Raw genomic sequence first — 144,179 nt, 5'->3', positions numbered from 1 at the left:
ATCATAGCTTAGCAACTGTAACTAGTTATGGCAGATCAAGCTTTGGATTTCCCCCATTGGGCAACTTTGGGGTCTAAGAAGTGATGCCAATGCTGAAGTGCCTTAAACCTGCATTCTTTCTAATGTCCAGCAGGGGGCGACTCCTCTGGTTGTATAGATGTCTGAGAAAATGAGCCTACTTCTCTCTTGATTGATTTATTACCTCAGTAAACATTGTAAACATGAGTTTATGGTCTCAATCACTAGTTTCAAGTCTTCTTCAATACAGCATGATGTTCATTTAGTAAATGATGGTCCCATTTAGAGTCAGATAGACCATAAAGCAGGGGATGCTTTAGGGCGGGGCTACCTTGTGATTGACAGGTCGCTACCACGGCGTGTTTTCAGATTACAACTTTAACATTTTGCTCGCCTAAAAATGTCTTAATCAGCGTTTGGTTGTACTTAGCTCCACCCTCTAGTGTCACTTCTGGTTGCAAAAAACCAAGATGGCGACGGCCAAAATGCTAAACTCAAGGCTTCAAAACGGTAGTCCACAAACCAATGGGTGACATCACGGTGACTACGTCCACTACAAATCTATAATTTCCACACATGTTGAAGAGGTGTGCAAAGAGCAATACTCATTATTTAAAGAGTTTGGACAATGGTGTCTTTTGTTTTAGCTTTTCCAGAAACACAACACAGGAGCAGAGGTGTGAGGGTTGGATTAAACTGTGAGTTTGTCTGCTCTAACATAAACTGCAAACATTAGCATGCTAACTAGCTACAGTAGTAAAGCTAAGGTTACTTCACCATATCATCAGCTCTTTTGTGGGGTTACATCAGAAAAAGTCCCCTTAAAGACTTGGATATTACATTATATCATCGGCCACTTCATTAGGCACACTTGTAATAATGTGATCCAATACAGCTCTGTCATAAATTCTGCCTTTACAAAGATAATAATGTTCAGTTTTGATTGACACCGTCCGAGAGGTATTAATTGAACTACATGTTTATGATTGAGGTTGTAGTTTGCGGTGGTGTTAAACAGCTTGGCTATGCTGCGACCGAAACTGGAGACCAGACGAGTTTACAAGCATTTATTTACAAAGTGACAATACTGAATGAACAAACGTGGAAGTCAGTACGGATGTGTGAAAATGTCTGCAGCAAACAAAGCAAAAAGCAATCGGCGAGGGAAAAGAAGACCCTGTGGGAAGGTGAGGAGCTTTTATAGACCTTTTCATTGCCATTCTGTTGCTAGGGCAACAGCTTCAGTCCAAGTTTACTTCCTGTCATCTACTGCATCAGCAAACTTTGCAACAGGAAATACAAAGGGACCATTTAGAATATTTATGTTGTCAAGTTTGGAAAGGTCTATCAGCAACAACCACACATGGTTAGTCTTCATCCTCAAAGCCTTTTCTCCTGTAACATTAAAATACTTTGAAAATACGAACAATAATGCATATATCTCATCTGTCTGAAATCCCCTCTTATCATATGTAGGCTAATAGTAGGGCTAACTAACTTTACCCTGCTGTACAAATACAATGCCACTCCTTTATTTCCATCCTTCTACATGGATCATCAGCTGGTAAGAGTTCTGCCTTTTTGCCTTGGACTTCAGCTTAGCCCCCTCCAATGAATTGCTACCTCAATGTGGTGGGGTGCCCCAGTGATCCTGGAAGCTGTGTTGTCAGGGGCATTAGCTCCTGGTAGGGTTTCCCAAGGCAAAGTGGTCCCAAGGGAGGGGCAAGACCAAGAGCGATTCAGAGACCCTAATGGAACCGACCAAACGGACTGGTGGAACCTCGCCCGGACAAGGGAAACTGGGGACCCTTCCCGGAGCCAGACCTGGGAGGGGAGCTCGACAGCGCAGTGCGGAGGTGCGGCCCCTCGGTGCAGCAACCAGACAGCCGCCTCGCCAGGAGGAGATGGTGAAGAGGGGAGCGAGGGAGAGAGAGTCGGCGTGTTGTGCTAATTCTTGTCTCATTTGTGGGCTGATAAACAGATAATCCATCTAAACTGGGTTGAAAAACGATGCAATGAATTACGTCTGACTATTAACCACACCCCCATTCTCTGTTTTAGAAAGAACGTTTATTAATAAACAGGAAGTAAAACTGGCTGGAGGGGGGCTTTAAGCATGTGTTTACTGCGTCCGAAAAGAATGATGCCGAGGGGTCTGACAAAGCCCTCAGTACATGACGAGTTGGGATGAGAATATGTAGTATAATTTTATATGCTACATACGGTATGTGCCGTGCAAGAACAGAAAACTTGACAGTCAGTAATTGGGCGGGGTGTAGCGAACGGTCAGTTTTGCCTCCTCCTACCCTTTACTCCATCTTTTGCATAGCTGCAGGTATTAAGGCAGATGGCACGTAGGCCTATAAGAGCTGGTTGTTGTGTAGGTGGCGTAGGCCGCTGTGAGGGTTGCTGAACCCATACAGTTTGCTACGGTAAACACAGGCAACTCAAGGCCCCAGGTTGGAGAAGCCTTCAGGCCGGCCCTCGGGCCCTGCCTTTCATTCACTGACTAAGCACCATGATTTGACTAATGCAGACATTTACTGTACAACAACAGCACAAAACCCTAAATTGACAAATATGCATGCCAAGTATACACCTTCAGCCATAAACGCACCCATTCCACAATGATCCAGACACATTCACTTGCTGTAGATGCTCTTTTATGCATGCTAGTACTTCCAGTCTGATAAACATCTTTACAGTTGAGTGACTGTATGGGTTTAGAAGGTTTCAATATGTCTATATTAGCCTATTTGTTTTCTGCTGCCTCAACCCTCTATTCAAACTTGTGTATTTCTCCCTTCATCTCTTAATTATCCGTTCCATTTATTTCTTTATTCACTACATCCAGTGTTCTGTGCCGAGATATTATCATCCCCACTCAGACTGTGCGGTCGTTCTCCATGTTTGTCTGCCCCCGAATAGGCTGCAATGCTGTTCGCGTCTGTTGTTGCTGGGGGGGATTAAGTCAGCGAACGACTGCTACTGTTCTGATTTATGCTTGTGTGTGTGCGTGCGCACGTGCTTTAGTGACATGCCACTGCTCACAGCCCCTGGAGGGACCTTTCTGCCATAGAGATCCATGCATCATAATGCATCAGCTATATACAAAATTGATGACCAGAGGTTATGTAGGTCAGGCCAGAATGATGCAGCAGACATGCACAGAGGGACATTGAGAGACAATGGGAAGCAGGGAGAGGCTGAACAGACTGGAGGCCATCATGGATAAACAGAAAACCAAAAAACAGTGAGAGGAAATGCTGCAGGAGACGGACCGATGGACAAGCAAAACAAGACGGTGGAGAGAATAGAGCAGAGGAGAAGGACGGAGAGAGCTTACAGTCCTTCTGCATGTTAGTATTTCTGTCATACGGTACCATCCTTTGTTTGCTCATCACACACAGCATCTCTGCGTGGTTCTTGTATTCATGTCAGAGATAATTACAGGACGATGCCGCCAGTTGCCAGATCAGTAGTTAGGGGACGGAGCTGCATCTCAGCAATGTGCTTTCCACCCTACTGGGTTGCCAGATTTGTGAATGTCTTAATCACGGCGTATAAGCTTGCAGCAATGCCTCACCTTCTGCGTGTCCTCAAATAATAGCGTCGCTAGGCTACAGTTTTCTCCACTATGTTTGCCTTGAAGGTCAATGCAGTATATTTTAGCATTCATTTAAATGCTTGTTACTGTACTGTAGAATACAGCTGTTAAAGTGTACAATCAACACTTTGTCATCGATTTTAGTTTTTACTTTGCAGTCGCTGTAAATGTCAGCACTAGTTATGTGGTGATTATAATTGCTGTAATCAATAGGCCTATTTATAGATTAACAATGGATCAAATGATTTCATATATTTGAAAGATGTCGCTTGTAGTGACAAACCCACAGATGAGCTAACACACGCAGGAGTAGAAATATAACATTTCAGAAAATGGAATTACTCAATTAAAGTACCCCAATTCTTTCCTTAAGAACACACTGTTAGCCTTTGCTGTAATTTTACAGTTAAATACTACCTGTAAAAGTAGAAATGAGGAATGAATAATGTCATGGAAATTATCATATAATCCAACAACTGTCAAACATACAGTATCACATCTGTAAAGACAGCATCAAACCAAGTAAACAACCCACAAATAAAATGTTTCAAAGATCCGTAACTTTCAGCTGTAAATGTTTTTTTGTGAGTATAAGTAGTAAAATTAAGCAGTATACAAGTTTTAAATGACTTTATTCATTGATTTGTTGTTTAATTCGTGAGTTTGATCTTTGAAAGACATGAAAGTCTGATTCTAGGTGTTTTTTCTTCTTTGCTCTGTTTGCAGCCATGCTTCACAGTTAAAGAGTATGTTATGCTTTAATAGTGCATTAGGTCAGAATTTGACTTCAAACTGTGTTTAAAGGGTCACATTGCAGCCATTCTCCCGTTCATTATGTGCGCTCTCAGCCTTTGCACGCGGTCCAATAAAGCCATATTAAATGCTGATATGACTTTTGTAAATGTATTATGTGAGGTCTATATATGAGTTATATATATTGCCAGCTATTGTGATATTAACTGAAGCTCATCACCTGTGTTTTAGAATCAGCTATGAATGTTTTTTTTTAATTTTTTCCTTTCAGAAATGACTCCATACCAAAGTCAGCAATTGGTGCCCCGTCTGCCTGAAGATGTCTTTAGTCTTGTTGAAACACCTCAGGAGGTCACACCGGGTGGCCAACATTCAAAAAAGACAGATTCTGCTGAATCAACAGCCGGTCTGAGCCCTGTCTAGTCGTACACTACAAATACAGCGGCCCGAGACTGGACAAGTGGAGGAGCCGGAGGAGCCGGAGGTGCAGACATGTGACGACCCCGACTGTGTCCAGCAGCATGCGAGACCGTCAAAGGCCTCGCTGTGAAGGTGAAGAGGCCGAAGATGGAATTGACCACCTCCCGCATGGGCTCACAGTGGCTGGCGAGGAAGCTCTGCCGCCTGTCGAGGGAAGCTGGAACAGTGAGTGAGGCCGGCTGGAAGGTGACAAATATACAGACAGCGCGGGAGTGATTGGCAAAATAATGGTTCCATCTGTATTTTTCCATTTTTTTATTTTTTTTTACAATCAAAGCCAGGAGACAGCAGCACCAGGAGGGAGAGCCGGGGCCATCAGGCAGCCACCTCAGCAGAAAGCCCTTGTGAGTCTGTGTGTGGGTCCTGGAGACACCTACTGCAGCAGGAACTACTACAGAGGCACTTTTTAGTACTCTGCCAGATGTTTATATTTCAAAGCAAAGGCAAAGGGGCCGTTGCCCCCCCCCCCCACAACCTTTACGCCCCTGATCTGATTTGGCGTCACAGCTGGTGTGATCCCATCGCAACGTGGTCTCTATGAATTCATCCTCGACAGTTTGTATAATATTTCCACATCAGTATACAGTAGGAGACGTGAGGTATGAGTTCTCTTTATTGGAACCTAAATCAGTACGCAACATTTGGCTGATCTCTCTCAGCAAATTATACAATATCTCACCAGTTATATTGTCTGAAAATTAGATTTTCAAGTCTGACACTGTGTAACTGTTTCATACATAAATTGTTCAATTATACATCACGAGTGAAATTGGTTGAACAGCACGCGCGCTACGAGGAAATGAACGGCAAGATGAGTAGACAAGAAAAGTGACTTAGTATTCACAGTTGGTCTGAGGGAAACTTCACCGAGCTGCTCGCGGTGATTTATGAGGCTGAATTTGTTTGATTTGTTCTTGAGAGCAAAAACTGCCCTCTCAGTTTAATAGCGATTTGAATGCGTCTCAGGATTCCTACACGAACATTATACACTAGCACTCGGGAGTTCAGTTAAACACTATTTCAAAGCCCATCAAAGGGAGCATTCGGATTATAGTGATGTATTTGCAACTCTGAGACATCACAGTGTGAGTGTTACAACTTCAAAGTGGTGACTGCAAGTTCCATTGGCTTGAACACTGGGGTGCCATAGAAACCAAAAGAAAAAAAAACAGACCCTCTGTGTAGAAAGAAAGCCGGCCCGTGATTCAGACAGAGTTGAACATCTTCAGTGTGCCAGGATAATCTTTGTAACATCCAAAAGAAGCTTTTATCTGCAAACTCTTTCATATGTACAGGCTGTTTCTAACAGTTGATGTCAGTTTCGCAGAGGGTGGTTACAACCTCACTAACACCTGTACGATCTGAATGCACCTCTGTGAAGCTCAGAATGTGTCTTTTTGGTTGAATGATTGTGTCACAGAGATGTTGGTGAGGCTGTTTATGGATTGCAGTGTATATAAACTGCACCTAATATTTTGTCCACCTCTCCTGCATCTTTAATCAACTTCAGACACCCTGGTATTTTCCCCTCTTTTCATATCTATGTCTCCTCTCTCTCTCTCTTTTTCTCTGTGTGTGACATAGTTTTCATCTTTTTTTTGTGCTGTATCTGGAGGGCGCCCAGGCAGGGGAATTCATCATCCTAATGCGCCATGTATAAGCACTTGTTAAAAACCCCACACTGCATTTTTTCGATATTCATCATGGTTGTAATATTTCTGCTTCGGATGCCTGAGGCAACTTCTGCAGCCGGTCAAAGAGCATCATTGAAGAGAGTGAAATCAAGCTGGTGGAACTCCCAGATATATAAGAGATGGCTATTGAGGAATAGTGTTTTTGCTGGAGGAGAGGTCCAACACACACACACACACACACACACACACACACACACACACACACACACACGTAGCATGTCTAACAGTCAGGAAATTCTTACTGTGTGAAGATTTATTCAGAAATGAATGCATGAACATTACAACTGAATCAATGTGCAGTAAAATGACTCCTGTATTGTTGAGCTACTATGAGCAGGATGTACTCTAATAGTGTATGAAAAAGCTTGTAGGTACATTTCTCAGAAAACGCAGTGTAAACAGATGATTTCTTCCGGGTACCACACACATGTATCCAGATGTTCATATATTACGGCCATGTAGACCGAGATTGCACTTCCTACATATCATTCATTTTCTACTACACAACCACATACATGTTCATGATCACACAAATTCCAAAGCACATTATACACACAAGTGCACTATGGCCACACACACACACACACCGTTGCACAGAGAGCCAGCAGTCTGCCTATCTAAATGTAATTTCCTTTGACTTGTTTATCGCCTTTGTGCCACACACAAACAGAGACACACCTAGAAGCATTAAAAATGAAATGAGTTTGCCCGGCTCTGTGCATGATAATGATGCTGTTTAACTGTTTGCTTTGTCGATGCCCCCCCCCCCAGGCAATGCAGTCCCCTGGGTTTGTGTGAGTGCCATTACAGCCAAGTAAATGTCATCTAGGGGGATAAAATACACTTGGTTTCAAATACATGATATATATTTATATATATACCCATACACACACACACAGTCAGTGTCACGGCAGTTCATGAAATAATCATGAAATTGAATCTTTAATTACATTTTTCCCCGACACTCAGCATGACTTTCAACAATACATTTTTTGTGTGTTTTCCCTACGAACGTCCAGCAACACAAGACACACGTGTCAATTTCCGCTCCAGTCTTTTCAAAATAAAACTACTTTGTTAGGTTTAGGAAAAGGTTTGCGTTAAAATAACTCCAGAAGTGCTGTAACTCAAGTAAGGAAGTTACGTGACAAATAAATCAACTTTGACTTGTGGTTTCACACAGGACACAAACACCGGTCAGTTTATATATATATATATTATATAAGGACTGCCAATCGGTTAAAATATGTAATTGCGATTAGTCTCAGGATTGCCCTTAGTTAATCACAAATGAATCACACATTTTTTATCTGTTCAAAATGTACCTTAAAGGGAGATTTGTCAATTATTCAATACACTCATCAACATGGGAGTGGGCAAATATGCTGCTTTATGCAAATGTATGTATATATTTAAATCAATTATATTTAAATCAATGAACAACACAAAACAATGACAGATATTACCCAGAAACCCTCACAGGTACTGCATTTAGCATAAAACATTATGCTCCAATCAGAACATGGCAAACTGCAGCCCAACAGGCAACAACAGCTGTCAGTGTGTCAGTGTGCTGACTTGACTATGACTTGCCCCAAACTGCATGTGATTATCATTAAGTGGGCATGTCTGTAAAGGGGAGACTCGTGGGTACCCATAGAACCCATTTACATTCACTGATCTGGAGGTCAGAGGTCAAGGGACCCCCTTGAAAATGGACATGACCATTTTTCCTCGCCAAAATGTAGCATACATTTGGCGAGTTAGTTAGCCTCCTTAATATGACATGGTTGGTACCAGCCAACCATACCAATGGTTGGCATACCAATCCTTACATTTTCTAGTTTCATATGACGCCATCCTATGATATATCTTCACGCTAGCTTTAAAATGAGCTACAAATCCCACTCCAACCTAAAAACTGCAAGCTGTGTTCATGCATTAATGAAATTAGTGGAGTTAAAACAAATTAGCGTTGACACGTAAACTTTGACAACCCTAATGTATACTGTATATGCATTAAAAGTATAATCATGAAACAGTTATTTTCCTATACATTGTCTGTGGTTTGTATTATTTTGTAGCAACATTAGATAAAATGTAGATATACATTAGGGTATACTGTAATTACAGCACTTGAATGATATGCAATTGTAGTAATTGAATGAAGTATGAATAGTTTGGCTGTCAAGTAATGCTTTGCCGAGTGCCTTCTCCTAGAACCCTAGCACAGCATTATTTTCACCACAGTCAGCAGTCAAATGATGGAAAGTGACATTGTGAATAGGTGGCACTGTAATGAATTCTGAATTCATTGTAAATAAACTGGTTTAGTGGTTCTCAAAATGAGTCAGTGCAAAGGCCCTCTTTCTATAGGTCGCACCCAGACAAAAAAAAACATGTTTTCATTATAATTCATCCTAGAAAGAGACTCCAATTACATTTCTGAAGCAGAAAGCCTTCATGATCTCAAGCTAGATCCTGCCCCATTTCCTCTCAGTCTTTGTGTTGCATCATCGTATATCAGCCCCGACATGTCAATACTGTACGCTGCTACTGTACACTAATCACGCAAAATGTCAACATGCAATTTCATTGATTTCATATTAACAGCAGAGCAGCCTAACTGCAGTTATGAACCTCTCATTCGGGGTTGTATCTGCACAGAGTGAACACCACCTATTGAATGGAATGGCTGAGCCCTCGTTAGCTGGTCCATCATGCAGCACCGCAGATTAATGTTCACATGTGTCCAGAGACTCATGATCAGTTTGAGGGTAAAACAATAGGAGCTCAGTCTCCCGGCTCGGCCACCCTAAATATTGGGCCCTGCAGGGGAAGAGATCAATGACCCCGCCGGAGGCAGGTGCATGATCCAATTACACCTGCGTAGCAGCGAGCATCCATCTTGCTAGTTGGCATGCACACAGGAGCATTAACCCCTTCACAAACGCTGTGATGGAGGGAGAGAGAGACCCAGTGCTTCAGACACAATCAGTCTCATCCACCCCTCCCCCATTCCTGTAGGCTACCACGGCCAGGCAGCTGTCCTCTCTACACATTTAAGATGTTAGCAAGCAAATGAGCGGCTGCTGTTCAACAATTCTGTTTGTTAAAGACAAGACCACAGCACAACAATCTTTATTTACAGTAAATGTATGCTAGAACATGCTTTAGCAGCAGTGTGCCTGTAAATGTTTATTTTTCACATGCAACTGTCATTGACATTTCTGCATTGCGCAGGCAATCTTGTGCCATTTCCAGTTATTGATGGAATAATATTGGCATCGAAATTATATCTATTAATCAGTGGAGCAGTGGAGATCTCCAGCAGTAATTTGTCACATAAAGAGGTTCAAATTCCTACTTTTCTTTGTGGAAATAAAAGGAGATATTTGTTGAGTATTGATTGAGTTGTTAGCACATTTCTATTCTTTTTGTGCAGCTCCTTCTCCACACGATTACTCAGCAGGCACTCTGTACTTAACTCAATCAGTTGATTGCACAATGCTTCCTCGGTTAGTGCTACTTATACCAGTTGGTGTTGTGTGTAAAAAAATAAAAAATAAGAATGAATAAAAAGAATATTAATTCAGCATTAATGCAGCATGCCAGCAGATAAACTCTCATCTAGCTTGAGGCGACAAACTGTTATGATTACTCTATAAAGTCACTGCCTCTCTATTATTTCAGGAGGCTGCACAGTGAACAGAGTAAATCAACATAACCCTGCAGAACTGCCTTTCGACAAGACGTAATAGAGTTTTTTTCATTTTACAGGAGGAAGTTGTGGGTCTCTCACCGACGTCTTCATATATCAGCGCCGTCTGTGAACAGAGTGCCTGCCTGAGTCAGATTTGTGTCGACAGATCATGTAGGAGAGCGCTGATGTGCAGCTGGCTGCGAACAAATGTTTTTTTTAAATATCTATTGCTCCAACTGGACACTGAGTAAATGAATCATACTCCATCTTGCCAAAAACACTCACTATTCTCTTTCACGTTTGATTGTTTATTTGATGTGTGTGAGAACGAGGCAGAGCAGCATTGATTTTGATGTGCGTACACAACCCAGCCCTAACTTGATGCCCAAAGCATGTAATATTAAACTGCATCGACGCTTCTCTCAGTGACTCTGACACCATTCGCTCAGCTTCTCCAGCTCCTTCAGAACGGCAGGGGAGGCAAATTGTCAGCGTGATGATGAGCGCTGTAGACTTCTCATTTTGAAATAGAATTTCTAATGTCATTTGAACAAGCATCTGCGAGGCTTCGTCGGGATTTCTTTCTGTGTTTGATTTAGTTGCAGTGGTATAAGAAAGGATATTGTGTTTGCAAATGAATTTGAGCCCTAATGCAGAACAGAGATTCCATCCAAACATCATTAGGTCTGAGTCCCCCCCCATCTATTCTAGGCAAAGCCAGGCAGCGGCTATGAATGAGTAATTTGCATCACATTGGGCATCATTAGCAGCCCTTACCAATCTTTAGACAGTGAGTGTTGCTCCTTTTTTTGATGAGGAAAAAAAACCTTAAACTCTGCAGGGAAAAGACGCAACAACTTCTGACAAATAAGATGGCTTTTCTCAAGCTCTAATTTCAGTCTGTGAATAATTCATTATACTTTTTACAGTAAATAATAATGTTAAAGTGACACCCATTGCATGTAATTGACCCTTTGCTCAGCCCGGCCCCTCTCAGCTGCTGTCCTCCAACAGGAAGAGGAACATCCTGCTTCTTCTCACGTACGTTTAATCGTCACCAGCTACATCATTCAGTTGTTGAGAAGGACACACTGGCTTCCATCTGGACACTTATGTTTTTTGGAGTGTATGCTGGACCATCGTTGCCAGTTACATTTATACAGATCATAACTCTTTAAAAGTGCAGTGTGTAGGATGTGGCGGCATCTGGTGGTGTGGTTGCAGATTGCAACCAGCTGAAGCTCCTCCTGTGTGCCAAGCGTGTAGGAAAACTACAATGGCCGACACGAAAACACAAAAGGCTCTCTCTGGAGCCAGTGTTTGGTTTGTCCGTTCTGGGCAGAAACACAGCAGCCGGCTCTATAAAGAGGGCCAGCTCCATATATATCAACGTATCTGTAGCCTACAGCCACCACCGTGGGTTCTCAGCACACACAGGTGACACAACTCCTTGAACGGTTAACAGTCTTTAATTACTGCTGCACACAACTTTTAACTCAAATACATCCGTTTAACAGAAACTTCTTTTCCAGCTCCTCAGCTGCAGGGCGGCAGCTCTCCTCTCTGTGGGACTCCTCCACGTCGGGCACGCTACTGCATTTAAAGGGAGAGACTGATTAGACAAATGATCACCAGCTGTGCTAATCAACTTTCCCTGGCTCAGCTCTCCTGAGCCTTACACACACCTCTCCCTCTCCTGCAGCTCAATAATAGCCATGCCCACCTCCACAGGCTCATTCTAAGGCAGCGAACCCCAACAGGCGGCCCGCGGCCCAGGTCTGGCCCATGAGAGCCAAATGTCTGGCCCGCGCCTACCCATTGGCACTTACATGAATGCACCTGTCAGTCATAACATGTAAAACAAAGTGCAATACGTGAAATAAAATGTGCGCTGCTGTACTTTATTTTGACCTCATCCCACACCGTACACTTGACACTACGCCAAGCGCGCCTAATGTAACTACGTAATGCGTGCTCTACTCTCTATGCCCATGGAATACACCACCTCTCCAGCGAAACCGTCTGTCATCTGAGTGAATTATTGTCAGTAAGCCACCAAAAATCAAACCAAGAACAACACGGCCTGCAGCGTGAAAAAGAGCAAAGTAGACCTGGAAAACTGTCTGTTCAAATAACCTTAGAATCTAAGGTATTGAAAACACAATTCATATTTCCAGGTGCTACACACATAGAAAACATACTTATTGATATTATATTACATTTCTGCCAATAGATCCCCTTAAATGCTACACACTGTTCCTTCTACTTTCCTGTCTAGCATGCAGAATCGTAACCAGAGACTTATGCAATGGTTACTTTTTTTCCATACAGTTGACGTACGTCATACATCGAAAATGTAACGGCCGACGCACCTTCTCAAGCGCCATTTTGATTCACCTGCTTGGAAGCCCATATAACCTGGTTGGTTCCTGTCCCTGGGATGTTTTTTCTGGAGCTTGCGACCACAGAGTTGGCTGTGGGTGACCTGATATTATTGTGTTGTAACCAGAACAAATGGCTGGTTGGAGCCAAAAGTGCCAGTTTGTGCCTCATTTATCACACAATGCAGGAGAGAGGACACAGCTGTTACGTAAACACACTCTTTAATTCCTTCCTTACAATTGTGTTTTTGGTTTTGGAAAAACTAAAAATCATCATGTCATGAAATCCAAAGCTTGACAGGCCTGCTGTGCCTTTATGGTGGCTAAGCTGTGATTGGACAATTGCTGTTCGAGGGAGGGCTTTTGCAAACGGTCAGTTATATACATTACCTCAGTAAACATTGTAAACATGAGTTTATGGTCTCAATCACTAGTTTCAAGTCTTCTATAATACATCATGATGTTCACCTTGTGATTGACAGGTCGATACCACGGCGTTTTCCGGTCGGGGAGTTGTCCGTGTTTTCAGATTACAACTTTAACCCTTTCACAATAAATGGTAAATGGACTTGCATTTATACAGCGCTTTTCTAGTCTTCCGACCACTCGAAGCTCTTTACACTACATGTCGGCATTCACCCATTCACACACACATTCACTCACTGATGGCAGAGGCTGCTAAAGCCTCGGACACACCAGGAACGTCAGGAGCGCGTGGCGGCTGCGTTACCTGTTGTTTTTTATTTCGGCGTCAGTGTTAACAGGTTAGAGCAGCCACACTGCCAGCGTGAGACGCACGTCTCACGTACGTCACATGCGTGTCTCAGCTGCGTCTCTTCTAGAGATTCAAGGTCACACCTATTTTTGACACGTGCCGCGCGCATTTCACAGCAGCAACAGACAGTGAAGGTGATCTATTGACTGTATATTAACATCATACCAGCAACATTACTACAGTTTACATGTCTATCTGGAGAATATTTTACGGAGATGAAAAAAAAGTAAAGACTTATTTTTAAATCAACATTTCCTGCTTTCATTTCAAAATAAAAGCCCTCAAGAGTTCTGTGGACAGAATTCTTTCATTTGTGAACACTTTTATTCTGAAATAAGAGCAGTCAGTGCAATGGCTATGACTTCGGAAGCAATTTGGGGTTAAGTGTCTTCCTCAAGGACACATCGACATGTGACCCAGAGCAGCCGGGGATCAAACCACCGACCTTCCGATTGGTGGACGACCTGCTCTACTCTCTGAGCCACAGCCACCGCACAGTGTGTTTTTACTTCATGGAAGTTAATTCGTAAATTTTTTGGTTGCCTGAAAATGTCTTATCCAGCGTTTGGTTTGGTTGTACTTAACTCAACCCTCTCGTGTCACTTCTAAAATTAAGATGGCGACGGCCAAAACTCTGAACTCGAGGCTTCAAAACTGCAGTCCACAAACCGACGGGTGACATCACGTTACTTTTGTTTCATGCCAAATATTAAGCATGCCTCCCCTCCATCCTTCTACTTTACAACTCTTCCGCCTGACAGAAAGAGAGACATCAACATTTCTCTTTAGCCAGACAACGGGGCATTTGGTGAGAAGATGAGAGGAGGAGATGAGATTTTGCTTGGAGTGAGAGTGGACCTCTCCGCCTCGGGGTAACTTGAGCTTTCCCTCCGCTCTAGATGTTGCAGCTTTCATCCAAGTAGTCTGGGAAGAAGCCTTTCCCCACAGGAACGACACGCTGCCTTCATTAAGCTCTGCTGTCTGCTAATGCTGCTCTCAGCTGGCTAATATACAGTAGGCACGTTACATTGATATCACTGTGATCTAGAAGATACTCTTATGAATAAAAACATGGAGGCTCCATCTTCTCTGTCCGATGGGTGTATATTATTGAACTGCTGAACTTGCAGTGGGTAAAGTTGTAATGCTGTATCAGTAGAGGATGATAGATCAACTCCACCCTCTGGGCCTGTCTGGCTTTCTCACCGACTCCATCAACAGCAAATCAAATAATAAACTAATGATAAACAGTGACGCTACAAAAATACCCATTCTGGTTTATTGGCCTTGAGAGCACCTCTTCGCCTGCCATGCTTTTACCTTTTGACATCTCTGATCTGTGTTTCCTGTTAGCGTCCATAAGTCATAAAAGTCACTGGGAGTGCTTTTCCTGCAAAGCATGCCGAGCCAATTAGAGATCACTCCCTTCATAGCTCAATAAAACTTTTATAACTCTTGACACTGGGCGTCGGCCAGGGTTTGAGAAGGATTTGTCCAGAAGTAAATGTGCTTCAATTTGTCCCGTGGAGAGAGACAGAGAGATGCTAAAGTAACACCTCAAAAGCCTTCATTAGGCCATTTACTATCCCCAGTTCTTTCTCCGGGCTCAGCAAAGTATCTTCACAACATCAGCAGCTTGGGCAAGTTAACTTCGGAAACTCACATCGTAGCTTCTTTTTGAAATGTAGCTGCCATGCTTTTCCAGGTCATGAAGATGCAATTCATTGTAACTCAGCTGTTTTCCTTTTCATATAAAATGTCCAACAATTTGTCCACTCGAAAAAATGCCTGTCTCTTTCCCTCTCATTGTGTATAGTAAGGACTTGTTAAAGTATCATTAACATCTTGGACCCATACAATACAAAAACATACAAAAACATACCTCAGCTTGCTCGCATATAGAGGAAAGGACAACAATGATGTCCTACCACACACAGAGGAAAGATGAGAAGCGGCAGAAAATCACAGCGAGTGATGGAATATAAAAGGAGTGAAAGAAAATTGGTGTTTGGTGTAAAAAAAAAAAAAAACGACAGATAGGGAAGGCAAACAAAGAGTCAGAGGGAAGAGGAGAACATGCGGTGCGAGAGGAGAGGGGGGGGGGGGGGGGGGGGATTTAAATTCAGCTGAGCAATAAATGTTCCACCTGAAAGACAAAACAGGAGAGCGAGAGAAAGTGGAGGTGGATGGAGTGACTGTGCCAAGATAATGGGGAGGAGAGGTGAGTGACGGGAGTAGATGGTGTCACCGGGAGCATCTTTCTACCTCCCACCCCCTCTTTCTCAAAAAGTGACAGATATGCACACACACGCCCACACACAAATACACAAATGATGCCACCTTCATGCCAGAGAGACTGGTGGAATCAAGAGGGACATGGTGAGAGTAAAAACAAAAACAGCCTTCTCCTCATTATCAGGTTTATCAAATCATTATAAAGGCAGACAGAAATAGTCTGTCAGTCTCTGTCTCAACAACTCTTACTGTCCCTCTCTCTGTTTCATTCTCATTTTTATTCTTTTCTTCATCTGTTCCCATATCAAAGGACTATATCAGTAGTACATTAACAGCAATCTGTGCTATATTTCACATAATAACTGTTTTCTCTCCAGTAAACTAGCAGAGAAGTAAAAACTGAGATATCCCATCATTATGGGCATCCCGTTTATTTTTTTTAGCGTCGTGTGATAATGCAGCTGGGTCTCATTCCCAGGGCGTCAAATACCAACGTTTTGTCACGGCCCTCGGTGTCTGACACCGACGCATAGGGCCCCCTTTAGCGTCTGTATGAGACACACCGGGCTTTCAACTAACTCCAATGTAAATCCATCCACGGCAATATTAGATGCTCAGAGCAACGGCTCTGGAAGTCAGGGGATGTAGTATAAAAAGCAACAAAGTCAGAGTAGGGAGGAGGTGCAGGGTGGATGGTTGGGTCAAATAATCCCAGACTTTCACCCAGGAGACCACTGCTTCTGTCCTGTGTGAAACCAACCAACCAAGTCAACGTTGCCTTATTTTAAGTGACGTAAGTATGTTACCTGAAGTAACTTAACGTAGGTAACATAGGCTACGTCAGTGTTTCCCAAACGTTTTTACTGGGGACCCACTTTTTAAAAATGACAAACCATCACAACCCATTTCACAACAGACCTTATCTATAAACCGTGAGAAGAGCAATTAAGTGCATAAATGAACTTTACTGATGACTCTTTACTGCCATTTCCGCTAATCACCTAATATTATCTTGAATAGGTAAACCAGCTATTTTGAAGAGTTGTACATTTGCTAAATCACAACTTCACTTTATGCATGCGTAATGACTGAGCTTTCCCCCGTAAGTGTTGCCACACCCCTTAATCACTGAGATTGGGAACAGTTGACACCTTGTTTACTCCCCTAGTCTGGCAGCCCCTTAAAAGGAGCAGTTGGTCGCCAAGCGGAGGCTTGGCTCACTCTGTTAGGGCCCCGTTATTGCTGTTGAGGGAGATGAACATCAGACTAAAGCTCTCAACACACCAGAAACGTCAGCAGCGCGTGGCGGCTGCGTTACCTGTTGTTTTTTATTTCGGCGTCCGTGTTAACAGGTGAGAGCAGCCACACTGCTCGCGTGAGACGCGCGTCTCAGCTGCGTCTCTTCTAGAAAATAGAGGATTTCGCCTATTTTTGACGCATGCCGCGCGCATATCACAGCAACAACAGACAGTGAAGGCGATCTATTGACTGTATATTAACATCATACCAGCAAGATTACTACAGTTTACATGTCTATCTGTAGAATATTTTACGGAGATGGAAAAAAAGTAAAGACTTAAATCAACACTTCCTACGAAGAGAATTCCCTCATTTGTTAACACAAAGCTTTTATTCTGAAATATGTGCCAGACAGTGTTCTAGAACATGCATTGACTTGCAGAGCTCCATGAATGAATATAGTACAGAGTATTAATTGTGGATTATTACTATTATTTACAAATTACCTCACGTTTCTTAACCTTTCTCTGTCTAAAATAAATATAAATGATATTTAAACGAAATGGCCATTAAAAAGGCAAACTCTATGTAGAAAGAAAGAGCTGACAGCAGCAGCTGCATCAGCTGAAACGCAGCTGGTGTGAACACCCGACGCGTGAATTACGCAGCCACCACGCCATGCAGCTGCCACGCGCTCCTGACGTTTCCTGTGTGTCCCGAGCGTAAGGTGCCGTTTGCGGTCTGATGCCCGGCACACACAGGGAACATCAGGAGCGCGTGGCGGCTGCGTGGCGGCTGCGTGGCATGGTGGCTGCTTGATTCACGCGTCGGGTGTCTGCTGTGTTTCTGCTGCTGCAGCTGTGTTCTACAGTGGTACAGATGTGGTTAATGTGGCCCGGGAAAGGGAAGTTTGGGGTCTCCTGCTGGAGCTGTTGCCCCCGCGACCCGACCCCGGATAAGTGGTTGAAGATGAAGATGAAGATGAAGATCAAGAGTACTATACTGTCAGATATTCCAATCATGATAATTCTGCAAAAACCCAGACCTTTTGCAACATCTGTGCATGGAAACAGTTAATAAATCTCAAACATTAATTGTAGGCGACTGCATTACTTTGCTAATAACACTGTGCAGCAGACATGGAGCAACATTAGCATTCATATGAGTCATGTTTTGTCACCATCCGACAAAAGTAAATCCAATATTTATGTTCCTCTTAGCTCTGTTTTGGTCTCCACCAGCTTGTGACAAACATATTAACAAGCTAAACTTTGTTTGTCTACTGTTTGGTGTTAGGCAAATAACAATAATAATTATCTGTGGCTGTGTTGTCAATAAGCAAATGAAATGATAGTGATAAATGCAGTTTTAAAGGTTAATCGTTTAGCCTGAAGTCTTGGATGTCTGTGAATGCTCCAAATAAGGCAACTTTTCCAAGCAAATGATATCATACCTCGCACTGAAAAAAGCATTAAAATCTAAGTTCACTGTGATGGATTATCTATTACAAGCCATTTTTAATTCATCTCTAAGTTAATGAGGTTTTCTGAAGAGCTGAAATGAAACCAATGTCTGGAAACAAATGGCTGCCTGGAAGGAATGAAATCAATCTAAAAACTTCTGGTACGGAAAACGGTCGACAGCAATGTTGTGTGCGATGTGTAATTACTGGTCTTAAACATACAAATCCGCCGGTATGGACCTTTTATTTGATTAGTTCATACAATAAAAGAAAAACACTGGGTGTCTGGCACCGTCTCTTTTCCTTTTTTTCCTTGTGTTGTTGTTTTTCTTTCTTGGTCTAAATCAGCATCTCTAATTAGAAGGGGGATTAGATGGCGAGGATAATGTGTTATCACAGCTTCTGTCTGCCCGTGCCTTTTATTAGCTCAGCTCATCATCATGGATCATGGAAGAGTGGGGAGACAGATCTAAGTATTGATGGATTAACACTGCCCCTGAGAAACCGGGGAGCTTAAGCAGGGTACAGCTAATGCTGGCGCACAAATTCATATGAAAGCCGTCATGATCCTTCAAACTACAGTAACCTGCTCCGGGACGTGAGCTGCATGGACGTAAGGAAGTCCAACAACTCAGAGGTCTCTGACGTGTGAGCGGAGGAGGATTTGGAACATGGTGGGTTACGCGTGATGGCCGCTGAATTGAAAATCTCTCTCACATCCTCTCGTATCATGACAAAATAAATGGCCTGTGGACAGGAACCGTGACTCACTGCCGGCGCCGTGACTGGCCCACTGACAGCTGTTTTGGCAAAGCTTCATGATCCAATGTCTCATGTTCAGTCACAGGCTTCATACAGAGACTTTAATCCTTATGAAACATTGAGTTTCTTGGCCACACGCCTAAGGGAACACTGAGACATGGCTGACTGTGTGTGTGTGGCGTTCTGCCTCTCCCTCTTCCTCTCCGTCTCCGTGCATGTTTATGCCATCGTGCTGCAGTTCTGCCATCTGTCCTAGCTGAGAATCAGGTGCTGAATGCTTTGTGACTTGGCTTCCAGCTAATTCCGTGTTCCCCAGCCTCATTCTCTCTCTGAGGCCAGTTTACGCCTAAATGAGCCCAATTGAAATTACAAGGATACTGGCACTGAGCTGTAGAGGTCCAATTTGCATCCAGGAACTAAGGAGTGTGTCAGAATGATAATACCGCACACTATACTGTCACTACTGAACCAAAACTGTTATATATTTGTTTCCATTTTCTTTTCTTTCCTCCAGAAAACAAATTGTAGCACAAGAATGCGAGGTGGTGCTCAGTGAGGACTCAAACAGCTGTTCGGCTATTAAATAATTAACAGAATAATATCAGTAGTAAAGCCTGGTTGCCTGAGCAACTTGGTGCCAAATACAGTATTTTTTTCCTTTTGTGTCCCAGCCCATCCCGTACTGGACACTTGCAGCGTTATCGCAGCACAACATCATTAATAATGCACTGGCTGAGAGAACCATGTGGGCCGCAGTACAAAAGCTATTTTCGTTGTCAAAGCAAATACACTGATTTGTCTTTTATTTACAGCAAAAAATGGCGAGCACGCAGCCGTTATGAGCCTTTTGACGTTTTGTTTGCCTACACTGCTGCTCTCACAGGGCAACAAGGGATGATAAATAACCTTATGTTCTGCTCGCAGAGAGAACACAGATATTGACAACAATATGAAGACTGTCTTGCCTTTTTTTACAAGCGTATCGTCAATGCAGATTCATAGTCGTGGCAGTGAATCACACCCACACGCTACGCTGCTCAGTTAGTTACTGCCACCTACATATAAGAGCCTGCTAGAGTTTATGGCTCCTGCAGCCAGTTGTCATGTTCCACAGCAGCTCGGCTGCGTTCGCTGTAATGAGTGATACCCCCACCTCTCTCCACTGATCTATAGTAATATATGACATCACACGGCCCACTCTCATTCCCTCTAGATCCAATTTCCTTCCTATCTAACCCCAGGGTACCTGACTGCGATGCAGCTAACTCCCACAATCTTGTGCAAATCATTTCGCCCCCTTCGTCTTCCCAGTGACTTTGGCGTTAATGAGTGGATGCCAGCACGTTGCATCAGGCGCTGTGGACATCATCGAGGAGAGGAAGAGGAGGAAATACAGAAGTGGGATATACAGACGTAGGCAAAATTGTTGGTACTCTTCCGTTAAAGAAAGAAAACCCCACAATGGTCACTGAAATAACTTGAAACTGACAAAAGTAATAATAAATAAAAATTTACTGAAAATTAACTAATGAAAATCAGCTGTTGCTTTTGAATTGTGGTTCAACAGAATCATTTTAAAAAACAAACTGATGAAACTGGCCTAGACAAAAATGATGGTAGCCCTAGAAAAGATGTAAAATAATGTGACCATAGGGACATATTAAACTAAGGTGTGTCCTGTAAATAGCATCACAGGTATCTTCAAACTTGTAATCAGTCAGTCTGCCTATTTAAAGGGTGAAAAGTAGTCACTGTGCTGTTTGGTATCATGGTGTGTACCACACTGAACATGGACCACAGAAAGCTAAGGAGAGAGTTGTCTCAGGAGATTAGAAAGAACATTATAGACCTTCATGTTAAAGGTAAAGGCTATAAGACCATCTCCAAGCAGCTTGATGTTCCTGTGACTACAGCTGCACATATTATTCAGAAGTTTAAGGTCCATGGGACTGTAGCCTACCTCCCTGGACGTGGCCGCAAGAGGAAAATTGATGACAAATCGAAGAGACGGATAATAAGAATGGTAACCAAAGAGCCCAGAACAACTTCCAAAGAGATTAGAGGTGAATTCCAAGGTCAAGGTACATCAGTGTCAGATCGCACCATCTGTCACTGTTTGAGCCAAAGTGGACTTAATGGAAGACGACCCAGGAGGACACCAAATCATAAAAAAGCGAGACTGGAATTTTCCAAAATGCATATTGACAAGCCACAAAGCTTCTGGGAGAATGTCCTTTGGACAGATGAGACAAAACTGGAGCTTTTTGGCAAGTCTATCTGTGTCTATGTTCACAGACGAAGAGATGAAGCATCCAAAGAAAAGAACACTGTACCTAATGTGAAACATGGAGGAGGCTCGGTTATGTTATGGGGCTGCTTTGCTGCATCTGGCACAGGGTGTCTTGAATCTGTGCAGGGTACAATGAAATCTGAAGACTATCAAGGCATTCTGGAGCGAAATGTGCTGCCCAGTGTCAGAAAGTGTCATGTTATCATCTTGGCAGCCTAAGGTTTCCTTTTGTTTCCTCTGTTTCCCTGCCCTTTTGTCTCTTGTGTGTTTTCCCCTGGTTTGTCTAGTCTGTCAGTGTGTTGGGAGGTGTGGCCTTCCTCCTCCTCCTCCTCCTCCTTCTCCTGGGCAGGCACTGCTGGAGCAGCTGACAGCAATAATCCAATCAACACACACCTGCAGTATATCTACCCCGGTCTTCCTGTCACTCATCGCCAGATCGTTCCGTCACCCACAGTGGTACATGTCGTATTCAGGCTCCTTGTATTTTGGCTTTTTGACTTGCTCGTGCTCGTGTTTTGGATTTTTGGATTCACACTGTTTTTGTCCTCTGTTCAGGTCTGTTCACCTGTCAGCTGTTGCTGCTTCCTGGAACTAACCTGCCTGCTCACTCCTGCACGCTGCTCCTCCTCGATCTGGATCCTTCCCTCCAGGAACTCCAGCCCTGTTCATAGTTCTATATATATTATTGTAATAAATTATATTTGTTACACCTTAAAGAGACTTGTGTTTGTGCCTGCACTTGAGTCCACGCTTCTGGTGAACAAGATCATAACAGAAAGCTTGGTCTCAGTTGCAGGTCATGGGTCCTCAAACAGGATAATGACCCAAAACACAGCTAAAAACACCCAAGAATGGCTAAGAACAAAACATTGGACTATTCTGAAGTGGCCTTCTATGAGCCCTGATCTAAATCCTATTGAACATCTGTGGAAGGAGCTGAAACATGCAGTCTGGAGAAGGCACCCTTCAAACCTGAGACAGCTGGAGCAGTTTGCTCACGAGGAGTGGGCCAAAATACCTGTCGACAGGTGCAGAAGTCTCATTGAGAGTTACAGAAATCACTTGTTTGCAGTGATTGCCTCAAAAGGTTGTACAACTAAATATTAAGTTAAGAGTACCATCATTTTTGTCCAGGCCAGTTTCATTAGTTTGTTTTTTAAAATGATTCTGTTGAACCAAAATTCAAAAGCAATGTCTCATTTTCATTAGTTAATTTTCAATAATTTTTTATTTATTATTACTTTTCTCAGTTTCAAGTTATTTCAGTGACCTTTGTGGGTTTTTCTTTCTTTAACGGAAGAGTACCAACAATTTTGCCTACGTCTGTATGGGAGAAATGAGTCAACAGAGACAAATGGATGAAAGACATGCCTATGTCCAGCATGAATTTCAGAGCAGACGTCTATTTTTATTGCTGTATATTCCAGCAGTGAATGAATCACCTATGACCCCCTTTTTAAAAAAAAAATCCTGAGATTGTACACAAACTGTTGAAAGCAAAGAGGACCTTTACTGTAGTTTTGTGTTGATTTTGGCATTCCCTGTGGACTAAAGCGGTAGTGTTTCCAAACACCAGAGTCCCTTTTAACCTCTCATTTTACTGCGGCAGGGCCTGACAGTCTGTCCTGCCTGGTCCTGGTTCTGGTTCTCCCGTGCCTCCCTTTCCCTCCAGCGGGCCCATCAATACGGCCTGGGCCTCCAGCAGCGTGGTGTCAGTGTTGGCTTCCAGAGGGGACCGGCGGAACAGCGGGGTGAAGCTCTGCTCCTCGCCAGAGGAGGAGGAGGAGGAGCCGCTGCTGCTGGGGTGGGGAGCTCTCCGCCTCCCACCGTAGCTCCGAAAGCAGGTCGAAGGTTGCAGAGAAGCCGGAACTGGGTCTGTCCGTGGTGGGCTGGTCGCTGCTGGAGGACCCACTGAAGTCTGAGCTGAAGGGGTTCTGGTGAACCTGTAGGATTTCATCTGATTTCTGACCTGGTGGCACAGATGACAAGCATTAAAAATAACTCTATAGAAACAGCCAGTCCTTTCACTGATGGTTACTTATGTAAGTCATATAGAGGCATCAGTATTCTACTGAGACTGTTTCATAACCACTTAAATGTTCCTCACAGTCATTTAACAAACAGACGTGCACATGCATACTTTTCTGTCCACATAGAAACATTATGTAGTCATCGTTCAGACATAATTTGATCACAGATTTATATTTTCTGAGTAATGTAAAACTCACAACAAGCAGTACTTTCTTGACTGTAATGTGTCAGGACATTGTTTTAAAGCAATAGTTTGCCATTTTGGAAAATAAGCTTATCATTTTCTTTTGCCGAGAGTTCACCTTTCTTATGTCTGTAATGTAATAAATGTAATAAGTTACATTTAGCAAAAGATGTCTTTCCAACCCAAAGTGTCCTCACAAGACAGGCTGTGGTATCGGTCCCCACAAGTACCACTAAACCTGCTCACACACATACAAAAAGGGAATACATCCTCTCAATAATTATTGAGCACATTTTTACACTAGATGTTCTGCAATTCCTCCCCCAAGTCTTGCAACTCTCATACTCCTTTGACAGTTGATGCAATGCTGGACGCTTTGCTGAGGACGGACCTCATAATAGACCACTGTGATGTCTGAGAGCCCGCTGTAAAAAATTCTCATGGTCACGGCCTTCACTCTCGGAGCTCAAACTGGGTTTAATTCCATCCTGTCAGCAGTTGCACCACAGCGAGGGCTGTAGCTACCAGCTACTGCAGGAGACGTGGCTCCCATAATGATCCCCCCCCCCAACTGCTGCAGGCTTTTGCTCTCCTCAAAGCTAATACCGAATCCCCCCCTGAAGATGAACGCAGGGTGCAGAGGAGGCCTGACAGCTGTGAATAAACATGATGCCGAGCTATACGTATCCAGACTGTTTGTGAACCCTAAACAAGTCATGCTCAGACAGGTGGAATCCTGCAAATTGCCATTAGGAGCTTGAAGCGGAGAGTTGCCAATCTTTTCCAGACATCCGGTTGGAGGTTCACATTTTGTCCCCAAATTTTCCTCCAAACTGGGCCATGACGTAATTAGTATTCACAGTGGACCATCTGCTTTGTTTTTTTGGTCCTCAGAGGCCATGCATCACATTTCACTTGTTCTAGAAACTTCTAATTCACACTGTATCCTCAATAAAATGACCTGCCCTTGTGTCGCTCGCATAATGGCCCTGTACGCATTCTCTACCTCATTTTGCTATTAAAATGCAGTAGAGTGATGTCTGTTTTGAAGTGGTTAGTGAGATATCACAGAGTTTCGAGCTGTCAGAGCTGTTTCTGCGTGAGACTCCAGTTACCAACTGCACACCTGCGCTGGCACTCAGTAGCATCTACATGTCAGACAGGCACGGCTGCATCCTTCTCTGAACGGTTAGTGACAACAACAAATGGTGAGGAGGGGTGGAGAGGCATAGAGAAACGTCTGGATTTTGGCGATAGTCTGCCACTTTATGACAAATGAGTAGTCGACTGGATTCCTAATTTAATGTTAAGCGCCTTAATTAGAAAGAAGAAAAGCATATGCTCATGAGAATTATCCCCTTTTATCTCATGAAGAAGTTACACTCCAAAGAGACGTGATTGTGTGCAAGTTTGCAATAAAGCAGGAAAGAGAAATATATCTTCTTGATTTATCATTTATGGAATACATTTATTGGAAATTATGCATATGTGTGTGTGAGCAAGAGAGCCAGAGAGAGAAAGAAACTGAGAAAGGCAATTATTTGTGAAACAGACATGCCTTAATTAATAAAGCACTAGGATTCAGAGGGATGTGTAGATTCAGGTAGATTTACTGGAAGAGCAGGAGATGAAAATGAAACCAAATCAATTTAGTGCAAAGAAGTGCATTAGAGAATCTGACAGTACTGAGGTGCTTTTATCATATTTCCCTCTAAACTCAGCAGATTGATATCCAAATCATCCGGCATCTGACAACTACATTTACCTTAAGCCATGATTTATCCACCACAGTGAAACGCAACTGTCTGCTGCAGGTGTGCCTTACCTGCTTGAAGTTATAGGCTTGTTTTCAAAAATAAATTAAACAGCTTGTCACGACATACTGTTGCCTTGATTAATGTAATACATCATGTTGAACAGCATGCTTCTGCTTTTACCATATTGTCTTAAAGAAAACAGCTGTTGACTGTATTCCTTTTATATCTGGGCCCCGTGTTGTTTTTTCATGCCAGATTTGTGTTATTCCTGTTGATCACTGGATACATTTACACAACATGACATCAAATTATGACACTTCCTTTTTTTTTTATTTAATGTTTTTGGTGTTTTTAAAACATTTATTTATAGGACAGTGGATAGTCTAGAAATTGGCAGAGAGAGGGGGTGACATACGGAAAGGGCCGCAAGTTGGATTCGAACACCGGCCTGCCACAGTTAGGACACAGCCTTTTGGGTACCCGCTCTACCAACTGAGCTATCGGGGCGCCCATTATGAAATCTCCTGAGCAGCATGGCCAGACTAACTTGTAAAGCCTGGGACACACCAGGAACATCAGGAACGTCAGGAGCGCGTTGCGGCTGCGTGGCAGCTGCATGGGGGCTGCGTGGCGGCTGCGTGATTCACGCGTCGGTCATTCACACCAGCTGTGTTTCAGCTGCGTTTCTTCTGCTGCAGCTGCTGCTGTCAACCCTTTCTTTTTACATAGAGTTTGCCTTTTAATGGCCATTTCATTTCATTATAAATGTAATTTATATTGATTTTAGACAGAGAAAGGTTAAGAAACGTGTGGTAATTTGTAAATAATAGTAATAATCTACAATTAAAACTCTACTCTACTATTCATTCATGGAGCTCTCCAAGTCACTGCATGTTCTAGAACACTGTCCAGCACATATTTCAGAATAAAAGCCTCGTGTTAACAAATGAAGGAATTCTATCCACAGAAAAAAACGCTTGAGGGCTTTTATTTTGAAATGAAAGCAGGAAGTGTTGATTTAAAAATAAGTCTTTACTTTTTATTCATCTCCGTAACATATTCTACAGATAGACATTGAAACTGTAGTAATGTAGCTGATATGATGTTAAAATACAGTCAATAGATCACTTTCACTGTCTGTTGTTGCTGCGTCCCACACGGACAGTGTGGCTGCTCTAACCTGTTAACACGGACGCCGAAATAAAAAACAACAGGTAACGCAGCCACCACTCGCTCCTGATGTTCCTGGCATGTACCAGGCTTAAGGGGACTAAAAATGAGATGCTACCTGGTCCCAAATGTGTTGGAAATTTGCACATTCATTTAGAAAAATGCAACATATTCGCACAAAACTGAAATATGCACTAAATGTAGGATCTTAAAACTAACAGGAACCCTCTTCAAGAAAGGGCCTCATTGCTCATGATTTTGCCTCCACAATAATTAACGGTTGTGTCTGTATCCTCAGCAGGAAGGCGAGCGTGTTCTCAGTGGGTGTCTGGCTCTGCAAGACTTGTGCCTCACCGCCAATTCTGTTTGTGATTTTCATGGACAGAATCTCAGGCTTGCAGGAGGGGGGTGGAGTGTGTCTGGTGTGGGAACCTGAGGATTGCATCTCTGCTTTTTTTGCGGATGATGGTTCTTCTGGCTCCGTCGACCCGTGACCTCCAGCACACTGGGACAGTTTGTGAAGTGCTTCGGATGAGAGTTAACAGCTCCAAGTATGAAGCTATGAATAAAAGTGAACGGCTCACTCTGGATTGGGAGTAAGTTGCTGCCCCGAGTTAAGGAGTTCAAATATCTCAGGGTCTTGTTTTTACGAGAGAGGGTAAGATGGGGCATGAGATGGACAGGAGGATTGATGCGTTGTACCGTACTGTTGTGGTGAAGAGAGGGCCGAGTCCAAAGGCGAAACTCTTGAGTTACCGCCCTGTCTACTGTCCTACCCTCACGTATGGTTCTGATCCTTGTAGTGACCAAAAGAATGAGATTGCCCTTGAGATAGGTTAAGGAGGTCAGACATCCGAGGGGAATTTGGAGAGGGGCCACTGATCTCTTCGGTGGTTCAGGCGTCTGATAGCGATTTCTCCAGGGTGTCTTCCTTTAGAGGTTTTCCAGGCATGTCCAACTGCAACAAGGCCCTGGGGCATTTGGTTTGGGGACATCTTGGTGTCCCCCAGGAGGAGCTGGGGGACGGAGCTAGCGAGACGAACGTCTGGGCTACCCGGTTTAGCCTGCTCCCTCTGTGACCTGGATGAAGTGGATGGATGGAATCATCAGCCATTCAAGAAGAAGCAGGAGAGATACTCTTTCTTCCCTCACAGTAGAGCCACAATAGACCAGAATGCAATAGGTATCTGTGCAAGACACACTTCATTTTGAATAAAGGGCGTGACAGATATTCGCCAATGTGCGTGACTAATCGGCAAGCTTACTATATTTATGCTCTTATTCCCACCTTTGAATAAAAGCTTTTTCTTCTTCTTCTTCTTCTTCTTCTTCTTCTTCTTCTTCTTCTTCTTCTTCTTCTTCTTCTTCTTCTTCTTCTTATTCTTATTCTTCTCTGGGGTTTGTTGAAAGCCTTTAGGGGAACAGGAAATCACAAACTGAAATAGAAGTGGAAGGTGGTTGACGTAAAGTGGGTGCCCCATAGAAACACCCTACAAACACTCATCACAGGAGTGTCACAGATTGATGATAACTAACAGTGTAAGAATACCTGAGGGTGGATTATTCCTTAAAAACCTAATGCTTCCTGATGCCTGCCGAGGCGCCATTAAAGATGCATCACCCAAGTTCATTTGATCCAGCTCTGTTTTGATGATGAAACATCTTTGTTGTACTTCTAGCAGCGTGTGCTCGGCATCTCCTGATCCAGCTGTCATTTTAGGTTTAACATTGATGACACCTCGCACAGACAAAAAAGTAACGTCAAGTCAGCACTTAGACAGGATCAGTTTGACTGAACTAGAGGTGGTCAGAGCCGTGCTGCCGAGGCACAACAGGTATAGAGTAGTTATCAGGTTCCAACACACACAGTTTGAAACAAAAGAGAGGGTGTCTTTTCATCGATGACCATTTATAGCTTATTCTATTATTTGCCACATGGTATGAATATTGAGTAGATGATTCACTCTTTTGCCCTGCGAGATTAGCTAAGTAGTAGGAGTGAGAGAAAGAGGGAAACCAGTTAGGAGATATAGAGCAGGTTTTCCTCCTGGACTGAAATAGTTATTGTTTGTGTGGATGTTGGAGTGTGTGTGTGTGTGTGTGTGTGTGTGTGTGTGTGTGTGTGTGTGTGTGTGTGTGTGTGTGTGTGATCCAGCAGTCTGGGCTTCTGCTGGTACCAGGGGAGATGCCTGATGACAGCAGTGAGCAGTGTCAACTTAATACCATTAAATGAATTATTCTCCCCATCAGTCAGTCTGGCTCTGGACAAGAGAGTTGCACAAGCTTGACAAGCCGTAGTCCAGCCGGACCGGTCTCACTGATGTCGTTCCAGTACACGGAGCACGAGAACACAGGCTGCATGTTGACGAATGTATTTCACTTTAGAATAATGAGTAGTTCAATGTTCATCTAGCATACACGCAACTGTTTGTTTGCCATTTTTAGTCAGCTACGCCTTTTTCAGTTCTGTTCCTTTTAAGTGTCCTGGTAATGGCCCGGTCACACCAGCATTTAAATTAAACTTTACTGGTGGATTCCCAATGGTGACCAATAGCAAGCTGTCTTTACCTTTGAAGGAACATCCACTTTTATTGAACCCTAATCTGTCGGAGTATAAACTGCTCAACAAAAGGCTATGATTGACAGCCATGAGACAGGAATTGATGGTACAAATATGTCTTTTGGATTAACTGTGTGAAGTTATTGCCACTTTAGCGACCAAGCTAATGTGATTGCTACCTGACCATTAGCAAGCTTATATAGCTCAGCAAGCTGTTATTCCACTTCACTATCTCTATTTTGAATGAAATGATGTACAGTCCCGAGCACTAGTGGACTCAGGTAGGGCCCCCTTAGTGCCCCAATGAAAAAAAAAAAATGATAAAGAGCCCTCTAGGGTGCCTTTCCAGTAGAGAAAATGTGATGAAGTGCCCTTCAGGGTGCCCTTCCAGTGAAGAAAATGTAATACAGTGCTCTGTAGGGTGCCCTCAAATGGAGAAAACGTAATGCAGTGCCCTTGTGCCCTTAAACAGAGAGAATGTGATATAGTGCCCCCTAGGGTGCCCTTCCAGTACAGAAAACATGAAGAAAGAAAACTCAAGGGCCTTAAAATTGAGAATTGAGTGCCATATACTTTCTGTGCACGGTGCCCCAATGAATGAAAATGGTGCCCGTTTTATTTCTTTGCCTCTCAGACAGACGGAGTCCGCCACCGGTCCCGACGACACAATGCCAGGGGGAGAGAAAGCGGTATAGATGATAGAATAGAAAAAATACACTACAAAAGCTATTGTGACTGAATAGCTCTAGCGTGTTATCAGAGAGTAGTTTATCAACCAGCCCTGCAAGTATGCACATACGCCAGTAAGCCTCTGGAACCATTCAAGATGGATACATTTTGCTGAGCTGCTTTCTGGTGTGACCAGGTCTTAAAGGTCCCATATCATGTGACCAGGTCTTAAAGGTCCCATATCATGCTCATTTTCAGGTTCATACATGTTATTTGGTGTTTCTACTAGAACATGTTTACATGCTTTAATGTTAAAAAAAAAACTTTATTTTCCTCAAACTGTCTGCCTGAATATACCTGCATTCTCCTCTATCTGAAACGCTCCGTTTTAGTGCATTTCAACAGAATTGTGTTGCTAGGCAACAGCTTGGGGTCCATGTCTTCCTGTCAGCTGATGTTATTCACATACACTCCAGCCAGAAATAATGGGACACATTGAGAATATTTACGTTTAAAAATGGGAAAGGGTCTAAATATTGTAGATTTGTGACATCACAAATGGACAGAAATCCCAACAGCTTGTTTCAAACGCACAGTTTCTGAATACGGGCTGTGTGTATTTCTCTATGGATTGAGCGTTTCGATACTTTCACAGTATTTATATAGCACTTAAACCTGCTTTATAATATAAAAGACATGAAAACCTAATTTTTTACAATATGGGACCTTTAATGTCAGTAAGCCAGAATATACAATCAGGCTCATGGATCTGGTTAACCGTAATGCAACGCTTCTATTATTAAGGTTACTGATGTGCTTATCCTGCCACGACGTGCAAAAAATGTCTGCCATTAATCAGAATCAGAGACACTTCATTTTCTACTTGGAACATGATCTGAACCAATTATTATTATTGTTATTCAAACTGCAAAACCAAATACATGGATGCTCATGGCAAATGAGGACTGATAATAGCCTACTAAAAATGTACTTAAATCAAAATATTATATAATTTATAATAAAATATGAAATTTGTAATACACTGAACTCAGTTTGAATGTTATGAGAATAGGCATGTAATTGGGGTTGACATATAATCTAATACAATCCAGTATATTAGACCTGGTTGCAATACATGTATTAGTTTTGCAAGCATTTGTTGTGTTCATTCAACTCAACTGTGATTGTTGATTTTTGTATTGAACTAAATCATATGATAACGTTTCAGGCAAGGTTACCATAGACCACAGGTAATAAAAAAACTAAATCAGGTTGCGGTCTTCTATTTTTAGAGCAAAAATAAATAAAAAATCACTCAGTGAAATGATGTTAAATTGCTATGAGCGATATAACCTCATTCTAATTAAATGTTTCTCATAGGACTGGTTGGAGATCCGTCTTGCTTAGCAGACTGCAAAAAGAGTCTCCTGCAGGCCAAAGATGCTTCACTGGTTTGATTCTCCCTGGCATCACTGTCTCCACTTGATGTTTAATCAGAGGAAGCTTCTTCACCTGCTGCAAAAGGTGTTGATGTTGGAATGACAGTGATGAATTACCTCCATGTGCTGTGACCTCAGGTGGTGCATTCGCACTTCCATAATTTAATATTCCCTTTTTTTCCCAAATTATATGTCTTTTTTGGCAGGATGCGGTGGTGGAGGTGGATGATTCCAGGTGACTCTAATCAATACAAAATCAAGTTTGGGCAAGTTGGCTCCCTGATGTTTTTCAAAATTAAAACACCCCCCCAAAAAAAAGTTGTTACGGGGGACAAAGTACAAGAAGTGGAGTAGGAAGGGTCAGACTTCAACTGCCACATATACACACACACACATGCAATGACGAACGCTGCGTTGTAGAAACAGGATTACAAATCATTTGAATGGACATTAGTATGACACAGACTGCAGGCACTGAATGTGGTCAAGGCCAGTCCAAGGAGCCAACCAGTGGCTATTTTAGTGGCTATTAGGGTCAGTGTCTCAGTCTGCAGAGAGCTACACAGAAGGGCCTTGGTCTTCTGTTTCTATTTTGATATATGGAACATATAACAAAATATGTCACAGTGTGATATATAAAGCCAGTATTTGTAATCCTTCTATACATGCAGGGGTATGCATATACGAGTCTCTCTAATTCATGCATACGTTTTAGTGGCTGGATTTGCATCAGCAAATGGCCGAGCCTGGATTCTATTTTGTCATTTTGCGAATGATTTAATAGCAAATAAAGCGCAGGAGAGGAATGTGAGACCCTGCTGTCGATAGCTGCTGCCAGAATCATGAAATATTCAGTTGAGTTGCACTGAAATTATTTTATCACCTGATTCTGTTAGACATATGCTGATGGAAAGCTGAGAGGTGTTGTCTCCCACCCAAGAAAATACAGAAGAACTGATGACTGAATCAATACTCATATATCTTTCCTCACATTGATGAGAATGGCTAATAAATGGTATGCTATTTTGACTTTAATCTGTGTACTTAAAAGAGACATATCCTGCTCATTTTCAGGTTAATATAGTAGTATAGTAAATAATAGTATTTTGGGTTTCTACTAGAACCTGTTTACATGCTTTCATGTTAAAAAAAACACATCATTGTTCTCATCCTGTCTGTCTGAATGTACCTGTATTCACCCTCTGTCTGAAACGCTCCGTTTTAGCACCTGTCTCTTTAAGACCTCCTCCTGTAAAAAGCCCAGGCTGCTCTGATTGGCTTGCGAGAAAAATATGGTGCACCTTTGGTGCAACAAAGGTCATTCTCAAACTGTAGGTGGTATATTCTAATGAGCTGCATGTGACACAGGAAGGGGAGCCACATCTGAACGGCTTGTTGAATCACATGTTTTCTGAAAGACCTGACTGAGTTGTCGTATTTCACAGTTCGTGGGTTGGTAGACACTCCAGATACCCAGATGGATGAGCACTGAAAAAGTCAGTTTTTCATGATCTGTCCCCTTTAATAGACCTTTGAGCAAACTAAGAACATGTGCATATAGTTAATATCCTCTAATAATGGCTATTTATATATCTCCTTTATTTAACCAGGTAAACACTCATTGAGATTAAAATCTCTTTTCCAAGAGGGGAGCATGAACAGATACAACAATAAAGACAAACAATACAAGCAGACAAATACAACGGTCACACACCACTAGTGAATGAGCATGACATCCAGTTCTGATCAATAATGATACCGAAATACTTATATCTTGGGACAATTTCAATATCAACCCTGAGATCTGAGGGAGATTAGACGCTCATTTTTAGCCATTTGAAAATAGCATGATTTTGGATTTGTCTGCATTTAACACAAATTTAGTCACGCACATTCTTCTTAAAATAATAAAATGTAATCCCTATTAAATCCAGGTGTACAAATATAATATATTGCACATCATTATATACAATTATGAGCTCAAATAATGGACTCAAAGGAAATAATGAGTTCAAAGTGTTTGATCATACGTTGTCTACAACCTTTTGCTGAATCCTTGAGTTACTAATGCCGCCTCACAGCCGTGCACACTGGCATGATAAACACTTGCACTGCTCTTCACCTCCTCCAGATCCACTACTACTACTCTCTTTCCCATCTGTGCTTAACCAACGTATTCATCAGCAAAGATATACACCATCTGTGAGGAAAGGAGAGGAGAGAGGAGGAGAGGAGAGGAGAGGAGAGGAGAGGAGAGGAGAGGAGAAGAGGAGAGGAGAGGGGAGGAGAGGAGAGGGGAGGAGATGAGAGAGGAGGAGAGGAGAGGGGAGGGGAGGAGAGGAGAGAGGAGAGAGGAGGAGAGGAGAGGAGAGGAGAGGAGAGGAGAGGAGAGGAGAGGAGAGGAGAGGAGAGGAGAGGAGAGGAGAGGAGAGGAGAGGAGAGGAGGGGAGGAGAGGAGAGGAGAGAGGAGGAGAGGAGAGGAGAGGAGAGGAGAGGAGAGGAGAGGAGAGGAGAGGAGAGGAGAGGAGAGGAGAGGAGAAGAGGAGAGGAGAGGGGAGGAGAGGAGAGGGGAGGAGATGAGAGAGGAGGAGAGGAGAGGGGAGGGGAGGAGAGGAGAGGAGAGGAGAGGAGAGGAGAGGAGAGGAGAGGAGAGGAGAGGAGAGGAGAGGAGAGGAGAGGGGAGGGGAGGGGAGGGGAGGAGAGGAGAGAGGAGGAGAGGAGGAGAGGAGAGGAGAGGAGAAAAAACAACGGTCGAAGAAATATTATGAGAAATTGTTTGATGCCAGCTAACAGAGCCACATATACAAATCTCCCAATTGAATCTGAGAGCAAACAATATTGGTTTCTGTGTTCATCGACCTATAAGCCCTCTTCAGTATATGAAGTTTGTTTATTTTTTGTCTCCAAATGTCAAGTCATAAAAGACCTCCATCTCCTCCAGTCTGTCTCTCTGCGCCCTGGAGAGGGCACCTCAGGAAAGAAGAACATACATGTTCATTTCCATCAGAGTTCTATCAGCAGCTCCGGCAAGTAAATGAAGATGTGCTGGTGTTAAAGGTGAAGTGAATTCCCTGTTTTGCCTGGTGACTTGTATGTGGTTAGTTTCCCCTGTGGTCTTATTGGACGGAGGAAACTTAAAGACCCTAACAACCAATTTTCTTAATCTTCTCATAAACAATGGAGTCTTACATGAAGTCAGTAATTTGAGATTTAAACATGAGACATTACTGTAGTTGTGGTTTTGCCTTTGTTTTCCTCATTGGTTTGAAGTAGATGGGACTCAGTTGGAAAAAGATGTGTCACATATTTCCGTGCAGGCTGTTCTCATACATGGTTCCTAGCTACCTATGTAAAGTAATTTGCATTTCCCACAGAATCAATTTGTATGTAATCCATGAATCAGGAAGTATAAAGAGGGATGCATGGGTGGGTCAGAAAACACCAGACTTCCACCCAGGAGGCCGCGGTTCGTACCCCGTATGAAACCAGAAGTTACGTTGATTTATTTGCCGCTTCCGAAGTTATTTTAACCCAAGATCATTTCCTAAACCTGACTAGGTAATTGTGTTGCCTAAACCTAACCAAGTTGTTTCCTGTGAAGATGGAAGTTTATTTTGAAAAGACCGGAGCAGAAAATGAACCATGTGACTGGTGTTACTGGACATTCGGAAACACACAAAAAATTAGGTATAACTTTTCTTAAGATATCATACGAACCATTATGAGGATATGTTGTTCCATGCAACCATAAGTGTTTAGCAACATTTGAATCAAAATCTGATAACAATTGTGGTTCTTTTTTGCTATTGTTGTCAGCACTGTCAAGTTTTTCAATGTTAAACTCTTGATTCATATTTATGAATATTTTCCCCAAACTTTAACTTTGATTGTTGCTTATTTAGTCATAAATAATGTTACACAACAACATGCCGATGGATAATCACTCTGCTCTCTCATGCAGTCAGAAGGCAGGGTTTTAGTATTATGTAGTATGGTCTCACTCCCAGGGCGTCAAATACCAACGCTTGGGCAACGGCCCTCGGTGTCTTGCTACTGAGGTTAGAATTTTCCCAGTTGAAATGACCAACTTCTGACCTCCAAATGTTCCAGGTGCACGACGCCAAACAAACAAAAACTATGGTGTACACTGTCAGGGCTGCTGCTAGCCATTTGGGTGCCCTAGGCGTAATTGCTTTGTGCAACCAATACTCCCCCCCCCCCCACCACCACCACCACAAATTGTCTCTCACTTTATTCTACGTCACAAGCTCAAAGCGTAGCATATTCACACGGATGGGTTTACCAAAAAGCCAGAGCGGCGTTGTGAGAGCACATTAAATGAGGCTCATTATTCATACGCCATTTGGTGAGACCAGGCTGGAATAATTTACCCCGTCCTTGTTTGTCTCTCTTGAATGACATCAAGGGAAAAAAAGCTGCGCTCCCACTGTGTCTAGGAGAAGTAATTAATGCTGTTAATGTGGGCCCGTCCTTGGCTGCTGTTTGGGTCCTGTACCACACAGGTCTCTTTGACCCTGTCTCTCTACGGGGGACCACAAAGTGTGGAGGAGAGGCCCGCAGCTTCAAAGCTGATACTACAGCATCCTGAAAATAGAACAGAGCTACTGTATGTGAGTGAAGGGGGGAAAAAAGTGCGGGACCATATGCTCTTCCTTCTGGCCGTGAAACAAGATGATCTAATTAAATCAAGTGCTAAGTTTTACATGAGTGGGACAAAGCTTCTCCTGCTGAGAGAAGGTTCAAAGTCATATTGTTAGCTATTCCTTTTTGGCACTGAATTCATCACAGAGATTCAATGCCAAAAGTCCTCAAAGCATTCTTGCATTTTTAGCTCTCATCCACCTAGAGTGAAACACGGTATAAGACATGTGGTATTTATGTTAATAGAGTAATCTTTTTAATCTTTTAACTTTAACCATTTTTAATTCCAGAGAATCTTCAGAGGAACTGAACGCACCAACATCTCAGTGGTTTGTGCCCCTCCTGACAATAGCTGCGAGGAACAAAGAAGCAGCGCAGGACGACGAGACTAATTCAGTCTCAGCATGCTAATGATATCTGCTGACACTTATTTGAATATTATTCTAAATATGAACCAAACTCATGTGTTATTTACCTGCATTCCTGCAGGGAAAACATCACCGGCTGTGTGTGATGTATTTACACATCAAACATCTCCCTCGCTTCCACATCACTGCTCTCCTTTTTTGTCTTCCTCTCCCGTCTGCTCTTATCTCATCTCAAAGGACAGTATTATCTTATGATCTCATTAATCTTAAAATTATAATCTTGAAGTCCATAGTATAAAATGCATTACATTTGTTATACATGCTTAAAATGTAATGAATGCTAGCTTGTAGAATGATAGAACAAGACAGACACAGCTGCAGTTAATAAACGTGTTAATGTTTGAGGTGAGCTTGAATACTTTACTTTTCAAGCATTCACGAATATAAATTAAATTGGGAGGACTGTGTGGCATCCTATAAGCCTCAATCTGAACACCCACACAGGTGTTGAAACTTAGCTGATCAGACCTCTCAGCTCTGCGTGGGCGGGTACAGACCGCGCTTGATTGACACCTGCCCGACTCTCCTGGCAGTCTGGTGGCACCTGTGAGATCCTTCTTTTGGATTTTAATGACAGTAAAATGGATTTGTTTTTAAGTGCTCGGAGGTTTGTGTCCTCAGAAAGCATGTGAAAAGGGATCTAATCAGCCTGAACTGAAACACTTGTGTGGGCTTTGACAAAACTACACTTCCCCATAATAAGCAAAGCTTCCCTTAAAGCTTCAGTCGGCATATATATATAACCTTTCAGCATATTGTAATTCAAGTTTTCTGAGAGAAAACTAGACTTCTGCTCCTCCTCATGGCTCTGTTTTCAGGCTTTAAAAAAATCTAGCCCGTGATGGAAGACTTTAGCCAATCACAGGTCATTTCATTGAGAGAGAGCGTTCCTATTGGCTGTTCTCCGGCTGGTGGGCGGTGCTTGGTATTTCATCAACTGTTCTCAACATGGCTGCCGGGTCACAAACTTTCTCATTTTACAGCTAAACAGTACACTACAAGATGTTTCTGAGAACATATGAGGAGAGAAATAGGCATTAAGCCCGGAACACACCAGGAACGTCAGCAGCGCGTGGCGGCTGCATTACTTGTTGTTTTCTATTTCGGCGTCCGTGTTAACAGGTTAGAGCAGCCTCACTGACCGCGTGAGATGCGCGTGTTTCTTCTAGAGAGTCAAGGTCTCGCCTATTTTTGACTTGTGCCACGCGCGTTTTATTTCTAAACCAACACCTCCTGCTTTCATTTCAAAATAAAAGCCCTCAAGCGTTTTTTCTGTGGACAGAATTCCTTCATTTGTTAACACGAGGCTTTTATTCTGAAATATGTGCCGGGTGGTGTTCTAGCGAACACCACCCGGCATGGAGCTTCATGGAGCTCTCCAAGTCACTGCATGTGTTAACATGCAGTGACTTGGAGAGCTCCATGAATGAATATAGTACGGAGTTTTAATTATGGTTTATTACTATTATTTACAAATTACCACATGTTTCTCTCTGTCTAAAATAAATATAAATTACATTTATAATGAAATGAAATGGCCATTAAAAGGCAAACTCTATGTAGAAAGAAAGGGCTGACAGCAGCAGCTGACACGCAGCTGTAACGCAGTCGGAGTTCGTCAGGATATAGTGACCGTTTTATAAAAATAACTTTTCTTATCATATGTGCTCCATGTCTACCCACTGCAGCTTTAATCTGGTGATGCGAAAAGCACTTCCCCCCTCCTGACTTCCTAGTATAAGTCAAGGCCTACGGAAAGGAGGCTGGGTCACGCGTCATCAACGCATCATATCTTTGGGGGTACAACATATGCGCAGTAAAATCTGGCCTGCACTCACCGAAGTTGAACCAATCGCAACGCACGACCGTAGCTTCAGTTACACTGCGCATGTGTCATACCCCATAGCCCAAAACCCATGTCCGCCCGTGAGCCAGCCTCCTTTCCATAGGTCTTGGTACAAGTACGCTCTGCACCTCTGAGTAGCACTTCTTGGATATTTTATAGGATGATTCTGTGTCTGTTGTTTTCTTAGCTTGTCTTTCAAGTCAGTTTCATAAAAAGGGTGCTTGTAATTTGACAGTTTGCTTCACTGGATAGAGCACATTGTCTCCTGTTTTCCATTCATGATGTGTTCTGAGGTTGGAGCACATTTTGAATGCTCTTTCTAACTTCTGTCTCATCTAATTGGATGAGCTAATGACCGAGGACCTGCAGCTGGGAGATGGTGGGTGGAGTCCGTCGTTGCACACTGAAGATGGCTCGAGGCTGAAATGTTTTCATTCTGTCTTTGCTAATAAAAAATTGCAAAAGGAGTTGGAGCTCTTAGATCAGTTTTATGAGTGTAGACTATGTCTTCAGTTGGTGTGCTTAGATGCACCGGATCGATTACAGCTGACACGAGGTTGTGGATGGTTGTGAGCTCCTTACATCCATCAGATGTGTTAAATTACAATCTGCTTCCCGAGGTGCGTCGTCAGTCCTGGATACAGATTCAGATGGCAGCCAGAGAGGATAGCAGCTAACCATCAAATGTCATTTTTGTTTGGGTCAAGAAATGGAGACAAAGCTGTTTTGTGAAATGTAAAATGATGAGGCTGACACAGAGCTTAACACAGCAGCATGCAGAGGCAGCAGTGATACTGGAGAGATGTGTAATGCTTGGGTGGCCAGCCCCTAATCACATTAGAAAAAGCAACATGTTGAACTACAGCCACTCCCCGATCTCAAAGTCTATTAGAGCGGAAAAGCCTGTTATTAATATCCCAATATGACAGTCCCCGTGTTGTAACACTATCTCGTCTCTCTCCGCTATCTGATTCATATGTAAGTAGGTCAGTGGTGCCGGGGCCCGGCTATGAATGGGCTCTGTTAGCCAAAGATCCACAGGCTCAAAGCAATTACACATTAACACGGGGCTCCGTCCCAAATTTCCCTTTTAACGTCTGCTGCTTGACCCTTTAGCTCTTCCTTAACCAGCCCGGACCACACATTAACAGCACTCCTTAACATTTAATCGTTCCATGTGCTGTATGAAAGGTGGGAATGAATACATTATATAATACTTATAATAAGTTTCTAACTTCCCAAGCAATCATAGAATGGGAGAAGTAAGACAACAGCAGCTGGGGACAGTTTGCTATCCACAACAATGACATCCAGAAAGACATTTACAGTGAACTTGGACTGGTGTCCTCTTCTTCTGGCTCACAACAACTTGACAGTGAAGAGGCAGACAGGAATCAGGGAGAGAGAGGGCCATGACATGCAACCAAGGCGCTGCTGAATACGAACCGCAGTCGTGTGGCGTTGTATCCGTTCGGCTACCGAGGCGCCACTTCTTTTGAATTCAGGAACTTTACTTGTAATGGAGTATTTTTAGACTATGGTATTTCTACTTTTACTGAAGTAAAGGATCTCATTAGGCTGCTTCTTTTTTTTTTTTTTAAACAATATATTTATTGAGTTTTTTCCCTTTTTTTCCCCACAAAGGATAGAACACAATCGATACAGACAGCAATACACATTAATTCCCCCCGACGTAAGATAATTGCATGAATAAACTTAGCATATATGATAACCAAGTAACAGTAGTCACAACTGTGATAAATACAAGTAAAGAAAAGAGAAAAAAAGGAGAAAGTAAAAAAATAATAGAAAGAATATATACGTATATATATATATATATATATATATATATATATATATATACACATATACACATATATACATACACATATAAATAAGTAAAAACAAATAAACAGAGAGAATTAAGTAATAGTAGTACAAGAGATAGACAAGCTATATACATGCAGTATATTCTCTTTAATGGTCTGACCATGGAAAACACCATTAAGAGAAGTACCAGGATGTAAAAAGGTTACAAAGTCACCCAGCATTTATGAATGAATATGAACCACAGTCATGTGGCGTTGTAACCGTTTGGCTACCGAGGCGCCACTTCTTTTCAATTCAGGACTTTAACTTGTAATGGAGTATTTTTAGACTATGGTATTTCTACTTTTACTGAAGTAAAGGATCTCATTTGGCCACTTCTTCCATCACTAACCCATCAGCTGGGAACCATTTGACCAAACAACCTAACTGTATAGAAAAATGTAGTTTGGCGTTACTTCAGTACACAAGTTACAAATAAATCAACATTGACCTCAGGTTTCACACGGGACACGAACGTCGGTCTCCTGGGTGGTCCCAGGAGAGTCTGGTGTTTTTCGACCCACCCATTCATCCCGACCTCCTCCCTATGTGGCGTTCACCACTCTTTATAATTCCTGGTTCACAATTACATGAATATGCACTGATTTTGTTTGATACTAAACTAGCTACACTTCAACAGGCTACAACAGTAAATAATACACCAGTCACAGGGGCCATTCTTCTGCAGAACAAGTACTTTTATTTTGAGTACATTTTGCTAATAATACTTTTACTTAAAACCTCTGAGCAACCACACAGGTGTTTTCAGTTAATCTGGCTGATTAGACCTCTTCTCAGGACTGTGTGGGCGTGCAGACTGATTGAGTGACATGTCCCTGAGTCTTCTGTTAGGGCGGGACAAATTACATCTTTGATTTGGGATTCCCACCTTCAACCTGAGCAGAGGTCTAAGCAGACAGAATAACTGAAAACACCTGTGTGACAGAGGCTTTAAGAAAAGGATCTGTCTACTTCCTAGTTCGCTTCCTAGTGTCCTTGAGCAGCTCAGTCAGCTTCAGTGTTTGGTTGATGCTCCACTATAAATTTCCTCGACTACTGCTTTGCTACGAGCACATTTACATGTCCCAAAGTGACCTCTTCACACATCCTGAATCTGCTGCTCTCAAGTGTCTCACCAGCGTGTTATACTTGGATGCTGTTGCAGTCTTTTGACACGTCACCTGTTGCCATAATTGGAGGGAGCTAAATTCCTACCTGCTGTCATTATTTTTCTTCCTCCCATCCTCAACCCACTTTGATACCCCACTTATCACCCCTGCATTGGAAGCACTCATGTGCTTGGATGAGGAATTAGCTTTGGTTTGTGCTTTCCTCACCCAGGATGCTGCTGCCTCAGTAGAATCCATGCATTCTGATCTTCCTGACCCCATCCTGTAAACACCACATTAAATATTGATCACGGTAACATGCACAACAACTTCTTTTTTTTTGTTTTGCTGCGCTCGGCTTAATGTGTGAGGTTTTCCGCTAATGAGACATTTGAAGTGCTGCGAGTCATGTTCACCAGCGAAGATGTGATCAAAGCTGAACGATTATTGAAATGAGAGGGTTAAAAAGAGGAATTTTATTTTAATGATCACTGAGGAAGGTTTGGAGGAGTTATCATACATATTGTACATATATTTTCTGGCTTATCATAATGCGCTGCAAGCAGTGTAGAAACATGAGTTTGAAGTGATAGAAGTACATACATTAGCTGTCCAGGAAGAGTCTCTGTTGGAGGCGTCAGCGGGGACCAACCAATGGATGACTGCATGTCCGGTCACCAGGTGCAGGCTGGGAACTTGTTTCTTGTGGAGCAAGAGTTGATTAAAACATACATGGTAGTGCAGTTAATAGTAGCCTTACCTGGTGTGCATCTCAATCATTCATTTAGCATTGAAATAGTCTAAACTTTCAACACACATTCTCTCTCTCACAAACACACACACACACACACACACATACACACAGCCAAGAGGTTGTTAACATGAGGATTGTATATTTAAATGGATGATCCTGAAAGGCTCCATTAAAAAGGAGCTTGTGTAAAATAGCATGTGGTGAATTAATAACCTTTTGTTTTCCCGTGTGCATGTAAAGAGGGGGCCTCTTACACTTACACTATGGTATCATTTAACATTTATTTTTTTTATTTTAAATAATACAATAAATATACTACAAACGAACATTGGCTTTGGTAGAGTTACAAGTTCATCATTTTCTCTCCACTTCACAATCGTGGACATGAGCTTTTTATTCATCTGTAGCATTGATGTATCCCGATGAATAAAAACGTGGACCGGAGATCACGCTACAGAATCATAACAACAAGAGAAAAAACTTTACAATTTCATGCATACAGATAGGTTTTAATGCTTCAAAAGACATACAAGAGTGGATGGCCACAGTAAACTTGAATTTATTGACATAAAAACCATATAACTTCTATCCTCTTATCCTTACACAGGTTTGACAAGACTGTGAAAACAAACAAAAACAGACAGACAAACGGAAATCTACAAAAATGAAACCAAACAAAAACAATGGCAGCATCACTGCTGGTTCTGGAAATTTACAAAAATTTGTTTCTCCTTTTTTTTTTTATTGAGAGGAAAGTGTTAAAATTTGGGCGTACTGCATCACAATGAAAAATAAAGCCAAAGATCTACAAGCATATTGAGTTATCTTAACAAGAAATGGTTCAAGTCACATATTTGAAGATTTAAAAAAAGAAGGAAACAAAACAAACCTATGTATGAAGGGCTGTAAAGATTCTGTGGTAGATACTAGTGGTCATAAGCATAGAGAGTGCATAGTTTGAACAAAAAGCATAATTACAATAAGGGCAAAAATAGTAGACCTACAAGCTGCATGAGCTACCGCTTTCATCTGGCTAATTTAGTGACCTGCTTCTACTGTGGTTAAATCAAGAAAAATACTTTTCAAGTTGTTTCCCATAAAATAAAACAATGATTTCAAGCCACCACGGCCCTTAAAGCTAAATATATACCTGAAAACCTTTGGTGGAAGGGTTTAGGGTTTCATACACCAAACAAAACTTTGGACCAGATCCCTTTTGGATGCTTCGGCCCGATTACAACAAGTCCACTTCTTAACTCCATCAGTGTGATGTAGCACAGATGATCCAACAGCACAGAGCCACAACGCAGCATCTTAGAGCAATGATATGCAAAAGCCAACAGAGTTTCCTCTCGTTATTCCAACATTTTGGTACAAGTTTCTTATCTGTGCGGTCCGCTGAAGCAGGAGATAATAAAAAGCCGCCATGCTGCACTGATCTGTTGGTGGATATGTAGAGAAATGGCATGCAAACACCACCGCTGAACATTAAAAAAATTAAATAAAAAAATGGATGCAGCAAAGATCCACCTGCGTCGGATGTGGGAGTTAAGAGAGTCAGGGGGCTGCTGGTGACGGGATATTATCACCACAGATTTCCTTTCATTCAAACAACACAAACTAGAAAAATACATAGCACCACAGAAGAGAGAAAATAGCACCTAGTTTTGATTTCTTTGTGTTTTCACTAAAATGTGACATCATCTCCCATTGCATAGTCAGACAGATGTGTATTTCAGGAAAAAAATAGAAGCTGTTTATTAAGTTAATGATATTCTGTTCAGAGGACACAAAAGGAGGAATGTATTCTTTTTTTTGTTTGTTACGCAAATCACATAATATCACAGAGCTTGTTTCCGTCTTTTATTTCCATTCTGCTCTTAAATTACAACAAGGTGTGCTCCACAACTGCAACAAGACAGGACTTCCCAATTTTTTTTTTTTTTTTTTGTTTCGTTTCTCAAATTACAAGTCGAATTTCCTCACTTTGGATATATTTCTACAATTTAGATGTTATCCCCGTATCCATCGTCTCCTACTGTACCTCACAATGAATAAAGTCACATGCATGTTTTGAAGCCAGAAGCAATAAACAATTACCAGGAAAAATATACAGAATGTACTTACAAACATAAAAATTATTTATATATATTTATATATATAAGGTCCATTCCAAGGGAATGGGGAGAGAATTATGCACAAACAAAGCTCCCGTAGCTAATGAGCGAACAAACCAACAAAAGACAAGTGGAAGAAGCCGGGGAGATGAGGGAAAACATGAAATCAGAAGTTAAGAAAGGAGCCAAATCAGATGGAGTCCATGGCAAATACTGCGAGCGTCTGGAACGGCTGCAGCTCTCAGGGTCGCCTTCGTGGTTTGGGTAAAAAAATGATCAAGTGTGATGACATGGGGCTAGGGTTGTGTGTGTGTGTGTGTGAGTGTGTTGTGTAGGAGGAGGATCTGACATCCAGTTTCAAAACTTGCATGTGATGGAGAAGGCACACTGAGGTTTCAAGGTTATTTCCTCTATTCCTATAGAATTTCACTGTATTCTCAACTTGATTTTCATTTTTACTCATACTTGTTGCTTTATGGAAACAAAAGTTACTTTTTTACAAATAGAATTGTCCTATTCTTTTTCAATTGTTTTTTTTTTCTGAGAAAACAAATATATGCTTTTTTTTTCTCCATTTGTTCAGTAAACAGTCTTAGCCCATGAAACAGACAGGGCCCACTTCAAATCCAAACTTCTGCGTGGAGCCGCCGAAATCGTTGAACATGATGTCCACAAATGGCACCTGCTCCACCTTCGGTGTGTTGATCTCAAGTACTGTCTTTTCATAACCCTTTTTCAACTGTGGAGGAGAAAAAGACACAGCAGGAGAGAGAGTTAGTGTGTGAAAACATATCCTTCAGAAAGAAATATTGACTTGAGCCACCACGAAGACAACAGAAACATCCTTTTCTGACAGTGTTCATCAGAGGTACCCCACCAACCGCTTACACAAACACACTAGGGATGCTCATTTTGAAAGATGTTCTTAACCGATAACCGACCCTCGTTAACCGATTATTAAACGTTAACCGTCGAGATTTGTGCCTCTCATGCAGCGGTGTACCAGCTGCAGGAGCACAACAGATATTGGTTGACGGGAGTCTCAAGTTCACCGTCCGGGAGCGTTAACTTAGCAGCTACGATGCTGCGTTCACTGTCTCCAGTTCTCCGTCCGGGAGCGTTAACTTAGCAGCTACGATGCTGCGTGTAGTGTCGCGGACATGCAGCCACTTTCCCAGTAAAAGTCTCCACCGCACATTTAGTTTAGTTTAGCAGGTTGTCAGCTCTAACATTTCTTTTAACCGTTATAACCGATAGCGTTAATCGGTTAAAATGCTTAGTGTCGGTTAACGGTTAATTATGGACATCCCTAAAACACACACATCTCTCTGACTCACCGCACAGCCATCGACCACGGCACGGATGTAGGGGTTGTTATCATAAGACATCTCCTCGTCGTTGGAGCCCAGGAAGCGGATGGCCTTGTCGTAGTTGTCCGGGTCCTGGTCGTGCCAGGCCACCGACTGGTAGCAGTTGTACGTCATGTTCTGTCTGGCCGCCGCGCTCAGCAGTCGCATGAAAGTCATCTGGACCACGCTGATGGGGTTACCCTCGGCATCCACGTAGGAGAGCTGCAAAGAGGATCACAGACGGAGTTGAACAACACCCGAGTCAAAATGAGTGGACCGAGAGGAAGAGCATCCTGAAGATCCTATAAAGATTCACTGAGCACACTGTCGTGTCTATACTGTGCAGCGTTTTCGTCTCTTGGGAGCCATTTTGATTAAATTTATGACTAGTGATTTGTATTCCTGTTTTACTGCTGTGTTTGGATTTCTAGGACGTGTTTCTTATTGACAACAGCGATAGAAAGAGGGGGTATCATCCAAGGATACAGAGTTAATATACTACCATGCTCTGTGAGCGCACAGAATAAACTAACAGAAGTTCAATTAGACACTACAGGACGACATACTGACTTGATCATTAAAGGAGAAGGTTGCTGAAATCCCAGATTTTTCTTCAAATAAATCCCATGAAAAGACCAAAACCAACAATGTGTGAGTTTGTTTCTCAATTCTTTCCGACTTACAAAAGGCCCATTTCCTATAAGAGTTGGGCAATGTAGTTTTTAGCAAACGTTACTCAAACAGCAGCAAAAAGTGCATTTAACAGGGACTATTTTCACACGCGGATTAATACACATTTAGTGCACTACTGAGTATTTACCATATACTGTACATAGGAAGTGGACGTAGTCACCGTGACGTCACCCATTGGCTTGTAGACTACCATTTTGAAGCCTTGAGTTTGGCATTTTGGCCCACACCATCTTGTTTTTTTGCAACCAGAAGTGACACAAGAGGGTGGAGCTAAGTACAACCGAACGCTGAATAAAACATTTTTAGGTAACCAAAAAAGTTATAATTAACTTTCATGAAGTGAAAACACACTGTGAAAGGGTTAAAGACCTAAGACGAAAACACGGGCAACTCCCAGAGCGGAAAACGCCGTTATAGCGACCTGTCAATCACAAGGTAGCCACGCCCTAAAGCATCCCCTGCTTTATGGTCTATCTGACTCTAAATGGGACCATAATGTACTAAATGAACATCATGCTGTATTGAAGAAGACTTGAAACTAGTGATTGAGACCATAAACTCATGTTTACAATGTTTACTGAGGGAATAAATCAAGTGAGAAGTAGGCTCATTTTCTCATAGACTTCTATACAACCAGAGGAGTCGCCCCCTGCTGGCTGGTAGAGAGAATGCAGGTTTAAGACACTTCCAAACAACTTCCTTGTTGGCTTCACTTCTCAGAGCCGGAGGTAGCCGCCTGGTATTTACCAAAGAGTGGTGTTGTGCTGACCCCTGTGGTGTCATATAGCTTTCTGGGTGATCAGCCCGATTCGACTGTCTGTGTTCTCTCTGCAGGTGACCGTTAGAGCAACTGGGGATACCCGAGGGCGTTCCCAGGTTGTCTGGTTGCAGCTGGCAGCCTGCTGGTCTCTGGTTGACTCTCTGCTGGCTGCTGCAGCTTCGCTGCTCTCGTGTTTGGTTACTCACTCACTCACACCCAAATCTTCCACTCGTGCACACCACAATCTACTGGCTTTACTGATATCCACACCTCATACTTTAATTACTAAAGTTACCTTTTAAATATTGTTCAATTTGGCCTAATTTGATTTCATTTGTTAAATTTTAATACGGTGTGTTTCCCTTTTTGTTGTGGCCACTCGAGACAGGTCATAACAGGTCTATATCGGATTGACTTACAGTTTTTTTCAATTGCTAAAACACAATTTGTGAAACTAGGGCTGTCTTTGTTGAAACTCTACACACAAAAACAAAAAACATTCACAGTCTTTTTTTCATTTGTAGCATTCTGTAAATATATACTAAATATGAACACAAATGCTATGGGGAACAAACACATTTATTTATTCTCAATACTCATAACAGTATCAGACACAATAACTTCCTCTATCTCTCCAAAATATCCCTCCTTTGTTGTGCACACCAAAGAGCAAACCTGGATCCTCTTTGTAGTGTTCAAGCTCTGATTTCTAGTTGATCTGATCAGTTACAGGTGTTTTCACAGGTGCATTCTGGGTGCCGGTGATTGATAATTAAATGTGTTGTTTTAATGGCAGTGTTTAGCAAACAACACACAGAATTTTAGTTTTAAATTATGTATTTAATGTAGATAATTATGTGTAGTTATTTGCTTAAAGCAGACGATGTGCTCATTGTTTAGCAGACCTGGTCAATAGATCGGCTACGTGAGCGAGTGGTTTCAATCATTGTACCAGGTTTTGTGTCTTGACAACTGCAAAAAACTGTAAAATAAACTTCAATATTGTTCATCATAATGAAGGAACATGTCAGCCAGTGCAACTGTGTGGCTCACTGATGTGTTTCTTTGCACTACAATGGAGCTCTTGTCAGTAGAATCCCTTCATTGTTGGTTTTGGTCTTTTCATGGGGATTTGTTGACAATAAAAAAATATTGAATATCACACGCCTTATGCTTAAGTAATGTGCAAATATATGCAAATGTCTCCAGGGTGAAGATGAGCGTAGAAAAAAAGACAACATTTCAGGTGTTGATCCGATATAGACAGGGAAGAAGGGCGCAGAATATCTCCACGGTCTAATGCCTGGAAGCTGTACTAATGTGCTTAATGCGGAAAAATCTGCCATCAAAGTACAGAAAATAAGCATAACTAAACACCTCATTTAAATGTTGTAATTATGTAAAATATATACCCAATATGAGCAAATTATGGTAAGTACATAATGTAATTATCTTAATAGGAAATATGTTGCAGTAATATGTTAACTTGCTGCTAATTAATCCAGGATTTGATATTTTTGTCCGTGCGTGACTATCTACATACCAACCATCAGGAATCCATTAGATCCACATAGTGGCTTCGTCTGTCAGACAAACGGGACGTACTGAGAGTAGAGCGCATGCAGCATTCACACCATGCAGCCGGAGCAGCAAACCGTCTGTGAGTCTGGATGTGGTCTTTCTCGACTTCTTCTTCTGGCACATAAGCGAATGTTCACACACAAACAAACGCATGCACATGCAAACCCAGAGTACCGACACTCAATCTTGACGTTAACAGAGGGAGCTAATCATCTGTGCAAAACTTTAGTGCCAATGGCTGATTATGTAATTAATCACAAGATATAATCAATGAAGACTTTGTTGTGCAGTTTGTCTGTGAGTGTCGGCATCGTGGCTCAACAAAGAGCCACTAGCTCTGGTGTTTTCATCCTCAGAGTGGCCAGGTAGTCCCCATGCGTTTCTCACCTACCCCACCACTCTACCATCCCCTTTCCCCCCGTCCCGCGCAGCGTGTGGATCCAGCCCGCCATCGCCAGAGAAACATTACCTCTTTATCATCACAGCCGCAAGTCAACAGTGACTGAGTACCCAGAAGCCCCTGGGTGGTGACTGAGTGCCTGACCTGCTTGACTCAGAGCTACTCCGCCGGATCTAAGTAGTGTTTAAGGGAGAGACACTGGGAATGTGAGTGCAGCTGAGTGGCTGCAGCAGAGAGGGAATGGTACTTATCCCCCCCCCCCCCCTTGTGGAGGATAGATGACCTGCTGACGCAGGGACTTGTTGAGATCTATGACAAAACAATGTGTTAAATGATGTATTCCCTCTCAGGTGTTTTTATTAGCTATGTATGGATGTTGCTTCTTGAGTCATGGGAGAGTCGAGGCACACAGTCACTAGGAGATGCTCTCTTAATGTAGGAGAGGTGTGGCAGAGTGGAGTGGAGCAGCAGTACGCTGTTTCCCATTTGTTAAACTCCATGAGACGCCAAATATATGGTCCACGGACCTCTTCTCCATTTCCTCATAAGAGCATCGCCTCTGTCGTTGGACTGAAGGTGAGAGCAGCCCGTGCTGAATCATGCACCGCCGTAAAGGAAACGACCAACAAGCAAGGTGCCACCGCATCAACATACTTTGCAGGGCAGAACCAGAACCATGCAGAGCCTCAGGCACACAGAGCCCTGGCCTAAGCCAGGACTCTGGGACCGCAGGCGGGGCCACTTACCAGAGAACCTCTCTTGTAGTGACTATACCATGTGCCTGGCGAGTCTTTGGGCCATTTTGCCATTTTGCTCTGTAAAATATAAGAGGCATTCAGGGAAGGGAAAGGGACTTGGGAAAGTCGGGAGTCTGGCTTACCAGTTTACCACGTTTGAATTCACTGAACCAGGAGCCAGGATTCTCTTTGACCCAGGATGTGAGCCTAGCCTGGGGGCATGGGTCGACGGAGAGGCAGAGGGAGGAAAAACAGCAGTGTTAAAGAAAGGAAACATCTTTTTTTTTTTACTCCTCTCTTCTTCCTTCTGTTTGTCCTCTGAGGAGTCTTCTGGACCTGAAAGAGTATTCAGTAAGATCAACCAGACCAACCGGTCCGGGGCAGAAGATTTTAGTAAGCCATTATGCCATTTTGTACAGTACAAACCGTAGCTGGCAGCTAATTGCTGCTAAAAAATTCATGAGTACACAGTGATTAATTAAGCAATGATCGCCTGCAAGGAGCTCTTATACAGCGGCCTCTATCCCTGCTGTTCAGCGTTAGTGCTGTGCAGCCACGGTGCACTAACTTTGTTATGCCATTAAAAGCTGTGAGTTGGCCAACAGGGCACAGCTCTAATGATCTCAGCCATGACAATGATGAATTTCTCTATAATTAGATAGCAGGGTTTGATATGGAACTGTCATCAATAGCTTAATGCGTTAATGAATGATGAGCCGGAGATCACTTATCGCTGGGAGATGGCATACATTAGACCCATGCTGCCTTGAAGGTGACCTCCAGTTGTTTTCACCGAGCACAGGAGGAAATTCTTTCTGTGACTTTCTCTTTTTCTAGAATCCATGACGGCGTGTCAGACTGTGATTCTGTGGACAGTATAGCTATGTGCTCTTATAATAACCGTGCCAATCTAGACGCATGTGGGTGTGTTTTGCAGTCTCCACGTGGAAGACTGACAGCGCAGGCTTTTCTTCAGCCCATCCCCAGCCCGCTATAAAAAGTCTGCTTCATTATTCTAAGCTTAAGCAAACTCCTGCTCCTCTGAGGCTTGGTGAGTGGATCATTAAAATGGCTGTAACACTGTGCTGTTACACAACCCTGACGTGTCAAAGACAGTGTTTCCAATGTTTCACCACTCCGCTTGCCGCTCCCCCCTCCTCCTCCACACACTCATGCATAATGAACCTCAAATCTTCCACAATGTGTCTGTCACCTGCCAAAGGCTTTAGAGGTCCTTAATGGCGTTCAATCTAAAAATGGCACTGAGACAATAGTGTGGACGAGTGAATGTGTGTGAATGAGGGAGTCGTGTCCCCGTGGTTACCGACTGTCACAACTAAACTGAGATTTAGCATGTTTGTAAAATAACTTTGGGAACTTTCATAGGAAAAGGAGGGAGCCCTGTTGCATCACCTCCCACACGGGCTAATCTCATGGAGGCTAATTATGTGGCTACACGAGTAGATACAACAGAGTTACTGTTGCAGCTAGCACTGTCTTGATATTTATTATTTATACATCGCGGTTAGTCCCAGATCATTCTCTTACTTGACTGTCAATCAAATCCCAAACTGGAGGCTGAAAATAGTAAAAATGTTTTCCTTTCTCTTTTTCACACCACATCATCTTGCTAGCACGAATCCCATCCTTTCTGCACAATATATCCAACCATTGTGTGTGTGTGTGTGTGTGTGTGTGTGCAAGTTTTTGTGTGCACGCGACCAGACTTACCCCTTCAGACTTCTTATCTGGGAAGATGCAGCTCTCTCCACCTGCTGTGAAGTTGCAGTAAACCTTGAAGGAGTCCCGGGAGCAGCCCTGGTTCGGATCAATCCAGTACTCACCTGGAGAAATGGAGATGAAGAGAGAGAGAGAGAGAGAGAGAGAGAGAGCGAGAGCAATGATTATAGAATGGTATATATGATCTGAAGCCTATACTGTATTCCTTCAGGTCAACGCAATGTCTGACATCATATGGACCTGTTGTGCTTTTATGTTTTTTCCCTTTCCTTTAGTGTGTTATTCATTATTTGTGCATGTAAAAGGTCTGCAAAGTTACAAAAAAGCCTGTAGTCCACGCCAAAGGGAGTTCCTCTCCCCCACAGAAGCACTGCCCCTGAACTGCCTGAAACGCCTCGCTTCAAGTCCCGCCTTTTCTTCCATAACATGGTGATGTCACCAAGTAACACATTTGCATTATACCTGCCTATAGCGGCTAAATTGGCACGCCCTTACATAAAGCAACTGGGTTTTTCGGGAGGTGTATGAGCTCAAACAGACCGGGTGAAAAGAGGTTCTGCACCACAGCCCGTATGAGGAAAATAAAGCGTTTTTTTAAAGCATGTAAACATGTTCTGGTAGAAACCAAAAATACAAATATGCATCTGAAAATGAGCATAATGGGTCCCCTTTAATTGGTGGTGTTTCCTATTAAATTCAGCATAACAAGTGATGACACCCAGTTTGAGATATTCTAACCAACATCCATCTTGTGATTCCTGCTGTCTGATAATGTCGTCATTCAGAGATGGAACATCATACACACATAGAAATACTGGCATTAACTAATAAACAGCTGCAAGTGCCCTACAGCTGTGACGGATCAGACGCTAAAATATTGAAAACACGATGTGATGATATAATTGATTAATCGTTTGGTCAGAAAAGATTACCTAAAGCCTTTTGGGGGGGGAAGTCGGATGTTCTAATTACTATCACGAGAGAAAAAGACGAGCGGCACTTTTGCTTGGAAAATTACTTCAACGATTAATATATTGTCAAAATAGCTGCCAAATATGTTTCTGCTGATTGACTAATTGATAGGGCTGCATAATTAATCCAAATTGTATTGAAATAGCAACATGGCCCACTGCAATTTTCATATCGCAGGAGGTGCATTATTTGTTAAAGGTGAACTGTGTGTCAAAATACCATCTTAAATGAAATATTATGGTGCTGCACAGGTGACATCATATTCTACAGACTTAAGAAAACATCTTTGTTTGGTACAGATCCCCGCAACATATCACACCATAATCATTATTATATGTTTTTCAATGAAAATGGGAATTATCATTCCCTCTAATATTGCAAATATCAGTCAAATTAAATATTTTTTTCAAATGGTTCAGCCCTACTAATCGATTGATCCACAGGTCTATTTCTCTGACTTTCTCACCATGTGTATTCATGTCTACATCCCCCATTTACCTAACCTTGGCTTTTAAGTGATGTCCATAGTATACTATTTGCAGTGCATGTGTGTGACATCTCACAGCGAGGCTAGCAGCCACACTGCTCTAATTTGCTGCGCATGTGGACAAGGCCCATTTTTTCCCTTCAACATCTCCAGTGAGCTGCTGTGTGATAACGGCCATTTCAGTGGCGTAGTTAAAAAAATGTGTGGCGAACGAGGATGAGACAATAGACCTCATGCCTCATTTTAGACCGAGTGTTAATACGAACCATCTGGGAAGTCGGGGTGGCAGAGCTGCAGGTCTTTGCAGGTACGAGCGGGGTTGGTCTGTGTGCCAAGCGGGTGCTTCATCTGCTCGATCTCCAGCTTGAGCGAGTTGAGCGAGCCAAAGATTTCCTCCATGCCGTCGTCGTAGTCCTTGTAGTTGGCGTCCACGGGCGCGTCGTCCATCATCTGGCTGGCGTCGATGCTCCTACGAGTTCTGCCCTTCATGGAGGACTGCATGGGGAGTGGGTGGATGACATCGCCGGGAGGACCCTGTTATGGAGAGAGACAGTCAGAGATTATGTAAATGTCTGGAGATAATGACTCACACACTGAGGAGAAGATGCAACGAGGCTTTGACTTACAGGAGGGCCAGGAGGTCCAGATGTACCGGTCTCTCCCTTTGGTCCAGTATGACCCTGAGCAGGACAAATTAAAGCAATGTTTGATCTTATATGACAAATGATTTAATGAGTGTCATGTTTAATGCTTGTTCAGTAAAACCCTTACCGATGACCCTTTAGCTCCTTTGGGACCAGCAGGACCCTAAAGACACAAAAATGTCCAAGTAATCAATATTGGCTCAACATTACATGCTATTATTCAGTGTCACACATGCAGTAGCACGACACATATGAGGGATCTTACAGGTAAGCCAGGAGGACCGAGGGGACCAAGTGGACCTGAAGGACCAGCAATACCCTAAAGGACAAAAGAGAGAACCCATAACTGCTTTGTGACAACAGAGGACGTTTAATCCTGTTGCAACAGTATTGACTAGAGTAGAATGTTTGGGTCTTTTAACACACTTAGTTGTGTTTACTTACATTGTCTCCTTTGGAACCGTGTGATCCTGGAGGACCAGGAAGGCCTCTGTCACCCTTTTCTCCCTGTTCACCAGGGGGTCCAATGAGACCAATAAGACCCGGATGGCCCTGAGGGTTAGAGAACAACACAAACATTACATCAATACGACAGTCGATAATACACCATCACAAACATTAGCCATATAATACATCTATCCGGCACACCCTCTAATCATTAGGGTAACGATTCGATGGCTGGAGGCAAACAACACATCTAATCAATCTGTTAGGAGAAAAGCTCCATTAGTCTTAATGCTCCACATCAAAACATTCAGCTCACCTTTTCTCCTTTGACACCAGAGTCTCCTTTCAAACCAGGTAGACCAGGAGGACCCTGTGAGAGGGGTGACACATTGGAGAGAGAGAGAGAGAGAGAGAATTGTTGGATGAGGATTCAGATCAGATGGCACCAGGGCTGTCAATCCATTCAAATATGTAATCACGATAAATCACAAATAAATCACACGTTTTTTTATATGTTCAAAATGTACCTTAAAGGGAGATTTGTCAAATATTTAATACTCTTATCAACATGGGAGTGGACAAATATGCTGCTTTATACAAATGTATGTATATATTTATTATTGTAAATCAATTAACAACACAAAACAATGACAAATATTGTCCAGAAACCCTCACAGGTACTGCATTTAATATAAAACAATATGCTCACATCACAACATGGCAAACTGCAGTCCAACAGGCAACAACAGCTGTCAGTGTGTCAGTGTGCTGACTTCACTATGACTTACCCCAAACTGCATGTGATTATCATAAAGTGGGCATGTCTGTAAAGGGGAGACTCGTGGGTACCCATAGAACCCATTTACATTCACTGATCTGGAGGTCAGAGGTCAAGGGACCCCTTTGAAAATGGACATGACATTTTTTTACAGTAAGTTTGTAGCGTTATTTAACCTCCTTCATGACAAGCTAGTGTGACATGGTTGGTACCGATGGATTCATCAGGTTTTATAGTTTCATATGATGGCTATATACGTATGTCTGGCTTTAAAACTGAGCAGCTGCAACCTAAAAATCACAAGTTGCATTAAAGAAATTAGTGGCTTTAAAAGTAATTTGCGTTATGATCACGTTAACTTTGACAGCCCTCGATGGCACACATTACGTGAAATACCGCAGTTCAAATATCAGGAGTCACTTCTACTCACCATAGGTCCGGGAGGTCCATCTGGGCCTGGAGAACCAGGAAGTCCTTGCTCTCCCTGCATAGAAATACCAATAAAGCAGCGTTTTTACCCCCGTTAACATAACTAGCACGGCTCCTTTATGTTCAGCAGTTTATTGAAAGCATTAACCTGCTCTGTGAGCTCTTTTAATACCACACAAACATCCAATGATTAATTGGTGTGATGGTAAGAAACACTTTACTTACAACTGGGCCAGGGATACCCCTGAGGCCTTCAGAACCGGGCTTGCCAGGTGATCCTTGAGGACCAACAGGACCTGTCTTTCCTTGGGAACCTTCCAAACCAGACTCTCCCTTTCACACAGAAACAGGATGCATGCAAACCATTAGATTGTTGCTCATTTGTTGGTGACTTGACATCTCTGGTGGACAACGTGAACAGAAGATGTGTGTTTGTTGGATGCGTTACCTTGGTTCCCTTCTCTCCTTGTCTTCCTTCAGGTCCTGCTACTCCATGGGGGCCCTATTTAAAAAAAAAAAAAAAAGATTGCAGAGAAGAATATTGTGGAATACAAACACAGAGCATTTTATCATTTTGCAATGACAAGAGAGCACAGGACAGTACTTACTCTCTTTCCAGGTGGTCCGGAGGGACCAGACTCTCCAGTGGGTCCAGGAGAACCCTAGTTTCAATTTGAACAAAATCAAAAATTAAACAGTATTCATTTTGTGATTCAAATCACATTCATCATGAAATAATTCCTTGTCTGCACATAGAGTACAACACTCACAGCTTGACCAGCCTCTCCATCATCTCCCTTGTCACCGGCGGGACCGTCTAACCCCTGCATGAGAAATGAACAGAGCCTCAGTCCTGCTGCATTGCATCAAAAACAATCTGTAAAGAACACAGTTTACACAATTCATTCCCTCATGCCATACGTACAGCTGGACCGTTCTCTCCAGGGGGGCCAGGGTCACCGGGGAAACCACTCGGACCCTGAAATCAATAAAACTCACATTACTTTTTTATTGAGAAATGATATTTAGTTTAAGGTTACAGTCTTGGTCTTCTGTGTGAGGTGTTGAGAGTACACAATTTCTAAAATAAAATGTATTTTCTGAAGGTGGAAAAAGACTTACTGGGCTGCCTTTGGGACCATCATCTCCAGGGGGACCCTTAGGGCCGGGAGGTCCAGCTGTACCAGCCGGACCGGACTCTCCCTTTTCTCCTCGCTCTCCTCTTGGACCCTGGTATAACACGCAGTATGTTAGCAAGTCTAATTCAGAGATGCTTGCAGAAAACAAGTGGAAAGTGACTGAGGAAACTTCATTATACTTTAGAATGATTGTAGATAAAGTGATTTGTAGTCTAGCTGTTGACCAACAATGAAATTATAGTTGGTCCTTCATTCTTTGTTATTCATGTAAATATGGAGGACAGAAGATGGGATAACTCACTGGTGGGCCAAGTTCTCCCTGAAGACCTGGCTCTCCTGTTTCACCAGCATCTCCCTGATAAGAGAGAGAGGGAGAGAGGGTGTTAGAGGGTGAGAGAGACACATCCATTATCGGAAAGGTGATTTGTTGATCCAACATGGTTCTAAAAATCCCATCATTTACAGCAGCGCTCACTGCTCCGGTGCCCTTGTCACCCAAATGGGGAGGGAAAGAGATGACACAAGAGATTTCAATCCATCAAGTGCGGGCAGATTGGGTGGCTGGAGCGCAGGAGGGCGCTGACCCCACTGTTCTCTCTGGACCCAGCCCATATATCTTGTCCTGTTCCCCCCCTGCCTTATTGGATAGTTGCTCTGTTGACTCACCTATACAGCGGGCACTATCGTTATTCACTGTCACATAAGCCTACCGTCCTCCCTGCTGGGGTTTACTGCAGATGCCACACCTGTTTAAGGGACAAATGTCATATTTGGGAGACGGGGAGCCAATCGATAGCTCTGCAGAGGCGATGCCAAGCTGTGCGCTGATGTGTTCTGATAAGCATGTCCACATTCTCTCTAGCATAAACTGTGAAAATCAGCTGATACTCTTCAATTAGTGTCTGGCTGTCTTCCCAAACCTCTCTTGTTGCTGTCAAGAAATCCACTCTAAGCAGTTGGTACGCCTGTTTAAAAGCATGACTGATCCTCCTGTATTAGGAGCTGGTCTTTATGCAGAGTTGCCTTCTGAGAAGCCCTTAACTCCATCCTGACAACAACCTGCTCATGTTCACCACGGGGGCTGCCTGGAAATCTGCTGACAACAGGGAAACGGAGAGCATGAAAGACAGCTGCTCATCACAGATATATGAGGGATGTGTTTACAAAAAAAAAAAAAAAGCCTGAGCTCAGTCGCTCGCCAGCTACCCCGGGGCCGGCCAATAAAATGCCAGATCAGCTAGAGAGTGATTAGCCAAAAGAGCGCTGCGTTTGTTTTCACAGGAGAAGGACAGGCTCTCCTCAGGGAGATTACAAAGGAGCAAAAGGTGATTCTATTGACTGAACTGGATAAAACAAATCACACCATCACTACGGAGAGAAAGTGATGAGAAAGTGCACAGCGCTGCAGTCCAGCTGCTGCAGACGCTGCCAAAGGAGGCCTTTCATAATGAAACAGCAGCAACAAATAAGAGCCGGAGCTGATTTTATGAGAGACGCCTCTAAATAATGCATTCATCATACAGTGCCTCTGAGTATTAATTCATACTCTCTCCACCCAGCAACGGTACTGTTGGGGATGACAGCACGTCCACTAGATTTGCTGTGCATCTGTCACTCTATGGCAGGAAAACTGTCTCATTTAAAAGGGTATCATATAAATAGGCATGGGAAATATTAATGGCCACAAAAGCCTTTTAAAGAGGTATCATGCACAGTCAGTTTACCACACAGCTCTCAAACAAACTGCTAGCACACTGAATCTGTCGCTTCCAAAGTGTCATAAAAAAACAGTCGACTGGACAAAAACTGAATCCCGTATCTTATAGGGAGGTTACGATGAAAAATGTGCACACCGTCAGATGCCACAGTGGTCTGGGATACAGATAACACTTGGGGACCTTTGTTGTGTTAAACATTCCCATCTAGAGAGACATGCACTGTTTATTTGGAACGGGACTAGAGGCGCCATCTGGAACAAAAGGCTGCAGCACGATGAATACATTGTCAGTTTGAAAGAAAACATTTCAGCAGTTTGAGTGCACGATGGACAACAGCTACTAGCATCCACTCTAAAAGACAGTTTTAGTCCAGGCTGGCTTCTCTGGGAGGTGAGTCACAAACATGACTGTAGAGCAGTCCACATACAGTATTAACATCGGTGGGGGATGTTCTTTTTTCAGTTGAAATGGTGTTCCGAGAGACAATTACAGCTAGGTTGGTAATCATATGAAACTAGATCTAAAAAAATCATCCAACCAAAAAACTCAGCCCAGTGTTGCCAACTCTTTTCCAATGAAAGCAGCTAGCAGCACGAGCTCCAGAAGTCGCTAAATCTAGAGAGAAAGTCGCCAAGTCGGCGACACTGACAGTCCGTCCCCTCAGGCCAAAATGATCATTAGGAACGTGAACAGCGAACATGGTTATTGTTAAAACTCACAGCTGTCAAGCTGTCAGCTGTCTAGCAGCTTTTGGATGGCAATGGGTGCACAGACAAAGCACACGCAGGTAGACGGACAGGTAGCTCGTCCAATCATTACATTCGGTCCCACTGAAATGATCGGACGGGTTTATTCCAGTCATGCCACAGCCACAGATACTGGATTTTTTTTGTCAGGGCATTTGGTTTATTGATTGCTGTCGGGACGTAATGAGAATTTCAACAAATATAACAAAAAATACTTTTGAAGAAGATTACCAACTCTAGCTTTAAATCATAATTTCTGTGTAATTATGGGCACAAAATGTTGTTTTGGTAGACAAATACCTGAGAGGTTAGTGTGTAACTTTTTGTTTACTGAAGTGATTATATTGTCCATTTTACTTAATTCCCTACAGGACAGATATAATTAGTATGAGATATGAAAACAAAACAACATAACCCAGAGGAGTTTTTGTGACTTTGGAGATGTCTGTGTTTACACCAACTAAAGAAGTGGCAGGTGTGTAATTTAAAAACAAAACATCAAAATGACTTTATGTCACTTGACCTGCTAAAACAAAACGTCAGCTGCACTCCCAACCCAGACACAGAGGAGAGGTTTACCTTTTCTCCAACAGAACCGGGGTTTCCAATGCCACCAGGAGGTCCCTGAGGGCCATCGGCTCCCGGGGGTCCTGAGGGGCCTCGGGGACCAGGGGGGCCGGGTGGACCCTACACGGAAGAGAGGATACAGTCTAATGAGTAAAGACACTTCAAACTTCTACTAATGTGATGTACTGAATGATAACACAGTCACTCACCATCTGACCAACGTCTCCAGTTTCACCTTTCTCACCAGGTGGACCAGGCAAGCCCTGAGGAGTGAGCAGAGGGTTTAATCATACTGCCTTAGCGTTTCCTAATGATAATATATGACCATATATGTTTCATCGCAGTCCGCACCTGCAGCCCAACTGGACCAGGAGGTCCGGGGAACCCTCTTGAGCCTTCATCTCCCTTCTGGCCAAACAGACCCTGCTGACCTCTGGGACCAGGCTCACCATCAGCACCCTGCACAAGGTGACAGATGAAAGGGGTCACAATCAGGAGACACAACGCTTGGTGGTACTGTTGAAGGATCTGAACACACAATGCAAACTAGACACTTACAGCAGGACCGGGTGCTCCGACGGGTCCTTGAGGGCCAGTGGGACCAGGTGGACCCTGCAGAGGAAAAGTAACAATCAACTCAAAACTTTCAAAACCCATGAACTCACACAAAGAAAAAAAAATGGATCAGCCTTGCAATCTCAGGCAGTAAAATGATAACTAAATAATGTATTTATGATCGCTGTAAATCAACCACTTACATGCTCTCCTTTGTCACCCTTGCCTCCTTTCTGGCCCGACTCGCCGAGTTCTCCCTGTGGAACGACACGATCACAGTGTGAAATGAAAACAGATAAAACTTTCAACTCTAAAGTAATACACAAGTGAGAGAAGTGAGATCAAAATGTGACAATGAATGATGTTAAATTATCATCAAACACAGAAATATCAAAGCACAATAAAAACCTACACTCAACTAGCAATCTTTTTTTAGAGATCTGGATATTTCAATTACATCAAATGGTGATAAATATAGTTCCCATCTGAGGGGAGGTGAGGAGGGGGGCTTTATCCTGATGGTGCTACTAGCAGCCAAAACAGAATAGATAATTAGTCCCATCTCAACCTGTTTGCACCAGCATTCCCAGAGTGAACCACCTTGCACGGTTCCTTCAAAGCCTCCACATGCTGTGGGTGTTTGGAGGAATAGTGTTAATATCTGCCGAAGCCAAAGGCATCTACTTTTGGGTTTGAGTCAGACAATGCTTTTTGTGAGGCAGCATTAGTCTTAAAATAAAAGCCTTGGAGTAGTTGGTTCGTAGACGGGACTTAAAATGAGAAAGCGTCTGAATGTGTGTAAACATTAGCTTGTGAGCTCCTTTTTATCTGCATGGCAAATAACCCTCTGTATTCTGTGTGTCCGTCCGCACCGCGGGGACCAGCGCAAGGCCAGTTAAGAACTGAGGCGTTCTTCAAAGGATAGGAGATTATCCTCGGAGTATCTCCGCGGCTGATCTCCCTGCAAATGTTTTTAGAAGGGATGAGGAGCCGCTCTCGCTTCTGAATACCAAAGGGTCACTTTCACACATTCTGTCATTGCCACAAAGATTCCTCCCTCTCCTCTGTCTGTTTGTAGAGAGGAGTACAAAGCCGCAACAAGGCAGGTTCACCTTTTAAAGATCTGTTAATCGATGCAAACTCTGTCAGACAAATTCCCCTTAGAGCGTTTAAGGTCACTGGGAAGGAGACATATATCTGGCTTAGATCTCAACTCTGAAGTTCTTTGTGAGCTGGTAAGTGTGCATGTGTGAAAATTGAATGCTTCAATGCAGCTTTTCTGAATTTCAACATAATTCTCTTACGGTAAAACAAGACATGAAAAGCAACCCACCTTGTCTCCGTCCTCTCCTGGTGGCCCAGGAGGTCCGCCAGGTCCTGGCAGACCCACAGGTCCCTGAATACCGTCTCTTCCAGCTGGGCCTTGAGGTCCTTTCTCTCCCTATTTTTCAGAATGTTGTTAGCCATGCTTAATCTGTGAAATTTGCCATTGCAGCATCGTCTCGATTAATGTGATGTTCTTACCGGTCCACCTTTCTCTCCGTGAGGGCCTGGAGGTCCCTGGGGGCCAGGACGTCCGGGGAGACCCGAAGGTCCGGCTGGACCAGCAGCACCGCGCTCACCAGGAGAACCCTACAGCACCGCCGCACAGTAACGTTAGTAATCAGAGTAACTGAACGAAAGATATCAAACACTGAAACCAAATCCTAACATCAGGCACATCCACCAAATAGGTCAGACCTCTCTTATGTAAGTAGCAAACTGTGCATCTCATTATATTATGTAAGAGCCTGGAACAACTGAGGGTGGGAACTTTACTATGAAGACTATGAAGGTGAGAGCGAGAGCGAGAGAATGAGGGTGACAAACTGGGGATGCGGATGCAGTAAATTGTACTCACAGCAGGGCCAGGTGGGCCATGAGGTCCTTCATTCCCTTTCAGGCCGTGAGCCCCCTGCAGAACAAAATAAAATGAAGGCTTCAGAAAACAAACACATCTGTTGGGGAAGCACACATCCTGCCTTATGCTGGACTCCTTCAAACAGGCCCAGCGTGAGGTGGAAAACCTCCTATAGTCCCCAAAGTGGAGGCTGAGCGCAGCCGGGGAGAACCGGTATTTACTAAAAGTGCTGCGAACATCCTTTATGTTACCAAGGAACAGGTGCATCGCATCTCTGCATCCTAGAGTTAAATGAAAAGATGCTCCTGCCGTGATTTCTTTCTAACAAGTTTGCAGTAAGAAAATAGTGTGAATTGCATAACTAGCATTGACATGACTTTGTCAAGTTAGCATGGAATAAAAAATTACAAAATAAACAGCCTAGAGCACACTGTTCCTCTTCTGAAGCCCACTCAGGAATGTGATATCATGTCTGATTCTTCAAGGTAACCACAGTCTAACAGCCATTTAATAGCCCAGAACTATTATGCAATAAGCAAGCTGCGAGAGATATTGAATTTGTGAGATGCTTTTGTGCTGAGCAGAAGCGAATACTAACCACGGGACCAGGCAGACCTCTCTCTCCGGGGAAACCTCTTGGCCCAGGAGGGCCATCCTTACCTGCTGGACCAGCAGGACCGAAGTCACCCTGTAGGTCAAAGCACAACGTCATTCATTCTGTAAGTTTAGTGTAGTTACAAAAACTCGAGATTATTGCAGGTGTGATGCAGATAAGGTGCTTAATAAAAGATACAATATTAAATAGAGCGTCAGGATTCACCTTGGCTCCTTCTTTCCCTGCAGCTCCAGGTAGACCCTGCTCACCAGGTGGGCCTGGGGGTCCAGGATGACCGCGATCTCCCATTGGTCCAGTCTCACCTGTTGGTCCCTACAAATGAAAAAAAACAAAAAACAAACCCAGTTGCAGAGGAGGTGTGAACTACAGTAAGAGGAACACTGAGCAAAATCACCAATTCAATACAAACAAAAAAAAGATGTTACAATTTCTCCATCTCTTACAAAACACGGCGTGGAGAAGCTGAGCATTTGCTGCGTGGGAGGCCTACTAGTCATTAAGGCCACATACAGCTCCGTTATCATCAATGTTCTCAGCTGGCATTAGCAGAGCGGCTGGGAGGGAAAGTCTGTTAAACGCTTATGCATAATGGATGAAGAGCCCATTGCTAATATGAAAGAGGATAAACAACACTTAAGTCACGGCTCGCGAGACATATAGGTACGAGGATAAATCCATATTTATTGTCGGAAAGACAAAATGCTGAGAGCGTATCTGGTAACAATCACCTACAGGTACCTCTGCAACACAGAGTGTAACTTTTAAAACATTTTCAGATGAATACAAATACTTATTTGTTATTTTGCAGCAACTTTATGGAGATTTGTCACGGCACAATAGAATCCAATCAATACTGATGATACATGTAAGGGAGCAACAGGGACTCACCTGAGGTCCAACTACGCCTGGAGGGCCAGGAGGGCCAGTCTTGCCTTGGAATCCCTGTTTATAACAGAAAAAAAAAACAGAGTGACATTACCATACGACGACTCTGTCGAATACAGATGAAGAGCTGAGTAATCCAACTAGATTCCTCACAGTCTCTCCTCTCTGTCCAGGATGTCCAGGCAGTCCGTCTTTCCCTGAAGGTCCCTGAGAAATACAGACAAATGTATGAATAAAGAATGACAGCGGAAAAGGCAGGATGGCTTTATCTACACAGTCGTGTGTGGTGCATGAGGTGTATTGGACTCACAGGAGGGCCCTTTGGTCCTGGGAAACCTGTTGGTCCCTGAGGCCCTGGTAGACCCTGAAACAAATGACAAATGCTCAATAATTAGTTGACTCTATATGAGAAGGACTGCGTATGATACAGGGTTAACAAGTCAATATATTGCCATATATTGTGATACTGTATGAAAGGCCATATATTGCCATTTTTTAAATTCAAATTTTAGAAAACTGTCATGGTATAAAGAACGCACCACCATATGAATACAATCAGAGTAAAAAGAAGTTTACTTATTTGAAGCAATCAGAACAGTGGGATCTATCATCCAACATCTGACTTCAAGAGCGCACATACACTGAGAGGATGCATCTCTTTGGAAATGAAATAAGCTGTGAGTAAATCTTTGCATGCAAACCATTAATTGAAGAAAGAGAACCGATACAGTAGTACAAAACGTAATATCGTGATACCTAATATTTTCAAGATTTTCTTACAGCCGTAGCTAGTTAGTAGAGATACCGGTATCAGAAATGCGTCCGATACTGCCCAAAAAATTCAGGACAGGGTATCGGCGAATGCACCAGTCTATGCACCGATCCAATACCATCATTTATTGACCCAGAAAAAAAATCAACTTCCGGAAATCAATTCTTCTCCGTCGCTCCAAAACAGTAACCTTCACTGTGCTGTCGCCCTGATGGATGCAGCTGGCTGCTACTGTTTTACAGCAGCAGAGAAGAACTGACCGCAGGTAGTTCGTCACGTGATGATAGCAAACAACAATAGTGTGGTGCTAGTGGAGAGTGTAACGGGAGTCAGGTCGGAAAATGTCAGCCATTTGGCAATATCTCACAGTGGTACATCTGTGATACAAAGGTATTAACCTGAGCCAGGCCATACGACAAAATAATAATAATAATAATAATAATAATAATGATGATGATGATGATGATGATGATGATGATGATGATGATGATGATGATGATGATGATGATAATAATAATAATAATGATGATATTTTTATCACGCTGCGATCTCTAATTGGTTTTGGATACCACAAGTTCAGGTATCGGTATCGGGAAGCAAAAAATAGTAACTGAACATCTCTAATATTAATATTAATATTAGAATAGAAAAATGTGTGTTGATGACAGTGTGACGGTACGTACCCTCTCACCGGGAGGTCCTGGTGGGCCGTCATTTCCTGAGTTACCCTGAAGAGGCAAAATAAAGAAGTAAGCTGTGAACTTGCACTACAATATACGGAAGAAAGCGGCGGCGAAATATTTGACGCACCTTTGGTCCGTTTTTTCCTGTCGGTCCTCTCGGTCCTCTCTCTCCTCGAGGCCCCTTCAAAGAAAAGACAGCGTGAATAAAATCCTAGAACGGGTCCTAAGATTATATTTATGATCTGAAAATGTGCATGGTTGAATCAGTGTGGGTTCCCCCTCCAAGCCCTATGCCCGGGTTGAACTTCCATTTCCGCTCAAGTGCCAAGCTCGCCATCTGCATACAAGCACGAGTCTGCTGAGTAAGACTAACCGTTGGTCCTCTCTGTCCGCGTGGGCCAGACTTTCCTGCTGTTCCCTGTGGACACGAAGGACACACACAATGATCAAAGGAGTCACATCACCGAGAGGCTGCATCCTCTCCAGGAATCAGTCTAATGCCAGCAGACGCTAACATTTGCAAACACATTTCCACAGAATGCAGGAGCTCTGAGATCATTATCAATTAGAAATCACCGGTTTCCAAATTACCATCAATATTTATCATGAGTTCTATTAGATTTATTACTACCTCAGAGAAGCACAATATAATGATTTTAAAGCCATATTGCAATAAAAGCGGCTGCATGAAACTTTAATGAGAAAAACAATTACATCTTTTGTGTAGCTATGAAGTTTCAAAAAGTGCTGTTGGAACTATGTTAATGGCACTATTATCTCGTTCTGTCTGGGAGCTTGCTCTCATAAACTTCACAAATGTTTTGTGAAGATGAAAAGCTTTATGCGCCTTTGCTCCTCTCGTGGTGGCGAACCATTACTCTTGCAGGCGCGCTAATGGCCCGTCCCTTAAACAAAGAAAATGAAACATTGCTCAAGTGCCGCAAAGTGATAAATGCTTTTGGTGGTTTCGAAATGAGTTGTGTAAGTGGTAAAGAAAAAGGAATGCAATTGTCTTTCTGTCCTTTGGTTAAAAAAAAAAATCTTTATTTTAGAGCCATGCAACTTCCTCTAGGTTTATAAATCTGGAGCTGGGACAGGAGGACAGGATGACAGGAGCCTGTCTCCAGCGCTACGCCGGTATTGATCCGACCCTTGTAGGAATGAGAAGAATAATAAGAAGCCTTTCTGACATACCCGAGTTCCTTTCTCTCCGTTGGCGCCAGGGAAACCTTGGAAACCTTGAGATCCCTGTGTGAGAAAAAGAGAGTGATTAATCATTTGAGAGACAAACCTTAAATATGATATCCCCTTCTTTATTCCCCGGAGATATCCCCAGCATATTAAATGCAACAGGAGATAGGGTGCACCGCAGATAAAAGCACTGTTTTATTGTTGTCATATCAGGAGCTGAGAGCTGACACCAAAAGGCATATCCAAATCCCCAGCTCTTTGATCAGGGAGCTTCAAGCATGTCCACATGTCAGGCTGCGGATTTGCTAAAGAGGCTAAAGGAAGAGCCATCGAGTTCAGCAAAGCAGACTTCACATGCACATGTATGAATTCTCTTTCAAATACACACAGAAACACACGTGTTGAGGGACATTTTGGGCCAAATAGATTGTCTCCCTTATCAATAGGGTAGGCCTGTCAATCGATTAAAGTATTTAATCGTGATTAATCGCATGATTGTCCATAGTTTATGGCATTTTTGATCTGTTTAAAATATTCCTTAAAGGGAGATTTATCAAGTATTTAACTCTTATCAACATGGGAGTGGACAAATGTGCTGTTTTATGCAAATGTATGTATATATTTATTATTGGAAATCAATTAACAACACAAAACAATGACAGATATTGTCCATAAACCCTCACAGCTACTGCATTTAGCATAAATAAATATACTCCAATCACAACATGTCAAACTGCAGCCCAACAGACAACAATAGCTGTCAGTGTGTCAGTGTGCTGACTTGACTATGACTTGCCCCAAACTGCATGTGATTATCATAAAGTGGGCATGTCTGTAAAGGGGAGACTCGTGGGTACCCATAGAACCCATTTACATTCACTGATCTGGAGGTCAGAGGTCAAGGGACCCCTTTGAAAATGGACGAGACAGTTTGAAGCGTTATTTAGCCTCCATCACAACTAGCTAGTATGACATGGACGGTACCGATGGATTCATCAGGTTTTATTAGTTTCATATGATACCAGTATCTTCACTCCAGCTTCAAGACTGAGCCGCTACAACCTAAAAATTGCAAGTTGCGTTAATGCGTTGAATAAATTAGTGGCGTTAAAACGAATGTGCGTTCACGCGTTATTATGGCGTTAACTTTGACAGCCCTACATTAGGGGTTTAAAGTTTTTTAATACATGTGTACAATTACCTTTGGTCCTTGTCTTCCTGGGTATCCTGGCAATCCGGGAACTCCAAGTTTACCCTGTAAATGAGAAAAGCCAAATTAGAGATGGATTAACACAACAGAGCCACAGAGGACGTTATTCAACTGTCTTTTTTTGGTCAATTCCTACATTATGTAATTTTATAATACCTGATGCCTGTGATGCATACATTAAAATATATGAGGCACCTGGTATTAATATGACTTTGTACATGACTTGTGTTATTGTAGGCCAACCAGGAAGTTAGCATCGCTGGTTCCCTCCACAAAAAGACAATGTGGATTTTGGTTTACTGAGGAAAATCAGCTCTGTGGCAAACACACGTTTATGATACGTACACGTTTTGTGCCATAAGATAATTTCAATGAACACCACTTTTATGATTTTTGAAGCGTGACTGCAATCGCCAGAAGTAAAAAGCTAACGTTAGGCTATAAACCAACTCCACCGTGGTCACATGAAGGAGAGTATACACAAGAGGCTGTAAAGGAGGACGAGTCGCCGTGAGGACGTTTAGTCGTCTCATTTAGCCGCTTGTTAGCAACCACCTTTTTTTTATGACACGTTTATTGATGTATTTTATGTTGTAGAACAAAACGTTAAAATCTCTTCAGCTTGTGTTAACCACAGACCTGATTTCAGACATCTAACTAGAAACCCATTGACTTCCAGACGAGGGAACAGGAAGTGCTAAGATGCTAACTCCTCTCCTGGTTTTAGGACTCATTCCTGCACCGCTCTATATATGAGCAGTCTGTTCCCAGGCGAACACAGAGAATACTGTCTAATCCATCCCATTTTCTCCAACCCGAGAATGAGCTTTTACCCCCTGGCTGGCGATATAGAGTACCCCGATGTTAACTTAACCCTTTTAAAAACTCATTTGCCTCTACCTCAACAAAAATGTGAAATAATGTAACTTGAGGCTGCAGCGGTTGTGCAATAGGTTCATGGTATGATGAAGGGTTGTGCAATACATCGGTTGTTCTTATCACTTGTTGTGTAATATGTGTAGTGTGTGGGTGTGATGCTCTTTAGTTCATGTAGCTTTTTTTAATGTTGTCTGTTTTTATTATTATGGAAGCAGTTATATGATGAGACTATATGCCATGTGTGCAGCATGTGAGTGCAAGACAAATTTCCATATTTGGACAATAAAGTGTATAGTATCGCAAATATTTTGTAGTTTTATGTCTTATCAGTAATGCAAAAATAATAAAATCATCAGCTGAATTTCTATAGAATGTTGATTATTATTATTATTATACTATGTCGGTACAGCTGTGACTGTAAACAGAATAGTAGTGGTATTCTAGTAGTAAAACTACAGATATGAACACCTGCTAAACACAGCTCCAGCTCCAGCTCCAGTGTTTGAGTGTTGACATGTTGGCTGCTGTGCAGGCGTTAATTGAATATGAGAATGACTCAGCTGTTAGCTCATGTGTTATCCAGATACAGGCCAGTGTCTACATCTATAATGCAGTGTTACCGCTATAATGCAAATTCAGATTAAGAACACTTAATCTTTAATCCTTAAGGATAATAAACACATGCACAGTGGTTACTGTGGAACAGAACCGCAGTTTTCCCTCCAACTTTGGCTTAATGACTTGTCGGATCAGAACGAGCGTCTGAGTTTGTTATCACAGTCTCACTGATACTCAACAACTGTCCAAGCCCATTTTTAAGCCCTTTAGTGAAAGACCACTAAAAAGCAGCATCCTTTAGAAAAGAACCACAAAAACGTCTCGAGGTATTCAGCAACAGCTTAGCCAGTGTTCAATTTAACAATAAAGAATGTTACAGTAAGAGCTCAATCCATTTTACGCTCCCAGCTGGTCCAAGAACATGCAGCGATGAAATATCCGGTTGCTGTTCAGAAGGGAACTATCGGAAAAACTATTTTCCATGTCGAGCCCTGCTGAGCTATCATCCCAGATCAAATGAGACCGCTGGTACAAAATGACTACTTGTTTTTGTTCCTATTTTATCAGTCAATGTAAAAGTATCTGTGGGATGTGAGTGTTTTGGTTGTGGGAGCCAAACTGGCTGAAGGACCTTACCTTCTCACCACTTGTGCCAAGAGGACCAGCGTCTCCTGGGAGACCTGAGCGACCCTTTGGCCCCTCGGGGCCATCTTCTCCTCTGGGTCCCGCTGGTCCGAGCTCTCCCTGGAAAGCACAAATAGAAACATGCCTTATACTTCAACATGAGCACTGTCAGCACTAGGGCTGAACACATACATTGTAAATACTTAGAATCAATGGTGGAGTTTTCCTGTAAGGGCATTTTCACAAGCCGTAGTCTGTTTGGTTGGTCCCAATCACAATTAAATTGATGTTTTTGGTTTGTTTTCTATCGGTTTCACGGTGCACAAATCAAAGCAAACCAAATTAAAAAAAAGAAGTTGCTGAGGGGGTGTGTACAAAGGAGCAAATTTATATTTTTCATCTCGAGAGCTGTCAGCTCTATGTGGGGAATAAAGGACTTTGATGATGTCAAAGTATTTGTCACTTTGACGAGGCATTGATCCCTTCTCCTTCAGTTTATGACTTTATAAACGTCTCTTTTTTGTGTCTTTATCATATTCTGTATGTTCTCTTCGACACTACTGCCACCAACCGTCGATCAGTGGATCAGTGTAAAACACTACATCTCACATTATCATTACTGCCCTCAACAGTCGGCAGGAATGCTAATCTACCTGATATTTTCTCCATCAGCTTCTTATTAAGAGCAATGAACACAACATCTTCTACCAATGTCACCACAGTTTGAGTTATTTCACATTAGAGATTTCTGTGCTTGTTTTTCTTCTGTGCTCTCTCTTACAGGTTTGAAGTGGGCGTGGGGGGGGCGGGAGGGGGGGGGCTCAGTTGGAAAAAGGTGACGTCAAGTATTTCCATGCACCGATCAGGATTTAGCAATATCTGAATCAAAATGTGATGATAGCTGTGGGGTTGTTTATGTCACAAGCTGCAACTTTTTCTTGTAAAGCACACAAGTCCATCTGTTCTGGGGAAGTCGGGTCGCCCTTTTAAAACTGAGAGTAAAGTTGTGTAAAGACTCAGGTACAGCTATGTTCCCTAGCCGCCTGCCCCTCAGAGAAGTTAGCGATCCTATTATTGCTTCTCTCTGTAGCGGGCTCCCCTTCTAGCAGGAGACCCTCTAAATGACAGAGTACAAACTCGCTCTGACAACCAGCCGCTGCTGCGGAGACCCAGCGGTGTGTGAACGCTATCTAGTTAAAGGCCTGTGTGGAGTCGCACATGCATGCAGGCGCACCCACACACCCACACTCAAGTACACATTAAACGGCATCAAGCAAACTGTACTTGACTCACACTTGCAAGCTCATCAAAGAGAACACTTTAAATTGAGCACTCGCGCGCACACACACACATACACACTTTTCAGAGGCATGCTTAAAAACAAGTCATTTAGATTCTAGTCCATGTGAGTCTCCTCCAGAACAGAGGGCCTCCTCAGATCCTTGCTTTCATCTGGATCTGCTGCATCTCCAGAGGACAACGGGCGGGAGAACATGTCTCTCTCTCGGGTTTGAAGGGGTTTAGAGAGCCATTGATTTCTCCTTCCTTTCTGTACTCAGCTACACACAGCCTGGTCAGGGATTGGGGGATTGACGTTTGAAGTACGGGTCAGAGCGAGTTATGTTTCTCACTGTAAAAGACTGTTTTCTTTCTACTTGACATTGTAAATCCCTAATGCCGTTTGGAGAAGGAAGCCGTTCCCGGGTACGTCCGTCAAACTTGTGCTTTTCTCTTTAAGCTGTCGAGGTTAGGACTGACTGGGATAGAAAAGGAATCGGAAACTGCTAAACACATACGCACGCACACACGGTAACAGCTGGCAACAGGAGCAACACCTTATGTTTGCTCATTACCCACAATTCAGCAGCAGTCACAGAGGCTTAGGCCATGAGGGGCTAACATCTCAGGAGTGGTTGCTGTTCCACGTAGTTCAGCTAAAGGTCACCCCCAACAAAACTGAGCCTCAAAAATAATGTTGAGTGCAGAAGTTACCGGCGTCTCATTAGTTTAATTTGTGAATGTGTCCAACGCTCACGATGTGATTGACACGTTAAAAACAAAGAAGCCTTACCCTGTCGCCCTTGATACCCATGTCTCCCTTGAAGCCGGGGAAGCCGTCTTCTCCCTGGCAAGAGAGTAAAGGAGACAAAGAGGTGAGGATGTAATGAAGGAGAACGAATGGGATAATACAGATGTTAAAACCATTTGTGTGGGACTCAAAGACTAGCACACACACACAGATGCAGTCTTGGCAAGATCCCCCTGTTGCCATAGAAACTCTTGATCGTCTTTTTTTTTTTTTTTCCTTCTGTACCAGCATCAGTTTTACAGGATTTCATTGAGATTATCATTAGCATGAAACATTTCATGCAAGACCACCACAAATGTTCAGCATAATTCACACAACTAATTCAAACTCTGAAGTTTACCGTCTCTCTTCCTTTCACACAGACTCTTTCTCAGCCAATGAGTCTGAGCTCTCTCACCTTTTCACCCTTATGTCCTTTAAGACCGCGTACGCCATCCGCTCCCTGTGATGCAAGAACAGACAGATGTTACAGGCCGACAGGGTACTCGTTGTGATGATTACAGTTTTTCTAAATTAAGGCTGCAAAGTCAGAAAAGTCATCTGATGTGTCAAACAAGGGTGCTATGGAGGGCACACCATATGTATGAAATGGATGCAATTAAATTAGTCACGATTAATCACAAATGAATCACACTTTTTTTTATCTGTTCAAAATGAACCTTAAAGGGAGATTCGTCAAGTATTTAATACTCTTATCAACATGGGAGTGGGTAAATATGCTGCTTTATGCAAATGTATGTATATATTTATTATTAAAAAAATCATTTAACAACACAAAACAATGATAGATATTATCCAGAAACCCTCACAGGTACTGCATTTAGCATAAAAAAAGTCAAGGGACCCCTTTGAAAATGGCCATGACACATTTTCTTCATCAAAATTTAGTGTAAATTTGGAGCGTTAGTTTACCTCCTTTGTGACAAGCTAGTGTGACCTGGTTGGTACCGATGGATTCATCACGTTTTATAGTTTCATATGATATCAGTATCTACACTAACTTCAAAACTGAGCTTGTTACAGCCTCCGGTTAAGGTTCATTAAAAATTGCAAGTTGCGTTAAAGAAATGATTGGTGTTAAAACAACTTTGCGTTGCGGTGTTATTCTGTTGTTAACTTTGACAGCCCTAGTTTAAATGTGTTTTGTAGATAGACAGTAAATCTGTGACCATTCGTCTCATCTTCCCAGAGAGAGCAGGCACTTCAGACTCCAGTCATGTAACATGAGGGACTTTCAGCTAGAAGTCAAGCCAGCTGTGTGATCCCCACTCTCAGTGGAAGCTTTAATGATTGGATCAGTGACACCCTCTTGCCGATATTGTATTTGATGGGATTTCTTTTGTCTCGGTTTTATCAGCTACTGATGAAGGGCTGTGAGCCTTGAGCTGCCGTCAGCCCCTGTGACTAACCTCAGCACCGTCTTATGTGAGCAAAGTGATGGAAGATCTGAAAAGATGACTTTCCTGTCTTAATCTTTGCATCACTAAGATCGTTTTCACGTCTCCATCCTAGAAGGTCCCTAGAGGTTAAGCTGTAAATTAGGGCTTTAAATCTGTTAAACAACAGCTTTTTACAAAATAACACTTAGTTGTTGGAAAAACCTTGGAAATATTAATATTGGGTTTTTTTCAGAGGAATTTAATTAAAATAATGTGCAACTATTAGCACATAACAGTTGTTAATTACAGTGTACCATAACCTAATGATATTACAAATGGATTTATTAGAAGTTGATAATCATCTCACCTTCACGCCGCGGGGTCCGGGATAACCGATGGGTCCTTGAGGGCCAGCGGGGCCCTGGGGAGATAGATGTTTAGCGAGAGCTTTGAGCACACACACACACACACACACACACACAGTGCTAATTTTATCTACATTAATGCAAAATGTTTTATGCAAATGTGTCTGAACTAGGACAAACAAAGAGGAAAGAAAAGCTTAAACAAATTCATAAAAAAAAAAAAATGTGAGCTCCAAAAGTAAGAGAAATAAAACTTACCAAGTGTCCTTTCTCCCCATTAGGCCCCTCCTTTCCAGGGTGACCCTGTGAATTATTAAGAGAAATGATATTGAATCTCATCTCAGGATAATTACCAACATAAATACAACCCCCCCCCCCCCCTTTAACTGTGGGATTACATTGTAAAACTATGGGAGGATGTATCAAACTGGACAATTGGAATTAGAGCCTTTAGAGTTCAATCTCAATTGGGATTTTGAACTTTAATGCACCAGTATAACAGAGGCACTACCGGCTGTTACCGGGCTCTGAAAGCCAAGACTGCCGTTTTGGGACTTCACAATACATTACGCACATACCGTACATGCGTGTGTGCAAAACACACAATGCAGAAGATGCACATCTAATGTGGATGTCCGGTAAAAAGAAGAGAGAGAAAACAGAAGGAAATTGATTGCATTCTCATGAGACAGAGGAGCTCTGTGAAGCCTCTGATGGGTTTCTAGTAGAGTGAGAGAGAGTGGAGAAGGAAACAGAGAGTCGAGAGGAGGCAAGGAGGGAGCATTGATATCGAGAGAGAGAATACGGCAGTTGATGGAAGATGCAAAGGATGGATGAATTAAAAAAAAAAAGCAATGGCGGAGAGCTATTTCTACTTCAAAAAGACTCTGAAAGCCATTAGAGGACCAGGGGACATTGTGTCCACTCTCCTTCATCTCTTATTCCTCTCTTCCACCAAATCCTCTTTTTCTCTCACAGTTATTCATATTTCACAGGTGCCACCTGGTGCCTTCTAAGACACACCTGCCATCAGCGCAGGTGTCTTCTGTGCTGCCTGTGCTGTCTGGGAAAGGAAGTGTTTGCATTGTGTGTGGGCGGGTTGCTCCACTCTTAACACAGATGTGTTATTCTGTTATATCTTACATATGTTTCAGACAAATTATTATCTCTGTTTGTTTTGAGTGTGAAAGTGTTAAGATAAGATAAGATCAGATCAGATATTCCTTTATTAGTGGGGAAATGTGCAGTCTACAGCAGCAAAGGGGATAGTGCAAAAAACAAGATGCATCAGCTAACACAGTAAAAAAAGAGCTAAACAAAGTGTAACAAAAATATGAACCATTTAAATAGAAGGAAGTATAAAAAAGTAGGAGCAGTATACCCAGTATTGACAATAAACAGACTATTAAAAAATTACACAAGTGGAAAATGATATTGCAGTGAGAATGAAATGAAATTCCAACCGAAAATATTGCACAGTATGAATTACACCTGAGTTGTAATAATGATATTGCACTGTCATTATACAGTATAGTGCAGTTATTGTCAGTATTTGATGTGTAAGTGTATGTTGTTTCTCACAGTCATGGTAATTGTAATTTGAAAATTATTAAAATTAAGTTAAATAAAATGAAATACAATGAAATGAACGTTTCTTTGTATGTGTGGTATATAAACTCACCGGGGGACCATCAGCTCCTGGCATTCCTGGCAAGCCTGGCTTCCCAGTAGGACCCTAGATAGAAGACAAAATAACATGTTAGAGTAAAACAGCATGTAGCAATCAAAGGTTAGAGGTATCAGAGACTATAGTCTGTAAAAACAAGAGTCCACAGCCATGCCAGCAGCTCTCCGATGCTGACACGGTGTCGTTTTGTACTAAATGCTAACATCAGTATGCTAACACACCGATTACTTCTTTTCAGATAATCTGTTCTGTTATTTTTTCTTCATCAAACACCACAGCCTTCTAGTATTTCATTCATAATCAGGAGAAACACAATACCGACATTATTCATTCTCAAACGGTTCAATAATAAACTGAATGCCCTCCATATAAACTGGCAAATGTGATTTAGCTGAAATTGGATTAAAATGTATCAGGATTCAAATCTGTCTGCACTGTCTACTAGGCACTATTCGGTCCTGCGTTGGGGACGCGTTTGCATAATAGTGCGATAAGCATTTGGAGCTGAATAAGATAGCAACTTGGCTTTCAGCTCATGCAAATGAATGAGACAATTTCCTGCAATGTTGTAGATTTGGGGTCGGTGTTTATTAACATTTTATCCAGCTGGCAGTTCTTTTTTTGTTTTGTCCCTGTGGAGTTGCAGAAACAGCATGTTTTATAATTGTTATTGTTATTGGGGGATCAGGTGATATCTTACCTTCTCTCCTGGAGGTCCGATGGCTCCTTGGGGCCCTGCGAGTCCCTGTGGAGAAAAGACGAAATGCTCACGACACTTGATTTGATGAATGAGAAAAAGGATCTAATGTCAGACAACCTGTTCATCACTGACCTGGGTACCTGGGTTGCCTTGCTGTCCAGGAGGTCCTGGCTCTCCTTGAGGTCCCTGAAGGAAAAGTTCATTTTAGAAACCTCATTACAAAAACAAAGATTGATTACTTTAAATGATTTACTTGAGTAAAACCTTCCATGTGAAGGTAAAGAGTGATTTGTTGCTCCATATGGTCCATTAAAAGTGAAATGCTGCTCTAAACAGATATAAATCAGAAGCTGTCCAACAGTGCATCAATGCATTATTACCTTCTTATACCGAAACAGGCAAATAGCCCAATATCTGGCTCTGGCTCAGGGTAGAAAACACGCACACACATACACGCACACACACATACACACACGAACACACACACACACACACATACGCAGTGCACACATTCTCACACCTACATCCCTAATGACAGAAACTGCTGAACCACAAATACAAAATACATTCCCTCTCAGATAACTGGCAATCAATTATGTAGCCCCAGTTCAGGAGAGTAGGGAAGCTGTTGATCTTCCATCTCTACCTAGTTGGAACGTTCCCAACAGAACAGACAAGCTGCTGCAGCCAGGTATTCTCTCATTACGGTCAGACGCTGCAAGAAATTGACCTGGAATGATACAACTGGCGGCGGTGGACTGCTCAAATGGATCCGAACACAGCCAGTCTATTCTTCATTATCTGCTAAGTATCTTCTGATTGTGCTGGTGTGTGTATGTGTGTGTGCGTGTGTGCGTGCGTGCGTGCGTGCGTGCGTGTGTGTGTGTGTGTGTGTGTGTTGTGTTTTTAGGTTTTATCTGGGGAATGGAGAATACTGATATTAGCAATTGAATCAATTCCAGCTTCACTTACGATGTTTCCTTTGGGTCCAGAGTGGCCATCCATCCCAGTAACACCCTACAGCAGATGAGATGAACACAACATTTAGCTCATATAAGGGAAGGCCTTATACCTGCAATACACCCAAAAGGGTTATAGGTGCACTTTTAGCCGTTAAATCTCCCTCTTACGGCCTTAACATAGGGCGACGATGACAAATAAATGACCAGAAAATGGCGAAATACTCACCTGCGAATATTAAATGTTATTGTGAAAGGTAAGAACGGAAAGAGAGGATCTGTTCTGCGCTGTCTTTGTCAAGGTTGAAAGGTGCATTAAAGTTTGCCGTCCTGGTTCGGACTACGGAGCCTCCGTGTCGTTGTTTCGTAAATATAGAAGCAACTCAACCAGTTCCGCACAACGTGATTGGTTGATGCCTTTATTAGCAGAGCGAAAGCTCAGAAAATCAACCTTGTTTCCGAAAAAGAAAAATTACGCCGCTTTTTCGCCACGTAATATTTGCATTCTGTGTGAAAGTATACATGACAAAAACAACAGTTCAAATTAATAGCACGAAAAAAAAATGAAAGAGGACCTATTTGTGCTTTTCCCATTTCCTTTAGTGTGTTTTATAGTTTTTTGTGCATGTAAAAGGTCTGAAAAGTTAAAAAGCCCAAAGTCCACACCAACTGTCTGAAACGTCTTGCTTGAAGTCCTGCCTTTCCTTCCGTAACGTGGTGATGTCACCAAGTAACACATTTGCATAAAACATGCCTACGGCTAGTTTGGCACGCCCTAAAACAGAGCTAGTTAGAGCGGAGCTGGAGCGGTTGTCCGAAGAGGTTGGTTTGGTTGACCAATCACAACAGAGTGGGCTAGCTGACCAATCAGAGCAGACTGAGCTTTTCGGAGCTCAAACGGTGCGTTTCAGACAGAGGGTGAAAAGAGATGCTGTAGCACAGCCCCTATTAGAAAAATAAAGTGTTTTTTGAACATTAAAGCATGTAAACATGTTCTAGTACAAACCCAGTATGCACCTGAAAATAAGCACAATAGTTCCTCTTTAAAAACCACACCTTGGCTTTTGCATCTGCCCGATGTGAATTTGAGCGTATGATTTATTGTTTGTGATATCTACATCTACATTCTGCAGAGGGATATCAGTTCAAAATATGCCACTTGATTGATGCGCACTGTCCACATTAAATTAAATCTCACGAAACAATATAAACATTAGCTTTAAGTCTGGCTCTGCTGTAGACATTTGTCTGAAATGCTGAAGTTAAACTCAATAACATAATGCAACTCTTTGTGTATGCTGTCGGAAATATATTGAGTTATATTTCCCTGTGGGTGCTGTTTGCAGTGAATTTTGTTCCATGAGATATTGTGAAAAAAACATGATTCTGCTCTCTAAATAGTAAATCTATTGTAACAGCATGGATATGAAAAGGTGAGAGGAGAGTACGGGGACTCACAGGGGGTCCAGAAGTTCCCTGAGGTCCTTTAGGTCCCAGCAAACCACGGGGCCCCTAGAGGAAAAAAAGAAGGGAAATGAGATTGAGAATATCACACCTGTGAAGATTGATGAATTATTAAACACGTTCAGCCAAATCAAGTTTCAAAATTATACAACCTGACTTCCCAAATGTCCTTGAGGATATTCTACTGAGTCAGATTGTGAGGGAAAGCTGAAACCCCTTCTTTTACTACACATTAATTCCCCACAGCTACGCCTATCAAACATTGCTTTGAATTTCTGTGCTTTGCCTCATAGCTACAGTTACCTAACAAGACCTATTGTCCTGTCAGGGTGAATGCAAACCAATGTAGCACACCCTGGTGGATGAAATAAGTCATAACAGCAGATATCACAGGCTTTCTGGTGGTTTCTCTTTCCCTGTCTTTCTCCTCCTCCGTGGGGAATATCCTGCCTGAGAGAGTGGGAGGCTATTATAACAAGCTTGATGTGAGCTGCCTGCATTTCTCACCTCCAAAGCTTCTCTTGTACAGATGAAGCACTACAGTAGCAAAGCCTCATCAACATATAGCAATATAATGCTCAGAAAAGGCTCAATTTATATGAATATGAACAGCGGCTGCAGTCTGCAGATGATATATGATATGATCAGTAGGGGTGTAACGATCCATAATATCATTATCTTTACCTTTATTTTGAAGTCAGTCATGTGTGTGTGTGTGAGTATGAAGTCAGCAGTAACGTTACAGCTGTGAACGTAGCAGTGCAGTGTTTGTACAGTTTATTTGTTGGTGAATAAATGCTACTCCTCAAGACCCGAGCCAACTTCCTGTATCTTGATTGCCACCTGCTGATTAAAGTGAAGGGGGTTAGCCCCAAAGTTAGCGACAACTCCGGCCCAGGCTCACTTAAAGGTGCAGTGTGTAGGATCTGGCGGCATCTAGCGGTGAGGTTGCAGACTGCAACCAATTGGAACTTCTCCCATGTGCCAAGCGTGTAGGAGAACTACGGAGGCCCAAATGGCCCAATAGAGTTAGTGTTTGGTTTGTCCGTTCTGGGCTACTGTAGAAACATGGCGACCGGCTCCGTGAAGAGGACCCCCTCCCTACGTAGATATAAACGGCTCATTCTAAGTAACGAACGATTCATATTTGCAGGTGATTATACACTAAAGAAAACATACTTATTAATATCATATTACATTTCTGCCAATAGATCCCCCTAAATGTTACACACTGGTCCTTTAAGGTGGACCAACCTTTAAGGTGGACCAACTTTGATAAGCCTCTCACCAGCTTTGACCAGCAACCAGACCTCAAACAACAGGAGGTCTATTTTTATTCTATTTATTAAAAAGAAAAGACTGTTTTGTCATTTAAATGTCTGGAAGAACCCAGTAATACGATTGTCAAATCATCATTTAGTTGCTTTTTGTGAGTTTCTATAAATGATCGTGGCAGACTTTGAGATATCAGCAAATATCGTATCGTTGTCCAAATGTAATATTGTATGGTGATGAAACTAGTGCATTACACCCCTACTGATCAGATCATTTGATTGTTCACTAACAGGATGAAATGATGAGGGCGGGCCCTCTCAACACCATCCTACCATCTCTCAATACAAGTAATCGAATGGTAATACATGTGATCACTCACTGGTTCACCAGGAAGTCCCCTGGGTCCGATCTCTCCATCGTCTCCCTGGGAAAGAGAGAGAACGGGTCAGAACGTGGAACAAACGGAGCGAGGGTGTGTTACGAAGGATCGAGAGATAATGGGGAAGGCACAAAGAAAAAGGAGGGAAAGAGGGGATCAGGTTGCATCAGCTGTGGGTAATGAGGATGGCGAGGGAGATTAGAAGCAGATGAAGGTGTACAGAGATCAAAAAAATATTAAGGAGAAAATTGAGTGAGAGTGCGGAGACGAGGAGAGCAAGTGGAAGTGAAAAATCTGAGGGCTGAAAAAGGTGAGTTTGGTAAGAGGGAGAAGTTGAACTCGGAGTCATTACTGTCTCTCTGCAGCATAACAATAACGGTTAAAGGATGAGACACATCAGACAGAAAAGGAGAGGTGTGAAATTATGATTTTACCCTTTCTCCATCCTCTCCAGGACCACCGGGAGGTCCAGAAGGACCAGATTCACCCTAAAACAACAAACGTTTAGATTTAACAGTGGCACACGGCAACACAAAGACACACTTTTCATAGCACCATTAAAGAACTCACTCTGTGTCCTTTTTCACCAGGAAGTCCAGCCAAACCATCGAACCCTCTGTCTCCCTGAAGAGCAAAGGAAAATCAGGTTGCATGCCTCTTGTACAGGATTCAGAAACACACTTTTAAACAGGCATTATGAAATATGGTGCATTAAAATGCATTATGAACGTGGTACCTTGGTTCCAGACTGTCCCGGCATGCCCCTGGCACCGTCAGATCCAGAACGACCCTGTCAAAATAACAATAGTTACATAACAGACATCCCGAGACTAGAACACGGCTGGCTTTTAAATCAGCACTACCAAATGCATATCAGAGAGTAACATGTTGCATGCTTTGCTGCTCTCAACTCTGCTTGTGTCATGCTTACCCTTCTGCCAGGCTTTCCGAAGGGTCCAGGGGATCCCAAAGGTCCACGTGGTCCCTGAAACAAAAACACATTAACTTTATAGTTCCATCATGGAAATATCATACTAAAACAAGAGAAGTTGCACATTACTCTGCTTTAAAGGGGTTAGAAAAATCATGTGTTAGAACTATTGCAATAATACTACAATAGTTTAACAATTCATTTGTTTAGGTGAACAAGTTTCCAGGTTTGCTTTGAATTATTTGATAAATGTTGCATTCTTATATCTCATACCTGAGGACCTGAATCTCCAGACTCTCCCTTCAGTCCTGATACACCGGGAGGACCCTGAGCAGGACAAAAAAAGAGAAGATTTAATGGACAGCAAACCAATACAAGTTCTCAACTGTTTGTATAATAACTGTTGATCAATTTTTGACATCAAATTTCTATTGATTTTGATTGTGTTTGTCGTGAAGTGCTTTGAAATACACACCAGAGGGCCGGATCTGCCGGTCAAACCCATCGGACCTGTAGGGCCGCGCATAGCCAGCTGAACACAGGAAGGAAAGGATTAGCAATAAAGATAAAAAAGAATATATAAATATCAGGATAAAAGATGTTGTGCATACATATAGCTGATGTATGATTAAATATAACTTGGATTTATGTGTGTATTGTAAGCGTGTTTGTGTCTGTTCTGTGTGTGAAAATATGTGTGAATTATGCATGCTTGTGAGCAATCGCAGGGTAATAAAACGTAACTATGAAATAAAAAAATGTATATGATAATAGAGGAGTACCAATGACGTATGGGACATATAAAAAAGTAATATTTTTTTTTTTTTAAATCAGCAAACAATAAAAAATATGTATTTATATTTTAACAGGAGAAGCAAGTTTGGTGCATAAAGAAAAACATATATTATCATATAGAGTATAATACTAAGTACTCTTACCCTAGCCTGCTGCATGATGGCTTGCATCTGGCTCTCCTGTGCTGACACAGCAGGTCCCTTCTGTCCAGAGTCACCTCCGGAGCTGAATCTGAACTGTGGAGGGAATCACAGACTGGTGAGGCTTCACTGCAGTAGAGATGATACCAGCACACAAGAGGCAAAATGTGGAATGACCATTTCAGCAAAATAAATATTTTGATTGAATCTATTCCCAACATCTTCAATATTTCTTTAATTCGGTGTCCCCATCTCGAAGCTGTGCAACAGATGTGGAACAAAGCATCAGCCTCCAGCTGTCAAACCAGCACCATGAAAAGCCGCCTCTGCAGGCCACAGGCTTCAAATTCTACTGACATCTGGTGGCGATACGCCGGCACTGCACTGTAGGTGGATAACCAGGTCTGTGGTGCAACGCAGGTTTGTTTGGGCCAAGCATCGTGGGTTGGGTTACATAGCTCAGTCCTCAGGAGGCTGCCTGTCGGTTGGTTTACAGCAACACAACAGTGAAACACTGTGCAGGGTTTCACCATCACAGAAACGCTGTTACCAAGAAGCAAGATACAAACAGTTGATTCAGAACATCAGGGCTGAGTCAGATCTACTGCAGCTCACCCACCACAAACCCAATCTAAAAGTATTGTGCAAATCCCACGGTTTCTTCTTCTTCTTCTTCTGACTGCATTTCTGCTGAGTTTGATTACATATCAGCCCTTCCCTCTGCTATCTTAGTCACAATCAAATGCATGCAGCTATTTCTTTTTTTCCTGCCTGCCAATCTGTGAGCCTTTTGGTCTGTCTTTGATTCTCTCTCTTTTAGGCTTTTCGTCATTCCTTCTCCAATATGCGTTTCTTTACCCACATTCCTATGCATCATCGAACCTTGAACAAAATGTTCTGCTACATCAAATTGTTGCCTAGCGAGGCCAGGGAAAGAGAAAATGGTAACTACATTTTCCCACAGCAGCAACTCATGGTAGAGCAGACTGTCCACAGCAAATAAAGAGGATGCATCCCTAGTCACTGGACCATTTAAGCAAAATATTAACACAGTGTTAAGATTCACAATTTAACCCTGTTATGTTCCACAATTTTAACCCAGAGCCAAAGAGTCCTCTGGTGAAAGAGGGGTGAAACAACAATGCATGTTTCCCATTAGCCTCGGAGCTCAAGGATCAGATTTCAAGCCGTGCTTTGGAAACACCAGAACGACTTGAGTTCCTGTCCAGACGGAGCTTTGCCTCGTGGCTCGCCCAGACAGCTCTGTGGACCCCCGAAACCACAACTTCACATCTGTACAACTAATCAGATCCAACAGCAGCAGTATCAGACATCTCCTAAGTACAAGGAACATTTTAAAAAGGTAGACGGTAAAGGAAGTTGTTAGCACGGCTGTGAAACTGTTGCAGTCCAATCATTGGATGCAGCTGAAGCTACAGAGAGAACCAACAGTGTTGCTTTGCTTCCTGTCTGCAGCTAGACAACTTCCTGGAAGGACACAGGATGGTCTTTACTTTTGGAGAAAGAATGTGGAATAAGTTAAAACTATGTGAAGTCCTTTAATATGCAGATTTGAGTTCATGGAGTCAAAACAACTGAGAGTGCAGGTGATAGACAGGGGGGCTATCTCACTAACTCAACATACCACAAGGGGCTGCTGAAGCACAGATTTACATTACACAATATTTGTAAGAGACAGGCCAATCACAAATGGTTTCAAAGGAAACCCCCTTCATTCCACTACACTGTAAACCACATGTCAGAGTTATTGATAACACAGAGAGAGATGCATCATCCTTGGCTTCAAACGAGGATATAAAGCCACATGGAAAAGCATTTCAAGTGGGGGTTAACATGAAAACGCACAGCGCTTCCTATTATCTTTAACTCTTTGTTTTTAACAACTGTAAATGACTTACAGGCAGCATCAGGACAGTTCCAGGGGGTCCTGGCAGACCATCAGCACCAGGAAGACCAGCACGACCCAGAGGACCCTGAGACGGAAAGTAACACAAACATGAGTGCACGCACACACACACAAATGGGTCTGTATTTTTGGAGCTTTTAAAATCAGTGTGACATATACACTTAATACACACCCTCTCTCCAGAATCTCCAACACCGCCTGGTGAGCCAGAGGAACCTGGGGGTCCGGGGAGACCCTAGGTTAAAGCAAAAGATCTCATTTTACACACATCATACATCCATAATGCATCACAAAGGAGCAGCCACTAAAAGTTCTCGCCTTTATCTTGCAAAGTGGTCACACATGGGGGAAAGGAATGCATGAGGCAATATGGGGCAGCTTGTTGAGTTGTAAATCCTTTGCGAGGCGCTCTTTATTTGTCTATAGCTCAACGCTTGAATGGCTGGCCTCTGTGGGACTCCATCTGCAGGGTGTCAAGAGCAACTGTGTCTGAAAAACTGGTCCTAGATAAATAATTAAGTTCTCCAACATCTGGGCAAGTCCATATCTCTTTGGGTGGAACTGTTTTGGCCAATCCCTTTGCTGGGGATTTTCACAGCAAAGTGTTAAAACTTGAATTTTCCTTTCCAAAGGACATAGCATGCACAGACTAGAAGACCGGGTGACATAAGCTGTTATATAGAAACAGAGCTTACAGAGAAAAAATGACAAGATGTGGACAAGAAGAAGAAAAAGAGGAGAGAAGAGACAGATTGACTTACTGTTGGCCCTTCAGGCCCAGGCGGACCCTCCACTAACATTCCCTGAAACACACACAAGCACAGAAATCATCAGTTACACCACAAGAGTCCCCACAACTACCTCATGGCCTCATTCATCTCCCAGTGTACAGACGCACCAATTCTGTTCATTAACACAGAGCTTTGGTTAAAGGAGGTAAGTGTACATGAATACATGTCCCAACACACACCTGCCTATCAGTTTCCTATCTCAAAGTGAACTTAATGTACATTCCTGCCTGTCATTTCAGTTTAGCTCGCAATCAATCCGCGGAGGAAAGGAGGGTGAATGGCTGCAGACGCCCCGAGGTGCTCTCCTATACCTGGACAAGCCGAGGGAAGAACTAATGAAATTGAAGATAATAATTTGTTCAGACTGTCAGATGAAATATTTGATAATGCATGCGATATGAAGCCACTTTATATATAAATTATGTGCCTATGCTTTGAAATACATTCAATGAAGTGTACTTGCACCTGGGCTGTCAATGCCATAATAACAAGTTCACGCAAATGAATTTTAACGCCACAAATTTATTCAACTCATTAACGCAACTTGCATTTTTTAGGTTGTAGAGGCTCAGTTTTAAAGCCAGAATGAAGATACTGGCATCATATAAAACTAGAAAAGCCTGATGAATCCATTGGTACCGATCATGTCATACTAGCTTTTAGCGAAGGAGGTTAAATAACGTTCCAAACTTACGCTACATTTTGGCGAGAAAAACTGTCATGGCCATTTTCAAAGGGGTCCCTTGACCTCTGACCTCCAGATATGTGAATGTAAATGGGTTCTATGGGTACCCACGAGTCTCCCCTTTACAGACATGCCCACTTAATGATAATCACATGTAGTTTGGGGGAAAGTCATTAGTTATCTATTTACTAATTTTTCTTATATCTTATTCCTCTGTTCTGTATTTACCACTGGGTGTATAAAATACAAGAAACAAATTTGCTAATATTTACTGCACATATTGTGGATGTATAATTCATGAGCAATTTGCAATAAAAGTATATATATAAAAAAAAAAAAGTCAGCACACTGACAGCTGTTGTTGCCTGTTGGGCTGCAGTTTGCCATGTTATGATTTGAGCATATTTTTTATGCTAAATGCAGTACCTGTGAGGGTTTCTGGACAATATCTGTCATTGTTTGGTGTTGTTAATTGATTTACAATAATAAATATTTACATACATTTGCATAAAGCAGCATATTGTCCACTCCCATGTTGATAAGATTATTAAATACTACAAATCTCCCCTTAAGGAACATTTTGAACAGATAAAGAATGTGTGAATTAATCGATTGACAGCCCGAGGGTCTATGCATTGAAATATATTCAATGAAGTGTATTTCTACCATATATCACCATAGCTTAAAACAACAAGTCGTCTCAGTTTGGCGTGGACATCTGACTCCCATTGTTGCAGCTCTGTGGCTACAGACATATTGCTTTGTTTGTTTGCTCCTGCGGTAACATTCTGGCTTCCTGTTTTCTTGTTATGAGGACAGAAACCCACACATTATCATAACTTATTCAAATTATGTGCTGTTTTTTTTCCATCAACCCCCAAGCTGTACTCTCTGAGCATTTTCATCCTGAAAATGACTGTAAGTGATCTTTGACACTCCCCGGGTTATGCCTATGTCTCGCCTGCAGTGTGTGTGTGATGGGAAAGGGGCTAGACCTTGGGGGTGGGGGGATGTTTGTTTGTCATACTCAGCGTTTTGCATGTTTACAAGAGAAAAGACACACTGGGTAGTGATGTGTACACAAGTTTGTTCCTCGAACATGCTCACGCACACACAACCGGTCATCTAGGAAGTGGACACGCACTCCTTTCTGCTCTCACGTATAAACATGGAGACACTCAGAGGGATGTAGACTTACTGGAGCTCTGTGTGTTTGAAGTGAAACAGCTGTAGCTGCATTAGAGATATAAATCCTTTCTGTGTCTTATGTACCTTCGCAAACATCCCAAAGGAGTTGTCCTCACCTGTATACTGTATGAATATCTGTTGGATGTATTCCACCTGTTTGCATTTAAAACAAGCTTAGTTTTTTGGCAGAGAGACAGGAAAAGTCTTTCTTACTCCCTCTTGTTCTCTTCTCTCCCTCCATCTCCCCCTGTGTTTACACACTACCCACACTGTGTTTAGAGATTATTGACAATCCCTGCTTGTCCGTTCTACAAATGTTTATGCTGTAGTCCTGATGACCAGCAGGAGCGAGGCCGTGCTCGAGGACAGGACGAGGAAGGTCCCTGATGAGCGTGTCTGGCCTTAGGTTTCTCATTCACAAGTGAGGGCCGGATTGTATTTAGATGTGGATCATACGTATGTACCGGCAAATATAAACATCCACGCGTACACCCGTGCGCACACAAGAGCACGCAGCCTACATCTGCTGCTCAAGTATGTTGTTCAAATAGTGATACTCACAGGCTCGATGACAGCAGGCTCTCCCTTCTGTCCCTTCTCGCCACGGGCTCCGTCGAACTACACACCAAACACACAGACACAAACAGAATCAGCTCCTCTTCATCCTCCTCATCTTCTATACCATGACTTTGCCAGTATGTCCTCCCATTATTTTTCACCTGAGTATACTGATCGGTCTCAGCAGGCAGCTTTTTGTCCCCTTGTCCACCGCCGTTATAATCCAGGTCGTCATAGGTGCCGTAGACGTCTAAATCGTCGTAGTTGGTGAGGGACTCCTCCTTGAAGCCATCCTCCAGGTCTGTGTAGTCACCCTCGCCTTCCACGCCCAGGCCCGTTCCGGTGGCGATGGATCCCCCTGCTCCGGTGCCGGCGCTGGCTGATCCCCCTCCAGTGGTGGAAGATCCTCCCACAGAGACGGAACCACCTCCTACGGACACGGAACCACCTCCAGCAGACCCGCCCCCGATGTTGATGGTAGAACTGCTGCTGCTACCTCCACCTCCAAGGTCGATTGTACTGCTGCTGCTGCTGCTGCTACCTCCACCTCCAAGGTCGATTGTACTGCTGCTGCTGCTGCTGCTGCTGCTGCCTCCTCCACCTCCAAGGTCGATTGTACTGCTGCTGCCTCCTCCAACTCCAAGTTCGATTGTACTGCTGCCGCCGCCTCCTCCACCACTGACATGAACTGTGCTGCTGCCGCCACCGCCTCCACCAGTGGTGTAATGGCCGTCCTCGTCATAATCATATCCGTCGACGTACTCATCGTCGGAACCTCCGGCCTATAAAAACACAGATATGGTTAATAAAGTGTTGCTTGTTTCAGTTTGAGGCAACTGATAATGAAGAGGTTACTCTGTTACCATAGAAACGCTACAACATTACTTTGCATTTGGGACATACATGTACAGTAGCGTACTAGGGCTGCAACCCAGGATTATTTTCATTATATATCAATATATAGATTATTATTAGGGTGGTGGAGTGGTTAGCCCTCACAGCAAGAAGGTTTCTGGTTAGAACCCGGCTGTGTGGAGTTAGCATGTTCTCCCCGTGTTAGCGTGGGTTCTCTCCGGTTCTCCGGTTTCCTCCCACAGTCCAAAGACTCTAAATGTCCCGTAGGTGTGAATGTGAGCGTGAATGGTTGTCTGTCTCCATGTGTCAGCCCTGTGATAGGCTCTATAAAATGTCAGAAAATACTGGAATATGCTGTTTCTCAAATTCCTGACGTCTTTAAATGTCTTGTTTTGCCCGACTAACTGTCCAAAAAAACTAAAGATATTAAGTTTATTGTCACATTTTTAGAAGATTTGAAAAATGACTAGCTAGATTTATTTTCTGTCAATCGACTAATTGTTTCAGCTCCATTGTGTAAAGCTGCAACGATGGATTTCTATAAAAGCATTTATTCCTTCATGGTGGCATTTTTTAAAAACATCTGCATTGGCTTTGCTTCCCCCATGTGGATTGGTAGATTATAACACGAGGACGGGCCCAAAGAAGCCCCTGTTTATGTATCCCACATGTAAATGCAGGTAGGCCTTGCATAGAGTATGTGACAAAGTAAAGAGTAGGATTAAAAATGATTTAAACAGCTTATCAATACACCTATTAGACCTATCGGTCACACCAACAATAACTGATTGAGGATGTCGGTGTCATTAATGTCAACGTACTGATGTCTTATTGCTGGAGATGGTTATTGAAGATCCTCCTCCTCCTCCTCCTCCTCCTCCTCCTCCACTGGTGATGACCCTCCTTTCGATTCCGGTCCCTGTGCCCTGGTCAATCTTTCCCTCTGCTCCCAGATCCAGTTCACCCCCGGTGCCGGTGCTGGTGATGGTGACACGTCGCGAGGTGTCCCCGTCGGGCGACGCCGTGGACTCGTCGTAGTAGGTCTCGTAGTTACCGTAGCTGTCGTAGCTGTCGTAAGGGCTGGTCTCCTCTCCGTAGGCGTCTCCTCCGCCGGTGGCGGTACCCGACGAGCTCGATGAAGAGCTGCTGGATGAGCTGGAGGAAGTGCCGGAGGATGGGCTAGAGGACGAGCCGGTGGAGATGGAGGTCAACACTTTGCCGCCGGTGGCACCAGAGCCCCTCAAAACCTCCTCCACTGTGGTCACCACGCTGTCTCCATCTGTCACCTGTAAGGCACAGAGGACATGGTCACTCTGGTGCATTTGACACAATATAATTACATTAATACAGGAAGTCCATTTTGTGGCTACCTTGACTTCTTTTGCGGTCGTCTCAGTACCAGTTGCTGAATCAAAAGGCTTGCCATCCACGTCCTCATAGTAAGGGTATTCGTAATAGTAGCTGTCCTCCTCTGTGTTCTATAGGAGAGAAACATGAGAGGGAGTATGACTGAGAGAGAAAAAATAACCATCAATTATTAAAAACGTGATCCACTGCTCTGTTGCTGCTGGGCCTGGCTGATGTATGTGTGACAGACTGAACATTGATCAGAAGCACACAGGAATGCCTTCTACACGCGGAAACCTCACGCTGCATCTCCCTGTTGCAACTTGTTACGACTGAATGACAAATGACTTTTCCACTGCTTTCTTAATGAATCTGTCACACATCTTCAAAGAAAGAACACAGGTCAAGTTGCTGCGTAGCTTGCAGGCATACTGACTGTCATACTAACAGGCCTCAGGGCAAGGGAAAGGTCAACAGCAAGGACTTCCTGTCCATCTTTTAACACTTACTCTGACACACCTTTAATCAGCATGCAGTGTATTGGTATTCAGAGGGATGCAGGCTTAGGCAGGCACCACATCATTCCTGAACATTATTAACTAACTGCATAGCCTGATAACGTCGTTCTTCCCAGTCAGCACTTTCCTCTGGCAGAGTGCAGCTCTCTTGTATAAGCCAAGAGGCTCTTTTCAGCACAGGATCCAACCGAGATCTGATTTGAGTATTACAGACAATTATGGATTAAGGGAAATGAACTTCCTTAGGTAAGGTCGGCCATGAGAACACTTCTCTTGCCGGTTTCTACGATGTGTGTGCAAAAATCCACCAAATTACCTCTAGTAATGGGCGATGTAATGGCCTCGTGTTTGCAAAGCTGCACTGCGAGCTCCAAGCTAAAAGGAACACATTAGAATGATAAAAAGTTAAAGATCGTTACTCACATATTCATCGGTGTTGGGGTCCTGGTTCTGAGGCTGGTCGGGCACAGCCACTTCACAATCGGGGCTGTAGTGCTCACAGTAGTCATAGGCAGCACGATGGTCTGCTACAATCATTAGCTGCTGGATGTCTCCCTGGAAACCGCAAGAAACAGGAAGTCATGAGACCCGCTGGACATAGCTACAAGTCATGCATGGAAATAAACGAGCAAAACAATCGTCAGCGACGGAGACGGCGGTCCCACACTTGGCGACCCCTGGGGGGAAAATTTAAGTGCATAAACAAATAAAGATGAGGGAGAACATCTGCATGCAGCATTATCACATGCAGAACAGGCAGTCCTGAAACTAGGTCAAGCCAGGGGGAATCTGAGGATGACTAAATGATGAAGAACTTTGTCCGCGGTCCAAGAGTGTCGTTCTGCATCAGAGTGTGAGACAAAACACTTATGGCAAACAAGAGTGGAGTTACAAGAGAACATGGAACAACTGACTCCATGTAGCATGCGGACGATGACACAAACAAACACAGTCTTTAACACGATGATGGATTTTGAACAGCGCCCTGCCCCAGATCTGAGCGATTCTGCCTTTGAGCGGATTGTGTAAGATGAATGGATCAACTTAGCATGTGCCACATGGAAAACATGAGCAGACCTGCAGCTACAGATAGCTGACCTGAGCCTTTTGACTTAAAGGAGCGTGTGCATATGCTGAGTTGAGGGTGAAGTGGGGTGGAACAGTAGCAGAAGTGAGAGATTTAAAGGAAGAGGGGAAGAGGAAGAAACGGAGATTGATAGGAAAAGAGCAAGAGAGAACAAGAGGGGGAAAGGCTCAGAAGGATCCCCAGGCTACATAGGGAGCTGGGTGTGTGTGTTTGCCACATGTTTCTGCATATATGGCACTGAAACGCTGTATTGTATCTATCCAAAGCTGTCCTAATCAACACTTCCAAATGCAGTGACATCATTCCACATCAATAAAATACAAACTTAGCTGAAACAGATATATTTTCAGGGGGGTATGAGGATCATGAAGTGACGCAACTATGGGAACGGACCGCCACAGAGCATGAAGTGTTTTTAATTATGACCAACTGCTGAAAATCTGAAACCCCTCAACATGTATTCTCCACGGATAGCTGTCTTTTCTGACTAACATCAATGGATTGCATTAGTGGTCTAAGCAGTGACAGTTCACTGAGGAGCTCCATACCACACAGAACACCCCGTCTCAGATCCTTGAATGACTCTTGCTCTACGAGATGCTGTTTCCTGCTCCGTCCTTGGCTTATACTATCAGTGGGGTTCATGGTGGATGCAGGAAAACAAATCCCAAAACTTCCTCCTAGACAGGAAGACTGGAGTAGCCATTACACAACTCTGAGCTCCCAGGAAACTTTCAAATGGCTACCTCTTTTTTCCAAAGTGGGGATTTGTAAGGAGCCTTTACTTGGTATCAGTTTGACAGACTGTTTCTCCCTCATCCTGGCAACACTGTGTGTAACAGCTGCGCTGAAAGGGGATGATGGGAATTCAGTGTTTGAAATGAGGTCACATTCAATAAGGAATAAGCCCTCTGTACAACAAAACAGCCCTGCCGTCTGGAGAACTGCTTTCCTATTCATATGCCATTCTTCTACTTTCTCTTTCTCGCCATCTCCCAGAGCAGTCAGAGGGATGTAAGCGTAGATCCTGACCACAAGTGGTGTGATCCTAATTGTACCAAGATGAGATAATTAATCATACACCTAGGTATTAATGAGAACATCCTCTCAGCACTGAGGGCACCGTGGCAGAATGTGTTTAATGATGTGTGACATGTACACAGAGAGAGAACGAGGCGTCTGCATGCCTTCGGAGAGAAGTGTGCTGCTGTTATAAGGATCTTATTGAGGCTGGAAAAGCTGATGGCCGTTTTTGATTGTACTAACTCTATAGCCAGAGGCAAAAGAGAGGGGGGAAAAAGGATGAGAAGACGCTGGATAGGGAATGTGGACCTGAGCTGAGCTGTGCTTATTCGTGTTGGACCATTCAGCATGAACGGTTCCAGCCGTCTGAAGTTTTATTCTGTTAAAAGTTCTGGGCTATAAAAAGGGAGGTTAGGCACTGAGCGCCGCACAAAACCAAATGCAGATGGAGAGGCAAAGAAAAGTTAGAAACAAACACTTTTTCACTTAGAGGGACATTTGAGCAACTTAACATTGCACTTAGAGCAAGTCTGGAGAAAAAGAGAGGAAACAGAATGACTCTGAGATATCCTCACTTCTAGTCCTTAGTATGAGCAAAGCTCCAGAAACTCCTACATCCTACAATTCCCATAATGCAACTTCATAGCATCTCTTCATGAGACACTCCCTGCCTTGTAATTTATACGCAGACGTCTATCAACTCTCACACCAGTTTATGATGCAAACTTATAAACTCCAAGTACATCACAATGACATCATCAGTGATGAGATAAGTGCTACAGAAATGAGTAGTAAATGAACTAACATATTAAATCTGTTGAGGGCCCCTTTATTGTTAAGCCTCAATTTTATATAAATAAATATATATATAATTACATATATAGTTATTTGGAATATTCTAATTCTGATCAGATATAAACGATGAAGGGAAATTAAACTGCAACTATATGTCAAAGGTCTGTATTTGATTGGCTACATCACAAAAGGATGCTTGCTCACAAAAATGATTTCTGCGTTGACATAAAAAGGCATCGAGTACATGCGTTCCCATGAAACGGCACACCTTCACAGTAAAACTATTGTCAAAGTCTTGATCCACTAAAGCTGCTTCTGATTTCCTTTCTTTGAGCCAGTGCTGCTCTTTTCAACCACACGTCGCTCGACAGATTCTGGTGCCAAACGTTATATAAGCTGCTGTTTTACAGATGTAAGGAAGCCGTAAATATTCCTATACTGTACTCCAGCTCTACGCTAATGCCAAGTTCTTCATTTAGCATTCTGGCGCTGAGTGGTCAACTCAGCCCAGCAGCCCATTTAAGCAAGAGATATTTACTCCATTACTGTATACGGGGGCTACTTCTCTATATTTTCATGACAGGAAACCACACTGTAACTACTGCATGTGCAGAGTCAGGGATTCAGAATTTGATAACACCGATTGGTTAAACCCAACACTTAAAAAGAACAAGAAATTATAGCTTATTCCCTCACTTCAACGGACGCTGACACAAACGCAGACTGACATGTATGTAAAATGATGAATATGCAGCAACACATGCAAACGCAGACACACAAGAACCACCGATCCCACACCCAAACAGAGCACACCAAAGGGAGGAAGAAATCACACCCAAACCCCCGGGGGAACCATAGAAGACATGCAATCAGCTTTCATATTTGAGAGGGGACGGTGACATTTTTCACTCTGGAGCATCATGTGGCACATCAGAGTGGTGCTTAAGGCAGAAATTTCCGACAATAACAGGGTTGCTGCTGTCAGCATCTCCCTGGACTCCGCTGAAATATGACTCTTCTCTGGGCCAACGCTCTGGTGGAAAAGCCATCGCCTGTGGCTGTGAGCGACGGTCGAGCTCACTTCACATGCTTAAAGAAATAGTTGAAGACACGCACAGAATATGCGCGTGAATCCATATGTGATTAGCAGTTTACAAGATTAGATCACAGAGGCAGAACACAGACTGATCAATAACACTTATAAACGTTCAGATTCATCTATTCTTCTTTCTGTATTTTATTATACTCAAATGTCACATTAACTTTTTTGGCTTCCACTCCCAAACCTCACCCTGTTTCGGCCCACACACATGAATCCCAGCTGGATGTTCTGGTTGTGTCCAGGTGGGGGCAGGAGAGGGCTCTAGTGAGCATGAAGCCAAACATTTGTCTCCGTCTGAACCTGACCCACAATCATGCAGAGTGGACAGAGTTCATTGTGTTCCCTCTTCTGAATTATACAATATGATGCATGATGGGATGGTAGGCAATATCTTCAAAACCTTCTTCAAGGACACAGTGGACGGCTAATGAGTGGGATTAATTATTGCAACACGAGCGGCTAAAACTAAATTAACTGCACGCATATATGCTCTCTTCCTCTCTGTCTTATGCACACACATACTCTGAGCATGAGGTGAAGGGAGTCCAACAAAGACTTATTTTGATTAGGTCTTGAGGTGATGTCAGGCGACCCCCTGCTGGTAAGTTTAGGGGGCTTTGCACTTTCTTGGCTTAGAGCAGCATAGCATGAAATAAACAGCACAAACCAAGGCTCATTATTTCTCCATATCCTCAGGGACACCTGATAATGGCTCTGTTTACCTTCTATACACATCACACAGCTTCAAGAAGAAAAACTCAAGTCTAGTTTCTCATCATTTTCAGCAAAGTCAAAATGGGAAGGAGGGCCCCCCACCCCCACATGGGAGGATAAGACCCTGGGAGGTCCGAGCTCTGGCTGCATTTTAAGGCGAGCTACTTTCACAACATATTTACACAGTCACCCCTGAGCTCGGAGCCAGGTCCTGGTCCCTCTGCCAGCCCACACCGGCACACTCGCAGTCCCAGCGCCTGGGCATACTCCAACCTGACCGCGAAAACCAAACAAAACACTGCAGAGGTCAGCCCGCCGCACAGAGGCCATAAATCAGCATGGACTGGACGCACACACAAAAATGCACGTGGACACATAAACAAACTAGATTGTCTACATAGCTGTGTGAGTACATACATGTTTAAAAACAGACATATGCCTTACAGAGAGATTCCACTCCAAATTTACAGAATTAAACCTTCACCAGACATCAAGCACATTTTCACCCACACACACTTTCCCCTCCAGACTGTAGCTCAATCCCAACGCCGCTCAGAGCAGCTGCCAAGAGCAACAGGCCCGTCTGACACCCCACTTATCCACCGCACAGCACCTTAACCATTCCCTCACCTCTTCACTGTTTTTCTGGATCCCATCTAGGCCTCTCCATCTTCTCCCAGCCCCCTTCACACTCCCTTCTGTATACCATTTTAATTCCACGTCTCTGAGGACGATGGGCAGCCATATTCACATTTCCTGTTCATTTGGGGTGGTGGAAACCAGAGCGGGCTCGCCTCGTCTGACAGACGTAGATTCGCAGTGTTTGACTTGGCCATTTTGCTGAAATCTACATAAAAAAGTGCTGAGGGCACACTTCAGGGCTCGCTGACACAGTAAAGGAATAACAGAGGGAGTAAGGGGGCGAAAGACAAACATCTGACATGAGTTAGGGAAATTCTCTTAATTATCCACGGTGGAAACTCCATCTTCCCTGGGGCTACTGAAGTCTAAGTCCCATTCCTCAGCCTGAGATGTACAGAGGCAGTGTGTTCTGACAGTGAAGCATGACATACACTTTGGACAAGATAATGCAGACAAATGTGACAACAGCAATGTGCATGTACAGTACAGGGATTTAATATTGTATACTTTGGAAAAACTAAAACACCACGCCACAATATAGCATCAAGAAGTGACATTATAGCTACATTATTATTACACAGTGAAATATGGCAGCTATAAATTCTCTACTTGAATCTGCAATAATCTATTATCATCTGGATCACAACATCTGGATTAGTCCAGCTGGGACAGATTGCAGTTCCCAGTTCACTGACTTGATTTTATCTGTGGGTAAACTGCAGTTCAACAGAAAAACACAGGGCTGGGCCATAATTCAACATGATCATTTATCGTCTCTTAATGGGATCATATCGTGATGAAATCATACATTGAGATATCATGATACACAATTACGTCGTCTAAATTGATAAGATCAACAAAATCTGATCGTTTTGCACTAAAGTTCTTCATTAAATGAGAAAATACACTAATTCATGTTGAATATTTATTGATTGAATTACCAGAAAACATGTTTTATTGTGATATATATATCGTTATCAAGATATGAGATGACCTATATCGGGATAGAAGATTTTGGCCATATCACCCAGCCCTAGAAAAACAACATACATAACATACACTGCAGCGACATACTGTACAGTCACCTGCCAGTTTATTAGGTACGCCTAGCTCAACCTAATGCAGTACAGCAGTCCTGTAATAGATGCTACTTATATGAAGGTTTGTGTTGAAACTGTTTTAGAAAAGTGTTGATTAAACTTTAAGATCATTTTGGAGGCTGCAGTTTGTGGTGCTGTTGAATTGGATTGGATTATACTGACAGGTGTTTCTATTATTTTGTCCATCCCATTTATATCAATGACAGTGGGCTACATAATGTAGCAGAAACACCTATAATCGGCCTATAAACCTACTTAACTGGCAACTGTAAGATGACTGAGGTAGATTCTAGGTTCAGGTACGAACTTCCACTCCTTGTCCGAGTTGTCTGCCTTAAAATTAACCATGTTCGGGTGGTTCTAAGTGTCTGACAAATAGGGCTGATCGATTATGGCAAAAATCATAATCCCGATTATTTTGGTCTATTATTGACATCATGATTATTTAACACGATCACTCATTGACTTTAGAAACATGCATATATATAGAAAGAAATGCATCAATCTGGTGCACTTTGAGAGATACATTAAGAGGCTGGATCTACGAAGAGCACCTAGAAAGCATGGAAAACGAGACAGGTCCGTGTTTCAAGACGGGTCAGATGGATTCACTGACATCGCCGCATTGAGGTCAGTCCACCCCGGTCAACAGTTGAAGCGGGGAGCTCCGTCCCTCCCCGTAGGGCGAGAGGGCACAGTGAGCACTAAACGACGAGGTCCGAGCGAGGGGGGCTGTAAAGCTCCACCTTCATCCCGGGCCTTTCCGAGCCAACCTGGAGCCGGTTGTGGATTTTATTATTATTTCATACTTCTGTCACCAGACCAGTCATGAAGAAGGCAGGGCATCTGGTCTCCTCTGATGGGGCTCCACAAGAGACGTCATTATCCATCTATTTACCATCCAAGGTAGACTTCTTACTGCTTTTTGACACCTTTTTTTTGTCAAAGAGGCCAGGTACACTGATTCAAAAGCTTGACTACTGAGTGCAGCTAGTAACAAATAATAAAACAGAAGCCCAGTCATGGCCTGGAAACATCAGTCGAACCAGCTTTACTACGACCTCAGACACTGGGCCAAAATGGGTTTAAATCAGATTCTGAATTTGGATAATCGACTGTACATATGGAAAGTGGTGTGAATCAGAAGAGCCTCTACAGATGAATACATCTTTACCATGGATGACTGAAACATGTGAACTGTGAATATAAGGGGGTGCCGAGCGAACGGCAGGAGGAAAAGTCGTGAGGTGAAGATGAGGAAACAGGATGTGTACAACTCTTCATGCCCTCACAACATTAAAGCTCTTAACGAGCATCACACGCGTGTTTTTACTACTTTTTCCTGGCTGTGCATGGTTGCACCATGGGAGCCAAACAACTGGCTTCATCCCTTTACTCTTATCATACTGCCTTTAACTCCCCCGCTCATTCCATCTCTAATCCTTTACTTCAATATATCTTAACCTCAATCCTCCTCTTCTGAAGCACATCACGCTTTCCTACCTATCCTCCCCAACTCACCCACACACATGAACGTCCAACCCCCCTCCTTGTTCAGACCATCAGCCTGGGACAGCCTATCAGCGGATACCAAGGAAACCTCTGGATGATGTAATTTGGTATGGTTGCTGTTCCAAGACTGACATCAGAGGGGAGAGAGCTCCTCATTTTTTCCAGAGTGTGACCCAAAATCTTTGGCTCCACTGCCCGAAACCTACTGCTCCTCTCAATCCTGAACATCTTGTTCTTCTGATCTACTCTGCTCCATCCAGCTCTCCACAATATGCCAAAGTGATGTCTTTCTGTGACACGCTATATGATCGCCCTCTGCCTCTGACTGCAACAATGGAGGCCAGACAAGAAGCGCTGTGTTTGCACAGCTCCACCTCGGCTACTTCGATTCACTCCAGGTCCCCTGTGGTCCCCTCTGAGTGAGGCCAAGTGGTCCATCTGTCCCGTTTGTGTTCCCCTCAAACCAACCGCAGCCGTTTATTCCACTCGACGTTACTTAGAACCGAGGGATGGGCATTACATTATCTACGGTTGTTCTTGGCACTCTTGCGGGGAAACAACAGTGAACACGGAAATCAAGGGACACACTGGACTTTGTCATGTAGGCCCTGAATTCTGGACAACAGAGATTAAAACACTGGAAAGACACACGTGCTTTCAACATCTATAACCCTACAGCCGTGAGGAAAAACAAAGAAAGGTCATTAGCTGGACTTTATTAAATATAATGCTTCTTTAAGCTGCAATTGGTAACTTTGAGCAAATATGAAAAAAAGTTATTCTCATAAAACTGTCACTATATACAGTACTGCATTATGTTCCTCTGCCTCCACCTGTGCTGCTTATGGCATTTGCCAGATTTAACCACGCCCAAAGGAAAACAACCAATCAGAGCCGAGGAGTCTCTACGGTAGTTGCCAATCACTGCTCGCAAAACTCACGAACTCTGATCAAACGGTCAAACTAGGCAGCGCTGATCAAATATGAATCAATATTCTGTTACTATAATGACTATTTCTCTCCTCAGATGTTATGAGAAACATCTCATAGCGTACTGTTTAGCTGTAAAATGAGAAAGTTCGCGAGTTTGGCGAGCATCGATTGACAGCTGCTGTAGAGACTGCTCGGCTCTGATTGGTTGTTTTAGTTCGGCACGGTGAAATCATTCAAATGTCTCTACAGTAGGAGCCCTACGAGGACACAGAGGAACAGGATTATTTTTCCACAGATTATTTGTCTCATGCCCTACTGTCAGGATATAGTGACAGTTTTATACACATAACTTTTTTATCGGATTTGCTCAAAGTTACCAACTCCAGCTTAATGACTGACTTTAACGTGCACATTACAGTCATTATGAAGGAGTGATTACTATTTCATCTGCAACAGATGAGCATTGATTAGCAGGTAAAATACCCGTCTTCTTATACATATAATCATCACCTTAACTACCCTCATAGTCTATACTGGCACACGCTACAGTACTCTTGTATAAGCTACTAAGAAAAAAAAATAACATTTATGCCACTTATAGAGAGTAGAAACTCTCTCTGTGACCACAATAACCATGTCAGACACCAAACCACAAACCACCTCGGCATACAGTAAGTACTGCTTGCCTCCTGACTCCTGTATGTAAAGAAAAGACTCCTCTAAGGAACTTTACAGGGAAAGAAACACACCATTCACTGTCATTTAAAGGTCTCATTGATAACATTTTTATAGATGACTTTTTTTTTAAATAATACATCTTGGGAGCTTTGAGAAAGGTGCCGAATAAAAGAATTAAAAAAAAATTATGATTGTGAATTAATCTTTTCTAAAAATGTTGGTGGGTCCAAAATGAATGTGTTGTTTATCTCTGTGGAAGATATCTGACGTTTGGTTCCCACTTCTAACAAGGATTGTGAGCCAATAGTAAAACAACGTTGGCATCACATGGTATCTCTGGGTCGTCAGTTACTGTGGAAAAAACGTATAAATGGCTGAGATTGACGGTAAGTGGCTGGCAACCACTTGTTGTGAAGTAAATGCAATGGAACGGGGTGAGGAATGAGACATCTAGTGGCTGAGTGTTAACAATAGCACCTTTAAAAGTGTGATGAATCAGAGTAGCTGTCCTTCCTCTAGTCTGTATGTAAATATGTCTTTAAAAATATCTCTTTTTTTATGGGGAAATTCTTTTTTAGCAGGTATCCTTGTGATGGATGGAAAATGTTTTTGCTCTTTCTCATTATCGCCCCCCTTCTCATGCTGTTTTTCTAAAGAGATTGACTGGAAATCGTAGCCTCATGAGTCAGCTGAACTAATTGGCCTCCTGGTGAAATCACATACGTTGTTCTTGTGTTTTCCTGCTCACCACCTCTTGGTGGTAACTGACTCTGGCAAAAGTCAACAGACTCGACTACTACGGAGGGGAGAAGGGAGTAAGAGGAGGAGAGGAGCGCAGCCTGAGCATAATTTGGAAACTATGTGGCATATTTTCCATTTTCTGCACGCACTGGAGCCTGTCCTGTCTCCCAACTGGCAGACGCACAGCAGGAGGGCTTTAAACATCTCACACAAAATATCTGTCTGTTCCCACGGTAACCATTGGACTGTTACCGCGGCTCTGGTAGCTTGGCTAAGAGTTAAATTGCTCCTGTATCACCTCGATCTCGTGACGAGTATGCTACGGGCTATAATAAAATTACAGCAGGATTACAACTGTGTCGGGTAAATGCAGTCATCCTGTTGGCAACTGGAGGAATTTACTGGTGGCCATTAGGCTTAGCTTAAATAATACTGTAGCTATAATACACCGAAAACATCTGTATTTACGCCTCATTAAATAGTTCAAGTCAACAATTCCACTAAAATGTGAACTTAATCTTAGCAATATAAAACAGTGCTGTGCCTCACGCATGAACCACATCTAACGCTGTTGTGGAGATAAATGCATACATATACAGTACGGGACATGAAATCTGGCTTTGGTTGCGAGGCTGTGATTAATGGTTTGGACTGAGGGGAAAGAAAGTTTTAGTTATATATCTCATCATATATCTATCTCCCCTATGGCTTGGCAGACCAACATTAGGGGATTGTGTGTGTGCGGGGGGGGGGAGTGATGTCATATTTCATTCTTTTTGTCTGCTCTGGCTGAGCAGCAGTGAGGTTAAAGGTCGGCTGGCTCAGCATCAGTCACATCAGTCAGCCTCTGTTACTAATTATTATTGAGGGCCTCAGCCTCACAGACTAATCCCCCTTTAAACAAGCACAACTCTGACGGGACAAAGACAACACTATTCCTTGTGCCTTGTGCCTCTCTGTGTGCATTTTGGTGTGTGTGTGTGTGTGTGTGTGTGTGTGTGTGTGTGTGTGTGTGTCCCTCACAGGGGTCATGTTAAAGAGCCACAAATATCCTCACAAAAGCTCATTTAAGGCACAATCCAAACTTACTCCCATTCTTCACACTGAGTGAAAGCCAAAAGTATTTCAGGTTATGACGCACAGGTATCTCTGGTATCACAGGTATCTCTGGGTATTATAAACCCCAAAGGCTTCCTGTCAGATTAAAGAGGACCTATTATGCCTAAAAGGTCTGCAAAGCCCAAAGTCCACACCAAAGGGAGTTCCTCTCCCCCACAGAAACACTGCTCCTCAACTGCCTGAAACGCCTTGCTCGAAGTCCCGCAACTCTTCCGTAACGTGGTGATGTCACCAAGTAACACATTTGCATAATACCTGCCAAGCGGCTAGTTTGGCACGCCCTCAAATAGGGGGTGTAAGATAATGTCGATACACATGAGTATCGCGATATTATGTTATGCAACACTGTATAAATTTTCCAAAACACTATCAATTTGTATTAACCTCTTAGAAATCAGAAGGCTCCCCGTTGTAGTGGGCTCAGTTTTTAAGCTAGTTAGCTTTCTGGCATCATATGAAACCGAAAAACCTGAGAAAATCCATCGGTACCAACCATGTCCCAGCTTGTCCTGAAGGAGGCTAAATAATGCCCCAAATTGACGCAAAATTTTGGCGAGGAAAAACTGGCATGGCCATTTTCAAAGGGGTCCCTTGACCTCTGACCTCCAGATATGTGAATGAAAATGGGTTCTATGGGTACCCACGAGTCTCCCCTTTACAGATATGCCCACTTTATAGTGTGTATTTCTGGTGTGTTTATACTATAACAGTTTTCTTAAAATAAAATTTAAAAATGGCAATACATCGCCTTGCTTACAGTATTGAAATACATACACAGCCCTACCCTCAAACAAAGCTAGTCAGAACAGAGCTGGAGCGGAGTCTGAAGAGTTTGGTTTGGTTAACCAATCACAACAGAGTGGGCCAGCTGACCAATCAGAGCAGACTGGGCTTTAGTATAGCCAGTATGAGAAAGTGTTTTTTGAACATTAAAGCATGTAAACATGTGTAATAACATCAAGTAGAAACCCAAAATACAAGTATGCACCTGATAATGAGAATTCCTCTTTAACATTCATCTTTCATCACCAGCCACAAAGTGTTTATGCACATGGACAGAAGAGAAAGGAAGAAGTAAAGCCCTCATTCTAATAATGAAACCTGTCGCCGCCTGTTAAGAACCTCTGTAAACAAATATGTTGCAGCCAATTCAGAGAAAGAATTCAAGCATGAAACCACAAACACAAATATAACAGTTTGACTTGTAGGTTTTTACTGCTTAGTAGCCACAATGAGGCAAAGCTTCAAAACGGCAACAACAGATGTAGAGTTGAACAGCAAAACAACTGAAAACAGAACAGGGACGTTCTGTTTTTTTGTGCGGAAGATGTGGAATATGTGGCACCTTAAATTAAAATTTGATTTGCGATTGCATGCATGTGTGTGGTAGAGAGGTTGGGGGATCAGACGCTGGGGGTTCCACAAGCTAAATCCACACATCTATAGAGGATGTGGACGCCACCACAATCCACATTCCGTGCGCCGTGACATGCAGAGTGGGGATTGGGGATGACCATCATTCGCACCACAGCCACATGTGTCTGTACTGCCATTAACGGAGAAACTCATTTGCTTTTACCTCATATGTTTAAGGGCTTTAAATCAAAGTCAATTTGGCCTGAGTATCATCCACAAAAGGACTGTTGTGTACTTACTAGAGTTGTTTAGTACAGCCTTGAAAATAGCAAAACTGCATAACCTATAAATCAATTCTCACACATGTCCCAAATGGACACAGTTTAGTGGAACACTAATGTGCATCTGGTAAAAATGAAACTGACTCGACATGCAAACAGTCCCAAATGGTGCGACAAGCGAACAGACGATAGGATAATACCATTAAAAACATGCAGATTAGGAGTCAAAGTATAATGCCTACCTCAAAGACTTCTTCATCAAGTATTCTAGTTCCAAATACTACAATTCCCTTGGTATCGATGATGGGGTGGGGGCTTCGGAGCAGCTTCTGGGTGGCCTTCTTTTTACAGTCCAGAATGAGGGTGATGGTCTGCTTGTGCACACTGATGGCTACTCGATGCCACCTGGAAGGGAAGGTGAAGTTAATTCACACACTTACTGGGTTACATGCAGCCCACTTACACACGACTAAGAGTCCCTTTTGTTAGGCCTTTCGTTCAAATTCAAATATATCCAATACTGTTTTGGTTTTTTTGGTGTTGCAAACAAAATTCGACGCTGTGCCTGCAAGCAGACGATCTGCATTTGAAGACACTGCAATCCACATTAAGTGTGAGGGATCAAATATACAACATCACAAATGAACACGGACAAGGTTGCATGTCAAAAGGGACACCTGGGCCAGGTGCTGCTTAACAAACTAAACCAGCATCAAAGCAGAACACATCCACCTGGACTTTGATTAGAGGGGAAGATGCATAAACCAAATGCAGGATCTAATATGCTTTTCTAGAAGTGTTGGATGTTGGAGTGCACCTACTTTCCGTCAGCCAGGTTGACTCCTCTGAAGAGGGGGTAGTCCTCGGGGCTGGGTTTGCCTGTGTGGTCCTCGTATAGGAACACTGGAGAGCGGCCCACTTCCAGTCCGAGCTGCTGGATGCCCTGCTCGTTGTACACAGACAACAGGAAGGACTGGCTGCCCTTCTTGGGCTTCACTGTGGCCAAGATGGAAAAGTCCTCTGGGAACACATCACCTGGCAGGACGGATGGCGGGTTGGACAGCAAGAAAAACATTTTGGAGAGTTATAAGTAGCAGTAACCATTCATCATCATCATAAGAGGAATGAAATGTTTGTGTTCAGGATGTTGTAACCGTATTATTTTAGGCGATCGACTGGGCTCTTCGGTGTCAAGAGGGAAAATTATTATTCAGACTTCTAATGGAAAGAAATGTTACAAAAACAGACAATTTGGATTGGAAGGATTCGGAAGATGGGCTTTGAGCAGCGAAAGGAAACACCAGGGATTTGTGGAGTGCTGAAAATGTAACAGGATAGGATTAATCTGAAAGGGATGGCTGGCAGACTAGTCAGAGGACAAAAAACAAAAAGTTAGAAGTGCAAAGTGGAACATTTCCAGCGCAGCACAGGATGAGACACATAATGACTAAAGCATGTGATCCTGAGAGACTTTGTCGAGCCATCCTAAACCCCTCCTTTCCGCCTCTCTCTTCTCCCACAGCTGATCGATCTAACAGACGCTCCACCGGAGGGTTGAAGACGAGGAAATAGGAGTCAAGAATTTACAGGAGAAAGACACATAAGTATGGAAATGGAAATACCAATAATACTTTGGTATTTCAAACACATAAAAAGTGCAGAAACAGACATAAAAAAAAGACGTGTCTGCCTCCATCTGCATGCTTCCACTGTGCAGCCTCAACTATTTCCACCATTTTGCTGAGGGGCACATCTGCCGGTCAGATTCCCTTAGTGGGGTGTTCTCAGGACCCCAGAAAGAGGGCGGCCTCCCAACCACCCGATGAGACTGTTGCTCGCTAATGTCGAGGTCAGACTACACTTGAAGCAAACAGAGCTTTCTGATCCTCTAGAAGAAAAACAAAGCATAGAGGCAATCTGACCATATTGAAACCACTATTGTTAAGAGAAACCAGCTATCTGGATTATATTTAACATGAGCAAAGAAACCACTTGGGTTGCAGCAGTAGCACATCTTTGCTGTTCAGTACTGTAAGTGCAGAACGGAGAGTTCCAGACGGCCGGAAAAGAGAGGCCGGGTTTGTGGCTGCAGTGGTTTTGTTGCACCTCGTGCAGCCATCAAACCCCCTTACTCTGCCACCATTCTCTCAGAATAACAGCACACAGGCTGGAAAAAGCTAAATTGGAGTGACTAACCAATCAGAGGCTGTGGAGAAGAAGACGTCCCTGAGGGGAATGCGGTGTGGAAACCGGAGGTTAGGAAGAGATAGTGGAAAGAAGAAAGAAAAGAGAAGCTTTGTGACCAAATTTTGGCACCATCATCCATTCACTTTCAGCATCTGGGTGTCTGTTCGCCTTCCTGTATTGTCTTCCTGCCTTTTTCTATGATTGCTCCCCCTGCATTAATGCCAGGCATCAAATCGCATCATGCGGAGCGACCACATGCCTTGGCAGTGTGCTCCTTCAGGAATTCAGCTTGGCATCATATGAGAAAGATTGCCTTAATTGACAGATGCTTCGACAGAACGGCGTAAGGCAGACATGAAGAGAGGGCGAGCGCAAGAAAGAAGGAGAAGAGACGGACAGTCCTTCAAAACCATCCAGTTTGGTGACAGAAAGACTCGAGTGGGCAGAATGTCATGAAATGAAAAGTGTTATGATGCAAGACAGGACGGTGGGAAATATCAGAGAAAAGAACCCAGTTTGTCGCTACATCCTGTTGCATGAGCCACGTCTGTCACAGAGACAATGACTCAGCGCTGCCTCAGGATAGGCTGTTATGTGTGGAGGTCAAGGGTCAGCTGAGATGCGAAAGGGACACCATGGCACTGAAGTACAGGGGATGTGGGGGAGGAAATAAATTACTAATTTTCAAATTCAAAGTGCTCTTTTTGCAGGGCAGAAATTGAGAATTAACCACAACACAGTGTCACGACAGTTCGTGAAATAGTCACGAAACTTAATCTATTTGATTCGTGTACACAGACGCGAATTCCTCTTTTTTTTTGTGACGCAACTTTCAACAACATATTTGTCTTTTTTTTTCCTACGAACGTCCAGCAACACGTGACTGTTGCATGTGTCAATTTCCACTCCAGTCTTTTCAAAATAAAACTACTTGAAAAGATGGTGGTTTGGGTTAAAATAACTCCGGAAGTGCCGTAACTTAAAGGCAGGGTTGACGATGTTCTCACTATCTGTTCTATTGGTTGAAATGGTCTTTACACCCCGACAGTGATCCATTACTGATGAGCTCTGAAAAAGGAAAAGAGCCGTCATAAGTAACTGCTGTAATCCTATAAAAACGTCTACCAATCACTGCCTCGCGGTCCGCTTGGAAAGAACCGATCAGATGCCTCCCTGCCTCCCTGCTCCTACTCTACCCTTGGCGTGCACCAGCCTGAACTCAAAGCACGTCACCGCCGCACGTCTACTGGAGAATAGAAGAGAAAACTCAGCCCTGCAGCAGCACTGCCGCGGTTACTTACGCGTTGTTGAGTCCTCCTCCCTGCACGCCGTTTGCCGCTCTTTATACTTCTGGGTTCACAATACATGGATTACATATGACATACGAATTGATTTTGTGCTGACCATCATGAAAAATGTCGATATACAAGAATCAATACATCTAATTTCACAAACTGCTGTGCGACTGAGCTGGAAACCAACAATGAGTCGTTGTCTTTATGTTCACAAGCGTTAAGTTTCGCTAAGTTGTAGTTTTGTTGCCTAAACCTAAAAAATTTAACGTTTCATCCAATTTTACAACGTGTTAGAACGCGTTGCTTTTTCTTTTTCACTTTTACAACGTAGTAGTCCCCTACTGACACACATCTCTGGTGCTTATAGCGCCTGCTAACGCCTGTTTAGAGGTTGAGAGAACATCCATCCGAGAAGAGGAGGGTGAACAAAGGAGGTTAACAAAGAGAAAACCGAGGACGAGAAGAGGAAAAAGAGCACTCTCTGGTGTCTGTGACCCTTCCTCCTTAGTCTCTCCTCAGGACCTCATAGCAAAGAGTGTGTGTGGGGGGGGTCGGTCAGAAAAGCTCGGGTTTCTAGTCTGGAATGTGTTTCTCAAACCGCGACTTCAGGCCACCAGATGAGAGATACCTCATTCCTCATTTAGTGTGTGTGGACATGGTGGGAATGGAGAGGCTGTGGTGCCAGAAGTCCTGGGAGTTTTCACTGGCAGCACCATCATCAGACTAAAGAGGTCTGGGAATTTCCTCCAGATTAAATAACCAATTAAAATTGCTTTTTATTTTGATAGAATATCTAGCTAGCTTTTGTTTTACTTTGGACTATTATCTGGGAGAACCATAGAGCTGATGGAGAAAGCTCTTATTTACAGGTTAAAAGAGATGGAGAGAGTGGTTTGCCAACCCCGTCTCCAATTTCACACATTTGACATCCACAACTAAATTATTCCTCTTCATCTATCAAACTTACAAAATCTCTAAGAATGCCTCAAAAGTCATGGAGGAGCAAGAGGTATGCCAGCACTTTGACTGATCCCCTCCACCATCTGTCAGTGTGCATACATGCGGGTAAATGGGCTAGAAAGTCTTGTGTCCTGTAATCGGTCATTCAGTCATCGCTGTGTCCAAATCCCTCCTTCTGTATGAGACGAGCAGCATTCCAGTGGGATTGCACATTGCTGCAGAGACAACAAGTGTGCCTGTCTGTTGCTGGAGAGCAAAAAAAAAAAAAGAAAAAAGGGGAGCAACATGGACAAAGAGAGGAAGATGGATGTGTGTGTCCCGCATGTACATGGCTCTAAATGGAAAAGGTAGGACTCAGGATACAAGAGGCCCAAATAACATCTAAATGGAGCTACATACTGTATAATCATATGTCTTTTTGTTTGAGAACAGCTCACTTGGATCAATAGGAGAAGCAGCTCTCTGATCCACCTCTGATTACTTTTGCTTCTGGCAATGTCTTCACCTGGCTCTGCCGGAGGCCAATAGAGTATGAATCATGAGGTATACTGTAAATAGCACATCGTAAAGGAATGAGAGAACAAGTGCAGACTCTAATCATTTAATAGATACAACAAAGACACCTGGAGCAAACTGCTAGTATTATCATCTGTATCAGCTATAACGACGATTAAAACTATTGTTTTTTGGCTAAATGTTCTCTATCATGCATCTAGAGCTGCAACCATTAATCGATCAGTTGATTAAATTAATCGCCAACTATTTTGATAATCAATAACCGGTTTTAGTGCCTTTTTTTCTTTTTTAAGTCTGAATTCTTTGATTGCAGCTTCTTAAATTTTTCACCATTTTCTGACATTTTATAGACCAAACAGCTAATAGATTAATCGAGAAAATAATCAACAGATTAATCAGCGATGAAAATAATCGTTAGTTGAAGCCTCACATGCATCTTCACTTACTGCCATGTCCAATTGTAATCATTCTGTTAATTATCTTCTTGTGTTTTCTTTTAATAAAAAACGGAATTTCTAAAAACACCTGTCTCATTTTAATGTGTTTTTTGGTGGTGTGCATTTTCAACTCAGTCTCACGGCAGTTGGTGAAATAGTCAGGAATTTAATCTATTTGATTCGTGTACATAGACACAAATTTCCACTTTTTTTTGTGACACTCAGCACAACTTTCAACGACGTATTTTTCGTGCTTTTTCCTACGAATGTCCAGCAACACGTGATGCACATGTCAATATCCACTCCAGTCTTTTCAAAATAAAACTACTTAGCTAGGTTTAGGAAAAGATCAAATAAATCAGCTTTGACTGTTGGTTTCAAACGGAACATGAACACTGGTCTCCTGGGCCAAATCTGCTGTTTTCTGACCCACCCATCCACACCGACCTCTTCCCCACGTGGCTTTCGCAGCTCTTTATACTTCCTGGTTCACAATTACGTAGATTACATACGAATTGATTTCGTGCTAACCATCACAAAAAATAAATTGAAATTCATGTCTACGTACACGATTCATTACATTGACTTTCATGACTGTTCCACAAACTGCTGTGTGACTGGGCTGACATTTTATACAATCTCTTAACTGATTAGTGATAAGCCCCAAATGGAGGCATGTTTCTGCTCAAATGAAATGCATGGGGGATAGGGATATTTTTTCATATAATGAATACAGGCATTATTATTGCTTTTACAGCTTGTGATGTTAGCTTAGCCATTTGAATCTAGGCGGCAGCAGAGGGCCCTCACTTAGTGGCCAGTGCCATCTAGCCACAGCAGTCCAGACCACAAGTTTAAATGCCAAGTGACAGCTAAGCCCATTCAGAGGCAACGTAAGAGCCGCTGCATTATTCTCTCCTCGCTGTTTGTGATAATTATGGCAAACAACATAGAAGAAAAGTCACAAAATGTCAAAGCTACAGCCAAGAGATTTATGTCAATTTCAATTCACACTTGTACCTGTTATTTCTCATCTGGATACAGAGAGAGTTGCTAGACAGACTATTGAGACATGGGAAGTGTGCGGTATAAAAGTTAAAGAGGGCCGGCGGCTTCATTGCCCCGTTTCCTCACTTCTCATTCACATCATAAAGGTAAGAAAGGACTCTTCTGTTCTCAGTGCCTCAGTAGTCGCAAATGAATCATCCCTTCCACATGTTTGCCTAATGATTGCATGTCTGCACTCGCTCTTTTCCAACACATCATCACAGACTGTCTGTGGTTGTGGGGTCACGGGCTAGTGTGTTCTCAATCAGAGCTACTGTGGTTTTTATTACCGACATTTTAGTCATAAAGAAATGAGCACGTTCGCGTGGCTTTCTTTTCTATACGTGGCATTTTTCTATGATATAATTTAGGCAAACTGTACGTCCAGGCTTCGGGCCAAACTCGCTCATAACTCTGTAGCAAAAAAAAAACAGATGATGGATAAAATGATCTCACACTCTCTGGAACATATTAGCTGTGCATTCTCTCAATGTCGAGGCGAGAGAGGGACGCATCACAGATGCACAGACTACAGTTTAAGGCCTTCAAGCCACAGACGGCTAGTTATTCTGTTTGCACCTAAAGACTATGTGGTGCCTGTCGTGAACCTCTCCGAGATGGTTTGTTTTATGTAGACTGTTATTTCGGATGATCCAGAGTAGCATGTGTGTAATTATAGCATGTGTATCTAAACAGAGCCTCGTATGGGCTCTGCTGCTGTCATAGAGCTTCAAAGTGAGCAGTATTTGTTTGATTGGAGAGCATGATAGGGCACGCAGGCCACATGAGCTCCGTGGCTCTACGTTAAGCCCCGAAGAAGAGCCGTGACATGGATGAAAGGTCCAGTAAGGCCAATGCAACAGGGCTTTCATCCAATCGGAGCTTTGTGGAAGATTAGCTCACAGGAAGGGTTATTATGTCTCCCTCTTTTCTGCATCAACACCACATCGCTTTATTGGAAAACCGATCACAATCATTTTAGAAGTTTCGGTTGTCAGAGCATTATGGTTTTGATTTTCTGCACTGTAAAAAAAAAAAAATAGCAAGTCTCACCAAGTTTAGATGAAACACAAAGGAAGAAAAGTGTGTGAGGCAGCAGCAGTCTGGGAGAGATGATAGAGGGAAAAATGATGGCGCTTGAGGGAAAATAAAGAGCGAAGGAGGAAAAAAGCAGGAGAGAAGAGGGAGGAGAGAGAGGAAAGTACTACTGCAGCGCACCATAAAGCAGTAACCCAAAGCCACGTCAGCACAATAGAACACAGTGGAACCCCAGACTTCCCTCCCCTCCACCACCTCTATTTTCACTGCTTTTCCATCGTCCGGCTCCTCCTACAACTACACGGCTGGATCTCTCATGCATCTAGTGTGTGTTTGCAAGGGGGGGAATTAGCACACATTGTCTTTATCTATCCCTAAATTATCTTCAGCATTTGCTAAGAATTGTCCAGATGTGCAAGATGCATCAGACTTACAGTAAAGGCGATATGTGTTTTAGTAAGGGGTAAACAAGTTTATGGGGGAGTGAAAAATGAAACAGCAGCAGGCGAACACTACACTGCCTTAAATCCCATAAAGCAAAGATAGAGCTGACATAAATAATCAAGTTACAGAAGCCAATAAAAGAGCTGCCTTGAGGGGAAGGACATGAGCGGGCTAGGTGGCAGCAAATACAAATTGCTTTCCAGCTATGTTTAAATGTTGTAATCCCAGTTTACTATGGGGTGAAAGGTTGTGAAGCCGAACAGATGGAAAGACTGCGTAGCAGAAGACAACTTGTAAGATAAGTTAAAGATGGGAAAACATCTGTCGTGATTAACCTTGCGTATTGAAGAAATGATTTGAAAATGGCTTTGAGCTGGTTTGTTTGAAGTCTCGAGAGAACGTTTAAACAGAAATGCTTTGAGAAACTAAGCGAGATGATGGGTAGAAGTATCCTCATCAGGGCTGTCAAAGTTAACGCGATAATAACGCGTTAACGCAAATTCGTTTTTAACGCCACAATATTCTTTAACGCATTAACGCAGCTTGTGATTTTTAGGTTGTAGCGGCTCAGTCTTAAAGCTAGAGTGAAGATACTGGTATCATATGAAACTATAAAACCTGATGAATCCATCGGTACCAACCATGTCATATTTCCTCTGGTGAGGAAAAACTGTCATGTCCATTTTCAAAGGGGTCCCTTGACCTTTGACCTCCAGATCAGTGAATGAAAATGGGTTCTATGGGTACCCACGAGTCTCCCCTTTACAGACATGCCCACTTTATGATAATCACATGCAGTTTGGGGCAAGTCATAGTCAAGTCAGCACACTGACACACTGACAGCTGTTGTTGCCTGTTGGGCTGCAGTTTGACATGTTATGATTGGAGCATATTGTTTTATGCTAAATGCAGTACCTGTGAGGGTTTCTGGACAATATCTGTCATTGTTTTGTGTTGTTAATTTATTTACAGTAATAAATATATACCTACATTTGCATAAAGCAGCATATTTTTCCACTCCCATGTTGATAAGAGGATTAAATACTTGACAAATCTCCCTTTAAGGTACATTTTGAACAGATAGAAAATTTGTGATTAATTTAAGATTAATCACGTTTTAATCAACGGTTCCTATGATATCTTGGAACCGTTATCTCGTGTCAATTTCTGCTCATTACATGCATAAAGTTTTTTCAAAATAAACTTCCGTCTTCACAGGAAAATAATTTAGGAAAAGATCGTGGTGTGAGCTAAAATAGCTCTGGAAGTGGCCTAACTTCAGTACGGAAGTTACTTTTCACACGTTTCACACAGAGTACGAACGCCTGGGTGAAAGTCTCTACGCAGCATTTGTCGCTCTTTGTACTTCCCGGTTCACGATTACGTGGATTACACACAGATAGATTTTGTGGGATATATATATGATTTACAGTATATTACTTTTCATAGGTGTAGCTATGAACGGTGTGTGAGAACAGAGATACCGTGTGTGTCGAGTCGGACACTCACCTGGATACAGCTGTTTGGTGGGGGCGCTGAGCTGGGCGTCTTTGGATACTCTGTAAGCCACATCGGGTTCTTGTGTTGACCGCCGATGTGAGCAGAAACCCGTAGATTTTTTAACACCCTCAGGTAAACTGTGAAAATCTAAAATCTTCAAGAGGTCTGCTGGTTCCACTGCAGGGAGGAGAAAGAGACACATAAAGAAAAAAAGGATGTTAGATTTAAATAGCACTTAAAATGGCTCCACATTTGTCCAAACTCCATAGTACACATTGCTAAATTTACAGCCGGTATATCATACTGTTTATACAAAGCATATATAGATACAACCCTCTGAAAACCCAGAATTTCTGTCAAATCAAACACGCCTTAATTATGACCATTCCCTCTATTTCCTATCTTTTGCTGACTCAAAAGCTCTAGTTACTCAGCAGGAGATCTCACTGTTGTGGTTCAGAGAAGATTTCAGTTGTCCATTTAGGCGCTAAACAGAGACGTGCCCATTTATAGATCACCATGATCATGGGTTACCGCGGTAGCTAAACCCATCCTCCCATCCATTTCCCTGCGATGCTAAATCTACCGCTGCCTCCCTTTGGCCACAACCGTGCAATTAGCACACTTTCAGGCCAGTTGTCCCGGCTGTTACCAGGCCACCGCAGAAGTACACTGGGTCAGAACGATGTGACACGGGGTTTGACCCTGGACCGCACCCTCGCATGCCAAAACCACCCAGGACAAACAGCTGTTCCTCCAGCCAGATGCACACACAACAAGCTGCACAGTGACACCTACTAACATCCAGCATCGTCTGGACAGAGAAGGGGACACTGGGTCATGTCTATAGGGGCAGTCCCGTAAGGAACGGGGGGCTGTCAGGGTGTTTTAGAGGAGGGCAAACACTAAAGGGACGAAGCAAACTAAACAGAGGACAACAAAGGGTTTTATGGCACAGACAAAAGCATGCTGTGGTATTCTGCTGGATGCATTTTTGTGTTGTGAAGGCAACCCCTTCGGACAAGTACAAAAGCACACACACACACACACACACACAGGTACAGAAGTCCCAGTGTCAGGCTGCAAAGACCACACACACCGTTCAGAGGAAAAACCCTTTCAATAGCCTCATCCATCTGAGAGTGAAAGGGATGCTGGGAAAGGTGGAGAGGCGAACGGGCAGAGCGAGAGTGTTTGTACATTCTGCGTTACCTCCAGCTGGATGTCATTACACATGGCTCACGTGCAGCGCAGATCAATTTAAAAAAAAAAATAAGTGCATTCTTAACAGAGGTCTCCGTTTAAGAACACTTAAGTCTGATTGCATGTTGAGTAAATGATCCTATCACCAACAAGACAAAGACCAAACTACATTAAGCTTACTGAGAGTACGTTCATCAAAAGTAACCTTGACTTACAAAACTCAAAGACTTCAGTTTACAGTACAGACATTAGTCAACAAATGAAATAAGATATAAACACACTTTTTAACAGTTTATACCTGTTTATACACACAGTCTGGAACTAATCTGTGTGGACCATTTCGAGGAGAAAATGTTGGATTTGAGTCAGATAAATGTGATGTGTGGTGATTTCCTAATCAGGATGTTCTCATCTCATCTCTATCTCTCTCCTAAGCCAGCCCACTCTTCCTGTCTCTGAGGAAGTCTATTATCCAATCCCAAATGCTGTAAATCTAATTCTGCACATGTAAATGTTTGCTTTGGGGATATACACAGATCTGTAATAGAGAAATATATTAATCCGAGCACCACACCCATCAGTTTCCAAGCCCACCTAGTCCAGCCTTTAAACATGTCAGAAGGATTCATATTCCTGGAGGTGCATACCGCAGGATGACGGGGCCTCTAAGCAGGTAAAGGGTCCAAAGAAGAAGACAGCTTTGTCTGTCATCAACTCATAATGAAGAGACGGAGAGAAACTCTCCCCATCAGCCAGAAAGTATCCATCACTCACCGTGACGTGATGAAGGAGGTTTGTTTAATGAGCTCTTCGCTCTGCTACAGAATGTCCGATGATGGGAAATGTAGTTGTGTTACAAATGCTCTGATTGAGTCATTAATTGAACAAAACGCGTTCCACATCGTTATCACTTATTGGTCTACAAGTGGGAGATTGTGGGAGCTGATCATGTGATATGAAAAAAATGGGATACACATGATGCAAATCTCTCTGGCTGCTTAGCAACCGAGGCATTCAGGGGCCAGAACGCCTACAATAAACTTCTGAAAAGCTGAGTAAAGGTGTCCGAAGATACAGCATTAAAGCACAGGGACTCCAGGACCCAGGAAAGCATACATCTGCTTAATTGCAGCAGCTGTATATTAAACTTATGACTGTCTTAATAAACACATTCAATTATAATAAACATATTAACCTTTATTAGACTTTTTTAACATTATTGTAGACAACTGCTTAAAGTTTAGAACTCCGATTTTTTAGGGGGCAAACTGTGGTGGTCTAGTTGGCTGATGCTGACTGAGATTCAGCAGAATTATTAGAAAATAATCACTATATGTTTTAGAAAACTGTAGCCTTGAATTTATCAGAAAAAAACAGCAAAATATTCTCTTGACCACACTCTGGAACTTGCATACATTTAGCATCCATCAGACAAACATCATGCAGGATTTTAACAGTCAAAAGATCAGTTCCAGTGAGACGGGCACAGGGAGGCACAGTTTCTAATATAAGAGAAGTAAGTGACGTATAAGCTGGCACATAAAGCGCTTTCATTTAATACCATTCTTTAACAAGGACCATGGTTGACCAAAGAGTTGTTTCTCAGACAGCCACAAATGTTCCCTGTTAAAGCCACAACAGTCTGCCCTGACACTACAGTAACTCCCTCTGACCTGCCAACATCCAACAGCACATTATTCCCTAGGGAAAAAAAATCAATCGATCACTGACGGCTGCACAGAAGGAGTCCATACAAGGCATGGAAATGGCTGCCCTGCGACCGAACGATGCTCTGAACGTGCTTACATGTCACATTAAACCCAGGCTACAGTATTAAAATGTGCCAACGGTTGACGGCGTTCATGTGGGGTTAGTCAGTGATCCTCAGACAGTTCTAACCAACCAGCCGTAGCCTCCCTTCTCCATCTCCTCTTGATTCATCTTCTTGCAGTAACACAGTCTCCCCATCTCCTTATATGGACACAACCGTGCATTAGCCCAGCTGCTAGAGACTCTGTTGGTGACAGGTACAAACACTCACTTCATATCTTACCTCATATAATACTCCTATAGGTGTAAGACTACTTCATGATCATCCTGTCAATGCATTAGCGATCATTTCAGTGTCACCTCACACTTGAGCGTCTAAACAGGAAGAGATAAACAGCAGCAGAGGCTGACGGTAAACTACTCTCCAACAAGCCACAGCCATTTCATTACTTTACAGAAGACAACAGCACACAGTGATAAATGATTCAAATAAGTTCCCTTGGGTAACGGCAGCCAAACACTCACAGAGCATCATACCAATATGGCTGTCATAATAACAATAACAACATCATAATAACAGCCAGCTCAGCACCATGAGGGGAGAAGGAGAGGGGGGAGTCTGTAAAGAGCATCCAGTCGATGCTAACTGTGTCACAACCCCCGCTGAGGAGTGTTGCTTTTGCTAATCCACGCTGACACAAACTAATCCTGTGAAGATCAGTCGCTTTTTGGGAAGGAAACAATTGTCATCGGGATGCCCCTCATTCCTTAGCCGATAACCACTCCTTCCCCTACGTCAATCAACCTCGAACTATTCCACTTTCTCATTTCCGTTTCCCAATTTCCTTTTTTCTCATGCGAAATTAATTTTTTCATCCAAGTTTTCAGATCCCTTGATGGATCTAAAAGCGACCACAGGGCCTCTTCTGGGTCATCTGGAGGTGAGCCAGGTGGAGAGGGCCAATTAGCGGCTCACAGGAAAAGAGGAGGAAGGTGAAAGGATAGCATAATATACCTCTGTCCAGACGCCGACTGAAAAATAATAGACCTATCGAAAACCCGTCTAAGGACGGCAAATGTCTTTTCCAATATAGCGATGACTCGCCTGATGCATTCAGACAGGCACAAACATCATCAGCTCTATTTCCCTCTTTGACGTGTTTACACACCTTCATTCATGGATTTCTGTCACCGCCGGTCGACCTTACAGCGGAAGCCGTCCCGACCACATCCTAAACCGCAGGTATGGGTCTCAGTCCCACCTTGTTAAGCTGAGATGTTTACCCACTTAGTATGGCAGATCCCTCCAGAGACCAACACCTCTGGCACCAGATGCTAAAAATACTTCCCCCTCTGACCACAGCCCCTCACATCCAAGAGGCAGGTCACACACAAACTGTTTATACAACACGGTCTTGTGTACATTTTGCTCTCTGCCAGGCCGCCGTCCCTCTTTCATGCAACGGAGCACGGCATACTGTAGATACAGTGCACCCTTTAAAGGTTGATGCTCTTTGGAGGCTTTTTAATGTGTAAATAAACACCTTTTCTTTCCTTTGCCTATCATGTTATCCATCCATGTCTGGCCCTATTTCAGATGTCTGTAATGCTCCGATCAGCCACAGGGCCTCTGCTGTCCACAAGTTTACAACACTATTACAAGACAAGGACATAAGATGTTAAAGGAGGATTGAAAGTAGGGGAAGTGGGCTGTTCCTTATCAACTCAAAGGATTCACACAAGATTAATGCATCCAGACTCACTACAACTTGTTTCTTGCTACGAGTCTCTCATCTTCAATGCTTCAGAACTCTTTTGGTTCCTGAAAGATAAACTCTTAGAGGGTGTAAAGCATCCTCTTCTACTCCCACAGTCAGATCTTAGCTGAGCCATCTGCATAGTGGGAGCTTGTAAGTGTAATGTACGAATCAAACGCTGCATCTTGATGTGATAAAAGAGGAGCGGTTAACTTCGCCTTCAGCCTTTTATGGGTTTGTTTGTCAGACATGGGCTGCAGCAGAGTAAAGGCTAATGAATTCATAAAAGTATACAGTGTGAATTATTTTAAACCGTGTGGTGAAACTTACTACATTACAAGCAGAGAAAAGTGGGCATTGTGTGGTTTTGCAAATATCCCCCCCCCCTTCCTTGCCCTCCCCTCCCTACCTCACTACACTTTCCTTCCACCTTTTTTCTCTCCCTCTCTGAACAGTAGCTTTTGAGTGCCAGATTCATAATCCCGCTCTCGGCTCGGTGCCAAGACTGTGGTGGATCCCATTCCCCTAACCTATCCATCTACCCTCCATCTTTCATACACACACACACGTATTCTGCAACAACACTTAGTGACTCCAGACAGCACCATTTCATTTGACAGGAGGAGGGGTGCCGGACCAGTGAATTAGGATTTTTTTCATGAAGGGGGGAGGAGGGGATTAACATTCTTCCCTCTTTCCCTGCCCCCTATCCTCCTCCAGCCCTTCCTGAAGTGAGGCCTGACTCTCCAGGCACATGCTTGACCTGGCGCTGAGGACAAGGAGTAATTAGCAGCCATAAAGAGGACCCTGCCTCACTTGGAGAGCAGCGCAGCCCAAAACAAGAATGCCCAATGAGAGACTTCCCCCTCCTAGAGCGCATCACAGACAGGGAGGGTGTTCGAGTTTTTTTTTTTTTTAACTTCACCTGATTCTGTTATGAAACTTTAACAGAAGCCAGCTGTAGTGAAGCTGGAGCCTCACTGTGAATGCAGCAGGACTGACTTTAATTACTTAAAGCAAGACTGTGGAATTAAAAAAACTTTCGTCCTCTTACAAATTAAAATTTATAATAAAAAACTCCAACTCACTTTAACACACTCCGGGGTTTGCAGCTACAGCCTTACCTGGTCTAGCATGACCATGTACCTGAGCTGGGGCCTAATCAATACTAACACTCATTAAATAGGATGTGGTGTTTGCAGTGTCAAATAGTGCCTCTGATCTTTTCCCCTTAAAAGGTTCATGTTTCATCTCATAAAAGTGTATTAACTTTAATTAAGTTTGCAGAAGTACATCCCTCCTCTGTTCTGAAACACAGCGTGAAGCCTTTAAAAACACAAATACTGCTAAATACTAAAGCATGAAGATATCAGGTCCAAGACACACTTCTATCAACACATTGACCTTCTGCTGCTGGGCTTCATGTGACCAGACCTGGAAATCATACTGCAGGCATTACGCTTGCTAGATTGAACGCATTACATACACTGACTGCATGGACATCCTGTAGAGAACACACACACTAGAGCAAGGCAGACATACAACACACGAGTCAACCAACGCCAGCACAAAACCTGAATGGGATGTCAGTTAGCAAGATGGCGAGCGATCACACACACCTCGGCTTAATTAATCACCGCTTCTCTACACGTGAGCTTTGCAGCGAGGATCAAACTGAGGCTCAAGTTGCACCAACATGTGCAGCTATACTGAACTCACACAGACACTGAGCTCTGAAGAGGCACATCACGGAGCTGTTAGCTTCCGTTATATTTCAGTAAGCGGCTACAGTACGATCCAGGGCTGGGTGGTATGACCAGAAATCAATCAATGATAACAAATAGGATATATATTTATGTAATTATAGATAAAGTGACAATAGATAAAAGAAAAGTTAAAAAATACTGATATGGTCTGGCTATAGAGAAACTTACAAACTGTATATAGTAAAAGAGAAAAAATTGGGATCGATGAAATTTCTTTTTTTCTTTTTTTATTATTATTTTAGTTTTTAAATTCTGAGCGCTTTTGTTATTAATAATAGTAGGATTTTTTTTCCACCAACATGTGATCTTAGTAACAAGTATGACAACAGAATGTGCCGTACTTACATTATTTTCAAAGTGTCTTCATGTGTTGTGTTTAGGTTGGCCTTTTTTGTGTACCATTTATGTGCAATGTGAAGTGTATGTTTTTCTTATGTTTTATCAAAAATTCAATAAACTTATTCTTAAAAATATTTATTTGCAACCGGGGCTCCCTGAGAATATGGTGTACAGTGAGATTATTTTTAAAAGAAGAATTAACACATTCGTCCTCTTAAAAATGAAAAATTGAATTTATAACCAATAAAACACACTCACTCTTAATTTAAAATACACTCCGGGGTTTTGCTGCTACTTGGTCTGGTTTGACCAGTAGTTAATGGTGGCCTTATGTTAGCAGATGTTAGATAGATATTACTGTGTAACTGAGTCACTCAATTGACTTTACTTCCTACTTGTGCTTGCGTATTACCATGTGTGGCCACAGTAGGTGCTGTTCAGCAAAAGCTACAACTGCTCACTTAAATGCAAAATTATTAGCATCAGCAATCATCATGTTAGCTGCTTGAACGAATGCCGGCCGGGTGAAGGTGTGCGACTGCGACTCAAAGGCAACTGAGGACAGTGTTTACACCAACATGAGCCAGATTAAGTCTGGAAGTGACCATACATGCCAGCATCAGTTCATTTTATCAGACAGCTTTAATCCAGACTCTTTCAGGACGCTGACCCAGTGACTGCGGCTGAGAGCTGTACGTGAAAGCAGCAGCAGGGAGGAAGAGGCAAAGGAGGAAATGAGGAGTGAGATCTTTTTTTTGTTTGTTTATACACCTTCATTTCCCTGTTCACGATCAACTCACTCCGGCTCTTTCATACTCAGATAGTCAGAGATTAACCCCAGCCTCTAATTGCAAAATTACAGGAAACACCAAGCAAATTTAGAAACACAAGAAATGATAAGAATCCACCCAGAATCTGCAGAGCATAGTCTTTCATATTCAGCCCTACACCCACAGACGTACTGACTCACACACAGACCTGAAAGATGATCCAGAGAACAGAGAGTTTTTCTGACCAGAGCTTCTCTTGTGTACTCTGAGGCTCAGTGCTTTAGCCAGACTCTTATTGCTTTAACAGGGGGAATACCAGATGGTTTACTTCACTGTCTCCGTGCTGCAGCTCACAGCAGTGAGGATAAATCACTGTCTGCCTTCCACCACAGACTAAGATGGAAAAAGTGAGTCAAGATTCCACAGAGCACCTCTGAATGCTCATTTTACAGCAAGAAACTGCAGGAATGGTCCAGTCGAGATGCATGTGGACGGCCTTTATCTCTGTCTTTTTTTATCTCTTCTTTTGTCTCATTTGGCACCAGCTTCATTCAGTTGTATTTTCTAACCTCCATTAGCAGCTTTATTTCCCTGTGCTAATTTTATTGTTTCTCCCACAGCAGATATGGTTTTGATGGCTGTCTGCTGAGAAGTTTATGATAAAAGAGGTCCCTGCAGCGCTGACATTAGAGAACCATTTCCTCTCACCCAGCCTCAGAGATAACCATTATTCCAGCAAACACACTGACATTAACCCAATCTAATAAATGTGAAATTCTGCACAATATTCAAGCTTTTCCCTTCTACCTGGCACCGACACACGAGAAGAGGCCTATCAAACCCAAGTGGCACATTCTCCAACACTTCACTGAGGTGCTTTGCCTCGTAAATAATGATGGGAATCAATCGAAATATGCTATGTTGCCTCACAACGGAAGAATTTCATCATCATTGATGAAAACATTAAAAAACATTAAAAATGATTTACAAGGATATTTTCCGTGCAAATAAATTAAAATCCAGTGATGCTTATAGATAGTAGTGTTTCATTATCACTGAATATACTGACAAAAAGGAAGGACGTGTAGGTAATAAATCTCAAGCAGCCATTTCCTGATGCACAAGCAATCATGTCAACAAAGGGAAAGGAAATCCCAGAGGCAAGATGGGCAGAGTTTAAAAAAAGTAGCTTCACTGAGGTGTGGAAAGAGTGACACAACACGAAAATGGAAAAAATAAAGAGAACATTTACAGGCTATCAATCACTGTTCTTGTGATAGTGGTAATAACACACGGTGTAATTGCAGCCTGAGGTAAGGAAAGCTCGCCATATTGTGGAGTGCCAAATAATCTACCGGAGTTGCAGCGACAGCCATGAAGAGTCTCCTACTGACACTTTTACCAGAATCGTATTGAGCAACATCAATTCGCTGTGGGTGAACACCAGTTACTCTGCCAGTAGGTTGGCTGACAGTCGGCTATTTTACCTGAGTCATCAAAATCGGCTTCCGACCTCATGTCCCTGGTTAAAGGTCCCTTAACCAGGTACATGAAATTGTATATATATATTGTATATTTGTGACATCCAAATGTACAGAAATTTTGACAGCTTGTTTTAAAGGTGTATGTTTCTGAATACAGGCTGTGTGTATTTCTCTGTCTCTCTTCTCTGTAACCCCCAATTACTTTTCATGAGGAATCATACTGTAATACTCTCTGGATTATGTTCCCTTGCATTTTTGGGTGTGCACAAAGTGCAGGACTTTGACACATCCTGAGTGCCGCGTGTGGTTAGGTTGGCATGACAAAAGGATTTTGGCTAAGGTTAGGGAAACATCGTGGTTTTCGGTTACATGTTAATACAGTGTTGACTTTTTAGCATGTAAACAAGACCAGTCTTTCCCTAAACTTAACCTAAAGTGCTGTGAGTGTGTAAACATAACCAAGGTGAAGTTGTATCATGTTTAAGGGTCCAGTGTGTAGGATCTGGCGGTATCTAGCGGTGAGGTGAGGAGATTGCAACCAACAACCAACTGAAGCCTCTCCCATGTGCCGAGCAAGTTGGAGAGCAACGGTGGCCGAGGCGAAGACGCAAATGTCCCTCTCTTCTCTAGAGCCAGTTGGAGCAGAGCCAGTGTGTGGTGAAGTGAGTGGTGAAGCAGGAGAGAGAGAGAGTGGCGGAGACAGGAGTGAGTAACGTTACTGACTCCAGCCCCAGCAGGAATAGTTAACAGCGTTTGGTTTGTCCGTTCTGTCGGTGCAACATGGCGGACTGCGTGGAGAGGACCCGCTCCCTATGTAGATATAAACGGCTCATTCTAAGGTAACGAAAACACAACGATTCTTATTATCAGGTGATTATACACTAATGATAACATATTTATTAATATCATATTCTGAATTGTTACACACTGCTCCTTTAACTGCTACGATATTGTATTGCCAGTGTGGATATTGTACAACAAAAATCAGTTGTTAAGTTGTTAATTAAGGGCTTTTCGTCATTATGTTGGTAGAAAACGTAATCCAGACAGCATTACATTTTTGACTACATTAATTCACTGTTGCAAATTAGAACTATGTAAATGTAATTTCTAGGCGACAGTGTTTCTCAAACAGCTTTCTTCATTTGTCTGACGCATTTCCTTCAGGTTGCCTCCTACACTATTGTGTTGCGGTCAGACTCTTGGTCCCTTGTTACAACAAATTAATCAAGCGCAAGACTTAATGAGAAAATACTGCTGAATGAGCAGAAACTTGAAGTCTTGATTTAATGTCGCCTTTCCATTCCAACTCCTACTTATTTCATCACCTAATAAAGTCAAAATAGAATACATCTGACGACAGTGAAGCTTCTGGAGTGAGCAGAAACCATTGTATCTCCCCTAGTAGGAAAGAAATGCTTACAGTCAGTATTCCTCAGGCCCAGGCTGTGGCTAAGCTCGGGCTGGGGAAGGAAGGGGGGAATGGGGTTGGAAAGGATGAGTCATACATTGCTTTCCATGCTCAATGATTATAATACCCCATTACAGAGAAAAGCACTGTTTCCCAGCTCAAGTGAATACTCGGCTTGTGAGCCTGGACCAGACTTCACTTTTTCACTCTGCCATGCACTACATACTGCAACAAAGCATACTGTTGAAAATCAAATACAGGAGTGGGAGTTGCATCATGAGGTAGCACATCCAACTTTGACATCACTGATGTGTTCGTGTTGACTTTTCAAACTGTCTCCATTTTGTTCCCTTTTCTCTCTGTCAGGCAGTAAAGAACAAATGATCCATCTTTGAGTGTTTTTAGCTTTGTGAAAGCGACACCATAAAGAGAAAACCATCTGTATCTGGCTTGAAATCCCTCCTGCTGTGCCATGAGCACAGAGGACCATTGAGCAGTTCAAAACAATTATTTGACCCTTAATTAGTCTGGAAAGGAATAGACGATATACCGTCCAGGATGTGGCAAATAATGCAGTGTTTGTGCAGCACAAAGGGTCTCCTTAACTCTGACACAGGGTCAAAAACGTGTCCCGCATATTTTGTTTTATCTCCCATGTTGTTATCAGGCATTAGAGCTGATTTACAGGGTCCTTTCCACAAAGCCTGCATTTACAGGCTAAAGTGGCACACATGCAATTGCAGGGTCACTGCTTTTCTCCACAGTCCAGCTAACTCAGATTCCTGCCACAGCGCCACGGCAATAGGCACACACAAGAAGCCACTTTTTCCTCACTGCCACTTATCTGATTGAGTAGGACATGACCCCAAGATTGCCACTTAAAGGTGAGTAAGAAACAACCTACTAAAACCCTGCAGAAACATTACAGTTCCATTCAGTTCCATTTCAGTTCCTACTGAAGAGGAAGACTATTGAGCAAGTGAAGTCAGAGACTCTAAAAGCATCATGGCTGCCATGTGGCTTGGTGACAACTCAAAGGCCTTTTACATATAAATGAATGTACATTAACATCCGGGCCTTTGCCAAACGAGTTCACACAATGCTGATTAAGCCTATCGCTGCAGGGGAAAGCTGTCTGTATTTCGCAGTACTTCAGAGTTATTGTGTCTCGGGTCTGTGGCGACTTTCCGGCGTTGGCGCACCAGAAGTGATGCGTTTTACGTCAATCAGCCTGAGCTAAAGCAGGCACGGGAGAGGAGAGGGACCATAGTGACGGAGCAGCAGCTAGTAAGCAGCGAGTAAGCTATGGAAAATCCTACGAAGCGTCTAAGAAAACTTTCTGGAGTGGAGGCTCCAGATTTAAAAAACAACAACTCTGTGTTCAGAGGAAGGATTAAAGTCAAAAAGAAAGGTGAGGACAAACACGGATCATTACTGGTGAAGCTTTGGCGTTGAAAAAAGAGAAGGGATTCCGCGGCGCGCGCCTCCGTAGATGGCGGAGGCGTTTATGCTCAGCGTGTTGTTCGTTGCAGTATGCTCCAAAACGCCAGGTGGCGTACAAACAAAGTCGTCTGTGCATAGAAGCAAAAAGTCAACGAATGTTACAGGAAAAACGTTACCGCAGAACACAATGTCTCATATTCTCATATTCATATTCCACAGCCTGCAGCAGAAAGCCTCTCTCAGTGTGTTGCCTATTTCTTTCCAAGTATTTAATGTCATGTGACTGTCCATGTGGTCATGTGACTGTCCCTGTGGTCATGTGACTGTCCATGTGGTCAAGTGACTGTCCCTGTAGTCTCTAAATGAACAGTCGTAGAGACGTCTGTACAGGCCAACCTGCTTGGCCAGTCTTCCCTCGAAGGCGTCCATGTTGAAATGAAAGCGCCGCGACAACTTGCGAACAACGCGAAAGCCCGATGACGTAATTTTATAGCAAGCGCACCTCACACCGGCTTCACATGCGGCAACCATAAACCCACCTTAAGGGAGGACAAATGTTGCGTTACAGCTCTTGGACAGGTCAGTATTTGTAAGTTACTAGTGCGGTGCCCGTTCAAAACGTGCCCTGCATATCCGTATAAAGAGAACTGGATACAGCGTTGGAGGCTCCCGTTCATTCTTATCAGAGTGTCTCAGTGGCGCATGAAGCCTAAACGGCTCGACTGCTGTTATACAGTACCCAGATCATCCGGTGATCTTCCTCATCCATTGGGCCCGTAGAGCAGACGCAGTAGCGTTTCCTTTAACTGATCCCAGCCCTCGCTCCAGCCTCGGTCTGGGTCTCATTCACATGAACGGAGGAAGGGAAATAACTCTGGATTCAGCTATTAGTACATTTTACAACTTTTAGGGCCTAATGATATAAATAGGGGCTATTAGAGTGTTCATACTGGGGAGTTGATTCACCTAAAAAAATCATCCACTGAGTTACAGATGTCTCTTTCCCAATATAAGTCTATGGGGAAAGTGTTTTTGGGCCCAATAGCATCACGTGACGAACACGGAGGTTGTAATTCCACCGTTTGGCCACTAAGAGAATTTGCTTCAAACCCCGGCGCTCTTCCTCGAGGCTTGGGGGGGCGATGTGCCAAGCTCACCTGCAGGCGTACGTCCTGAGCAGCGTCGACAGTGTTTGTGTAATTTCTCTTACTTCCATAAGGGGAAGACAAAAGTTCCTCACAGGTTTAAGTTTGATTTTGATGGATCTCAACGAAACCAACTGTTCTTTCATTCAGTTATATAACTAGGTATGACATTAACAAAATGAAAAGGACTTTAGATGTATGGCATCATTCAGGGCAACCAGCTGTTAGCATCCTGTAAAATGTACAAATGACGCACACCGGAAGTTATGCACTGATGATTCAATCACCTCTATACGCTTCTCTAATTGGCCTCATGAAGAACTTTATGCACGGTGACGAAACGGCAAAATGTACTTATCCTTATAAATTCCTTTAGAAGAGGAGCTGTCCAGATATAGAGACTGTAAATGAAAAACAGCTGCGCACCAGCTGTATTCGACCTTTAACCCTGTCATAAAGTTGGCTGGCTTAAACAAAAAGAACCTTTTAATGACCCTGGATGTGTGTGTGCAAACCTGGCTGAAACGCAACGCCACTGCTAGTATTTTTACAAACTCAGCTATAAGGCTGCAGATGTTATTCGATTAGGAATTTTCTCTCAGAAAACCAGCTCAGAGTGCCGTATTTTCTTTTGAAAAATGCAACAGTATATTTTTTTCATGCTCCCCTGTTCCACCAAGAATGGGAAGAAAACATCTGGAAAACATTTTTTCGGGGTTTTTGGAGGGCTTAGCAGACAGCACAATGGAACTTATCGAATCCAGATGTGAAGGCGCTCAGTGAAACAGCAAGGCCTTCTTCTGTTTATCCCTTTAAAATGTACCTAAGGATAAAACAAATACCAGCTCTTAATATATTTAGCTTAATTCTTGAATCACGACCATATTCTTAATTCCTCAGCATGTCCGCTGCTCCTTTCAATACTGTCCTCTATTAGCATCAGCAGCTTTGGCCAAAATCCATCCTTGTTTTCATTTGCACAAGGTATTCAAAGAATGTTATTTCAGTTTTTTTGATGACTTAAATACTCTGCACCAGTAGGTTCTGGTCCTGTGTGAATGTTTGTTACAGACAAAAAAAATCTGGGTAATTAATGATAACAAACCAAAGTAAAAAGAGTCAAAACAGATTTTCTAAGAATTGTGAAAAGAGTTCATTGATTGAGGAAACTAAAAAGCAACTCAGCAGAAACACAAACTATTCGGAGAAGAAGGCAGATTTGGTCTGCAGCAGGTATGCTGATCATAAAACTACAAAACAGCTGAGGTCCCACAAAAGGAGGCATTTGAATCTGGAAACTAGCTAGAAACAAGACAAACAAAACATCTTTAAATCAGTCTCAGGCTAAAGATGCCAATTTAATACAGAGTCCAACAAACTGTACGTTGTTGCAGAGATTCTATTTCTTAACTAAAATGATCGCTACGTGGATGTATAGGCCTCCGCCAACCAGTCAAGTTACAGTTGTCTGTCCAAAATGTCCAAACTGTCATAATTGACATATGAATTCTTGAGTTACAGTGACCTTGACCTTTGACCACCAAATTTGTGACAAATGTTGAAGACAATCCCTCAAGGCGTTCCTGAGATGTCACATTCATGAGAATGGGATGGACAGATGGACGCCTCTGGCGAACGGCTGTCACCAGCATGGAGGTATAATAAAGCATTAAATATATTATTACACCCTCCTTATCTCTGACCTCCGAGAGTCAGAGGAGGATTTACTGAAGTGGAGCTTCAACAGCAAGAATTCCTTTCTTCAGGCAATGAAACTGTACAGCTGACAGCAGCGGTAATCTGGAAGTCCTGACCTTCACCTTTGAACTCCGACCCCTCATTCTTAACCTCCATGTCTTATAGGCCCTCTGTTACTACCACTACTCAACGAGGTTAAAAGGAAGGTTTCCTCATTAATGCCGAGGCAAGGTGACCTCCCTGAAGAACTGTGACTTCACTCAGTCGCTCTGATTGTGCAGAGCTTGACCTGTATTCAGTGTGCTGATCCTCTCTGACCTCAGGTTGCTGTTAACTTCAAACAATTTGGTAACATTAATGTGCAAAAACAATCTGTCTATATACACTACAAGAATAACCCTAGAAGCATATCTCAATGTTTGTTCTCTTTACTATTAGGTGTGTACATATGCTATTCCATTATATCACTTTAGGCTAACAGGCTAACCATTTAACAGGCTAACATATCTTTTATTTATATTTATTAACAAACAACTGTGAATATGATGTGAGAGGGATTCCTCTGTGTGACACACCCACAGACAGGGAGTACCTGACTCTGCACTTTGCCTCAGCTCTACGTAGCATTTAGCATCTTTCTGCTAACCCCAGTGGTTTTACAGCCAACTATTTTATAGTGTTTCTTCACTGTCACTGTTCTCAACCTGGTTTCAAGGTAAACCACCTGCCTGCCCTTAACCCTAACCCTAACTAGCCAAGTGGACAGAAAGAGGACTCCACATGACTGCTAGTGTTGTTGTGTGTCTGCTGGATGTATAAATGAAGCCTAACTGTTTACTAACACATTCAATCTCTTTATAAAGTGAATGTCAGTGTTGTGTATTCAGCTTCATCTGCTGCCTCCAGGTGGTGAAAACAAATGCCACCAAAATGAATGCAGCTTTATAAACTACATTTGACATTTTAATGACAACATTTTGCAGGGCTTAAATTGTTATTTGACTAAATGTCGACCTTAATTTATATTATTAATTATAATATTATTATATTATTGATTATAAATTATAAAATCATTTCATAAGAGATTTGTTGTTAGAGTCTGAGCTTAGATCTGTGTATTTGGAAATTCATTGTGGGACTAGTTATTGGACCCCGACCATCCACGAAAGCATCACTAAATTAAACAGTTTTCAAACATTAATATATTATAATAACTCAAAGATGTAACATCAACTCTAAACTGTGTCCACAGTCAATTGTGTGTTATTATAGTTGCCCATTCACTTTGGTTGTAATTTCAGTGGAATGTAAAAGTCCCACCATTTAAGGAACTTGACCTATTAAATCATGAATTAATTATTAAATAAATAATTAATATGATATCCAATACCATATGGTTATGAAATAAATACAAAATAGACAATGAATGCATTTTTTATTTTATTTTACAGTTTAATCCATATAAATACTTCTGTCATACCTGCATTGTAATGCAAGTACACTACTGTGTATAGAGCTGACAGGTCCCAGATGAGCAGTGCTGCTGTGTCTGGGCAGGCCTCTGCAGGCTTTCAGATGAATGTATATCCAGGTCCTCCCTGAGGCTATCAGAGGTCATGTGGTTCGGGTCAAGATGAATCTTTTACTGCTGACAAAGCGTCTAGTTGCCTGCATTACCGTTTGTATACGTTGATGAGAAGATACTTGCAAAAATGTAATATTTTACCATAATTTAATATTAGTGTCAATATTAAAGTTTAATCAATACTATGTAATGTTTAACTGAACTGCAAAAAGATGAATACAAATGAAATGCTTTAACTTAATTAGTTTACATAGAACTTGCATGTAGTTGGCATGTTGCTAGTCATCGAGTATTTCCTATTTGGCATGGGTCAAGTGTCAAGTTTCAGGAATTGTACCAGACCCCTTGAGGATCACTTAACAAGACTCTCTATCGGTGTTAAGAGCTGATTGTATCCAGCTTGCAGCATCAAAATGGATTCAGTCCCAATTTCTCTAACGTCAGCTCATCCTCTGTCATCCATAGTGACCCAGATCTGGATCCGACCGTTATACAGTCACCTAAGTGATGTTCAGTTAACAACCAGTGTTTACAGGCAACATGGAAATAAACAGGCTGCAGTAATTCCTTAACAGTATATGAGCTTGTAAAGCCAATTCAACTGCATCTGTTTAATCATTTTCACCAGGGTGGACTAACTGAGCTTCAGACTGAGCGTCTGACTCGGTCAGGCACAACATCACATTCACACCATCAGCACAATGTAGCTGTCCATGAAGCAGACAGAAGAAACCACCTGTTCACCTCAAAGGCCTGCGTCAGAGCCTCACGGACAGCAGACAGCAGACCACCAACCGTGCCGGGGTGCTAATAATAAATGCAGGCCAGATACCCAGACCCACTGCCACAGCACTGCATGACCTCTGAGCACCCATGGGACACAGCAGTGCCACATTAAACTGTCTAATGATTTAAAAAAAAAAAATCCCTTCTTCCTTCCTTCAAGCCTGACTGAGTCTAACTGAGTCCAAACTTTTACATTCTTCACACTCTGAGTTATATAACTGTTACTAAGAAGCATGTGGAAAATTTGTAGAATGCAATTAATGAAATATATAATGGGGGGAGGGGGGTTGATCCTTTACAAAGAGCCCTGTGCTTTAGAAACTGAGTTGTGATGTCAGTGTTTAAGGCGGCTCCACCCTGCCACTTCAGATGAGCTGCAGCCCCTCCCTCTGATCAAAACTATGCTCATCCCTCTCATCAGTTAGAAAAAAAGAAAAGAAAAGGGTGAAAAAAAAGTTATAAAAAAAAGACTTTTTAAACTTTCTTGAACTGCAAAGAAAAGTTATTTGACAACCTAATAATAAGTCTGCAAAATGCAAAAACTTCTTCTGAAAAAAATCCATTACATTTGTAATTCAGGGACACATTGTACAGTCTATCCTTTCACTATCTAATGCATGTAAACTAAACCACAACCAGCATTATTCAGGCCTACATCTGTATGGATCAGCTATTGGATGGTTTTGCAACGCGCAAAAAACCTTTGCACAACTTCACTGCAGCAGCTCCTCAGACACAATGACTTCTATTTTCTCTCAAACTCTCTCAAAGGCTTTTGATACTTTGACAAGTCCCATAGTTTTGAGACAGACCAAGCTGAATACATTAAGGGCCCAATAAAAGGCACAAAGATGAGTTTATAGGAGGGTTGGTCATCCCAGCTAGTGATCCACTAGTGATCCACTACAGAACCAAAGAGGAAAAGTTTATGAGCGCAGCTCCAAACTGGATCCATCTTCTTACCTGAACTTGCTTGCGATGTGACAAAAAGCAGAATCACCGCCAGAGTGATTTGGGCGTCCCTTATCCTCCGTTTAACTTTCCATCTTATATGGGTATCCATGACCGCCACAGACGTCCACGGAGAGTGGATTCACTTTTGCACTTGGAGCAACTACTTAGACTTGCAACAGCTTCTGGTCAGGACAATACTAAAAGCCAAAAAGTTCCAGAGAAAGAGAAAAAGGGGGAGGGGGGGTGTATGGTTGTGTCTCAAGCAGCCATAAGGGTGTGTTAGTGTGTTCCTCCAGCTAGTTTGACGGATGGACGCCCGACTCCGTCTCCGTCTCCGTCTCCTCTCCTCTCCTCTCTGAGTCTCTGAACTGTCCTCACCGCTGCGTCTCCGTTCAGAAGTGCTGCCCACTCTCACAGTCTCACAGAGTCACGTAGAGCCTCTTCAAGTCCAACACGGGCCAACACACACACACACACACAGAGAGAAGAGGTCTTTCCTCCGGGCTGTCAGTCAGTCTGCGGACAGCAGGCTCAGGCAAATCACAGCCGTCCCTACAGCAGAGCCGGCCCTGTTATTGGCCGGGGGAGGGAGGAAAAGTTGAGGGAAAGTTTCACGCCTCCAAATCCTGAGCTCTGGATTCTTCTACATGGAGTCCGCTATTTCCAGAGCAGAGAGAGAGAGAGAGAGAGAGCCAGAGCGGGAAAAGCAAATCACGAAGAAAAGGCATGCTGTTTAATATGCATGACTTTGTTTAGCACAGCTGTGATTCTCCATGTGATAGTCAGGGAGTCATCAACAGGTGGGCACCACTCAAACCAGTCTGAGACACAGTCCTATTCTACATTATACTGATGATCTACTGAAAAGGGTTTATTACATGTAGCCATGGTTGCTGTTTCACACAAAGCCGAATTACCAACCTGTTTTACTTGTATAATAATAATAATAATAATAAAAATAAACTAATTATATAGCACCTTTCAGAACACAGTTACAAAGTGCTTTACAATAAAAACACAAGGTGAATGAAATTAAATAAAAGACAATAATCAAACACAGAGTAAAACAAAACTTCAACTTTATTACAATCATCATATGCATACAGGTAGATACATGACCTCTGCATTAAATGACCTCTAGGCATTTAGGAGCAGTGGGCTGCTGTGAAGCGCCCGGGGAGCAACTTGGGGTTCAGTGTCTCGCACAAGGACATTTCAATTTGCAGACAATAAGATAAGATGAATCTTAAAGTCCGGGTATCTTTTGATGACATGCTGGGTTTCTATTTTGTCTTTCAAAAACCATGCTTGTGAAGATGGGTGGAGTTATGTTAAGGATGGCTCCAGTGCGTCATCGAGTCATGATTTCAGCCCCGCCTAAAAAATCCTGAACACAAGAACAGTTTAACGGTCTAACTCCACAATCCACAACTACAACAGCCTTTGCACATGTTTTCAGTCATTCGTTTTCAACATTTATAATGTGTTTAGAAACAAAACTCTGAATTTCCTTTACACAGCCTGTAATCCCCGGAGGGAAATTCAGGTGTCAAAGCAGCAACAGCAGCAAACAGAATGAAACACAGGAGAGGTATACAGGTATAAATAGAGATATAAGGATACAGAGTGAATGGGTGAACATAGTATGTACAGTCCGTCAATAAATAAATGTAATATGTACATATGTACAGTGTATACAGTGGTATATAGGATTTATTAGAGTGGATTAATATCCATGTGAAAGTGCACCAGTGGTTAAAAGTCCAAGGTGGTTGCAGATTGTGCATATTGTGCATATTGTGCAGACTGTGCAGATTGTGCGTGTTTAAAGTTCTTAAAGTTTTCATAGTTCTCATATGGGGGGGTCAGCCTTGGAGGGCTACCAGCGGCTACCTTGAGTCTGTGGCTGAACATGCTCCTCATCTTGACTAGCTCATCATAGAGGAGGGTGGGAGGGGATCTCCAGGATAGGGTCCAGCTTTCTCCTCATCCTCCCCTCTGACACCACCTCCAGATTGTACAGTTCAGATCCAACTATATAGCTTTCCTTACCAGCTTGTTCAGTTTGTTGGCCTTCCTTGTGTTGGAAACAGTAGAAGTCAGGGATTGAACCGCCAACCTTGTGGTTAAAGGACAACCCGATCTCCCCCCCTGAGGTATACAGCCACCCCTAAACTGTCATGAAAGATAAATAAAATCACAGAAGTGGGGTTTTAAAAGAGAAGACAGAATGTGCAGCCCTGATCTCCTCACACAGGTCATCCCACAGTCTAGGAGTACCGACTGCAACGGCTCTATATGAATCTGGACCTTGGTACCACAAGGAACAACACATCTGAGGATCTCAGGATGTAGGGAAGGCAATAAGAGATGTGATAAATAACATCTCAGGGCTTTGTAAGTAATCAGTAATATTTTAAAATCATTTCTAAAAGCAACAGGTAGTCAGTGGAAGGAAGCCAGGATTGATGAAATGTGGAGATGTTTCCTGGTCCGGGTCAAAATCTGCAGTTTTGGATGAGCTGGAGGCAGGAGAGGGATTTTTGCTGATGCCAGAGAGCAAGGAATTACAGTTATGACAATAGTTATGACTTTATTCAATAATTAACTTTATTATTTAAGTTTATTTATTTTAAACATACCAAACTGGTAACTGGCGGACCCACAGAGGCCCACAAACCCCAAGGTTCACTGCATGTCAATTGGTTTTTGGTACTCTGCCAGGTAGCCTATACAATAGGCTGGAGGATGAGTAACCTTGACTCCCAATCGACGCACCAGCAATTATACAGGCATGAGGGACACACAAGTGACGATCACCCTCTGGGTGTGGTCATTGGACAGGCCCAGTTTAAGAAAAGAAGAACAAAACCTAACTCTAAATAAAAACAGCAGTTATTTGGGATTAATCAGGATACAGGATGTATCAGCTGGCTTCATCAACCAACTGATCAGTGAGCACAACACACAGCTAGTGGGGATTTTGCATCACATGGATCACTTGAAATGCTCCCTTCAACATGTATATTTTATTACATTAGAGAAAGTACAACTCCCAGATTTCTTATCTTACGGAGATCCAAACACTGTACTTTCTCTAATGTAATATAATACAACATTTAAAGAGAACTTTTAACAGTTTGTCAACCAACCAACCAACCAACATTTAAAGCAAACATGTCACCGTTGTATCTGTCGTCACAGCTGTAAAAAAAAGCAGCTCCTAATCACAGGAAACATATTTTAGCCACATTGAACACAACAGGACTGTTTTTGGTGCTCTTTTAGAGCCACAGTGAGATTCAGACACCGGCTTTTGCTGACGTTGTCTCAAGAACGGCCAAAAATGGCAGATGTCTTTTATAAGCTGTCATATGGCTGTTCCAGGGGGGGGGGGGCAGACTTCCATTAACTGCCCAGTAAAAGTTTGCTTTAAGCTCAGTAAACAAAGAGCACAATATTGTGGCCACATCTGACACCGTGTCACACTGTGAGGTGTTAAGTTAGACCATCTTGGAACATGCAACTGACTTTTTATGTAACAATTGTCCAGTCTGCAACATTAAAAAAAACATTAGAGCAGCTTTAATATCCTGCTGTATAAATAGTGAAATTGTTAAAAAAAAAAATGTGATGCTATAAAGTTAAAGAAGACCAACATGACTGGTCCATATCCACATTCATATTTATTATGTAACACTCAGACCAGAGCTATATTGACAGACAGAGGCATTTAGCAAAAGGAAAAGTACCCCCTGTCAGATGTCATCACTACAGGCTGTAACTATTTGTGCTGTATAATCATGGCGAAGCACCTTTTGCCTTCTGCCTTCACAGCAGTTTTACTGGGGTTCTAAAGGCGTTAAATGTTTGATTCAATTGTATCACATGAAAAGCTTGTCCTCATAAAGGGGAGAGGATATTTACATCAAGAATACACTCGCCCTTCTAAACTGACCACTTAACCACCATATAATGGTTACTTGGTCCGATATATGGTTGAAATTATGGCCTGAGCCCTGTATTTAGGGTGGCTTTATACCTACACCACACTAATCTCAAAGCTCTCTAACTACTCCTGTACAAGGCCTCCACGTGCTCCCTTAAACTGTCTTCTAACCAGAAACATGGTGTTATATCTGAAGCTGGACCGCTGGCGGTTATGCCTCATTTGACTACTTTCAGACAGAATAATCTTTCACAGAATAAGTCCTTGTGAGACAAAAGAAAAAATGGTGATTTAGCGCTCCGGTTTTCAGTCCAGTCATCCTTCGGTCCCCTCTCTTCACTTTCATCAGGTGTCAGGCTGGGTATGAAAGCCAGAGAGAACCTACTTCAATCCATCTTTATTATTGTCCTCCACTGTTAAAGCTGAAATAGGCGAGAATTGAGAAAATCTGATTAAAAAAAGTTATTTTCATAAAAATAAAAAAGATAAGTGAGACGGTTTCTCACTTAAAGTAGCAGTGCTTGAGACACGTAATCTGAAAAAAATCATGTTCCTCTGTGTCCTCCGATGTCCTCCGGTGCTCCTAACGGCATCTGCAAAATTTCACAGAGGAAAACAAGCAGTCAGAGCTGATCTGAGGTCTGCTGTCCATCTGCCGTCTGTGAGAGCCGGCTGTCAATCACTCGCGAACTCCGACCAAACGGTCAAACTGGTCAGCGCTGATCAAATATGAATCAATATTATGTTACGTTAATGTCTATTTCTCTCCTCAGATGTTCTCAGAATCATCTTGATGCCGCCGCCATTGTGAAATCTGGTGAAGGAACGCCAAGTTCCAGTCACATAGCAATAGGAATGCTCTCTCAATGAAATTACCTGTGATTGGTCAAAGTCTCCCGTCACAGGCTAGATTTTCTAAAGCCTGAAAACAGAGCCATGAGGAGGAGCAGAAGTCTAGTTTTCTCTCAGAACACTTGAATTAAATTATACTGAAAGGTTATTATGGAATTTTTTGCCCAATGATGCCAAAAATATACTGCCTACTGCCACTTTAAAGCAACACCTGCGCATGATGAGACTTCTTACAGCTGAAAAATTCCAGTTATCTCAGTATAGCCAGGAGCAGGTTGAACCAGCTGTTTCCATGTTCAAACTTAGCCTTGTTATGACATAAGTGTTTACTGAGTGGAGATCACACCACACGCACTTTCTTGCACTTATGTAGAGATTTTGATGAATATAGTTACACCCAGTAACTGCCTGTTGTAGAGCTCATTTGTCACATCTAGATGGCAAACCTTGATCTGTGAAACTCTGGCGAGATGGTTGAGGTCAGTCATTGACCTTGAAGGGTTCAGGTTAGGATAGGTTGTAGTTTTGGAAAGTTTTCACAAATCATGGAGAAAAAGACGCTTCTTATGACTCCAGAATTACGGGGCTGGTCAGTCAGGGGCACAGTTACCAGTTAAGTTTAATATATTGTTTGGCCTGTTATTATTTGGAAGTTATGGATGGCACTACCATCCATGAATAATCATTGCTAACAACCAGTTTACACTAGCTAAGACATTCCTTAAGGTTTAATGGTGTATGCGGATTTGGTAAACCAATAGTTTGAAACAGCTAGTAGTTACTGAGAGAGGCCTGAGGACTTTGAACACAAATTGATGAAAAAACTGGTGTAATCCAATCCAGATTGAGTAGACACAATCATTACATATTAGTATCTTAAAATATATGGAGGATTTTAGTGGGACATCTTTATGGGCAAGACTGTAAAGAAGAGACACAACCAGGAGTTTGCATCTGCACGTCTTCGTCCTCCTCAGGTTTCCTGTAAACCAAAGCATTTGTCAAGAACTCATAAACTTTGGACAAGTTGAATTACACGTATTTAAACCTGCCTTTCAGACTCAAACACACAATACTTTTTCACAGAGCCTACATCCAAACATCGCTCTCCAGTGTTGTGATGGAGATATAAATCACAGAATGGAGTTGATTTTGTGGTTTCACTTTAATGATAGATTATTGAGGAGCCAGAAGGAGGAAACTCAAATACAGCGCACCAAATGACCAGATAAATCGTGGATCCTGGCACCGAGCGGCTCCTGGCAGCTCCAAACACAGATTAGATTTTTTTCACAATGTCGGATGTTGTGCTGCAGATCAAGAATCTGGGAGTAACAAAAGGAATGTGTATTTGAAATACAGTCTTGCAGTGTGAGTTTGCTTGTTTCGCTGCTTTTGTTATGTTTGCTTTCTGGCAAGTCCTCTATCAAACAGGGGGAACCCCAGGAGCTGACTTTCTCTTTAGGAAAAAAGAAAAAGACTGTGAGTCAAGCACCAGTTTTATATTTCCAAACCACAATCAACAGGTAATTCAATTAGACAGCAATCTGAAACACAAATGTGCAACGTCTCCAGGTTGAATTGCAGATCTTTTTTTCAATTTGTGGCGCTGCATTCTTTATTAGATTATCAAGACTTTGCAGAACAAGCTGTTGTAGGAATACATTTAGAAGGAGTGTTTCTAATCTTGAAGAAGCAGTAGAACCTTTGGACAGAAAATTAACCTAATGCCTCCTCTGTCGGATGCACACTGGTGAAGTTATACATTGTTAAAGCCTGTTTGGCACGGTGCACCATGATGGCAGAACACCATATTTTCCATTCCACAATGTGTGTGACTCCATTTTATGCTAGATTTTATCATGGCAAACCTCCCTGAACACACTGTGGGGGAAACTTTGGAGTGTTAACAGACTCGACTGTTAAGTCTAGAAAAAAAGACAAATCTTAAGAGTACATATACACTTGGAGTAAAGACAAAGCAATGTCTGTCATCAGAGAGGAAAAACATACCCGGTGTTTCAGGAGTCAGTCCCACCTGTCGGCTCACGCTCCCAGCCGCAGATCATCCACATGTTGTATTGGAAAAGATGTGCAAGCACAGATTTCTTCTTGTGTCAAATACACAAGCCAAAAATATTGATGCCAGGCATGGATCAATCAATGAGTATTAAATAATAAGACAACCATGCATGTATGGCCTTGTACTGCATGTCCTGCAAAAATATGCGTGAAACAGGGAGGATCAGAGAGCATTATGGTTTGTACTTACAGTGAACTGTTGCTCTGATCCTCAAAGGGTTGCAAAGACAACAGGATTTTGTTAGACAGCAACAATGAGTTTGGTTTATAACCCATGTGGCAAACTCTTGTTTTCTCCATGATCCTCCATGAGTTCAGCGGGGCTGCGACCTTCTTCCTGTTTTAACAATACAGAGCTTGATCCAACTTGTGCTATTCAAGAAATGCAGAACATCTGCTTACACTCTTGGAAAGTGTTAGCTTCTGAGAAAACACTGATGCAATCGTCAGACAGTCATTGTTAAGGTAGTGCCTATTACATACTTCTATATTTATTATTTTACCTTTATTTCACCAGGATAAGGAGTCCTAGCCGAGACGGTGCAGAAAAGTTCCACATAAAAGCACAAATAACAGACTTAAAAACAGAACAGCCGAAAGAAAGAAGAAACATAACAAACCAGTGGATTAGCAGTGATGTTCAGTAACAGGGCAAGTACATTCAGTGTTCAAATAGACCTTAATCCTGTTTTAAAAATGTTGCATGCTTATAAAATAATCTCATTTAAAATGACTCTGTAGCTCAACCAACATGAGGGTGCGAAAACTCTAAAAGCAATTTCCCAAAAATGGTGCAGGTTCGAGGAATGACGTACATAATTTGTTCACATGACCAAAGTTTGCAGCTCTTGATAGTTTTTGGGAGTCAGTAGAGAACATAAATGAGGAGGCAGTTTGTGTAATATGGCCTTACAAAAAAATATACCAGTGTTCCATTCAGAGGGAAACCTCCGGGTCTGAGAAGTGAAGCCAATTTGTCTTAAACCTGCATTCTCTCTACCAGCCAGCAGGGGGCGACTCCTCTGGTTGTATAGCAGTCTATGAGAAAATGAGCCTACTTCTCTCTTGATTTATTACCTCAGTAAACATTGTAAACATGAGTTTATGGTCTCAATCACTACTTTCAAATGTTCTTCAATACAGCATGATGTTCATTTAGTAAATTATGGTCCCATTTAGAGTCAGATAGACCATAAAGCAGGGGATGCTTTAGGACGGGGCTACCTTGTGTCTTGTGCGTTGTCTGGTCTGGGAGTTGTCCGTGTTTTCCTCTTACACCTTTAACCCTTTCACAGTGTGTTTTCAGTTCAAGGAAGTTAATTGTAACATTTTGGTCGCCTAAAAATGTCTTATTCAGCGTTCAGTTGTACTTAGCTCCACCCTCTCGTGGCACTTCTGGTTGCAAAAAAACAAGATGGCTACAGCCAAAAACCAAGATGGCAACGGCCAAACTTCATAAACGGCAGTCCACAAACCAACGGGGACATCGTGTTGACTATACGTTGACTACTTGTATACAGTCTGTGGAAGACAAGTCAACCTTCTCATACAAAACTGTAATGATGTGTGCAGAAATTTGAATCAGAGACAAATCATAACACAGCATGATAGACTGAATCTAACATTTTCAAAGAAGATGAATTTGCGTGCATATATGAAATATCACCAAAAATCAATTGCTGATAAAAGCGTTGCTTGATTAAATTTTTTCCTTGCACCATATTTTGGCTAATTTTAATGTTTTATAAAACCAGCGGCGCATTGATGTTCTTAATAAAGAAGGAACTCGTTGGTTAGAAACCCACACTGCATTGTTAGCTATGATCACATTTTGTCTTAAGCCTTACGTTTATTTCACCTCTCCACCACAAATGAAGGGTTTCAAATCAGTGATTTTGATTTTTTTAAATATAAAAACATATACAGGTGTCAAATTCAAATGCAGCCACTATCACTATAGAATATACATTTTAAAGTTTTCCTCATTATGTTAAAGACGTGACCCTAAAATGTCAGGTGATGTCCTACTTTGCGGGGCTCCACCAGGTTGTGTTTAATGTATAAATCTATTACTGTTTAACTATATGGATAAAGCCTCTAGCACTGATGCATGAAGTGCATAAGGACCAAGGAACAAGAAGGAACAGAGTCTCCAAAACAAGAAGCAAACCAAAAAGATGATGAGAAAAAAGAGCAGGCCTGTACATGTTTTTCAGAGGGGAACACTTTGAGTCATTACACCGGCTTTGATGGAGATGTTAATTAGTTGTCTAGCATCATGAATGTACTGCTGTGAAGTGCATTACTTCTTGGCTGACTGACTTACACGTGTTATAACAGTGTAAAGAAGGTAATCTCACATTTAATTGTAAAAGTTTCCCCATATTACAAACATCAGTATAAAACATATAGTGCATTTTGTAAACTGCTATATCACACATTGTCCCCTCCCCAGCAAAGAGACCGAAAATTAAATCTGTCGACCGAAGCAACCAGAATAAAAGTGGCAAAGTTGTCGCCTGTCGTCTAAGGAATTAACTAACCATGTCTCCTTCCCGGGCCTGCGAGCCCAGCTCCGCCCTGTCGGCTGTTTGTAGTGGTGACTGTAATTATGGAAGGCAGTTCATGCCCATGTGTTTTAACAAGACCCATTCTTTATGTTCTTCTCTCACTGCTGAAGGCGGCTTGTCACATAATTGCAAAGGTCTGAGGAGTGACATTGTGTAAACAAGTTGCTGCTGTTTGTCCACTGAGGTTTGAAGTTTTCACTTTATTACAGGTGCAACAGTATGGTATTTATATAGAAAAATTCATCATTCCTGTAAAACCAGAACAGCTGATTTAAGAATCAGTCATTTTGTATGTTTCCAGACGGTTTTCTCACGAAGAAGCTCCACAATTTAGTTTAGTTTAAAGAGTATAAGCTGTGCGTCTTTAGCACTAACTACCTTAGATGTGAGGGTTTTTGCATAAAATGTTTCAACATTAATTTACACGTCTAAATCATTTTTTGAAATGTACTTTTTTTTTAAATACTTGTGTTCAAATATTACATGTCTAGGGCTTTTATTGTGAAAGGTAAGAACTGAAGGAGTGGATTTGGTCTGCGCTCTCTTTGTCAAGGTTGAAGGAGAGATAAAGTTTGCTGTCTTGGTTGAGACTACCGAGCCTCCGGGTTGTTGTTCTATAGGCGTAGCTCAACCAGTTCCACACAACACGATTGGCTGACGTCTTAATTCGCGGTGCAACAGCTCAGATAACTGACCTTGATCCTAAAAAGAATACTACGTAATGAATGCACGTAATGATGTGCAAATTAATCGCACAAAAAAAAAAATGCCTAACTGCCTTTTAAAGGTGATAAAAAATGATTAAAATGCGTATATTCTCAGTAGAGTAATTGGTGGTTGATTTGACTCAAGTCAGACTTCAATCTGTTGATGAAACTGAAATCTCTAAAAGTGGAAATAAGCATATTTTTGTTAGAGAATGCCAAAGTCAGCGCTGGAGAATCTGAAAAATGTAGACCAGTTTATATCACGCTCATTTCTTCAGACCGTCTTTCATTTTGTTCCACTCAGAAAGGTTAAGAACTGGCAGATCACCAAAAGCCTTTTTACAACCTGTGACTGCCTGTAATCCTGCACCAGAGCTCAGAACTGCACTGAAAACCAAAGCAACAGTTGACCTGCTGACTGATCAATGATCATCCACATCACATTTTATTTGAAGCCTTACGAGCAGGATGACACGTTGGGATGAAAGTTGGTTGGTCAGTCCACCACTTTGGTCCAGACTGAAATATCTCAACAACTATTGGATGGATAGCCATGACATTTGATGCAAACATTCATCTCCCCCTCAGGTTGAACTGTAATAACTTTGGCCATCCCTTATAGTCAAAATGATGTTATGCCACACCCTTGGGTACAACACTCCACCACTGACCTAAATCAACCACAGAAGACACCTTTAAAATACTCAAATCCATTGAATTTATTGACAAAGGCATATAAATATGAGGCTGAGAGGCAGCAGACCAGCAGTCCCCACACCAGAGGCCTCTCCTTTCTGCTGCTGGCACAGGAGCTTTTAAGCACTTCCTTTCCAAGCCAGGTGCACTTTGTTGAGCAATGCTGCACACCTGGGCAGAGCAACTGGGAGGACAAGGGACAACAGCACAGGGAACACATACAGACATAACTATTCTAATTTGTCCAATACAATGGTTTATGACCAAAACCACTTCTAGTGATTACAGTGATCTACCATTTATATGGATCAAGAATCATTCCTTTACAAATGCTGTTTAAATCATTTGCCTATAGTAATCAAGTAGTCTGTTTACAGTGCTCATTTTTTATATATGACAACACATGGAAAAACATTTTAAAACTACGTTAGTTTTTTACTTTACTCTCTAGATGTTTCACCTCACAGACCGTCTGCTTTCCAGCTGGATACCTGAGGCTGATGCTGTGTGCACACAGATATCATGACAGGAAAAGGAAAGTCATTTACTCTGAATGAAAACCGAATGTTCTGCGGTTGAAGCCAGTTAACCTCGTTAGCTGGATTAATAATGCCTGGTCACGTATTGCCCCCAAAGCAAAACTTTGCCGATCCTCCAGCATAACGTGAAGACGAACAGTTGCCCGCCTCCCTCCACGCCGCTACCAGGTGAGCGAGCGAGGAGCCCTGGCAAAGGGGCACCGTTCTGCATGCACTGCAAAACGACAACGTCTCACCCTCGCTGAGGGAAAAAGCTGAAGAATTGGGCGCAAAGCCAGTAAATAGCGAAGCAGTCCGTTTCATTACTTTGTATTCATTTAATAAATATACAAATCAGATGATAATTTGCATGAGAAAATGAAGCACAACAACAGAAATGTGGTCATAATAATCATCCGCTTATATCAATTTGACCCGGATAGTCGTGATCACTATAAGCGGCTTCCACTGTTCCTGCAAAACTACTGACATTCATGCATTCATTCGTTCATGCTGTATTCTGTGTTTAGTGCTAATTAACCAATATTAGCATGCTAACATGCTAACCAAAGATGAAGACCATAGTAAACATTGTAGCTGTGAAACACCAGCATGTGATTGTGTTCAGCATTATGCATCAAGGGAGTCTTCCACAAGCTGCTAGCTTCACAGGCGTGAGTCCTAACAGTTGGTTGAGGGAGGCCTGAAGGGACGGACTGTCAGTGTTGCCCACTTGGAGCTCGCTCTCTCTGGATTTAGGGACTTTTGGAGCTAGTGCTGCTGGCTACTTTCATTGGAAAAGAGTTGGCAACACTGAGCTGGGTTTTTCTGGGTTTTTAAATCTAACATACTCTTGCTGGTTTCTCAAGATTACCAACCCTAACTTTAATAAAGATTTATTCAAATTCTACGGTAATAATATGACCACAAAAGTACAGTAGGCTGCTAATGAAAACTCCTATAACGTTTGCCAGGGCCTCTCTCCAGTGGCTCCCTATAAACACATGATTACGAAGTATACTGCTCCCAACTTGTGTGGCATTACATAACATGGCATCCCAATATATCATTAGTTCACAAGCCTTCCACATTCTCTGCTCGCAGGATGCAGAAATGGTTCCTGCATTCAAGAGAAACAGCTTTGGGTCAGGGTCATCTTTTATGGGGGCCTGCTGCCTCTCCAACAGGCCACCAGCCATTGTGTGGGCAGCACACACAGTTTCAGGATCTCCTCCCCGTGGAAGTACCAGTTCCACGTTTGAACTTTTTGTTGAATGAGAAGGACAACTTGGCCACGCCAGCTGACTTAATGAATACAACATATTCAAGTTTTTGCTGACATCACAGACTTTCAACCTCCCAAATGGGGCCAGAATACAGTGCCCTGTCACCCCAACCGTCGCGTCATGGTTGAGTCTACACAGTCACAGGAGCACGCAGCCATGATGGGGGGGGAGGGGGGGATTTGGCTGCTCATTCTGGCAAGTCGTATAACAAAAAAATCAGCCAGAATACAACATGACAAATTGTCTACAACATTATACAGCATGTGTATTTCCTTCTTCCAGGCTTCTATGATTTGGACCTATTGTGTTTGTGAATGAAGGAGAACCAATTACACTCATGTGTGATGTCACCACCTGACTCAAGGCTGGACAAAGGAGGGGAGACCACACATAAGTTATAACTAAAAAGAAGTCTATTTGACATAATTAAAAGATAAACGAGTAAAACGATAAACTAAACGTAACAAAAGCAATCAAGGTAGAAGCCACCAGCTTCTAGTCCTGTTGCCAGACCAGAGGCCTGTACTACGAAGTGAGTTCAACATACCCAGGGTATCTTCTCGTTATCTGGTTTAACTAACCCTAACAACCGAGATCACGCTAAACGGTCCTACCACGCTGGTTATCAACTCGGTAAATCAACCCAGGGTTTCTCAGTCTGGCTGTGAGCAGCATATGACCAATCACAGACATGGATACGCCTACTGACTGCAGACAGACAGGCAGAGTGGCACATTTTACAATAAACTATATTAGACAAATACAAAGAAGTTAAACACATAATCCAGACTAAAAGTAACACAGTTGAAGCTGCCAAATGCAGGAAGGATAGCTGGCAAAATAAAAAAAATCCCGATGTGTGAATGCAGAAATTAACAGACTTATTGATTTAACGGAACACTCAAAAGTCAGACATAGTCGTTAAGATATAAAAAGCATTGCAAAATATAAAGGATGGATGGATTACACCTTGCTATATCCATTAATGCCGACATGGCGTGTGTGAGTATTTGACCCTTCTTTCAGCTGCGTCCCCATCTCCGGCGGTGTGAAACGGACTCAAGACCAAGTAAAAAAATAAATATAAAAACACAATTCAAAGCGGTAAACACCTACAGCATAAATCCAGCTGTCCTTCCTGCATCTGTCAGTTTAAACTGTGTTGTTTTTAGCCTGGATTATGATTTAAACTTCTTCATATTTGTGTAATATTATCATACAATCTGCACTCAGTTTTGATTGGTCAGTAGGAGGTGCTTTCATACAAGTTGATCTCTTAACTGGAACATAACCTGCTCCGAAGCAGGTTAGCTGTTCAGCATCAGTTACCATGGTGATCCCCGGTAAGAAGTGATCCACCTTTGTAGGACGGAAAACCTCGCTAACACCAAATCCTGCTTGGTAGTTCAGGCCTCAGGTGAGCTGAATGTCCCTGATGACCTGACTCTGCCCACCGGGCTCCTGGAAGGAGAGGCCTGCTCAGAGAGAGGCTCGTCACACACTGCAGTGGATCCACTAGAATATTTCAACATTACATTTGGCATATTATATACCAGTGGGCTAAATTGAGACTCTGCTTCCTCTCCAAAATAAAGTTTCCAAACAGCTGTGTTCACGGATGTCTAAAGAGAACTGGAAACAGCGTTGGGAGGCTCCAGTTCATTCCTATCAGAGTGTCTCAGTGGTGAATGAAGCCTAAATGACTGCTGTGTGATAAAGTACCCGGATCATCCGGTGATCTTCCGCATCCATCGGGCCCACAGAGCAGGCGCACTAGCGTTTCCTTTAACTCCTCCTCCCAGACCTCGCTCCAGC

At 42.7% G+C, this 144,179-nt stretch overlaps 1 protein-coding gene and 1 long non-coding RNA gene across 5 annotated transcripts; both read right to left on the bottom strand.

Moving 5' to 3' along the window:
• Nucleotides 1-42,365: 42,365 nt before the first annotated feature.
• col5a1 (procollagen, type V, alpha 1) lies at nucleotides 42,366-130,228 on the bottom strand. Of its 4 annotated transcripts, XM_074618208.1 has the most exons (68): nucleotides 129,714-130,178; nucleotides 111,603-111,770; nucleotides 102,991-103,204; nucleotides 102,412-102,574; nucleotides 89,510-89,641; nucleotides 88,592-88,699; nucleotides 88,043-88,507; nucleotides 87,073-87,148; nucleotides 86,528-87,033; nucleotides 86,370-86,426; nucleotides 83,906-83,947; nucleotides 83,317-83,379; nucleotides 83,137-83,211; nucleotides 81,221-81,313; nucleotides 80,758-80,814; nucleotides 80,556-80,609; nucleotides 80,283-80,336; nucleotides 80,088-80,141; nucleotides 79,922-79,975; nucleotides 79,786-79,839; nucleotides 79,352-79,396; nucleotides 77,692-77,745; nucleotides 76,247-76,291; nucleotides 75,407-75,460; nucleotides 75,275-75,319; nucleotides 74,569-74,622; nucleotides 73,146-73,190; nucleotides 72,890-72,943; nucleotides 71,541-71,585; nucleotides 71,126-71,179; nucleotides 69,067-69,174; nucleotides 66,985-67,038; nucleotides 65,787-65,840; nucleotides 64,966-65,010; nucleotides 64,720-64,773; nucleotides 64,593-64,637; nucleotides 63,448-63,501; nucleotides 63,291-63,344; nucleotides 63,141-63,194; nucleotides 62,457-62,564; nucleotides 62,235-62,324; nucleotides 61,637-61,690; nucleotides 61,261-61,368; nucleotides 61,070-61,177; nucleotides 59,940-59,993; nucleotides 59,740-59,793; nucleotides 59,533-59,640; nucleotides 59,391-59,444; nucleotides 59,194-59,301; nucleotides 56,452-56,505; nucleotides 56,134-56,241; nucleotides 55,937-55,990; nucleotides 55,782-55,835; nucleotides 55,620-55,673; nucleotides 55,460-55,513; nucleotides 55,237-55,344; nucleotides 55,013-55,066; nucleotides 54,121-54,174; nucleotides 53,802-53,909; nucleotides 53,623-53,676; nucleotides 53,485-53,520; nucleotides 53,340-53,393; nucleotides 52,980-53,247; nucleotides 51,246-51,358; nucleotides 49,658-49,726; nucleotides 49,524-49,592; nucleotides 45,332-45,565; nucleotides 44,419-44,733 (listed from the first exon to the last, which is right to left on the bottom strand). In XM_074618208.1, exons 1-68 carry the CDS (start codon nucleotides 129,811-129,813, stop codon nucleotides 44,587-44,589), a joined length of 6,198 nt encoding a protein of 2,065 aa, XP_074474309.1. In that variant the 5' UTR covers nucleotides 129,814-130,178; the 3' UTR covers nucleotides 44,419-44,586. The 4 variants fall into 4 exon arrangements, with proteins under 4 accessions (XP_074474310.1, XP_074474311.1, XP_074474309.1 ...); XM_074618207.1 differs by having other exon boundaries at nucleotides 86,528-87,148; nucleotides 129,714-130,228; XM_074618209.1 differs by lacking the exon at nucleotides 49,524-49,592 and having other exon boundaries at nucleotides 42,366-44,733; nucleotides 86,528-87,148; nucleotides 129,714-130,228.
• Nucleotides 130,229-135,154: 4,926 nt separating this feature from the next.
• LOC141757038 (uncharacterized) lies at nucleotides 135,155-137,252 on the bottom strand. Its single transcript, XR_012591576.1, has 4 exons — nucleotides 137,091-137,252; nucleotides 136,778-136,924; nucleotides 135,716-135,830; nucleotides 135,155-135,477 (listed from the first exon to the last, which is right to left on the bottom strand). It is a non-coding gene; the product is annotated as an uncharacterized LOC141757038 (long non-coding RNA).
• Between the last annotated feature and the right edge of the window lie 6,927 nt (nucleotides 137,253-144,179).

This window comes from Sebastes fasciatus, chromosome 19 (assembly GCF_043250625.1).
Source record: "Sebastes fasciatus isolate fSebFas1 chromosome 19, fSebFas1.pri, whole genome shotgun sequence".
NCBI lineage: Eukaryota > Metazoa > Chordata > Actinopteri > Perciformes > Sebastidae > Sebastes > Sebastes fasciatus.
This window is presented reverse-complemented; position numbering and strand designations above follow the sequence as displayed.

Coding starts and splice junctions, on each gene's coding strand:
- col5a1 (XM_074618207.1), bottom strand. CDS start 129,813: ATGGATACCCATATAAGATGGAAAGTTAAACGGAGGATAAGGGACGCC. Junction 74,623..75,274: donor TCGGACCTCCAGGAGAGAAG/GTAAGATATCAC, acceptor TCTTCTATCTAG/GGTCCTACTGGGAAGCCAGG. Junction 69,175..71,125: donor TGGGTATCAAGGGCGACAGG/GTAAGGCTTCTT, acceptor TGTGCTTTCCAG/GGAGAGCTCGGACCAGCGGG.